Raw genomic sequence first — 115,621 nt, 5'->3', positions numbered from 1 at the left:
CCATTACTGTGATTTTTTGTCTGGGGCAAAGCTGTTGCACAGCAAGGAGCTGTTTCTGCTGTTATTCCTGTTCTCTGCCATAGATGCTGACTAGACTTCCACGGGCTGTCTGCCTCTCTGAGCATTCCTTGGACACAGGAGAGCTTGCTTTGGCTGTCAGTAACCTGTGCCATGGATGTTGGCTAGCAATCCCTCCACCATATCTGATTTATAAAGGAAATGCTGTAACTCCTGTTGCCAAAGAAATAATGAGATGCAAGATAAGGAACTGAGTGACAAACCTTGTTACTAATGTGGTGCATGTTTTGGCCCACCCTGGCTAAAACAGGAAAAGTAGGATAAACTACTGCGAGGATATTCTACATACTGTTCATGAAATTAAATGTGAAGCGTGTGCCCTGTCAGGGAAGTGGCTGAACTGTGATGGTGTTACCTCCACTGTCACAGCTCACCAGTATCCCTTCTGCCTTTCAACAGGGTCGTGCCTCACATGCATGCATTGCTGTGTTGGGTATTGCACAAAAATCCTGAAGCAGGGAATTTACTGGAATGCTTTGCAGCCTTTTCAGGCAGATTTGTCAGTGGAAACTTCTGCAGGGCAGGCTCTTCCTCTGCTGCTCTGTGCCATTCCCTTTCTCCCCAGGTATGTGGGCAATCTGCTGAGGTGTGATGAATTTTGTACAGTTCTGTAAGCTGTTAACCAAATAAAGCCAAGTTTTCAGTAAGCTGGTCTTGTGCTGAGTCGTGTGTATTATTGTCTTCCCCAATGCTTCAGTCTCCATCTCCTCTACTTCCTTAGATATCTGCAGAAGGGTAGCCTCGCCATTTCTTTCTTCTCCCCGATATTCTCACGCCGTTGTTTTCTCTCTTCCTCCTTCCCTCCCCATTTCACACCACGCTTTTGGCCTGTGGGATGGAAAGAAGTATCGTGTGCTGTGGCTGGGCTGGAGCTGCACATGTGCAGACTTGACTGGACTGGCTGGTACGTAGCTGCTGTGTGCCCTGGACCTTGTCCCAATCGGTTTGTTTGAACATCATCTTCTCCCTGCTTTTCCCACAGTACAGGGAGGCATTCAGACACTTTTCAATTTTTTTTTTACTTAGTGGAGCTTTTTGTGTTGGATATGAAGTTTAGTGCTCTGTTACGGTCTTCTTCCTTGTCAGATTTGCCTGAAACTAGCCAAGGGAACAGAAAACCAGAAAGTTTACAGAAATTCTTAAAAAACCACAGAATTTAAATCCACAGCTGAAGGGAATACACTGTTTCTAAACTCAGTTACTATGATACTAGCACGGTGCTGCTCAAGTCTCAAAATGGTGATCAGTAATAGTTTTTTCATTAGTTTCCTGTTCTAAATAGTTTTATTGACATTTTGGCTTTTGTGTTGTTCTGTTTACTAAACACTGCACCTGTCCAGCAGCCCAGCTGCATAAAAGTGTGTATTTATAGGGAAATAGAAAAGGATGAGGGGGAAAATACCTGAGAAATTAGTGTATTGGTATCCTGCAGCTTATTGTATTTTATAGATTTTTATACCAAGAAGAGACTAATGCACTGAAATTAAAAAAAAATTTAAAAAGCCATTATCACATTGTGTCAACTCTCCACATATGCATGTGAAAGTTCTTCTCATATATAGAGCAATATGGCAAAAAATGATTGCTAATGAAAAATAATATGGTACTAAATAGCAAAATATTGAATGTTCACTATTTTGATACTTGGATACTACTTTTGATACTATTGGAAATACTATCAGCAAAGTTAAAAAGAGAGTTTCCCGTAAAAGAAACAAACTAATAGAACTTAATTAAGGACTAGTAGTCTCTGCATCAATTTTTAACTAGGTAAATATTTTGATACTTCCACGTGCCTTATTCATTAACTTCCTTACGTGAAGGAGCATATTTTTAAAACCTAAAGTTCTACACAAAGTTGAGATACCATGTTTCCTCTCTTTTAATGTAATGTCAGTTTTGAGAAAGCATATGAAGGGCAGATTGAAAATGTATTGAATAATTTAAGACTGGATAAATGAGATTTTTGTGTTACAGAGAGGGATAGACACAAAGTGTGCAAGAAACCCTAGTAATAACATATATCTTAGTGCCTATGTACAGCATGGGAAAATAGTGTTTGTAGAGGCAAGTGCAAATCTATTACTTCCTCATCAATTATTACAGTAGCAAATATATATTATTATTACTGCTGAGTAAAATTAAATATATGTTTATGTAAAGACAAGGACAGACTTTTTAGAAGTGGGTATGCAAATAATATATTTGAGAAAGCATGACCAATAAAGTCTATGCAACTTCCTTCTAAGACCTAAGTAATGCCAAAGCACAGTTTCCACAACTAGAAAATGGAAGGTCAGTGTAAGGTGTTGGGTCATGTGTAGGGTCTGTTGACAGTACTGTACCCATTACCCCCTCGAACAGTCAGAGCAGTTTGGTAAGAGAAATAACACTGTTTGTGAACCATGTTTATTTATATCCTCACCTGCTGGACTTTGATCACCAGCATACGGTGACTTTGGATTACTTGAAATAGCCAGAAAAATATCCTAGGAAACTAAAAATGCAGGCAGCTCTGCTGCTCCAACTTTACATGTGCTAGTTAGGGAATTCTAGCAGCTCCCAGCAGAGGCAGGCTGCAGTCTGGTAAAGGTCCATCCCGGGGCATGCAGGCAGTCAGGCACTCTGCAGGGCTACCTCGTGTGTTTGGAATAGTTGGGCCCAAACTCAGAGAGATTTATGAACTTTGGCAAAGTCCTTGTCTTAGCAGGGCAAGGGCAGACGTGCACAAAAAGGAGGTGGTGTGTGATGCTAGAGGAAACACTGACCAGTTTATAATGTGTGAAGACCTCACACATGTAAGAAGTGTTTTTTTCTCTACTACCCTCTAAATGCACTGCAGAATTCTTACACTTGCCTGCCAAGCAGAGCATGGCCGTGCCCAATCTGAGTGAAAAAAGTAAACAAAAGAAAGTTAAAAGGTTGTTTACAAGGCGACAGCCATATTTTCTGTTTTCAAACTTACGTTATCGAAATATTCTTATCTTGTTAATGTGAAGTCTCTGCTGCATGACACGTGTGCACACACAGATACGTATCAGTCTGATACCAGATTTTCTGGTGGCATGCCCACCAGCTCAAAAGCTTTAGGGCTGCCAGTGATCACAGCTGTACACAATTAACCACGAGCAAAAATTAATTTCTCTTTTCTCTTTTTTTTTTCCTGTAAAGTGGTTAAAGGACATCCACTTTCCTAACTGAAAAGCCATTGTAACTTTTCTCTATATGCTACGTATGCCTAAGAAGGCAACAAAATTAATTAAGGTCTAGATTAACACGAGTTTTCCATCTGCCGTGAGCATAACAATTTCAGACATCTCATTCCCGTCACTCCTGGTAGGCAAGGGGGAAAGCAGGGAGTGTTCTGTTAGAGACAGCCCAGTGAAGCAACCCAGCCTGGCGCCAGGGAAATGGTCCCCACTCAGAGCCGACCTGTGTGGATCAGCCAGTCCCTGCTGGAGCTGCCCGGGAAGAGCAATGGCACACAGCAAACGGCAGAGGCTCCAAGGGAAGGTGATCAGTGCTGAGCTGTTCTGTGCAAGGGATGCCACAACACAGATGTTCTTCACGGGCTGTGGTCACCACGCTCAGGCCATTAGCGGCCAGTTTGGGCGGAGGCTCGCTGCGAATGGGAGCCTGCGGAGCTGCCTTGAGCAAAGTGCTGAATGAGGAGGTGCAACCAGCCCAGGGCAGAGAGAGGGAAACGCTGAAACGCGCAGCAATTACAGGATAGCAGACATTATTTTACCGCTTTTGAAAGTGGCAGTGAGGTCCCTGGAGTCCACCCTGTCTCCAGATGTTTGTATGCGACACCCCTTTTCTGCCTGTCCTATCTTCTGCCTTATCTGTAACAATCAATGTGTACAAAGACAAGCAGCTGTTCAAAATGTCTATTCTGGGCTGACCTCGTATTACCGGTGCTTGGCAAGGCTGCCTGACACTGTGAGTGCATTCCCAAGGTAATGTATTTCCTAAATGATGGTTGTCCAGGGTGAATTTTACTATGTGGGTATTGCTGCAAGCAAGCACTTTTGGTGGAGGGAGGTATCAGACCAGATAGTTTAGCTATTTCTGAAAAGGTTAGAAAAGTACACTTATTCATACTGAAAACAAATACAATTGACTTGCCAGAGCAGTGTCATTTTTACAATCGTTATGGAGATAGGAGGAAGATTTTGGGCTACTACAAAGCTGTCAAAGCTCTAGAGACGTGCCTGCTTTGCTCCTCTCTTCAAGGCACATTGGACTTTCTCTTCACTGCAAGAACCACCTGTGATCCTTCAGCAAATACATTTACAGAAGGGGTTTGAAGGCCTTTGCTGGAAAAGCTGTTTTACCTCAGGGGTACAGGACTGGGGTTTGGGAGGGGAAGGCCAAAGTGTGGATAGGAAGCCAAGAGTGACACCGAGCAAGAAAGGGGCAGAGGTGGGGACACCAAAGTGTTCCCTGGGGTGGAACAGGCAGCACATGGCAACACCTTCAGGCCAATGGAGTTCTTAAGTGAGCATCGGAGGGCCTTTTGGAAAGCACGTATTGACACCAAGAAATATTAAAGATGAGCACACTGATTCACCAATTGGACAGAAGAGAGAAGCTAGGTGAGAAATTCTAGAAACAGAGGTCCCAAAAGCGTTCCTTAGCTGGAACCAGCTGGGAGGGAGGAAGAAAGGAAGGATAGAGAAGAGTTGTGAGAAGCTGACTAACACAGAGTAGAAATGAGAGAGAAAGCAATGGTGGGCAAACAAGGGGATGTTCCATACAAGGTACAGAAAGGTACACAAACCAGAACATAACATTTACGCAACAAATACTGAGGCATGTAAAATAGATGTGTTTTGTCTATAGGTGATAATGTGCAGGCAGCTGGATTGGGATACAAGAATTTGGGAATTGGGATACAATGATTTCTGACTGGAAAGATGAAAGGCAGCGCAAGGCAAGAGGAGTTTCCAAGAAGACTTGACTTAGCTGATGAAACACAGCATTTCTCATTATTCTTAGACAATGATCACTATGAGAAAGGTTGTCACCTATGCTGTTTCTATTCCTTTGTGCCTTTACAGCACAAGAAGAAAAAAAAGGCAAACAAAACAGAAAAGAAAAACGCTTAGGACAATGCAAGGAAAAGAGCACAAAAAATCAAAAACCTAAAGCATTCTGGGCACGAGGACCACCTTGTAGCCAGGACTCAGGATACCTCTGAGTGCCGCAGGCCAATCCGTGCCCGTTCTGCCCCTGGGCTGGGTAACACCATGTGTAAATGCGGGTCAAGCCTTGGGTTCTTTTGGCCATTTCCCCTGTTCCTTGTGCTGCCTGGGAGGAGCGACCCCCCCTGTAAGGAGGGCAAGAGCTGCTCTCTCTTTGCTGGAGGGAGCACATGGGGTCTCTGGACACCATTCCTGCCGTAAGCAGAGGGGGGCCTGTCACCCACAGCCGCTGGCAGTGTGACCGCCCCCGGTGACAGCCCTGCTCTCGGGCTGTGCTCAGCATTCGCCTTCTGGCAGCCCGTGAATCTCCCTCAGCACGGAGCCCTGGGGGCCACCACACTCCAGGTCCACAGGACACTCTCCTCCTCATGGACTAAAGGCAGTGATCGCCTCGGCACTGCTGCCGGGGGCACACCGGTTGTCCAACATTAGGTTGGACATTAGGAGGAATTCTGCCCGGAGAGGTGGTGGAGTCACCGTTCCTGGAGCTGTTTAAGGAAAGGCTGCATGCGGCACTCGGTGCCATGGTCTGATTGACACAGCGGTGTTCGGTCCTAGGTTGGACGCGATGACCTCAGAGGTGTTTTCCAGCCAAACGCGTTCCGTAGTTCCGAGACGGAGGCAGCCCGTAGCCCCGCGGCCCCGGCGTTGCCACCGCCGGGCGGGCCGGGCCTGCGCGCTCCCGCAACGCGGGCGGCTCGGGGCCGGGGGGGCGGGACGCGCGGAGCGGGCCCCGTAGCGATTGGGCGGAGCGGGCGTGACGCGAGGCGCGGACCGCGCAGCGATTGGGCGCCGCTGCTGGCGCGCTGGCGCGCGCGTGGCATCTTTGGCGGGAGGCGGTGGCAGCCGGACCGGCAGCGCAAGATGGCGGTGGAGCCGCCGCGGGAGGCCGTGTGGCCCGAGGGCGCGGGGGCCGAGGCGGGCTTCGTGCGCGCCGTGCTCTCGCTGCCCGAGAAGCCCGACACCACCGTGCGCTTCTTCGAGCGCGGCGACTACTACACGGTGCACGGCGCGGACGCGCGGCTGGCCGCCCGCGAGCTCTTCCGCACCCGCGCCGTCATCCGCCAGCTGGCCGGGGCACCGGGTGGGTGCGGGCGTGCGCGGGGGAGCCCCGGGAGCGGGCGCTGAGGGGCAGCGCTGGGGGCCGGGGGGGCTCTTCTGCGGCGGGCCTGGCTGCGGCGGGCCTCGGGTGGCCGGGGGGGAGCGGGGGAAGGATGCCCCTGGATGCTCCAGGTAGTCCCTGGAACCCCCTGTAGTCCCTGGAAGCGTGCGGGAGCCGCTGGCAGCCGGTGCAGCGCTGCCCTGTTGTCAAGGCCGAGGCCCGCGGGTGTCACGGGGATCGGGCACAAAGTGGCATTTCGCGGGTGCCTTGGGCTCAGGCTGGGGCCGGTCAGGGCGAGCGAGCGAGCGGTGCTGCGGGTCCCTTCCCGCCGCTCCCGGGGCGGAGGGATGCGGGAAGGGAGGTGCTGTAAAGTCCCCGTGTTGCAGTGACCGCTCTGGTTCATTGAGGCCTGGAACCACGGGATGCAGTTCTTTACTTTGAAGTCTTTCTATGTATTTCGTCAGATTTTCTTTTCCATCCACCCCCTGCTGCTTTTCGTTTATCACTTGGTATAAGACAGTGCAGCTTGCAGATGTCAGGTGTAAGAGCATCAAGATAAATTACCTTGTTGGAAGAGTCAAACCTTAGCGTTAACACAATGTTGCTAAGTTATTGGCTCAGATTTTGCAAAATAAACCTCTTTGTAATGAACAATTTTTTTTTTGTGTGAGCCAACAGCATTAAGAAGAGCGTGACATTCTCATACGCTTTTCACTTTTTATTGTGAGTGATGAGCTCCTATGTTAAAAAAAAAAAAACAAAAACAAAACCCCAGCCTTCTCCAAAGCTTGATGTGTCTTCCAGACTAGAAACATGCATCAGTATTATTTTCGTATTCAATTTAGAAGTTATTTTTTGCAGATGTAATCATGTGACTGCCAGCTCCAGTTTTAAACCCTCTAAAGCCTTATCTACCATATCCAACTAAAAGCATAAAACTGCACTTGTTGCTTTCAGGATGATTTCAAAGTACACGTAAACTTCAGCTGCTCCCCATCCCCTGCTATTGTATTATGTTGTCTCAACTGAAAGAATAAGAAAAGTTGTGTTTAGTTGGACAGTTCTGCACTGGGAAAGAGAACATAATTATGTAGAATTAGGTTTTTTACCTGTTTCAAAGAATCTTAATAGATGTTTGAGGAAAGAAAAGGAAAAGATCCTATTTAAAATAAACCCATAAGTTCCTATGGGTGTGGAAGTTTGCTGTTTAACATCTTTCATGTGAAGGGAGGAAGAGCCTCCAATGTGATGAAGGCATGCTGCTGAAAGAGGGATGTGATACTCCCTATTGCTTGTGCTTACTTGGTGTGTTACCTAGCTCTCATCTATCTGACACCAGTCTGAGTTAGTTCCACTTCCCAACCTGGCAGAAAACTTAATGTTCTCACCTGAAATCCCAAGTTGTTCACTAGTGGAATTTCGTTACTCCTTGAGTAGGCTGCTGCTGGAGGTGGGGAGGTAGTAGTCCTTTGGGCAGCTGTGTGGAATTAAATTTGTTCAGCTGCATCATCTGCTTGCACATACAGGAGCAGAAGCAAGAAGTTTGTCAATTAGGCACTTTCTAAGTTAGGTTTTAATGTAATCTGTTAATTTTTTTTTTTTTTGAGGATATGTTGTTTTTACTGGATATATTATGATAAAAGGGAAATGTCTTGGCACATGTGTGAGTGTGAATAGGGTGGCAGTGTGAAATATTAATTAGTAAATCAAGTCAAGAATACTGTGAGAGGGGAAGGGTGAGAGGAACATATCCCTGTGTATATGTTAACGTACTGATTTAGTGAAATTAGGAACTGAGCGTTGTTTTTATTTGGAGATGCTTTCTTCATTTATATTAACCAGTTGAATGTTGTGGGTTTGTGTTGTTTTCATGGATTCTACACACTTGCCTCTTTGATATTAGAATAGTGTCCTCTGAAGGCTGTTCTTGGGCATTTTGATTACAGAAAATAAGCTTTATGAACAAATTCAGGCATCTCATAATTTTCTTTATTTGTTTTGTAGGAACTCAGAAGCTTGAGAGTGTTGTGCTTAGTAAAATGAACTTTGAATCTTTTGTGAGGGACCTGCTTCTGGTTCGTCATTACAGAGTTGAAGTTTACAAGAACAAAGCAGGGAGCAAATCTGTCAAAGAAAATGACTGGTATTTAGCTTACAAGGTACAATTTTCAGCCTTTCTTTATAATTGTGAGATTAAAAAAAAAAAAAACCCATCGCTTTTCCCTGCTTGGAGTTTTGGGATTTTAAGGGACTGATGATGAAAAATCACACCTGTTTGTTATATATCTGTTATACATACTGCTGTATTTTCTAGTGCTCTGTGGCTGAAAGAGCTCGCTCTGTGTCTTTGCCATAGGTTGGGAAATAAAGGAAACCTGAAGTGCTTTGCTCTGTGTAGATGATATGTAAAATTCAAATGGTTAAAAAAATAAAATGGCTGTGTATTTCATATTAATGGACTGTTCAGTACTTAGTTTCATCAGTTGTTATTTTTAAAGAAAGAAAGAGTGTTTGTACATTCTTTTTAAAAAGTGTTCTTCTTTTTCTAAATAGGGTTCTCCAGGAAATCTTGCCCAGTTTGAGGAAGTTCTCTTTGCCAACAATGATATGTCCACAGCCATTGGGGTTGTGGGGGTTAAGCTGTCTGCTGCTGATGGACAGAGAGTAGTAGGAGTGGGCTATGTCGACACTACGCTGAGAAAATTGAGTGTTTGTGAGTTCCCAGATAATGATCAGTTCTCAAACCTTGAAGCTCTACTGGTTCAGCTGGGCCCAAAGGAGTGCGTGCTGCCAGGAGGAGAAACTGCAGGAGAGATGGGGAAACTGAGACAAGTAAGGGAACCACTGTGGCTGACAGACAAAACCTCTAAAAAGCTCAGTTCTGGATTTTTTAGCCAGGCTCTGTGATTTGTGGAACAACAAAGGATCAATATCTTAATTCAAGGAAGTTTTGATTTATGCATACAAAATGTATTATTTGTTGATGGATTTGCACTTTAATCAACAAAAGTTCTAAAATCTTGTCTGTCTTTCCCCGCAGCCTAGCAGTAAATAAATATCACTTCAGAGTTTGCTTCTGTGTGCTTGACATCTGTCCCCTGAATATTGAAAGTAAATGATAACTCTGTGTGTTTGTGAACAAACAGGTCATTCAGAGGGGAGGAATCCTGATTACAGACAGGAAGAAGGCAGATTTCACAACCAAAGATATTGTTCAGGATCTCAATCGCTTGTTGAAGTCAAAAAAAGAAGAGCAGATGAATAGTGCAGCACTGCCAGAGATGGAAAAGCAGGTGAGCAATGTTCAATGTGCCTCTCTTTCTAAGAAGTGGAGTGGTGTGTGCACCTGATGTGAGCTGATCTCCTCTGCATTCTTGCTGAAGTGTTCAGCAGTTCTGCTCAGCTTGAGTCTGTGTCAGAGCTGGATACCAGGGGTCCTGGAAGAACTGGAGAAAACCCTTCACTTACCTCTTTAAAGCAGTAAGCTCTGGTAAGCAAATAGACTGCACTAGAGGTGCCTGCTGTTCATAAGCTATCTAGCCTGAGGACTGAAATACAATACTCTGGTTATTTTGCATGACAGGAAAATTGGTATTTGGAAACAGAGTAATGTTTATGATAATATTTTTGTGTTGTCTTATGGCTTAAGTATATGATTTAGTGCCTGCATGTTTGTTCTTAGCTGCAAACAAGCGGCAATTTGTTGAGATAAACAAGTTTTAAAACGCCCTTCGCTGCTGATGCTCACTGCAGGTGTGAGGTTCGGAGTTATCCTCCCTTAATGTGTCGTTTCATAACAGATTAGAGTTGTTTGAAGAGTGTTGCAGCTGAACAAGTCAGTCATGCTGCTTCCTCTCTTTTGTGCTGGCACTCAGCAATGCCGTGCAGTGAGTCAGATCAGATCCTTGTTCTGGCTGAAAACTAACCCTGAAACCATGTCCTGAGATGATCCAGCATATCTCATTTATCTGCAGTATAACTTGTTTGTGTTCTCAAGCTGGAAACATCCTGATAACAGCTTTGGAAAGCTGGCAAGGTGTGCAGCTTCACATTTTGTTTATCAGATTATGCAGCTGTCTCGTGTGTTGTTCTTGCACCTGCCTGGAAAGACGCTGCAGTGCCATAGAGCGTCCCTATGGAAATGAAGTCTTGTCAAACAGGATGAGTCTCTCGTAGCCCTGCCAGAATTGACACGGCTCAAAGCCTTCCCCAGCTGTAATCTTCTAGGAGCATTTATCAAACCCTCTTGGATTCAGAACTGTTTCTAACTAGAATGTGATGTGGTTTTTTTTTAAAAAAATCTTCAGGTTGCTGTTTCATCTTTGTCGGCTGTTATCAAGTTTTTGGAGTTGCTGTCAGATGAGTCTAATTTTGGACAATTTGAACTGACTACTTTTGATCTTAGTCAATATATGGTTCTAGACAATGCCGCTGTTCAAGCCCTCAACCTTTTTCAGGTAAGAAATGCACACTTGAGTTAGTAACTGGTTTACAATATACTTACTTAGCTGCTTGATAATGAGCCTGACTGCCCAATTGCAATTCCCCAGATCCAGATTAATGGCAACTTCTACATTTTAGCTTTGTTCTCAGCTACTCCCTTGCAATATGTGTTTTAAACATATAGGTACTGTTACCACCTTTTTAGTTTTTGTTTCTTACTAGTTTAAGTGTAGAAGGGGAGAGAAGATCATCAAGGAGGTAGGAAGGGGCCACAGTCGTGCTGTTCTTGGGAGAAGAATACAAGCCTGAGTTAGATGGTATTAGTGGAACATGTAACACATGGCAGGAGCAAGGTGGTGATGGGAAGGGAGGGCTGGCAGTGAACAGGACAGTACTTGAGAACATTCTGAAAGCACCATGTCATGCTAACTGGATGATGTCAATTTTACCTTTTTTAGACACGTTTTCTACAAATCCAAACAGGTTAACAGGCTCCTTCATACCTCCTGCCAAGTCTGTTTTTCTGCTTTGCCCATTTCTATAGTTACAGGGAAACATGGACTCAAAGTGGTGTGGTGTATCAGCTTTTCTCCTTTGTTTCCACATTAGTAAACCCTGCTTAATCATCTTTGCTTGGACCTAATCTGCTTGCATTTCAGATTTATAGGAAGAAATCACAGGTTATGGCCCCTGTTTACCTTGGAGAAACTTCTGCAGGAAAACAGAGCATATATTCAGCATCTGACCTGCTTAGCCCTGAAAAGAGATGTTCTGAATTTTTAATTTTTTTTTTCCTGCTGCTGTGCCCCTGTCTAGGAAATGAAGCAAAAATTACATTTCTTCTCAAGCTTTATTGAGGGTGTTCTAGGAAGTTCTGTTTTAGCCACATTCCTTTACAAGTCCTTGCAGGTGTTACATGTCTTGTGATAGGAAATATGCTGCTGTGTCTGTCTGCAGGGGCTGTTGTGAGCCTTGGAACAAAGGTTTTACCTTGTAGCAGGAAGTTACCTGCATGGTAGGATATGTGGGGGGAGGTTTTTGGACATCACTAAAGCAAAGACAAACTATTTTGTAATCGGGGTTGCTCTGTGGGGTGTGTAGGTAAAGTTCTTATGGTGCAGCAGATGCAGCTGGTTATATGGAACATACTTTACCTTTCACTGGATGTGCTGAAGTAGGTAATTTGTGTATAGTATATGTATTCCGTGACACTTTCTTATCTAATTTTAAAACTAACTTATCTAGTTTTTCATATCTAATACTGTCCAGAACACTGAAAATAGGCACATCCACTTTAGGTATTAGATATTCCAGGGACTGAATGTGTCAATATTCCTTCTCACTGCATTCATTTCCTGTTGTTGTGATTCTAGTTCTACATCCTAGTTGTTTGCAGGCATCCAGACCTACTCCTAGTTGAATGCTTGCCTGCTGTTTTAATTGGAGATTTTCTTGTGTAGAGAGGGCTGAGATTTTCATTTCGAAGTCAAGAGTTGAAACAAGCTTGTTTGTTTAATATTAACCACAATTTTTGCTTTGTAGCTGTTTGTGTGAAAACCAAACCACAACAAAAACGCCCAAAAGGCTGTCTGGAGTCCAGCTAATATTAAACTGAATTATAGGTAGTAAACTGTAATTGGAACAGAGCTAAGTTTAGAGGTGTTTATAGCACTGCAGAGGTGATCTGGGGAAGCTTGAGAGAATTCGAGTAACTGTTCTTCCCCATTACCTGATTCTGTTGTGTTGTTCCCCCCCAGCAAACCCCAAGGTTCTCAAACTAAACCCTTGAACTCAAGTCCTGTTTCTTGCTGCTGTTTTGTGATGGACAGGATCCCTATTTTTTGACCTTAAGAAGAGCAAACCAGCAAATACCTAGATGTATTTCCATTTTTGCTACTCAAAGTGCAAACTGCCCCATGACTAGGTACACTTTTAACTTTGCTGTTCAGTTAGGATTGGTTTCAAAATAGACAAACCTATTGCTTGCTTGCCATGCTCCAGGGACCAGAGTTAAGTACTTTGATGCTGCACTGTTTCATTTACCATTTCTGGTGGGTGCCAAGTTTAATAGGAAAAAAACCATGTTCTCTTCCTAAATAGCTGTGTGCTGTTCAGTGGGTGTCAGTAACCTTCACTAACTCATCTTCTTTTTCTTTTTTTCTTCATATTTTTTTTTCATTCTTTCCAGAGTTCTGTGGAGAATGCAAATACTGCACAGTGTCTAGCTGGTTTACTGAATAAATGCAGAACCCCTCAAGGACAAAGACTAGTTAATCAGTGGATCAAACAACCACTTATGGACAAGACCAGAATTGAAGAAAGGTAACAATATTATGTGTTTGGTAGACTTAAACAAGTTAGTTAACTATTTTATATAAGGCCCTTTCTTTTTAAGCACAGAATGCTGCAAACCAAGAAATAATAGTGGTTGGAGTCTTTTGTGTGCTACCCTGTAATGCACTGCAGTTAGAGCAGAAGATATTATTCCTTGAGATGCAAATTGACAGGTTACTGTTGAATTAAATGCTTTTTACAATTATACATTTGAAAGAGGAGGTGCAATGTGTTTAGGTGATCTGAATGATCCTGTGCTACAGGCCAAGGCAGTGTAGCAGCCACTTACTGACTGTTGTTCATATGCAAATGCTCAGCCTGTATAATAATATTTTGATGTCACTTCAAGTTTACCAGTTTAAAAAAAAATCAACTGAACACTCAAATAGTTAAGCAGTAGTGATGTCTTCCTGTTTCCAGAAGAAAGCTACTTTTGGTTGTGGTAGGTCACTCTAATCATGCCTGGATATTGCGGGGCCTTTTTCTTTCTTGCTCTTTGATCCTGCCCTCTGTCACCGTGTGGCTGTCCTGATAACAGCATCAGTTGATAAGAAGCCTTGGAGAATCTGATAAATGTCTGCTGAGAATGTACAGATAATTCTCAATCCTTCTCAAAGGAGAACTGCAAAGGCTGAATTCATACTGTGTGTCTTTGTCTTGAGCACGTTAACCATGCAAAGACAAGTTACACATTTTTTAAACTACTCCTAAATATATCTGTATTCTTATGATCTAAAACAAAATTCCATGCAACTCTAGCAATCAGCAGGTTAATGCATTACAAAATGTGTGTTAAAGTGTATCTTGACAAAGCAGAAGAGGCCAGAAAATTGAATTTAACTTTGATAGATCCTCTAAGGCTCATATTTCACATAAGGCATTGCAGGTATGTCTGTATATGCTGTTGGGCACAGATCCCTACTACCAAAAAAAGAAATCTTGGCTTGGACATGCTGATATTTAAATAAGTTATGCAAAGAGCAGTTGTTGTGGTTTAAGTCCAGCTGGCAGCTAAGCACAGAACTGCTCTCTCACCTCCCTGGTGGAATGGGGAGGAGATGCAAAATCCAAAACACACCACTGTACCAGCTACTGAGAAAAAATAAACTCTATCCCAGCCAAAACCAGGATGGTAGTTTTCTCTCTAGATTTCTGGAGACTGAATTATTCCGCTTCTCTTCAACAAGTTTTTCTACTTTTCCTAATCATTTGCAGAATGGTGTGTAGTAACTTGATCAGAGCCCACTTAGAAATGTTGTTAATGTGACACTGAAATACTTGTTCCCAGGTTTTTTGAATGCTGGATCTTATTCCTGCATGTGTTACAAAAGCTTTCATTGTTGGTTCTTGACAAAGTACCCAAGATCATCTGTGTCTGTCAGTTTTGGATCCTAAGATCTGAGCCAAATTTAATTTTATGATTGTGTTGTTTTTAAAATTTTGAAAGTTAGAACTCCCATTTTGTAATTTTCTTATGTCAAAGTAAACATTAGAAATTTTAACTTCTGTGTGAGACATGTTTGCTTATTACTGTACATCAGAAATCTCCCAAGTTTGGAAGAGACAGTGTTTTCTTTATAAAACTGGGGTTGAGTTGTAGGCAGAAAATGTAACTTGACCTGTTTGTAGAGTTACTGTCACCTCTGTGTTTCGTGTTGCCATTCTGTGTGGCTAATGTTGGCTGCAGGTAGGAAAAGGTATATTTAAAGGAGGAGGGGAGTAATTAAATGGAGTGAAGCTCTTAGTGAAGCTTGTAGAGGTCAGTGTATCAAAGTGTTATGAATTTGATAGAAGGCCACTGCTAAGCTCCTGTATCTTGCCCAGCTGCAGAGTCCTTGCAGCTGCAATTTGTTAAAAGTACTTTGCTTTAACCTCTACTTACAGGCACTGAAATACCCTAGTGACACCTTTTCACTTTACTCTGCTGCCTTCTGTCTGAATGCATCTTGCTTAGAAGTACTACTTGGATGAATTCAATTCTCTGAGATAAAAGCAATGTAATTTACTTGTAAGCTTCATCCTCCCAAACTTCATGCTTTTCAAAGGGTGTAGTACTGTTCTTTTTTTAATCCCAAGGAACAAGTATGATAAGAGAAGCTGTTAGTGGGGCTGGTGAGATGTACTGACAGATTCAAATATCTTTTGAAAGATATGCAGTCACCAAGTTGTTTTCTGAAGACTTTACAGTATATTGTGGCTGTTTTAAGGATTGCAAACCCCAGTTTAGAACATAAGGTGGCTTGAGAAGGAAATACCTGGACTGTTCTTCCTTTATGTCTCCTTTGTCGTCAAGGGGAGCTACTGATTTTTTCTTAGCTTTAAGTGTGCCGTGTTAAGGACCCCGTGTAACACCAACCAGTGCAAATCTCCTCAAACTCACAGAACTGCCCAAGCTGGACTGATTGTTCAGTGGCTGTTTTGAAGGAAGCCTCTTGTTTTGCTTGTACAGGAGATATTGGACTTAACTGTTGTCCCAGTAGCGTAAAATCCGTGTCTGAAAGTTTTACTTTTTCCCTCCCCCCCCCCCCCGAAAGTTAGACTGTTGTAACCCTCTACTAAGACCTGCAGGTGGTGCAAGTCATCTTTTGGAGATAAAGGAATCCACCTCTTTCAGTAGTTCGTAATCTGCAGTGTGTTGTTAACCTATGTGGATAAATGGAACACAGAGTTCCATCAGCAGTCCATATTAACTCTTGATACAGGAACAACACAAAGTACATGGTGCACATCTTCAGATAAAATGACATTTACTGACTGGAGCAGCTCCTGATGAGAACTGAGAAAACAGAGTCTCCTGATAGCTGCCTGTCTTTTAAGACTCGGGGTTCTGCTAGTGTCCATCTGGTTTTCCTTGATTAAAAAAATAATTATCAGTCATAAGTATACACAGTACAGCCCTGCTTCTCCTATGTGGTGTTTTCAGAAGGCGAGTACATGAGGTTCTTGCTCCTTGTCTCATAGTCAGCATGTTTGAAATTAAAATGTAGTCACAGAGCCAGCCTGTGCAAATACAAATATTAATTGCATAACCAAATTGACTGCAATACAGCAGGCAGCTTCAGTATGTCATGTTTATTCTTCAGGTACTGGAAAGTCTGAGAAATGTGGCACAGTGTAAAGTAGTGCTTGTTCTGTTATGTCTTGAGAAGAGAGTTCATACTGAATATATTTAATTTTTTTTCTATTTTTGGGATAAACCCTATCTGACATTTATACACAGCATAAATAAGAGATTCCAGCTCACGTTTTTAGTCCTTTCTGTATACTGTGGTTGAACCTTTTATATGCCTGTGTCCATGGTGGGAGAGATGCAGGGGTCTCAGAGGAGTTAAAGGCTGTACTCAAACATCACTTGCTCTGATCCAAGCCTATTTTGAGCTTTCCTCCTGTGTTTGTAAATATCATGCTGCATGGGGGCCACATAGTAGAAACAAGTCCTGTCTCTGGCAGAGTCAGGAAGAAATAGATTCGGGAAGCTTGAGGTGCATAAATGGCTAGCAGGGTAAAATTTCTAAGTTTGTAGAACATTTTAATGCATCAGTCTTGACTGATAATTAAAGTAGCAGTTTGTTTAAAAATGAAAAAAAACCCCAACCCTGACTTGTTGCCTTGAGATAAGAAGGAACATAATCAAAGGCCCTGGCTCTCTTGGAGCACCTGCTGGGGTGAGGCATGAGGATGGTCAAAACTCTGGAATGTGTGCTCAGAGAGGTGGAGGGATGGATCTCTGTTCTTGCTCAGTGTTCTACTGAACTCAGCCTTGTTTTGAGCAAGGGCTGTAACCAGAGGCCTGGAGTTCCAACGTGAATTGTTCTGCAGTGAGTTTTCACTACTTTTCACTCCTAGGTGTTCTTTCCTAACCTGCAGCTGTCCCTGCAAAGCATTGCAGATAAGCTTTGTTGCTTTTGCCATTCTGGTTAGTGGCTCTGGAAGGACCCTCAGTGCTTTTCTGGGTACAGGTCAGGACCTCTCCAGAGCCACAGACTGATTCCAGGCAGCTGAATTAGTAGTATGTGGTGGCCTGTGTCCTCAGTAGGGGAGGGGAAGATGTGACCAGCTTGGATATTTGTCTAAATGACCTCTTTAAAATGCATTTTAGGCACTGGGAGTGCTCCTAATGCCTCTAGAGAAGCTTCTGAAATACAGATTGAATCTGAACAGATTTGAAGACAGAAATGTGATTTCTTATTGTCATGGAGATCATGATGCAATAAATATTTCCCATGAAAGAAGTTGTCATTCCAGTGACATGAAAATGGTGTTGGCTTCCAGTAAGCCTCTAGAAATGTTAGAAAAATGTCACCTTTGTCATTCCAAAAGTTACCATCACTGAGTTCCCTAGAGAAGTGTTTGGAGCTTGAAACTCTCGATGTTGCTTCTTTAACCCTCTCCCCTCCATTCACCTATGTTTACTGTTTCCAAAACTACTAATTTATCTCTATTTTCATTTGGGTTTGCTTGTAAAACTGAGGTTGACATTGAGTGCTGTCTAGAGACATTAAACAAGAACTCTCCTAGACAAGCACACACCACACAGGCAATGTCTCTAGGAAGGAATTCCCATCAAAATCCCAGGCACTCAAAACCTATTAAAAGGCTGAGATTGTTGGGTTGTAAAAGACTTATTTTTAGTTTTCTTGTCTGAGGAGCTGAAAAAAAGGCTCCTCTCATGACACGTTCAGGTGTGGGAAAGACAATGTTGGCGTTTGTATTCTGCATGTTATCCAGATAATTTCGTCTTCTGGATCAGGGATCAGCAGTCAGCGTTGCAAATCTGTAAATTATAGGTGGCATTGAGTGGTGCAGCAGTGGAGCAGGTAGTCACAGTATCTCCTAGTTGATACTTCCAGCTCGCCCACTTCTTCCTGACAAGTCCTCACTTGGTGCAAAATAAATAGAAGGATTAAGCTTTTAGTCATTTCTTTTGTGTCTGAATTTTGAGGCTCAACAGAAATGAAAATTAAACTAAAATTTGATTGAAATGTCAGGTTGGTTTCCAGACTTGTAAGACATGATGAGACTACTATTTATTTAGGGAAATGTGAATCTGTAGCTGCCATGCTGTTCTTTGGCTCTCATCCTGCCAAAATGAGGTGGATGGCACTTACTGCCGTAGTTAAATTTTGCTTAGAATATGTGTTTTAAGTATTCAAGACTGTATGAAAACTTACTATGCACAGGTGCAAAGCTCTCAGGCTTGTAACAGTGTTCTTGGTAGTCACTATTTTGAACATTGGATACAGGAATATGGTGTATTCTCTGTGAAATTACAGCGGCCACATTATTGTTTCTGCTCTGTTTAATTTACGTCCAAAACCATTAGAAAGGTGCCATGTTAGGACATTGCAATGGAAGCTCTTGGCAAGAAAATTTCATCTTGACTTGTAATTTAATTTCATTTGTCATGTATGAGGATTGTAATAGTCTTTAATGTTTTGTTGACTTACAGTTTTGAGTTTCTTCTGTACAGAATGAATGCAAATGAAGAAATATTTGTTTTTCTACAGCTAAGAAATAGAACTTGTTCAGTATGCTCTTAGTTTGCACAAGATTAAAGAAATGCACAGGTTAGCAAATATAAAAGGGTATTAATGTTGGTGTAGTAATGTAATAAATGTAACCTCTTAATTTTAATAATGTATGGAAACTTGTAAGGAATAAAGCACCAAAAAAATAACAATGGAAATACCTTTCCTCAGTTGACTCTAGTCTTTGAAGACCATGCAGTAATACAGTTTTATCACTGGATCCCAAAATGCCATATTTAATTAAAAAGCAAGACTGGCAGAAAACCTCTGTGGTGTAAGGCATTAGGCTGGGAAACAGCCTCTCCTGCTTTTCATCTTGGGTTTCTCTGGAAGGTTTTGGGTGGAGCAGTTTCACTGTGTGGGGTTTACGAATGTGCCCATGACTGTGTAGTATTTGGTGAGTTCTTGCTCCATTGTCTTCACTGTTCTTTGCTACCATGTAAGAAATGGAGGTTTTTTAGGAATTCTTAAAAGATGGGCATTTGTTGTTTTGTCTCAAAGCCTAAATACTGTGTTCTTCTTGTCTTTATTCAAATTAGGATCTTTTTGCCTTCATGTCCTTGACACTTGGCTCACACTGTCTGTTCTGTATGTAGGGTTTCTTTGGTCTTCAGGATTTAGTGTGAATTGTTTTCATTTGTTTTTGACTCTTATGCACCATGCAGCAGCCTGTGGCTCTGAGTTGTTTCATAGATGGCTTGTACTGTCTGTAACCAATTTAAATCAAAAGGTGCAGTCAGGTTTCTCTGGCTGTGGACTGGCACCTGTGCCATTGTTATTGGCACTGGCACTGGTGTTCCTGTAGCTGACTCGTTCGTCTCTTGATGGGGAGTTTATCATGCTTAAATAATCAAGGGTGTCATGCTGGATAGCAAATAATCCAGAAAAACTCAGCAGTTGCCAAAAGGGGCAGTCCATACCTCCTACTTCCTTTTTTTTTTTGGTCTCATAGCTAAAGATCAATTTGATTTGGCTTGTTCACCTGATGAAAACTGGTCCTTGAAAAAGTGAGGAAAGTTGTCATCAAAAATTAACCCTTTTGCTCCTCTGCAGCTGGTCCATGAGCTGCTATCATCATAAACATTGTAAGTGCAGGTCAACAAATACCAGAAGCCAGGAGCTGGTCAGATTTAATAATCTGACTTGAGTTTGCTTTCTGTTGGTATTTTTTGACTGTTTTAGAGATTATGCCAATAAATTTCTGTTGTGAGTTAGATCACCAGACTTGCTACAGGAGGATAGACTGGGTGTCTGCCTGTCCTTGGATTGGAATAGTGAATCTGTGAAATGGAGCGATGCACTACCTTGCTCAATAAGCCTGCTGCTTTCCTGACAAATGTGCTGTAAAGATGCTGTTTGACTATTTTTAGCTCCTACAGAAAAGACTATGAAAATTTTATGAAAAAAACTGTATGCATGGAAATAAACATTGGGAAGACAAAAAATCTTTTGACAAAGATTTTTGGGAGATACCTCTTGTTTTATGAGCTGTCCTTATATCACTTCTGTCTGTACAGTTCCTTGAGGGTAAGAGACTGCTTTTAGTCCAGCTAGATTGCGATGGGGTTTGAGATGGGAAAGGATTTGCTGTGTTGAATATTCAAAATTCAACTTTGCTGGTAGATACTCCGGTTTTTTTTCTTCTACAAACATGCATGTTTAAAATTTGGGAACACTGTTTATCATTCTGTGAAGTAGTGTGTTACTATAAGGTGAAAATTTTCCCTTTTTATCCCAGTTCCTCTTCTGTGGAACTGTTTAATTCATTAAGGGTAATAATTTTGTTATTCCTTAACTGAGAAGGAGGAGGAGAGGGGGAATCAAATCTAAATAGTGCTGTTACATAAAACTAGTTTGAATGGCAGTTCTTGGTAATAATTAAAAAGTACTTTGTTCTTTTTTGGGAAATGCAGCTTTTGGGAAAAGTAAGTAATGGTTTATTTTCCTTGTCTGTCACTTGGATAGTGACTGTTACTGTATGTAAAACACGCAGGCTGAGGAATGGGAAATAAAAGACACTTGGTTCTGCTTTTAACTGTGACTGGGGTGATTGTGTGGGTGTTGGTTGGATGAACAGGTATATGAAAGTTTCTTTAGAATCTAGACAGGATCAATACTTTTTGTTTTAAATAATATTTTCAGGACCTGAGTCTTGTAGAGCCAGGGCTGGTCTGCCATGGGAATGAACCCTCAGCAGGAGGTGGTGAGAGGGAGATGTCTCTGTGTCCCTGCTGCAGGGCATAGGTGGCCTTCAGTCTTATCTGGAGAGAAACAGCAGGAGCCCTGGCAAGCTCTGGTCACCTCCTGCCTGCAGAAATGCTCCTGCAGATCCCCCTCTGTACTCCTGTGAAACACAGCTCTCAGCCTGCAGCTCCTGGCCGTGGGAAGGGCGGTGGCGCCATCAGGAGCGCTGCCAGCCTTGCCTTGTGAATGAAGGAAAGATTATTCTTTTGCTTCTCTTTTTGTTGTAGGGAGTTTGTGTGCCTGCCTCAGAGTCCTGCACTGCCTCGCTAGTTCTGCCTAGAAGAGGCCAAGCAGAGCTCTGCTGGTGTGGTGCTGCTTTATTTGCATGTTCTTCTGCATGATGCCAGGCACTCCCTTCCCTCAGGGTCTAAAAATACTGCTGTTGCAGCAGTCTGCTTCAGCAGCAAGGTCTTAATTGCATCAAGTGGTACTTTGCTGACAAGAATAAGACCAAAGATTTTATTTTTCTGCTGAAGAATTATTTTCTTCTTTACTTCGCTTGATCTACTGAGGTTGTAAAGTTCATAAACACTTGTGCAAAGGTAATGAATTATTGGTAACATCAGACTTTAATAAGTACCTTTGGAGGAAAAAGCCCCAATGTTATTTTGGAATTAACTGCTTTTCCTGATAATCCTGGGGTTTTTTTTTATTCTGATCTCATTAGCTTGCCTCATAGTCAATACATACAGCTTTCAAATCTTTGCTTGATTTTTACAAAAATTAGTTACTTTGTGCCTGGTACCCCGATAGAATCCCAGGGCTTTAATTTGCTCTCTAGCCTTTGACATAATACTCAAATGGTGTATTCAGGAATTCACCTGACTGCAGGGTGGTAAAGGGTCTGTTGCTCTCCTGATACATGTTAATTCCATGTTATAGGAATGTAGCTGATATAGAGGACTGTGAGCTCGGATTATTTGGAAGAATGCATTTATTTGAATTATAAAATTTATCTTTATGGACTGTCCTGAAGTTAGAAATAGCCATTATTGTTGTCATGGTAGGATGGTTTAGGGACTAATTGGGTAAACTAGAAAAGGCATGAGGCTGATATTTGGATGTGGCTTTCTCTTACATTGCTTAATCTTCCAGGTTTAGCAGCAGGGAGCCTGGTCTGTCTGGCTGCTTAGTAGCACACTCTGTGTACCCAGAGCTCTGAAAAGTGTGTGCAGTTTGATTTCTGAGGCTCTCCTAGGGTCTAAAGCTGCTCTTCAGACCTTGGACTCTCTATCACAAGGGATTGTACTTCAATAGGGCTGTGAAAAATAGTCAGGATATTCATGGTCTCTTCAAGTTACATTTAAGATTAAAAGACAACAGTAGTGGATTCCAAAGAGCTGCACAGTTATAATGGAGTGAAATCCAAATGCTAAATACATGCTGAGGACTTCAGATACGTGTCTGGAGATCCCCTGGTTTAGTTCATTTAAAACTTGAGGGAGAGGGTATGGCAGGTAGAGGAGCAGTGGGCAGCAGCAATATCTCACACTTCTCATGGTAGCACTGCTGCTCTCTGCCAGTGTGGAAGTGTTGGTAGGACTGGGGCTTGAGGGCATAATTTCCTAGCCAGTTTAGGCCACCATCAGGATACAACTGGGCTTGTCCACAGCTGGCAGGGCCACCCTAAGGTGAGGCCGTTCAGGGGAGCCAGAGGTGCAAAGCAAACACAGCCACAGCAAATAAAGATGTGTGTTTAAGGAGGGGGCTGCAGCTGGGAGCATCACCCTCAGTGTCAAGCTGAGGCACCTACAGCTGCCTTTCCCAGACTGCCAGGTTTTGTTGCTCCATGCTTCATGGCCTGTCTGTGTAAAGAGCAGGACTGCTTTCCAGCTGTACCACTGAGCCAGGTCATGCTTGGTCTTTCTGACTTCTTTGTTTTGGCAGAGGGGAAGTTTTGAAACTCTGTTGGGGTTTAGAACTGTGAATGATTGCAAAATCTTGTAAGAAGCTAGGGAATCATCAGAGTCCAAGGAATGCTGTAATCTTACTGGGATGACGGCATTGTCATTGTAAGAACACAGACATTACAGGTGAGCTGTGAAATGCATCACCCTGGGGCTCTTTGTTCCTGGTTTGCTGTTTCTCTTAATGTACTGTATTATACAATATCTTTTCATTTGTTAAAAGCCTGTAATTTCACATCCCTCATGTAAAACAGTAATGCACTTTAAATTCTGAATTCAGGAGGAATATACACTGTTGTACTTCTGCGCTGTTGTCTTCAAAGTTTTCTTTTGTAAGCAACTGTATCTTTTAGTGTAGCTTTTTGGGGGTGTTTAGTTTGTGACAGTAGATTTCAGGGAGGGAAGCTGTGAAGTAATTTGATAATACAGAAACATTCATAGCATGTTAACTGAGGAAACAAAACCAACTTTGTGCTCACATGCCAGGAGGAAACAATGGCAAGATTGCACTGTTTGGGCAAGAGCAGGTGGGAAGGAGAACTTCAGTCATTTGGTGTGGAGGGGAATCCATGTGAAGGTGCAGGCTGCTCTCTTTTTGGCAGACAGGAGGAGGAAGTTTTGACTACCAAGAGGCTTGGGCACAAGCTTCTCACCCCGGCCTCTTGCAATTGCCTGGGTTGTCTGCTTCTGAACTACCGGCCCTTGTGTGTGCATACAAATTTGGGAGAGCTGGAGGAGAGCTTGCTCAGGTGAACAACTTGTGATACTCAGACACAAGAATTTGGACCCTAATGATATTGTATGGCCAGATTGGTACAATTTCATTAAAACAACAGAAAGATTTCGACCCCTTGCTTGGGATGTTCCGTGTCATATGTAAGGAGTGCTGGAGAGGTGTGTGTACAACCCATCCAGAAAGCAACATTCTGAGTTCTTGGTGAGTCAAAAACCTGGATTCAAATCTTGTGTCTTCAAAGTACTGCAAGGACTGGTGCCTATGGTGAGCCCCTTCCAAGGCTGTTCCTGTGGTTTGGGTAAATGTTGCTATCAGTTGGAGACTCGCTGCCAGAAACCAGAGCACCTTCTGGCTGTGCAAAGGCTCCAGTGTGAGCTGAGTGGGGATTGAGATCAGTGATCCTAAGGCTATGATTCATGACTAAAGTAAAGGCTTTTGATGGTATTAGTCTTTTTAAAGCTGCTGGTTCTTTATTCCTCAGGGTTTGCGTTACATTTATTTCAAATTGTTTGCAAAGACCACTCCAGTTTCGTAAAAAAAAAAGTCTTTTGTGCATAACTAAGCACTTACAAAAGCATGTGTGGGTTGCCTAGTTATTTTGCATTATTGCTTTGTGCTTGTCTGAGAAATTTTGGATGTTATTTTTATAAATGCATGCAACACCTCTGCTTGTCTGAGGCAAAATGACCTGTGATTGTCAGTTTGATTTTTGTGCTGCTGTGTACTGAATTACTAAAGTAATTCTCAGTATCAGGTTTACATTTCTGATTTAGGCTCCCATGTGCCAATCTTAGGTGTCTGCCATAATACTTCAAAGGCTGTAAAACATACTGAAGTTCTCTGGCATGGAAAGAGCTTTGCAAATTTAAGGTGGTATCTACTGCTTACCTGGGACAGTGAACTGGATTATGACTGATTTTTGGGAGAGAGATGATTGTCTAGGGAAAGACTGAGTCACCAGGAGAAGTTTATAAAGGGAGCTTAGGACTTGCTTATTTCTGGCTGGAAAAAAAATGCAACTTGCTGTAGTCAGGGCTTCCTCCAAGGTGTTAAAATAGTGTGTGCTTTGTATGAAAAAGAAAACCCGATTAGAACAGGTAAGGTGGTGGGTATCATTTTACATGTCTAGGTTAAGTATGTCCAGGGAGGACTTGCTTTGGCTACGTTGGATTAAGAAGAGATCTGAGTTTGAAAAAAACCTGAGAGAAAACAACATAATGGTATGTGAAGTGTTTTTCCACCTTCCTTTGTAAAAACAAAATATGAAATTAAACTGATACAACTGTGCATATTCTGAAACTTGTGGTGAGATGAAAGTCTCAGTATATTTTAAAGCAGTCCTTAATATGCTGCTTTTGTAAGGTGGTGTTTCTTGGTTAAAATTCTGCATAATCAAGTAGAACAGTTGGACAGGAAAGTTGATCTTAATCTGCAGTCAGAGAAACCCTTTAGCCAGCAGAGAATACAAATGTTTCTCTTCAGAAGACTCAGCTGTTAGGTAGTCAGGGGAGTTAAAAACTTTAAAGTCTTCTTAAAAGTAAGTCGGGTTCTCCTGTAAGAGAGTGCATTCTTAATTTATTTCAGTGTTAACACTTTTTTTCCTTGTGTTATGTGGAAATTTTAGCTAATACATTTTTTTTCTGAAAACATCTGAGTAATGGGGATTTTAAGTCACTACCCTGTAGTAATAGCTAAATATATATTACTCATTATTAAGTATATATTGCTGATTATATATGGATCCCAGTTACATGAAATGATAAAAAACCCCTCGGAGTCCTTTTTCTGAGCAGAGGTGCTTGAGGGAAGTGTTTTCTTTCCTGCATGCACAGAGAGGGGCAGAGCTGTTCAGGGTTTTGTAGGATGTTGGTGGGGATTAAAACTTCAGGTGCTTTATAATTCATCTTATTGTACACTGGTTTGTTAGATTTTTTTTTTTTTTTTAATGCTGACCAATCCTGCTTAGACACTATAAATACTCTGTTCCTTTTAACTCTGGTCTTTTATTTGAGTCTGTTAGTGTAGTTATTGTTTTTACACACAGAATTCTTTCTTCATAAAATCTATATACAAATCGGGCATGGTTAATGTTTTCCTATTAACTTAAACTTTGATATTTAGCTGTGTAAAAACCGAGAAATATAATCAAACCCTCCTGACAATGTCCATGTTGAGGCATCTTAAAATGGTGATGAAAAATGCTGCACAGGTGTAGCAAGGGAGGAAGCAATCTCTTCTGATGTCAAATGTGATGCAAACCTCAGTGGAATGGAAGCAGTCTGTTGAGACTTGGGAAAGTGTGTGACATATATTAGATTGAAAACAGATTTTTGTTGTCTTTTTCTGTGTGTGTGGTACTTTGGCCTCTTGTCTGTAGTTGGTTCAAGAGATGCCTCTTATTAACAGTAAAACTGGGGAAAAGATGGAATGTTTTGAGTTGGATTCTGGAATATCCAGCAGAAACTTGGAGATAAGAGGTTTTTTCCTCTCCCTGTCTCCCAGAGCACACTAAGCCTAATGATACTTGTTAGTGCACAGAATTCAAAGCTGGTAAACAGCCCTGGTTTTGTATAGCAGGAATAAAAGGTGGCTACAATTTCCAAGTTCAAGAAAAGCACCTGTGATGATTTTCAGTTACATCAGCTGAAGTCTTGTTCGCCGTTTTTGCAGTTTTAATTGCAAATTTAAATAACTGTCTTGAAACAAAGATTTCCTTTATGTTCCAGTGTGGTTTCACAACTTATAATTGTTTCTGTTATCTTGACTGTGCTGCCTTAGATCTTTGGTGGAAAGTTTCGCCCTATTTTCCTTTCCTTTTGGCTGTGTGGCAGAAATGAGTTATCTAGTGTTGTCAGCTGTTGTTTGATTACACTTTCTTGGATTTTTAAAATCTGTTTATTTTTGTATTTTCTTTTTTTCTCCCCCTTCAGCTGAACTTTATATTAAAAACAACCTGTCATTTGATTTCAGTATTACTTGTGAGCATTATTCATGGCTTATGGTTGCATTACCTTAACATAGCCCTTTCTATTCAGCCACCTTGTATGTATTCTTACCAACAGGAAATTGTTATGCAGACTGTGGCATGAGCACAAACCTGTCAGATGTATCTTTGTGGTTGGCAAATGTAGGGGGGAAGATAGAACAGTACCAGTAAGGTCATTAAATGTTAGTCTAATTACCATGGTTTTTGGCAGAGGAAAATTGTTCGTGCTGATCTGAGAACTCTTTGAACTTGTCATTGTGGACAAAAGAGGAGGGGAAAAAAGTAAATTAGAGCTTTCAAAATGCCTTTGACAGGTCTTTATCCAGGAGGCTGTTGAACAAGCTGAGGGAGCCGTGGGATGAAAGTGAAGGGTTTGTTTGTGCAAAAGGCACAAGCGAAAAAAAAATCTAGATCCTGGTAAAGATAAGCTCAAGACTTATACAGAAGCTGTGCTTGAGATGTTCTTGAATGACTGTTACAGCAGCTGTGCAAAATTCAGTAAGTTTTCAGAAGTGATTCTGTGTATATATCCATATGCCAGGATTACTGATTTTCTAAGGACCTCTTGGAAGAGAAGCTAAGTTCTCTGACTTTAAGCATAAGCCATGAGAGGGCAAGATAGGTTCTGATGTTGGTGGTGAACTTGAATTTTGCCTATTCTTGCGTGTGTGAAATTGGTCATCAAAATAAGAAAAAAAGTAGTTTTTATACTTGAAATTTTCAAGTTGAAGTCATGGAGTAGTCAGTAGTTTAAGCAGGTTGGACAAACCCAGCAAACTCAGGTTTCCTGCTGCAGGCAGGAATAGTATTTTTCTGGATTAAAACTTACTTTGATAATGCATAAACATTCCAAATATGTCTCATGTTCTTCCTGGTCCTTTTTTTAAGTGAATAAAGTTTGTTTTAAACAAGAAATTAATGCAGTTTTGCAGATAATAAAACTTGAAGGTCCTTGCAACTGGTTCCTCTCTATGGGTTGGTGGTGTAGTGGTAGTTTGATAATTGAGAAACAATAAATATGTTTACAAATCTTGCATAATACCTGGGAAGTGAGAGGACCTAACATCAGGAGAGTACAACCTCTTGTGTGTTTGTCATGATTATAACTGCTAAAGACCAAGGAAGGTAACAGTAGGAACACATGGGTATGCTAAATGGAGAAGTTTGCTGTAAATCCTGTTTTGTTTTTGCCAAAGGAATTGTTTGCAGGTTAGAGGACTAAAAATGACCAAGCTCCTTGGTTCCTTTGGGGAGGTTCATGTCGACAAGTTGGTTCCTTCTCTAATCCCTTGGGGAAGGAAGACATCTGGTTAGGGGGCTTGTATTTAGGCTGTTTAAGCAGTTGTATCAGGTGTCCTTAGTTTGGTTCAGTTTTTGTTGCCTTTTTTTTGCTTAGTATTTAAACAGTGTCTGGTCTTTAAAAGCTGTGTTTGGTCACCGGTTGCTGCTGGTGCTTCTGAGAGACCAGTTTGTGATGTGAGGCCTAAAGTGAGGTCTGCTTGGTAAATTGAAGGGATTTGTAATAAAGATGGCAATGTATCTGCTGTGACAACATCATGTAATTCTTGTTATTCCTCCAAACCATTTGACAGAAGTCTGAAAGCTAGAAATCATGCTCAGAAACACCAACAGGGATCAGAACGGAAAATTGTTTGGCTTTTATGATGTTTCTCATGCAAGTCTTGTTCTGTGTTCTTGCAGTAGGTATCTTCGGTATATTCTTGTCTATTTCTGACAAGCTCTGTGTGCATGCTGAAACTTTAATGTACCTTTTGGAGGTAACGCACCCTTATATGTCAGTAATGTCAATGTCTAAATTTATGTATTAAGGCTGTAGTTGAATGGATAAACATAGAGGTAGTGGTAGGATTTTTCTCTCATCTTTTTTGTTGATTTTTTTTTTTTTTTTTTTTTTGGTATAATACAGAAGATTCACTGGAGTGTGGGGGTAGAATACTTTTTGAAACAGAAAGAATTTTTTATATGCAGAAATGTACCACTGCCTGTCCAGGGGTCCCTACCTCTTGTGTTGCTTTAGCCAAAGCCTTTGTTTCCTGACTGTCTTTGCTAATGACCTGAGGCAGTGGACTGTGTTAACCCCTGTGTACTGTTGCCAGTGTCTGGCACTCTGCAGAGCAATGCAGTGTGTAATGTAGAGATTGCTGCTGTCAGAATGACAAAAAAAATTGTCATTTCCAATGAAGTTTGCAAATGCAGATGTTACTGTAATTGAAACAAATGCATTTTTCTGCCAGTAAGCAAGCCAGCAGGGATAATGTGGTGAAGGCTGTCCTTTCTTTGCCTGCATGTCTCTAGATAAAATTAACTTCCCTGCTGAAGCAAAGATATTGATAGATATTATTAACCAGAAATCAGCACAGTATGTAAAATATGGAGGTCTCTGAAGGAGGCAGAGCTCTTCCTTGGTATTCTGAAAGTGTGATCAAAGAACACTGACCTCCCCGGCATTCCAAAATTAACAATATCTGACTTCTTTTTTTAACTGCAAATGCAAACTGTGTAGAGATGGCAATATTAACTGATGCAAAACCCCCAAGAAATGTATGAAAATTTGCTTGCGTTCTAGTGGAGAAATACCATTTAATGCTCCGTCACTTCTTATTGAGATTTATGCTTGCTTTCAGCACTTAAAGAATATTTATTTCACTAGTTAAAAACCCCCATACCTACAATTAAAAAAAATACAGGAAAAAAACCCCAACAAAATACCAAACCAAAATGTCACGGAGCAACAGCAAGGGAAGGCGAGCTGGCAGTCAGTGGTGACAAGGCTGGCAACCATCTCATTGATAAGAACGCAGTCCCCCAGTGAGGCAAACAGTACTTTGGAAGTAGCTGGCATGGATTTACAAAGGGAAAATTATGCTTGTCTAACCCAATAACCTTCTGCAACAAATGGATTAGGTGGTTGGATAAGGGAAGAGCAGGGAATATTGCTTATTGTGACTTGAGCTGTCACTGTCTCCTGTTACATCTCAAAGTATGGACTAGATCAGTAAGTACAGTGTGGTGGACTGAAAACTCACTGAGCTGCCAGGCTCAGGAGCATGAAGTTGCCCTGGAGGTCAGTCACCAGGGCTGTGTTCCAAGGGTTGACACTGGAGCCATCCTTGGGCATGCCCAAAATGTGACTGGACACCATCCTGGGCAGCTGGCTTTAGCTGTGACCCTGCTTTGAGCAAAGGTTGGAGTAGTCAGTGCACAGAGGTGCCTTCAACCATGAGGATTCTCATCCTGTGGTCCAGGGTTGCACAGCTGCACAGTGTCAGTGTTGGCCTTGGCCACAGGGAGCTAAACTCTGACAACAGTGGGGACTTTTTTCCTGCTTAATACCTCTTCTTCCATAGACTACTGGAAGACTTTCTTTATAGTGAAGGGAAAGAATTAATCTCAGAGTTGATTCTGAGAGTCAGCTTTACCTACAGGATAGATGTTGGTGTTTGCACTTGAAACAATTGCTGTCCAATGCTGTTGATTAAAAACCCCAACTTCAAAACTACCGAAGCATGACAGGCTAAATATCCTTGCTTTCTCAGCTCATGTGTTGTCTTATTTTCATTTGGTTTTTTTTTTACCAGGAAAGTTGACCAGTGGATAAGGCCATAGGTATAAGAAAGTATAGATAGAAACTGTGAGATAAGTGTTTTCATTCTCACTGGTGACATTAAAGAGTTATAGATCATGCCATGCTAATCACTGTTATGAATTTCTTATGTAGGTTGAATTTGGTTGAAGCTTTTGTGATGGATCCAGAACTACGTCAGTGCCTTCAAGAAGATCTGTTACGTCGCTTTCCAGACCTCAACCGGCTGGCAAAGAAATTTCAGAGACAAGCAGCAAACTTACAAGACTGCTACCGAATGTACCAGGCTATCAATCAACTGCCTAATGTTGTGCAAGCACTAGAAAAACATGAAGGTAATGCTACCCCCATCTATTTTCAATGTTTTTTAGTATACTGATGATGCAAAAAAGTAGAGCGTAGATTTCCAAGGATTACTTTTTTCCTGTGTGCTTTTGTTGCAGGAATAAAGCTTAAATACATTTGAATTTGAAATGTGCTGAAATTCTGAAATGCCTGTCAGCTACTTTAAAATACACATAGCCAAATCTTTGCAGGAAAATATGTTCTAATTAGTGTGTAGCTGGGATGCTTGAGCTGTTAGGTGATAGTGTGGTAATCTTTGACACGGACTTGTCTCTAAGAATTCCTGACCAATTGCGTTTGTATTATGATCTGACAAACAAGATACCATTCATACAATAGCATTGTCATCCACTTCCAATTGTAATTAAGCACAAAACCCCCCCAATTTAAATGTTATTGGTATAACTTCAGTGGCTTGTTTTTAAAATCACAATGCTCCTGTATTTGATACAGGTGACATGCCAGGGTTTCTTCCAATCTTCATTAGTAGGAAGCACAATGCTGTGACAAGCAAGTCCAGAAAATACAAAAGCTGATCATTTTTCCCTTTTCTGTGTGTTACCAAGAAAATGCAGAATAGGATCAGCATAACAAGGGAGTGATTCAATTTAGCAACAGCAGTTCTAACCTACCAGAAAACTCATTTTTGTAGAAGCCCATTAATTTGTTAGAAATTCACTTTGCATAAGGCAAGCATCAAAGCCTTAAAAACAAATGTTGTTTGAAATGGTATGGTTACAAAAATTTCTTTCCTCTATTTGAGTAGAAGATACAGCTACCCAGTGTCTTACACTTTTCTGTACTACAGTTTTATGACTTCAAGTAATGAAACTTATCTTCTACAATATTAATCTTAAATCAATTTTTGATTGCTGGCTGCAGCCAAAGAGTAGTTAAGATCTGAAACTGAAGGAACTGACAGATATAACTCTTTTGTTTTTGTTCTTAAAGAGCTGTGCCACTCTTTAGCTGCCTCAGTCGTGTCCATTTGGCTTTTCCAAGAAGACTCTGCTTGTTTTAGCCTTGACATGGAGCTCTTGGGTTCCCATCTTACACTGAGGTGTTTGTTCAGAATGCTGGCTTCCTGTCTTTACTTCTTTTTATATTAGCTGCCGTTTGGATCAACAGAGTTCCTCTGTCATAACATTGGGGTAGGAAAACAATTCCATTTTTAGAGTTTTGAGGAGCAAGCTGTGTAAGGCAAGCTGCTAAGCTCACCATATGGAAAAGTTAATAGACTGCAAAAGGTTCTTCCTGTTCTACACATGAATCAGTTGGACTTAGCAGGGCAATCAGCAGCAGTATATTAAAGATAGTTTAAAATAGGTGGCATGTTATTTTTATTTTTCTTTGTACTTGTACCACCTGTTCAAAGTACATGAATGGTCTGGTAATTTTCAATGTACATGAGTGATTCAGACTGAATCTGATAATTTTTCTGTTTCTGACTGTACAGAATGTTTTAACTCATCAAGGGATGGAAAGTCAAAAAGATTTTTGACAATTCTGAGTATGTGCCAGTTTCAGAACTCCCTTACCTATGAATGGCTATGGGGATATAGAACAACCATGAAGTCATCAGCTGTGACTGTCTTTCCCTCAGTATGAAGCATTGTTTTGTTGAAATCCTTGCTTTTATGGATGATGAAACCTGAGGAGGGGGGTGATGAGTGAAGACAACCTCTTTCTGGTTTAGACATAAGAAGTCTGCATAGGATGGGGAAGGACTCTGAGTCATCAAATCATTTTGCTCTAGCTGGCAAGAGGGAGCTCATTACTCAAGGAGTTCATTACTCAAATTGCTGGGGCATGAAATTTGAGTACTTAAAAGATTCCTGTCTTCAAGAAGCTGCTGGAGCATCTTCCTTCCCATCTCAAACAAACACTCTTTAAATATGCAGGATACAGGAATTGTATGCTGGGGTTGGAATACCCCTCACTGCTTTTGGAAATGCTTCTTACTGCTTGTTTCAGTGCTGTGCTTTCCCAGACTGTTGCACTGATGTGTTACAGCCGTGTTGTGATCAAACTTGGCTCTTTCCCATCCTTTGTCATATCCAACTGATTATTCCCTTACTCATAGTGGAAACTCATTTATCTGTCAATGTGTCATCTTACTCAGTGTTAAATTTTACTTGATTTCTATTAGCCCAGTTTTCAAGGTCGCTTAGTGTTGATCTATTTCTGATTTATCTTATTCCAGTATAATCTACTGATACCTTCCATATTGTGTATTTTAGTGACTTACTTTTGTAAGCAGCCTTGTTTTGTGTGTTAATATGAATTCAGACATCTTAAAAAGATAAATGCTTCTGTGAGCCCTGGGGGAACAGATGTCCTTTCAGCTCGTTCATCTTTTGCAAGTGGGTGATGTCCTGTTTATCTGCACTCTGGTCATTGCATAAATCACAGATCTTGCACCTTGGCATCTCCTGTGACACCATGCTGAATGCTTTAGAATAGCTCAAATTAGGTCTGCAGAGTCCTCTTTGTCTTAGGCATTCAGTATTTCAGACAGATGGAGCACTATATGGATATTATCTGCCTCTGGTAAAACTGTACTATATTTCATCCCAATTTCCATTGTTCTTTTCCTTTTATCCCACTTTCCATTGCACTATCAAAGTGACTAGTGCACTTAGTCATTGGGATATGTCTGTTTTGCCTGGATAGAGTAGTGTCAGTTTGCTGCCAAACTGTGTGTTCCAGGTCTGCAGATTAGTGTTTTATTTTAATTTCCAGGCAACATTTTAAAACCATATTAATAGTCTTTAACACATGTAATAAATGCTTGTCTGTGCTTGAGTAAGTAAATTATGGTTTAAATGAAAAACTGCACCTGGGCACAGGTAGGCTTTGTGATCAGTATGCACCTCTGCTTTTGATGGTACATAGGTCTGTTAGTCTTTCTCTCAGTGGTTAGTTTCCATGCTAATAATGTTGAGAGGTGCAAAAGAGGATTTTTTTTTTTTTACTGTGCATCTTTCCTATGAGTTTATGAATACATGTGCAAGACATGTTGGAGTTTAATTTAGAATTTTTCAGTGGTGTTTCTTGCTCATATTCTCTTAATGCCAGGTGTTTTAAGAAAAGCATATGCATGTAACTTTTTGTAAATCCTCATTATTCGCTGACTCCACTATTGTACTTCCTTCAAGTGAGGGTTACTGAGTTTGAAGCTGGATTAAAAGTGTAAATAAATTTTGCAGTGTATCAGTTTGACCTGTATGTTAATACATGAGTATTTTATTTACTTAATCAATGTATTGTAACTTTTGAATGTGACATCTTCCTATGGTGTCTGAGATGCACCCTTCAAGCTTAAATAATGAAATGGCATCATGAAACTTCCCTACTTACTCCTTTCAAGAAAAGAAATTATAATTGCTACTTAAAGTCCAAGCACAGTCGTTTTTCATTGATTCAAGAATACTGAAGATCATTTCATTGTGGGTGCCATGTATTCTGTCAGCTGGAGCACTGGGAACTGCTAAGTCCACTCTGAAGAATGGACATGAAACTTTTTCTGCTCTTCAGTCTCTTCCTTGTTCGTTGACTCCTTTTATTTTCTAGGTTGGTTTAGATGTGTCTTCTTACAGGAGGGAAGGAACCAAGATATTGTGAGAGCAAGCAAGAAATTTGAAACAGAAAAAAATCTTTATTTCATATCTCATAGTTTTGAAGATTTTTAGTCAGCAGAAAACTCCATTCTTACAAGTTCAGTAATCTCTCAACAGTATGTGATTTTTTTTTTCCTCTATTAATAGATATTAGTCAGTTTAGAGCTTTAACTTTTCAAGGTTGAGGGAGTGGGGAAGCAAAAAGGCATGGTAGAAAAAGGAATCAAACAAAACCTTTTCTTTCTACTTCAGCTGAGAGAGGAGATTCACTTGGGTAATCGTGTCCTCACTGTGTGACTTCTATAAATTTCTGTGGCAATTTTTCTTAGGAAAGGCTAGGACTTTTTTCTAAGTCTGGTAAGAAATTGAGAGACTCTGGAATTAGCCAGAGCTTAATTCTGTATTTCTCTCTTGATGTGCAAAGCCGTGCCTGTAAACATTAGAGGCAGGCCACACAATTCTGTACATAATTCAGTGACTGTAAGTTCATAGTACTAGATTCATTTTGAGGCATTTTTTCTAAATCATATAGTCAGTAATGCTAATCTTTCTATGATTGAATCCTAACTTGAAGTGGCTGCAAAGATGTAAACGTGCATTTACTGACAGAACGTTTCCACAGCTGGCTGCTGGATGTAGGTGCTTATTTGTAGCTTATGGCTACCTGAAGAAAAGACTTCTTTCACAAATTTGGCAATATCTGTGCATGTTAGGTTAACTGTGAACTGCCTGTGGTGTTCAATGCTTTTGGTGTTTCATGGACTTCCAGCCAATATGTGTTCCATGCAGTTTGACTTGTTCTATGCAGTGCTACAGAGTATCTCTGTGAATTTTGATGACTTCCTATCTAGTGGAAAGCAGTGACTGTAAAGATTTGGTTATAATATGTGGTCTTTTTTTGTGGAAAACCAAACCAGGTAACATACACTTCAGTTTCTGTGTCCATACTGTAATTACCAAATATTCCCAGTATTTGGTAACTTTTATTAAAAAAAATTAAAAACTGTGAGTGTGGATGATAAGACCTATGCTTTTTGCTAAAGGGATGTCAGCTTTTTATGTGCAAGAATTGGTGATATTCAGACAGCAGGTTTGCTTTCATACTGCTGTTTGTAGCCTTACTCATAATAGAAGGGCATTAATACCCCCAGGTATGAACAAAGATGACAGAGTAGGTACAAGCTTAATCAAAATATAGATGGGATAATTCCAATTTTAGAAAAAGGTACATGTGTTTCAGTGAAATAATCATAGAGCCGACCTTTGTAAAAATTAACCAGCTAAGCAGTTGTGTATCTTGGATAAGTGAATTCCAGTAAATTTGTGGGGGTTTGTGAATGATAATTTTTCCTGTTTGTTCATAATAGGAGCTCACCAGATGTTGTTGTTAGCGGTATTTATAACACCTCTTATTGATATCTGCTCTGACTTCTCAAAGTTTCTGGAGATGATAGAGACAACATTGGACATGGAGAAGGTATGGAATGTTGTGTGGGTAGAGTTTACTTAGCAATTAAAGTTTCTTATTGAACCTTGCAATCTGCTCTATGCTCACTAAATTTAATTGATCATCTATATTAAGTAGCTAGTGATAATTTAGCTGTGGAATATATGAAGACAGTTATTGGTATATCAGGTGAATATTCAGGATACTCCACAGGATATTCACCTACTATCTGAAATTATCTAGCCAGTGAAAAAATGCTTTGGGTGCATGGATGCTGTGGACCTGAAACTATTTTTAAAAAAACTCATCATTTTTTAAAATTGAGTATTAAAGTGGAGAAGTAATTTTGTCATTTCTCTGCTTCTTTGTATTTTTAAAGTTACAGTGATAAGTCTCAAATCTAGAACGTAGCCCAGGGTATGTTTATTACTTGGGGAGTCTTTTAGGATTTTCTTTTTTTTTGATTGACCAAGGATTAGGATTATCCTAAGTGTATGTCTCAGCTGACTGTAGAAATAAGAGAACTACCTAAACATGTGCCAGACATGGTAGTAAGGGCAGTTTGTTGAACTTGTGAAAAATGCAGTGGCTTTAAAATTTTGAACATGCATACTTTTCTCCAAAGGCAGGAGCACTGCATTTTCTCTCTTTGTATTGTGTTGTGCATCCATCAACTGCATTTTACTGTTTATGGAAAGACTGGTTGATTGACATGTTGCTGTAATTTGTGATGTATGGTAATGAAGAAATTTATAGCTTTATACCAGTTACAGACCATCTGTTGATGCAGTTTGTGTGCCCTGGGACTCTGTTTTCTTTAAAGCTAACAGCTGTTTAAGCCTTCACCCTTCATAGTCCAGCTCTTCAAATTTCATTTCAGGTTCTACTTTAAAAATGTTTTGTTGTCCTTCTAAACGGAATAACAAGTCAGTTATTTTTAATCAAATCCCATAGAATCTGGCATGTTGGATTTGGTTTTTCCCCCTCTTCAAGGTACTGGAAAATGTCTATAGATAAGCCAACACTGGTTTTGCCAGAAGAATAAACCTTGTCCCTCTGAATATTAGAATTTGAACTTTGACTTGAAATTCCTCTTGGATTTTGAGGGAGTTCAAATAAAATACGCAGTTCTATTCTGAGTGCAATTGAAGGATAGGTTGTCATAGCAACTAAATTATGTCAATAATCCATTCTAATATAAAAAGAAACATCTAAGTTCAAAAAGTGTGGGATGTGGTTATTCATTTACCTAGCTGTAATAAAAGTTGAGAAACTGTCACTTCCATTCCTATTTATCACAGAATCATAAGGTGCCTTTGAAAAACCATCTACTCCAACCTCCTCCTCAAGTCAGGGCAACTTCAAAGTTTGGTGGTGCTTTTGGTACATAGCCACCTGGCAGTGGAAGCACGGGGAAGAGAGAGAGAAAAAAGATGAAATGCAGCATGCTTCATCCTTGCCTCTGAAAATGTTAAGCTTAGAAGGAACCGTGTCTGCTTTTCAACTCAAGAGCTGGGTTGAAATTGGTAGGATTTTTGGTGATACTTGCAGGTTCCTTCCTAAACCTCTAGAGTCTCTTTTGGGGCAGATATTATTGTTTCAGAAACTTCAAGTTCCAAAGGCTTCTTGTTTTGAAACACCCCATCCTTTTACACTCTGTCTTGATTAGCTGCCTAAATCCAGGGTAGCAGACAGATTATGTACATAACAATGTCATTCCCTCTGACTTCCCTTTTTGCCCTGCCTACTGCTCAGTTATTTGTTTGCAAATAAATGTGCAGACAACTCCATTTCAGCAGAAAGGAGTCTGTTAAATTGGTATATTTTGCTTGCATAAAGTCTATTATTTGAGAAAACAAGTATTTGAGATGTATTTGTTTTGCAGTTGAACCAGACACCAACTATCACAAACAACATTGCATGACAATAATATATATATTAAAAAATTGAGTAAATTATTAAGTAAATTCATTTCACTGTGTATGATCAGGGGGATGCTTCTTTATTTTTTATTGCCTAGATTCATATGAATTTTTTCTTGTTATTTTTCTCTAGGTGGAGAATCACGAATTTCTTGTCAAGGCTTCTTTTGATCCTAATTTAACAGAATTAAGAGAGAAGATGAATGAACTGGAAGAAAAAATGCAGTCCTTGTTAAAGACTGCAGCCAAAGAACTAGGTAGGGTTTGGAAGTGCCTTTGATTCTTGTCTCTTTTGTAAAATGTATTGCAATCAGGTGATGAAAACTGGTGTAAAGGAGTTAAAGGGTTAAAGGATGTTTGCATGATTATATTATTGAGTTGGGGTGACTTTGGTTGTCGAGTGCAAGCTGTTGAAAACAGAGTGCTTTTTGGTTTATAACATGGCCTTTTTTTTTTTTTTTTTTTAATGGCATTCCAAAATATTTCAGAAATTATCATGTATGTTGCAGAATCAATTTTGTAGAACTGTAACTCATCAAACTCTTGGCTAAGTCTAGTTCTTTTTTAGATTTTTTGAGGACCTGCATTGAGACTTTTCTTTTTCCCCTAGGTGTCCATTCAGTTTTCTTTTGATGTTCCTTGCAAAGTGTAATGTGTAAGCAAATGAGACATTTAAAGAATTGGTTATTCTATACAAAAAATTCCGTGGGCAGCTGATGAACTGGGCACTGAAAGAGCAACTTTAAGAAAAAGAAAAAGCCACCAACTTTTAATGCAAATATGGCAAGGAAAATTGGCAACACTGTACTTATTTTGGGTTACACCTTTAAGAGCTTGCATATGTTTTTAGTGTAAAGATGATACCTGGATGAAAAGAAGGAAAGCCAAGATTGTGCAGGGATGGAATGAGAAATCTTGTAACAGAACCATGTGTTAGTAGAAGGATCATGATAGTACAGGTGCTATGCTTACAGCAGCAGTACAGAGTGTCCTTGAAATTTTCCTGGAGAATTCACAGCAGTACAATAATTGCTGATTTGAATATGCAGCTTGAGAGCATTTTAAAGTAGGAGCAGGGAAGGAATCCATATATTTGTGTTTAGTCTGGGTATTTCTCATACCTGTACAGAACCAAAGCAAGTCTATTGAATTAGGTCATGTAAGAGAGGCTAAATCATGGGAACTGAGGGTTAGTGAGCAAGAATAGCACAAGGCTGCAGGATTGGTGGTAATACAGCTGGTTTCTTTTTCTTTCTTTTCATCTGAAAGGTCTGGAAGCTGGCAAAAGTATCAAACTGGAGACAAATTCACAGTTTGGACATCACTTTAGAGTAACTTGCAAGGAGGAGAAAGCTCTCCGTAACAATTCGAAATACGGAATCATTGATACACAGAAGAATGGTGTGAAATTTACTAACAGGTATGAGATTATATTGGTAGTTTTTAAAGCCTGTTCTGAAAGGAAAAGAATTGTTCCTTTATAATTGTGGTGATAAACTGGATTCCCTACATCTTGAATGGCAAATTTTCACCTTTTTAATTGGCTCACAGATTGAAATATTGAGCAGGACTGGCATGAGGGAAGAACAGTAATAAGAGTTTATCTTAAAAGCTGCATTCCCCGTTTACATTGCCAACTGTTATCTATTTTTGGTCCTTTGACTTGGGCTAATTTCTCTGTTTTAGCTGCAGCAAGTATCATAATTGCTTTTACTGTGAGTGTTTATACAGACACAAGCTGCAGTAGGGAACGAGCTATTTATGTTTATCACCAAATGTGACATGCAGCAATTTTGTTGGTGATTACCTTTTTCTTCCCTTTGTTCCAAATCTTCCCTAATTTCTATTGGTCCTGTGTATTGAACTTCACTTCTGTGGCTCTTTTGATTGAACTGTTGAAAAATTTAAGTCTTCAGGCTAATTGCATTGAGGCTGTTTCAGTGTGTCCTTGTCTGGACAGCAGTTCTGACACAGATCAGCTGAAAAGTCTGTATTTTTTTTGTTGAATTTTAGCTGTTTTAGAGCATTTTAGCAGGGGCAAGGGCTGCATCAGCCATCAGATGTTTCTCTGTTCTTCAGTGTTTTTACACAGAGCAAACGAAGTAGAAAGTTGCATGTGCAGAATTGGGCAATAACTTAGGTTGAAGGCTACTTCTTATCCCTCACTCAAAGCAGATGCACCTTGGAAGTTAGATCCTATCTCAAGATTAAATGGTGTAGCTCAAGGCCTTGCCCAGGTGCCCATCTTCTTAAGTATCCTTCACAGTCTCGTGGGGCACAAGGTCCAGTGCTGAATTACTATTTATGAAAACTTTCCTAATCAGGTCTAATGAAAATTTTCCTTGCAGAAACTTGGGATCTTAGTATCTCCTTCTTTTGCTCTGCACCTCCAAGGAGAGTCTGTTGCCTCTTCCCTCCAGGCTTCAGATTCTCTCAGCCTGGGCAGGCATCTCTCTCAGCCTGTCCTTGTGTGCCGTGTGCTTCAGCTCTGTACCACCTTTGTGGTGACCATCTGCTCCAGGTTCAATGTTGAGAAGACAAAACCTAAAACCAGAGATGTCATCTCAGGAATGCTGAATAGAAGGGAAGAATGACTTCCTTCAGGATGCTGGTTCCACTCTAGCTACTGCAGCCAGCATGGGCTTGGCCTTCTCTGCCTCAGGGGCACACTGCTGGCTTGTGTTCAGCTTCTTGAGGGACCCAGTGGAGAAGGATTTTATGATTTTTTTTTTGTTTTTTACTGTTTTATAGCCATGTGGACCACAGTTTGTATTGGTGGACAGAGTTATTTCATCCCAGGTGCAGGACTTTGTATTGATGTGTGCTGAAATTCTTGTTCACCTATTTCTCCAGCCTGGAGTTATCCCAGTGAATGGCAGCTCTGTCCTCCAGCACACTGCCAGCTCTCCTTCCTGTGGCATTGTTATACCTTGCTGAGAGTGCATTTGAGAGTGCATTCAGTTTCATTGTTCAGGTTGTTAATCAAGGCATAAATAGGATCAGCCCCAGTATCAACTAGGAAATGCTGCTAATAATCAGCCTCTAACTGGACTTCAGCCTCCTGACAAGTTCTCCCTTGTCTGTCAGTGGCAGATCCAGGAGAAAACTAGTTTTTAAGCCTCCTGCTTGTGTTCCATGGAAGGGTGACAGCTGCAGAGATTAATATATGGTGCAGTCCATTTCAGACAAGCCCTGCTGCTCGTGCTCTGTGTGTGAGTTCAGCAAGAGTCAGATCTTGACTGACACACAAGTGTGAGGAGCACTGCCTACAGGGCAAGGCTGGTTTAAAGCCAGGGCTATCACTAATAGTGACTGGTTTCTGTTAATCACTCACTTTCATAGTTATAAATCCTTATCTTCGAAAAGGAGGGCAAACATATTGGTTCACACCAACCAATATGTTGGTGTATTTCACACCAATTTGCTTAAATGAACAAAGTGTAAACCTTAATTGCATTTTGTTTTAACATTTACTCAGAGGATATTTTTTAAAAACATCCCTGAAATGTAAAACAGCTTTTTCTGGTTCTAAATATGTTGTGAATCTAAATGTATGATGAAATTAGGCTTTTCTGTAACTGAGAAGATGTACTTAGAACCTGTACTGTGTCATCTGTTACTTTCCCTTAGTGAAGCAGCCCATGCATCACTAATAAAAAAGAATTCTTTGTGCTTAGTTAAGTTATAGTTGCTTCTGTAGGTGGTACTAGAAGTACAAGACTGACTTCTGCCTATAGTGTGGGCACACCACTTGGGTGTGTTTCTTATTCAGTCTTGCAGACTTTTGTTCTTTGTTTAGGAGACAAGAAGTATAAAAACTTGTTTAAACTCTTTTCTTTATTTCAGCTTACCTTAGTTTGCAGTCCAGAATCTGTTCATAGTGACTGTAATTAACTGAGGTTTTTACTAAATGAAAGAAGTCAATGTCTTCAGATCTGATAAGCCTGTTGTAGGGCTCTGGGCTAATTAGGCAGTTGCTTAGCAGCAAAATGTAGCAAAATAGCCAGAAATTCAGTTTTAAGAGCTAGTCCTTATCACATAGCATCTCTATAACATGGATGTTTTTAAGAGTCATGTGTTGATGCTAGAATTTCTGGTTTGGCCATTATGGGTGATCTTAAACTTGGAATTAATCTGGAGGCTGTCTTGGTGTGGATGAATAGTAGGTCAGTTGCTTTGTGGTCTTTGCTGTTAAAACAGGTGCGGACACCTGGTACTGACTCACAGATGAGGAAGCCAAAAGTTTGGCATTGTAGGTGAAGGCAGGACACCACAGCTTCTAAATACTCTTGTTTTGTTCACAGCAAACTGAGCGCCATCAATGATGAGTACATAAGGAACAGGGAAGAGTATGAAGAGGCTCAGGATGCAATTGTTAAGGAAATCATTAACATTGCTTCAGGTGAGTGTGCCACTCTTGGTGTATGTCACAGTCCGGAGTGCTGGGAGGACCTGCAGTTCCTTTGAGGGTCTTCTACAAACTGTAACATTGTCCAGAGAATTGGTGTGAAAAGTGAGGTGTGGCTTTCAGACAGCTGTTGCAAGTTTGAAATATGAATTGTCTTCTGTTGCCAGACCCTTTCCTGGCATTTCTGCAAATGTGCAGTGATGAGGTGTGTGCAAATGCTAATCCTGTAATAGGAACAAAAATAAGGCTATAAAGGCCACATCTATCCTCCACTGACCTCCCTGACTCTGGGCACCTTCACCCTAACAGCAGAAGAGGTGAAGGACAACAGAGAACTGAAGGAGTGGGACCTGAGGTCTGTAAGAACATTGATATGCAATATAAGATCAAGTTAATCATTGCTTATATGGCAATACAAATTATTGGTTTCCTAAGTTATTTCCATATATTTTGCTCCAAGATTGTCTCCTTTCAGGGCCTTCTTTATTATCCTTCACCAAAAGCAGAAGAGACACTGGGGAGTTTGGGCTCTAGACCAGTCCCTTATCACTTTCACTGAAAAAAACCAAACACCAAAGCTTTAAGGTTGGTACTGGGGGAAGCCATTTAGTCTGGTGTCACAGGCACTGTATCTGACAGACCTCTCCCTCCCATCAGTCACATAAACATAGATGGCTGCTGTGTCTGAACCGTCTGTGCTGTCTCTCTGGTGTGTTTGCTTGCATGAGCATCAGAATCCAGTGTATTATTCAGGAAGGAAACATACTGGATTTCCAGATGAGGGAAAATAATCAACATGGCCTCACCTCTTCCTTTCCTTAGTCTGAAGAAGTCCCCTTGGTATTCAAGGCACGGAAACTTTAGGAATACATCCTAGACTCACAGGAGGTGACTTCCATCTTGAGCAAAATTGTTACTGCAGGTGAATTAACTTGATGGACTCAGTATAGGCTTCAAGGTACCTTCTCAGCTGAAGCAAAAGAATGGCTAATGGCACTGAATTTGTATCTCCTCAATGCAAACCAGGTTATGCAGAGCCCATCCAGACGATGAATGATGTGATAGCTCAGCTGGATGCCATTGTCAGCTTTGCTCACGTGTCAAACGGGGCTCCGGTGCCCTACGTCCGTCCCGTCATTCTGGAGAAGGGACAAGGCAGGATTGTGCTGAAGGGTGCCAGGCATCCCTGCATCGAAGTGCAGGATGAGGTGGCCTTCATCCCCAATGACATTACATTTGAGAAGGGCAAGCAGATGTTCCACATTATTACTGGTAAATACTTCTGTTCTCTTTTTTGTTATTTGCTTTATAAATGTCTTGAGTATTTCCAATAATGATGTTTTTTTAAAAAAAACCAAACCAACAACAACCAAAACAAATCAGCAACCTAATAAAATTCTGTCAAAACAATTTCTAACATCAAGGGTGAGCAGCTACTGAATTACTTATCTTTCTGCATGGGGAATAAGAGTTAGCTCTGGAAAAGAAGAGAGGGTATTTGTAAGCTATTATTTATTGCTATTATTGATTATATTTTTTTTAAAAAAAAGTGTTCACAATGTTAATGTGAAATGTTACCTTTGACTGTGGATATTCTACATGTTTCTGTACATACAAGCATATTTCTCATCATCCAAGCTAATAGTGATGGAATTGGTTACTGTGACTTTCGTTGTAGTGCGCTGTTTGGAGAAGTTGATCACTAATTTACAGAGAGTCATTTGTGAAGAAAAAAGAAGCTGCTAGGACAGTAGAAAATAAAAAAATTGTCCTTCCTTAAAGTAAGGCCTTAGTGAATGTAACTCCACAAGCTAGGCAACCTCAGTAGCTGGAAAGCCTGACCCTGCTAAATTGATGTGGAAAATTCCACTAGGCATCAATTGTACTGTAGCCATGTAGGCACTTTTTGGAGGCAAGATTTTAAGCATCCTCTTTGTTAGTGTTTTCTTTGTGAAGTATTAAAGTTGATTTTAAATGCAAAGCATGTTTCAATGACTGTACCATTTTTTACCCTTTTCTCTGGTGTAATTAAGATAATTTTACTACACACCAAAACATTTTTAGTGTTTATAGATTTAATTGGATCTTAATTTCCATCCAGATGTCCTTGACATACGTTCTGAGTAGCAAAGATCTGAAATTAGAGAATGATTAATGAGTACTTCTAACATAATCAAAAAGAAAAACTGAAACCCTGAATAAATGCATGGCAACACGCTTCTTTTTCTGGTTAGCAAAAGTGTAAAATTGGTTTTAATGATCAGTTTCCTGGATAATACTTTTTATTTCATTTGTACTTCAGTTACAAATAACTAATTAATATCTGGGTTTGCTGATTCTAAGTCACCCATTAGCTGGTACCCAGGCTGTAACTAAGCTGTTTCATTTTTATAGAGAAATTTTAATAGTTGTTTGAGGTGAAAACAAATTATTATAATTCTTAAGCAGAAATAAATACTGATGGTTTTTAATTTAAAGCTTATTAGTTTTAGGCATGAATGCATGTTTTAGATGACTGCTTATACTTTTGAAAAGTCCCAAAACTTATGAAGGCCCGTAATGTTCTCTGATCACCTTTCTTTTGAAAAAGGAGCATTCAGTAAGACAAACAAGCCTTGTTAGTCCTGGAGCCACTTGTTGCACCTGTTAGACAAGTTTGCTGCTCTTTTCTGGCGAGACAGTAATAAGTTTAAACACTCTTTGTTTTAATTTAGAGCCTGTTCTCCTTTAAAAGAGCTGTTGAATTGTAAAAAGATGATGCTTTTTAAAATAATTCTTGGAAAATTTCTTCTTTAGGCCCTAACATGGGGGGAAAATCAACATACATCCGACAGACAGGGGTGATTGTTCTTATGGCCCAAATTGGGTGTTTTGTGCCGTGTGAGTCCGCAGAGATAACCATTGTGGATTGTATCCTGGCTCGGGTGGGAGCAGGAGACAGCCAGCTGAAAGGAGTGTCCACTTTCATGGCTGAAATGCTGGAAACTGCTTCAATCCTTAGGCAAGTCTTGTGCTTTTGTTCGATGGCGTTGGTTGGGGTTGATGGGAAAGGAGGCGCATTTAAGGTGCATTTAGGATTTTTCTTTTCTGGGGAATCTTAGTGGAGGATCTCAAGTTCTTTTTAGCTTGTTCATAAGTTCCTGAAGTAGCCTTCTGTTTATTCCAGTGGTCAATACAGAGCTGCTACCAAGAGGCCAAAGTTCAAATGGGACAAAGGACCTAATTTGGAATGATCTGTGTGGTGCTGTGTCTGCACTATATATGTAACTAAGAAGGGTCTTTTGCCTGTTCCATGCTCTGCATCCACAGCATAACTTGTGGTACTCCAATATCCAGAGTTCATGCTGCTATCAAACGTTACAAAATGCTCTTGTGGTTTTAGGACAGCAACTGAAAACTCCCTGATAATCATCGATGAGCTGGGAAGAGGAACTTCTACCTATGATGGCTTTGGCTTAGCGTGGGCTATCTCAGAGTACATTGCCAGCAAAATCTGTGGGTTTGCCATGTTTGCTACACACTTCCATGAACTGACAGCTCTTGCTGACCAGGTGCCAACAGTAAATAACCTCCATGTCACTGCTCTGACCAGCGATGACACACTGACGATGCTTTATCGTGTCAAGGAAGGTAAGACTGTGTCTAAACTTCATTTTGCCCTGGGGAAGAAAAATCTTAATGGAAAAAAATCCCCCCCAAAAACTCATGTCATACTTGAGGCTTAGGGTTTATAATACATATGTTCTTCTCTGTCCATAGACAGTGTGTATGACAGGAGCTCTGTCCATGTGTGAACACAGTTGGTGGTGATGTTGATGATTATTTGTGATAATTTCTAGGCTATTTCTGCCATTCAAATTGATGTTACTGAGTTGCTTCCCTTTTCTTTTTGAAAGATGGAGAGAAGGGTTCCAGAATGTTATTTTCTGTTTTCCTAAATCAGCCATTTCAACCTGCTGATGTAAGAGACTTAAACTTGTTAAACCGTTCTTTTAAAAGAAATGAGTGCACCTTTTATGTGCTGATAGTTTTTAATAATGTCTATATCATTATAATAAGACTTAGTCTTATGTTGCCCAATTTATGCAGTAATTTGATGTAGGAAAAATCATATGGTTAATTTTTAGCAAATGGCATCATAGTGAAACAACAAGTAGCCTGTTTTGTTAGTGTAAGATCAGTTAGATGTATTTAATTAAAACCTTTTAGTGGATCCAGTTATTCCTTTCAGTATTAAATTAAACAATTTTTAATTAGGCATAAATTTCATCTATTCCTTCTGCTTCTCTATATCCCCCATCACTTGTTTTTTCTCCCTTCAGCAGGAGCCTGTATTTATTGCTAAATTAAGCAGAGCTGTAACTGTGGCTTGCAAGGTGTGCCCATTTATGGCATTCTAATTTAGCTGTGAACTGTACAGTGATTTTGGATTGTTCTCACTAGAGCGTTTCAGTCCGGTTGGCAACCTTGGGGCTGAGATTTTGATTTAAAATGTGGGCAGAGTACTCCTTCTTACTCTGTGTACCTCTTAATTTTCCTCCTCTGAGTTCCACAACAAAGGAATGAGTTAGATGACACTTGGGTGGGTAGAACAGGGTTACTGTAGAACACTCTGACTATCCTGGATCTGTTACCTTGCTGGTTTTACTCCTATGGCATTACTGATTGACTATTTCTTACTCATTTCTTCTGGTTTTAAATCCATTAAATGACTTCATTTCTTGCCCTTAGATTACATGTATGACCACTTCTAATTTTGTATTCCCCTCTGGCTATAATCTTGCAGTTAGGTTTTGGGTACTTTTCTGTAAAGCTTGGGAGACTGCTCTGAGCAAGGGGAATCACAGCAGAAGTACTGCTCTCCTCTGGCTTTGCTGAGAGTCTGCTCAAAGCTGGGTGGGCTACCTCTGTCTGCCACAGCCCTGTATCTTTTAACTCTGTGTCCTTGTCTTTTGGGATCTTTATTCCTTTGAGATGGGCACTGTTGGTGCACTTTGCTTGAATATTAGTCCAGAGCACTGTGGCCCTGGTCCCCAGCCTGTCCCAGTGGAGAGGAGGTGTCTGTGGTTCTTTCCTAGTTTGTTGTTTCCCATCTTCTCCAGCACATGTTGAGCTCCTTCCACCAAGTGAAGGTTCAGAGCCCTCTGAAAGCCTTGCTCAAACTGGTGCTTAAAAGTGATTTAGTGTGGCATTGGAACTGAAGAAAAACAGTCATAAACTGCTGCAAGTGTACATTGAAACTGTGAGTGGTTTTGGTGCAGCAAGAGATGGTGATGTACAGAATCTTCAAACAAGCCATCTTTATTTAGATGCCTTATTTTGAGCATGTTGGTTGAGGAGGGAATCAATATACACTATATCAAAACCTTCTACCTTCTGAATCTTTTGGAACAGCAACTCGTACAATAAAACCCCCTAATATTCCCCAGACAGTTGGGTGAGTTCTCTTTCTTCAACCCACTCCTTTTGTTTTTAAAACCTGTACTAATTCAGCCATTCTGGTCCTGATAAAAACTGTAGAATCCCAGTTTAATTTTTTTCTTCAATCAGTTGTGCCATTTTCAGTCATACACATCTTTTTGTACATGCAATGTCTTTTCATTCCATCCATTTTCCTGGAAGTGCTATTGAGCATGGAGACACAGTATTTTTTATCTATCTACTTAAACCTCTGTCAGAGGAGATACAACACTATGAAATCTTCATCTTTAAATATCTGGACTCTAATTAGATATCCATCTTGCACCAAAGTTTTTTGCATTTAGTGTTTCCCTTTTGGAATTGTTATGTTGCTCCATCAAGCATGTGTGTATAGGCAGCTCAGATACAGCTGTGTTTTGAAACAAATAACAGGTTTGATGTCATTTGAAACGTATAACTAAATCTGAAAAGCATGACAAGGGACTTTTATACAGGATTTTCAGCCCTGTCCTCATGCTTCAAGAGTGACAGAATCACTGGAAGAGGAAACACATGAAGTACTGTTCTTCAGGCCTCTGCTCAGGATTCTCTGAGCTGAGAACTGAGTTAGATTTGAGTCTGGGGAGGTGTCTTTTTTATACAAAATCAAGAAGACTGATTTCTGCTTAAATGTGTTAATTTCCTTTAAGAAACCTGAGAGATTACAAGGTTAATAAAACAGAAAAAGTCGAAATGCTAAATCTTCCTTCACCTATTCTTCCGTTACTCAGTATTTAATAGATGATTAGTTGAAAAACCCAAAAACAACTGTCATTTTGCAAGTGTAATTAATTTATTCTTAGCTCCTTGATGGAAACCAGAATTAAAAGGATGTAGTAATATATGTGGGAGAACAAATGGAATTATGATAATGTAAGCAAATAAGAGTTGATAGATTTTATCAGAGGGCTTTTAATACTGAAGTGAAAATTGTTTTATGTAACTGTGTATAATTTACGTATTTTGAGCAATTATGAGGACTTTTCTCAAACACATGTTATAAACAGTGTATTAATTGGAGTAAGTGTGAAGTTGCAGTTGAAAGATTTTGATATAATTAAAGATGATGACTCCTGGAGACTGAGGAGTTATTTGGTACAGATGCAAAGGAGGAGAGGGATGATTGAGAACGCAGCATTTTTAATGTTTGTCTATACACATACATACATGTATTTATATAGGTATAGAGTAAATGTGAGAAATATCCATTAAAAAGCACGCAAATTATTATATTCTACAGACTGTGCTGCTTTAATAAAAATCATTGTTCAATTTCAAGTATGAGAGGGAAATTCTCTGTCTGAAGAGTTTTCCATTTCTTCCTGAAGCACTTTGGAGCTGCAATTACTGCTCTAATAGAGCTTAATTAAGTAAGAGTGTATTCTTTATTCTGTGTTACCATTTTTAGTAGAAAAAATAAATCAGAAAGTGTTGGGGAGAACCAAATCAAGTCACGCACTTAATTCTTCAGAACAGAGAACTATTACAACCATGTCCATATAATCTCTGAGCAGCCATATTATCTTCTGTGAATTCTTAACTGTTGGGGTTTTTTTCTCTGCTTCCAGGTGTCTGTGACCAGAGTTTTGGAATACATGTAGCAGAGTTGGCAGCTTTCCCAAAACACGTGATAGAAAGTGCAAGAGTGAAAGCATTGGAGCTGGAGGAGTTCCAAAACATTGGGAAGTCCAAGGAATCTGAAGGAGAACCACCAGCCAAGAAGTTATATAGAGAAAGAGAGGTGTGGTATCAGAAATAATTTTTAAAATTTGTTTTGCTGGAATAGCTGAAGCAAAATCATTTAAGGATTCCGATTCCCCCAAAGCTTGAGAATAATTACCTATAATGCATTTTTCTGTAACAAAATATCTTGGCTATGATGTTCATTAGGAGTTGAAGAGATGTTCAGGGATAGTGGGTTTTGATTTAGATTAATTTCAAGTTAACATAGGCAAGAATTTTATCTAAAAATAGTCATGAGATGGAAACTGTTTTTTTTTCCTCAAAGAATAATGCCCAGCAGTACAGCTTGAGTTATACTTGAGTTATATATGTGTGCCTGTCCAGTGGAGTTTTATTTATGCTGTGAACCAAACAGGAACTTTGTGTTCATCACTTTTGTTGACTATTTAATTTGTATGCAAAGTTTCTTGGGACTTAAGATAACAGCTTCTGTTACCATTGTGTAGAATATTCTTGGCTCTGCAGTTGGGTCACACCTGGTTTTGCTTCCCGTTATTTGAGTGTTCATTAGTGCCGAGTTCTTAGAGCCCAGTGTGATCAGATCTGTTCACACCAGAGAAAAGCTGAATACCCACCCAGCCTTCTCCTCTGTGGCCTTCCATGTCCCATCGGAACTGTCACATCTCAGAAGCTGATCATATCAAAGAACATGGCAATCAGTACCTGGAATGTCTGATGTACAGGTGTCACAAAATGAAGTTTCTTTAAAGAAGCTTTGTTAGCAGGTAGTGTAAAGGACAGCAAAGGCTGCAGGAAGCTTTTTCAGAATATCCTGTGTCGTCTTGTTGCTGGAGTAAGAGTCCACAGTGACATCTGTGGCAGCCTCCTGGGAAATCCACATGCTTCTGCTTTGTGGCTTTCATTGGTTTTTGTCAGCAGTTGGGTCCTCCTTGCTGTGTGCATACAAACCTGCTTCCAGAGCACAGTTCTGTGTCCCAGAAGTCAGCCTGAACCTTCACAGCATTGTACCACATTTATCTCCTTCTGGCAGCCTTGGTAATACAGCAGTGTATGGAAGTCTTGAAGTGTTAGTCCATATCCAGTACACTTCCTACATTTAAAAAGCCTTTGCTCTAGACAGAGGCTGTTCCCTGTTACTTTATTTTCACTTTCAGAGGTCAACTGCATTTGTTGTTCTAGCTCAGTAAGTGGATCTGATGCTTTAGGTGAACAATCTCTGGTTTGTTCTACTTTTTACTGCCAGAAGGCTTTCCCTCCAACTACCTCAGTTGCTCCACTATTACCTTTCCTCTGTCAGGTGTCATGGTGAAGGAATTTTCAGATTAGTTGGACCTGGCTGCATGGTCCTAAGTTGGTGTAAATTAAATTGACATTGCAAACACTTGTGACAAATACAGCATCATGTTTTATTCTTTAGTGTTTCAGTAATACATAATATTCCATAAACTCTCTAGGCAATAGAATGGCAGAGCTTTAGATGTCTCACCCAGAGAATTTGTCTGCCTTGGTTAACATCATGTGTAGAGGGAAAAGGGTGCTATTACTTTTTGGAAACTTCTGCACTGAAAACTTCTGCATCAGTCTTAAATGATAAGAGGAAAACTAAGTAAACTTTTCAGTAGAATTCTAAAATGCAGAGGACAAACTTCTGCATTCTGGACCAATTGTTTCCAATACAGGGATTCTGAATACTGTTCATTGCAATGTTTGTTCTTGCTATTCAAGTCAGATTGTTTAGAAGTTCCACTTTGCCTGTTTGTGTAAAAGCATATGCATAAAGCTTAATTATCATCTGTTCTCCTTGGTGACGGCCACTCTCCAGTTGCTTGGTTACAATTTGTTCTTTCCTTTTGCATATTGAAACATTGCTTTTGATTGACAGTCCCTTCTAAAAGTAACTAGTTTGGGTAATATGACCATTCTGGTGCTATTATTGCTGGCAGTCCCCACCTCATGTGGCTGCACACTGGAATTAAATGTGGAACATTTATAGGAGATCATAATGTTCAATATTGTGTTTATGCTGATCAACTCGTGCTTTTTGCTCATGGACTGAAAAAGAACTCCCAGTACCAGCATAAGTGGTTTGTTCTGGTGTTTAGAACTTGATAGCAAGGACAAAGATAACCATGATTTTTGCCTGCACTGAGTTTCTGCTGATGAACAATACTTTGTATCTGTAGGGAATTCGGAAAATTCCTGCTTGCAATCTAAACATCCTTGCTGTTTTCTTTTCCTTCTCTTCTCTCCGTTTCAGGAAGGTGAAAAGATAATTGAGGATTTTCTTTGTCAAGTGAAAGCATTGCCCCTGACAGATATGTCAGAAGAAGACATCAAAGTCAAGTTGAAACAGCTGAGAAATGATGTGCTGGCAAAGAACAACAGTTTTGTGAATGAAATAATTTCTCGAACGAAAGTTATATCATGAAATGTGTGAGAACAGGATACAGCTCTTGAAGTGTATTTTGTATTGAAAGAACTATAATTTTCTTGTCTTGTAGCTTTTATACTTCATGATACTTGTACTGATTTATGTAGGCATTTTTTCTTGGATTGTAATTATTTTGTAAAAAATTCTGAGCATATTATGTGCCAGATTCCTGCTTTAGTTGGGATCATCTTGTCCTTTTAGAAGTTTACAATAAAATGTTTTTTTCCTATCAAGAACTATTGACTGCACAAACAAAATGTGTAATATTTTACCAGAAGTGGGCTAGAAAGTCTTAACAGTTGAGGTGTCAAACAATTGCCAGAGCCTTGGAAAGCAGCAGTGCGTACACAAAATCCTTCTCCTAGACCATGATTCTTTTTCGTGTGATGCAATTATATTAATTAATTCACTAAAGATTTAGTAATGCCATGTTAGTGCTCCATTAGAAGAAAAACATCTAAGTGTGTCCAGGTAGCCAGGAAGGCCAATGACATCCTGACCTGTATCAGCCATTGTGGCCAACAGGACTGGGGCAGTGATTGTCCCCCTGGGCACTGGTGAGGCCACACCTCAAGTGCTGTGTCCAGTTCGGGGCCCCTCACTACAGGAAACACATGGAGGGGGTGGAGAGACTCCAGAGAAGGGCAATGGAGCTGGGGAAGGGTCTGGAGCACAAGTCTGAGGAGCAGCTGAGGCGCTAGCAGTGTTCAGCCTAGAAGAAAAGGAGGCTCGGGGGAAGCCTGATCTCTCTCTACAACTCCCTGGAAGGAGGTTGTAGCAGGGTGGGCAACAGTCTCTTCTCCCAAATAACAAGTGATAGGACAAGAAGAAACAGCCTCAAATTGCAGCAGAGGAGTTTTAGATTGGGTATTAGGAAAAATGTCTTCACCAAAAGGCTTGTCAACACCAGGGAGCAGGCCACCTGGAGAAGTGTCAGAATCACCACCCTGGAGGTATTGACAGTATATGTAGATGTGGCACTCAGGGACATGGTTCAGTGGTGGCCTTGGCAGTGCTGGGTTAACAGTTGGACTCCATAATCTTTGGTCTTTACCAACCAGATGCTTCTGTGGTTTGCCAGAAATTTTTTGCATGTGTACCTGCACAGAGCTGGGGAGGGGTGAGGTGGGTGGGAGGGAGGGATTTTTTTTGTTTGCTGTGTGAATGGTAATGCTTCCCTGAAATATACTATAGGCCTGCTCTTCCTGCCTGAGTTGTGATAATGTGCATATTTTGGGGGTTTTGTAATGTAAGCAGAGGTTGGGGTGAAGTTACATTTTAACTGGAATGTCTGAGCTGGTCATGATTAGTGAGGTCTGTCTACAAAGTAAGAATACATTGATTTTTATCTGATGTGCTTCTCTCATTGAGGCAGTTTGAAAGCATGCTGGTACAAGTTTATTTTCTCCTTGAAATTTAGCATTTTAAATTGTAGCTGAAGAATACTACCTATATTTAAAACTGTCAGTGTTGAAAGACTAATGGGAAAAGGTGTTTGTTGCAGGAGAGGATAGGAATAAAGTCATGCTGAAGATGTTAGGCAAACTCTTGCTGTGTTCCGAGATTGCATCAGTGGGTGTGTGCTGGGGACAGCAGTGCTGCTGTTAAAGCTGTGCTATAGCCCTGTGTCAGGGATTAATGTGTTGCAGTGGTCTGCCTTTAAGCATTTAAGTAGTCATAAAAGAGGTGTGATGTTCAACTTGCTGTTGGATAATGCTTGTACTTAGACCAGAACTGGGACATACTAGATCTACTTCTTAACAGAAGCGCTAAAGGCTTGTTTGAGAGGTTGGAGTGCTGCCTAACACCTTTTTGGCCTTTAAATTAAAATGCATTCTACTTAAAAAGACAAAAACAGACTTGCATGTAGAAGCAGCACAGTTGATGCATGGTCTGGAAAAGCACGTAAATGAAAAACGACTGTTGCATAAAGTAATGAAAAATATTTTTTTTTTTGCAGTATATTGTTTCAAGCACCAAGGTATCCAAAAATGCTGAATCAAACTGCTTTGGGTGTTGCTAGAAATGGGCAGTTCCTGTGAGGGACTGGAATGGCTGCTACTGACAGCCTGTTCCTGTGTATGCTGAGATCCCTGGAGTCTGAGCAGAGATGCCCCTTTCTGTCGTGTGGTATAAAACCACCAGAGGTCATCTCTTCCAGGAACTTCTCCATTTTCCCTTTGGCCCTGTGTGCACTTGAAGTGTCTACTTAGCCGAGGAGTTCCTCATTAAGCTGCCATCAGCAAGAGGAGCCACTTCTCTGCTTTGACCCTGATTCCCAGTTTCCCTCAGTCCCCTTTATGTTCTTTGTGTCCACTCTTTCCTTTCTGGATGTGGTGCATCAGTTCTGTGTGTCCGCAATGTGCTGAGGACAGGCTGCTTTTATTTTTGTATTGCAGTTGGAGGCTGATAGAGCTGTTCTGTGTGACCGGATTTGCCTGTCTGAGAGTGAAAGGTGCTTGTGTGTTATTCAGGAGTGATGGACCAGCTCTGGGCAGCACCTTCTGTGTGCTTCAGAAAGGGTCTTGTGTATCTGCAGCAAAGAAGATTCAGTTTTTCTCATGCCCTTCAACACTCAAAAGGAAGAAGTGTGCAAGATAACAAGATTTTAAAACTAATCTTTTGAACTGTTTTCTCCACTACACTTCCCCCTCCCTCTGCTGCTGGATATAGGCAAGAGAAGATCAGGCAGGGTTAAGTCTCCATATGTCAGTGCTGCTTGCAAACTGGGTTACAGGTAGTGTGATTTCATGTGAGCAGGCGGGGTGGCTATTTTTGCTACTTCCAATTTAGCTTTTTGTTCAGAAATGTACCTATGGGACAGGAGCAATTCCAGAACTTGTCTGCTTATCACAGAGCTGTGCCAGGGATGCAAAGATTATCAGAGTTTCAAAAGAAAGTAACAAGGCTGTTGAGGAGCAGTGAGGCCATGTACTGTTAGCCCAGAATAAAAATGCAAAGTTCTCTTTGCTCATTCACTTGGGAAAGCTTGGCACTGAATGCTTGCTGCAGGCACGTGGTCTTTTTGGTCTCTGCTGTTTCTCTCCATCTAGAAGGCTTTTATGAAGAAAACTGGATTACATGGGGTAAAACGAAAGAGGGGACATGAGTGAACACTGATGGAATTAATTTTCCTTTTATGATTCCACTGCCCTTTTAGTGATCAGGATCTACCTCTTTGTGTGCAGGAGCACCTGGTAGCCAGCCTGATGAGAAAGTGTTGGGTTTACCTCTTGGGTTGTGGTCAGAGGCTCCAGTCAGGGTTGGATGACTCCAGGGATCAAGCCGACAAATTGGGGAATGCTGCCTGTCAGCTCGGGACTCAGCTCTGTGTGTTGCAGCTTGCAGCTGTGCCTGTGCATCTCAAATAATAATGCAGTCGCCAAGTGGCTCTGTGTCTCTTTTCACCACTGGAGCTGAGGTGGTTCTGGAATCAGAAATGGCAGGAAAGGTACTGAGGTGAGTCCTTGCCCACTGACAGTGGCTGGAGGAGACTTTGAATCCTTGGAGAGCTTGGGCTCTCTGCTGGTGAGAACCGGCATGCTGGTGGCCTGGCTTTGTGGAACATAACAACTTTGCATTAGTTCTTGGTGGATGGAGCTGTTCTGGGCTGACAGCCACCCTGTAAGTGACTGGGACTGCTTGTGGTCTAACTTTTCCAGATACAAGACCTCATTGCTGAGGTCTGGGGTTGTGTGAGCAGTTTCATCCGGTTTGGTGCGAGATTACGATGACGGTTTAAGCTGGTTTTCATGGCATTAATTTAAAGAGTTTTCGAACATCCAACCACTCACTACACAGGCTGAGCAATTTTTCTGGCTACAAAGCAGTGAGATAACTGGTCTTGCTATGCTGCAGTGGGGCAGATTTATTTGAAAAATCAAGGGAGAGCAATTGCTGCTCTGTATCTGAAGTAGTGTGAGGTTATGCATCGAGTTCTTTGCCTCTTGCTGACCTGGGAAGAAGGAAAACACACAGCCTCAGGAGACTGAAGCCTTAGAATATAGGGGAGAGGTGCTGTCATCTTTCTGAGATGGCTGCAACCCTTGCAGGTAGAACTTGGCTCTGGATGCTGTTTGCTGAAACAGCCTTGTTAGCAGTTGTCTCTCAGATATTCCTGGTCCTCTCCCAGCCTTGCAGCTGCCTTTCCCAGCCTGTTGCCTTTCCTCTCTCTACTCCTGCCAAGCTCCTGCACTGTTCCTGTGCACAGGGAGCACTTTGCAGTGCTACTTTTACATATGTGTGTCTCCCTCAGCTGCCAGCAATGCTTTTTATTTGCACGGGGTGGGACAGGGCCCTGCATGTGCTGCTTTGCCAGTCAAAGTGCGGGGACGAACCTCTGCTGTTAAAGAGGGGAGTGGCAATTTCTGATCATATGTAGTGGCAGCTGGGACTTACCCTCCTGACATGCTGTCCCCCTGTCACCTGACCCAGCAGCAGTGCCTGTAGCTGAGGGAAACAATAGTGTAAAGCACATGACAGGTTGTGTTTGCTCCTGCAGCTGCAGAGTAGTGCTTTCCTAAAGGTGAGAAAATGTGTTTGCATTTTTGCCTTTGTGGGAAAAAAGGTGCCTTGGCAGCTGGTTTGAGCTGCTGGATGCCTGTGGCAGTGTCCTTAAGGATGTAATCGTTCTGTCTTTGTGGGGACAGTTGGAAAACTGACAACAGCTGTGCTAAACAAGGAGAGCTGAGGGAAAAGCTGAGAATAGATAGCCTGTTCCTACGAGAACATTTCCCCTGCTGATCCACCCCGTCCTGCTGCACACTGAAAAGTCATTGCTTGTCAGGGCGATGCGCTTGTACAGGAGGTGGCTTCAATATGCTCTTTCTCCAAAAATTAGGCAACTGTTCCCCTGTATGTTGCTGTGGACTCTGGCAATGGGCCCAGCTGCCATGGCAAAGAGCAGATCTGCACTGGAGGGCTGCTGCAGGTCACTCTGGCAGTCTGGTCCCATCTCCAATCTGCTGCTGGACCATGCGGTGAGGGAGGCAGGAAGATGGGCAGCATTCCTAAAGTGTCTGTGCCTGCCTGAAGATGCTGCTTTATACCCTGAGGAACATGATTTTTTTTCCATACTGAGATTTTGAAATATCTTCAGTCCTGCACCTTTCTATTTGTGCACAAAACTTCCGGAAAGCGTCCACTGCTGTGGACTTCAGACCAGAGATTGTCAGTATTTTCAGCATGCCTGCTGGTTTCCCTTGAGTGGCTGTTCCCAGATGCCTCAGACAGCAGACAGTCCAAGCTTTTAAACCTCTCTGCACCCACCTGACCCTATCCAGAGCTGCCTGGGGACCTGCTCTCCCTGTGCAGGTGCAGCCAGAGTGGCACTGTAGGGAGACAGAGCCAGCAAACCGTGCCACGTGCTGCACCTCCTCCCCAAGGCCTGTGGTTCAACAAAAAACACTCTACAAAGGATCAGAAATGTAGCTGTCAGAATGTGGTCCCAAGCCTTGCAAGGAATGACAGCATGTGTTACCATGGTGCAAGCCTTGTGGGTTTTAGGTGATTGGGGAAATGCTGTTGAGAAGCAATTATCTTCTGCCTGGATATTTGCAGTAATTCTTCCTTGCGTCTTTCTGCTGTAGGTTGTTGCTGACATGAATGTCCCTTCCTTGGTTTTCAGGGTGTCAACATAATGGCAAGTAGTTTCCTTACGCTTTCAAGTGCTAATGAAGAAGGTAAAAATAAAAACCAAGCTTCATATCAATGTTCAACACCCAAATTACCAGCAAGATGATTCTGATGCTCATTTTAGTTCAGGTGCTCTGGCTGTCATCTTTTTTCGCCATGACCTGGGAGGGCAGCGTAGTTTTGGTTTCTGTACCTACTGACTCTTTTCACCTTGGGCAGATTTTTCAAGCTCACACTCCCTTTCTTCTTGCAGGAAGTCATCTTTCATATTTTCATTCTGCTGTGGCGTTTATCATTCAGTGCAGGGGCACTGGGATGCGCTGTAGCAATTCGCTCGCACCTTGCTGGCAATCAATGACATTAAAAGGTAAAAAAGGAAGCCCGCTTACTTTGTGCCTGCTGTGTAAAAGGATGTGTATTGTAGTGCCCAAGGCTGGTGATATAGGTGCAGGAAACCAGGGGGTGCATGTGAGCTCTGTGAGAGTGGATGTACATCCCCAGCAAAACTGAAGCAGCCCCCAGGGTCTGAAAGCTGCACTTCTCCGTGCTGGCACAGAAGCCTGAGATAGCAAGTGACTACACCAGCTGTGAGCAGCCACCTGGGGTAGCTCTGATAGTGCAGAGCCCACGGCGTGGTCTCCTTCGGTCCAGTTTGGGAGCACCCTGGTTGCTGTAGGAGCCCTGGCCACCAGCACAGGCTGGCCTTTCTCTGGAAGTGTTCTAGAAGGTGTTGTTTCAGCACTCGTTTGCCCACTGCCGTTTTGCTCTAGTTATTCCCTTTAACTTAAAAAAAGTCACCTGAGACCAAAACCACCTGTTTGAGGTTGCCCCAGAAAATGAGCAGTGCTTGCTAAGCAGGCAGTGGATCACCAGCACTATGAAACACTTGCATGGCTGGGTGGCTTGCTTAAAATATTTGATCCTCAGAGGGGGAAGGTCCTGTGGGACCCCAGCTCGGACCTGCCCAGCTGCAGTGGAGCCACCTCACAGTGCAGTAACACAGCCCTGGAGAAGAGCTAACCTGGCTCTAGCAGACCTGAGCCATATTCCTGGCCATCTGATGTACAATTTCATGTACAGTAGCATTTTAATGGCTCTTTTTCTTTTTGGTTTTTGGACTCTGGGAAGGAGATCAATTTCCAAAAGGGAAACCTTGCAGAAGCCCCTCTTTCTGTGCTGCTGTGGCTGGATTTCAAGGATGATTTAGTATGATAAACACTGGTTATGAGAAAACTGCAGTGCTGTTTATCTTTCTGCCGTGGAGAGGCACAAGATTAACTCTGTAATCTCTCTTGTAAGAGATGTGCTCACTCAGTGTGAATCGGAGGAGCTGCAAGAGGTAAATGCTTTTTTTCACCCTGAGATTAGACTGGCTGTTGATTTGGCCCATGAATCCATGCTAATGCTGTTGTGCTCTCAGTAGTTCTCAATGGTTTAATTTCTCTCTGGAGTGTAGTTTGTAGATAAAAGTGTAATTTTCTTACTGGAAAACTTTGAAAGCTGATGAGTATCTTACCCATTAGTATTACAAAGTTCAGTTTTACTGTTTTTTTAAGAATGAGGACTGGTCTCCATCAGTGACTAGATGCTTATTTATCCTGTGCACGAGAGGAAATCAAACCATCCAAGGCTTTGCTGCACCTCCCACGCATCCTGAAGCATGCATTTCTTAGGATTTTTCTTTTCCTATTACCCTTATCAAAGGACATCATTCAAGGCATCAGGCTGCTTGAAGGTGTTTAATGTGAACAAGGAGTTTTTTGAGGGAGTGTGGTAACCAGTGCAGTAATCTGACATTTGCAGATAATGCCTGAAAACTTGCTCCTTGGCCCTTCCAGGAGGACACAGCAGCATGTAAGGGATGCCTGGTACGAAATCCTGAGCTGCTGTGCCTGCTTTGGGCCAGTCCCTTTATGAGGCCTGCCTAAGTAGGATCTTTATCCAAATGGGGAAATTTAGTCCAGAAAATAGATTGCCATGCATCTGGTCTATAGAGAGCAGGCAGCCATTCATGCATTTCACAGGGAGCTCAAAGAAACCTCCATAACCATCAGTCAGGAGGGTTTTGGAAAACCTTTGCATGGCTGTAGGTGTCAAGTGCGTTGTCTGCTTTTGAGATGGTGTTGGACGCCTTTGGTTGCTGAAGGAGGGATGCTTATCTCTGCCTCTGCTGCAGTTTAGTGTATCCCCAAACACAGTCCTGCTTTGCACTGCAGCCAGCACAGTGCAAATGCTCAATGTAAATCCCTCTGGTTTTAGGGCTGTGGAAAACAGGGAGGAGAGGAGAAGTCCAGCCATGAGGAGCATGTGCTTAAACTGCAGTGGTACAAATGGAGAACCACAGGGTGTTCACCTCATGTACCACAGTCTGCTTGGCTTTGCTGTTATGTGAGTTAATGACAAAGCTTGCACTGATTTGAATAGAGCGGGACGAGGTCACCGTAAGTCTGTGTGTGATGTTTCAATTCTCACTTCCTTGGGTAGTGAAAACAAGCCCTGAGCCCTTTGAAGCTGAATGGGGTTCTGAACATGAAGGCTGAAGTGTGGGGCCCCTGCACAGGCTCTGGGTGTGGAGGACCAGTGCATGGTTAGTCAGAAACCACCACTGAAAGCACCTCAGTCTTTAATTAGTCACCAGGAGAGCTGCTCTATACCAGGCCCCTTTGCATTCACTGTCCTCTCATCTCTGTTTCTCCCTGACTTTGTGGCTGTTGCCTGTCTTCTCCATCTCTTTGTTACCTGTCTGTTGTTATCCTCCCTTCCCCTGTCTGGGGCACCATGGATGTTGGTTGGAACACAGCTTGGTGATGAGGGAAGCACATGACAGGGCTAAGCAGGGAGCAAATCCTCTGTGGGCAGGTGGGAGAGGCTGCAATTTTTGGATGCCCTTCACATGCTGCTCTAAAAAAGCCACACAAACAAACAAACCAGCAGAAGCTGTTTGCACTCAGAAAATAGCCCCCTTTCTTCTTCTGAAAAAAATGTACACATTTTCAGTTCCAGCTGAGGAGGAAAGTGGCTGCAAAGATCCATGCTCCTGAATGTGTGCAGGCAGAACAGCTCCAGGATTGGATGGCAGAAAGCTTGATGCCATCAGGTTGTCTTGTGCCTGCTGAAAATTCACCTTTCTAGAAATGCTTTTCCCCACTGCTCTGCACCCTCTGTCAGGCCATGTTAAAAACATCCATGAGAGCAGATGAGCTGTGATGAGTAGGATGTGAGTCCCTGTGGCAGAGTGTGAGCTTGGCTGTGGAAAAACCCTGGCTGGGCTCTGCTTGTGGCAGTTTCAGAGAGACCAGCTAGAAACTAGACTAACAAAAATAAGTTCTCAGCTTCAATGTACCCTGAAATTCAGCAGTTCCTATTTTAAAATGGACTGAGTGGCCAAAAATCGTTGCTGGAAAAACTATATAGAAAGATGTTGGGTTTTATCCAGTTCATAGTGGAAAAGCACATGGACAGGCATCCTCACTGCTGTCCTGAAAGAAAAAGGGCTCTTTGCTTCCCTCCTGAAGCAGGACCCTAAGTAAAACCACTCGGGTATCACCCTCACCCCCCAACTCAGCCCCTTTCTGGGGAGAGCAGCATTTATTCTAACCCATCTTTTTAGTGGCTTGCAACTCTATAGCCTGTCCAGATAGAAATGCCCATTGATGATATATTGGGATTGGAAGGACTAGATTTGTTCAGCAGTGGGGGAAGAAAATCCATGTGATTTCTCTCTCCCTGGAGTGTCTCTGCAGCCCATGACATTTAACCACGGAGTAGAAAACCTTGGCACTTTGAGCTGAACACCACACTGTGGCGGCCGATTGGCCTGTGGCACAAGGGACAGAGAGAGCTCTTGGTAAGACAGTCTCTGGTGCCAGAGACTTAGTGCTCACGGTGAGGGAAAGAGGCCTCTCCCAGGATGCTTGTTCTGTTCTGTTAATCTATCCCAGTTTGGATTCCCCGGTTGGCTGTCGGCCTCTACCCCTCATCACCCCTCCAGAGCTTCCCCATTGGTCCCTGTTCCCTGGTAAAACTTTTCCCCGCCCCCAGGTAAAACTCTGAGTTTCGGGATCATGTTGGTATTTGCCCCTGCACCCTTTGACAGTGTAGCAGCAATAAATGCTCCTGCCGGAACGCACACAAATGCCCTTCTCGACTCTTTGCTACTGACAATAATACTGAACCCACCCGTGCGTCTGTGGGGGCGCACGGGACCCTACAGAGCCAGGCAGGGACAGTAATACCACACCCCTCACAAGGCAAATATTGCCTGCTCAGAGCTCTCCTCAGGATCTCAACATCCGCCTTGCAGGTGCTTTAATACCGCCCACAACAAATTTCCTGCCTGCGCAAGAAAGCACTGAACCAAGCAGGGACAAGCTCTCTGAAGGATGATGCTCCCAGACTCCCAGAGCTGCCAGCACGGTGTGTTAAACACTAATGGGGTACTAGAAAAATACAGGAGGGTGTAGGACTGATGCTAGTAACACCCAGCTGCAGTTTCTGGAGTTTTAAAAGATTTTAGAGAAAAGATGACTGACAGTGCTGAATGATGCAGTGAATGCATCCTCTCCTGACTATATGGGGGTGCTACTGGTGCTGACTTGAGCATATCAAAATCATCTCTTGTCCTGAGAAACCTTCCCTGGGCATCTGTGGGTACCAGCAGAGTCTTGGAATGATTTTCTTTATGGGGGCTGTTTCTCTCCTGGCAGGTTGTGCAGATCCTCTATGTCAGCACCACATTCTAATCAGAAGTGGGAGATGTGGGAATGGTGCCACTGCTGAGCCAAAGGGCTGATGGGCAGAGAGGAAATGTACCAGATAAACAGGATGAGAGGAAATGGTTAGATTGGATATTAGGAAATTATTTTTCATGGAAAAGGTTGTCAACTATTGTAACAGGCTGCCCAGGGAAGTGGTGGAGTCACCATCCCTGGAGGTATTTAAAAGTGATGTAGATGGGACATGGTTTAGTGGTGGGCTTGGCAGTGCTGGGTTAATGATTGGACTTAGTGATCCTAAGGTTCTTTCCCAACTTTAATGATTCTGTAATTCTATGATTCTCTGAAAGAGAAGTGTCACCCTGAATGCCAGGCTCCTGCCAGCCCACCAGCCCTCCTTTCATTCTGTTGGGCAAAGACAATTTCTTAAAAACCCTTTAATAAAATTATGTTCTTAATAAAACAGCTTTTGAGTCTTCTCTGCTGGAGTTATTTTGTATTTATTTGCTTGAAGGGCATCCAGGAGCACTTCTTTGTGCACCAGTGCCAAACCACCTTCTCCTTGCAAATGGGATGGATGTTGGCAGTGCTCTGGGTGCTGCCTCGGGCTGACAAGCGAGCTGAGTGTCATTGTGTCTGCACAACTGCTGCCACGCCTGGGGCCCTGTGGCACTGCAGGTGATGCAGGAGCCACCTTGCCAGGGAGACCTGGGCACTGTGGTGGCACCCATTCTCCTGCTCAGAGTTTGGATCCTGAGGTGTCCTGCAGGTGTGACCAAAGTGAGAGGCAGGAAGCTGGGAGATGGGTAAAACACCCCCAGTGGAAGTGCTGAGACCCCTTTGGTGTTCCCATCCCTCCCAGTCAATTTGTGCAGGAATAGCTCTGGGAGAAGAGTCTGCTGAGATGGATGCTGGTCAGCCCCCAAATGCAGCCCAAATTCCCCCAAAGGCACCCAGGTCTCCCCACATTTGGCTTTAGGGCTTTGGGCAGCTGACCCCGTGCCTGGCAGTGCACAGGGAGTTATCCCCCACCTGCATTGGCTGCTGCCTCTGCCTGTGTTAAGTTGTATTTTCTTACTGTGGAGATGCACAGAGGGTGTTTGAGCCCTCTCTGATGGTATGTGCTGGCTGCACCCATCTGCAGCACCTCTGTGGAAAAGCAAACAAGAGCACCCGTGACATGAGGCAGGATTTTGCACTGGTTATGTTTCCATTTGCTTTGGAAAATAAAATGATGTGCTCTAGCAAGAAAGTGCTGTGATATTTCTGGGGATTTTACAGCAGAGCCTGTCTGTGGCTCCAGATTTCTCTGTAGTCTCTGCTCTTTGTAGGTGAAACCAATCAAAAAGAGTGAACAATCCCCCCCAATTGTTTTCACGTGCACTTTTGAAGTAATTTTTTTACAGCATTGCTGTGTAGATCAAAATGCATTTAGGTTGGGATGTGATACCATAAAAAAACTTCTAAAAAGTTAGCTCATTGACTTTTCAGTGCCTAGGTACAAAGGAAAAATAAAGTAATTTTTAGGATGGCTTTTAAAATTGCTGAGAGATGCAGCTGTCTTTTCACTGGCAGCTTCAAAACCTAGAGCTATGCTTTTTTTAGAGTACTTTGATAAATGCATGTTTTGTTACAATTCCACTGAACTGAGCTGCTTTCCGATTCCTGCCTCCTAGTTCTGATACCTGCACGATGGGAGGATTTGTCCCCAACAGCTTTTTACATGGCAACATCTGCTTTCAGCTCTTTCAACTGCCTTTAATAACAAAACTCTCAGTGCCCTGATGTCCACTTTTACCAACTTTATGTGCACAAGTTGGTTTGGTGAAAAGTTCAGAAACTGCTGAATATTCTGTGTTTCTGCTGAAGCCAAGGTGCTCAAGATTTGTAAGGTCAGGACTCTGATTATCTGCAGGAGCTACCACACAGAAAAATGTGCTGCCTACAGCATTGGTCTGGGGCTCAAGGATCTGCTGTAAATTCCTGCACAGGTCTCCCATGTTGTGGTGGACAAGTCCTCATCTCTCTGGTATCTTTCTGTGTATAGACTCACTGAATCATTCATGTTGGAAAAGACTCACGAGACCATCAAATAACGTATATGAAATGAGGGTGCCAAAAATGTCTCATTCAGAGGCTTGTGGAGAAGCTTACAGCTGGTCATGAGATGCTTGGAAATCACCAGCGACAGAAGGGAGCCAAGATGGAGTATCTGATTCATCCACAGGCTTCTCATTATTGATAATGCTCTGAGGGGCTAGAAAAAAGGTAATTGCACTTCAGATGGAAACAGTGACTAAAAAATGATCCTTGATGGTTCATTTTTTTTTCTCTAAAGGGCTGTGGATACAGCCTGTAACTGCCTATAACCATTTTTAATATGAGGTAATTTCTGCTTTAATGATCTCGCAGATCTCAAGGATATGCTAACACTTACCACCAACTATTAGATCTACATAGGAGTATTTCACTTCTTCAGTACTAGCACAGATGATGCTCATGAGAGGTTGCTTAATTATACCTACATTTTGGAAGATGAGAGACAAAAATAAATATTAGTAAAAATCAACATGATTATATGGGTATGAATAATCTTGTCCATACTGGCTTTTTCCTTTCTGATTTGCAGAGATTTCAGGGATGAATGTTTCTCTCCCTGTACAATTCAGATGAATTGGTTTGATTTTGCATTGCAAATGCAGTTGATGTAATGAGACACGGACTTTTGCAGCTCCTGGTGCAGACGTGGCTCTGGCCAGGAGTGCAGGAGAAGAATTCTGACCCTGTCTCACCAGGCAGGAGTGAGCTGGAGAGAGCCTGAAGCACATGGATAAAGCAAAGGTACCCCTTCATCTTACCCAAGAGGAGTCCTTCTGGTTTGGTCCCTCCATTGGTTTCACCACTTATTTTTCCATGACATTAAGCTGCAGCAATGTGTTAGGCTAAATAGTTTTTCTTCCCCGGACACCACAGGTTAGCAGAAACCCTTTATTTGAAAGACTCTCTCAAATTCCCACGTTTTCTACTAAAAGAGCAGAGACTTGGAGTCACTTGTCCCATATAATTTCCCCAGGAAGGGGTAGGGACGGCTACTGGTCCGCAGGTCAGCGAGGAGGGAGGATTTGTCTCTTTTGGGAGACAGGAGATCTGAGGAATAGCACAGAACTCATCTATCAGTACCAATGTGCCTCTAGTGCACAGGCCTGCCCTCGGTGTAATGTATGGCAGGAGACCAAACCATGCTGAAAGCAGAGAGGTGCTGTTAGATGGCCACTCTTAGCACAGCAAACCCAGGCACATCAGCTATGGCTGCACGAGATCCTCACCACCAACTATTCTGTTATTCCTTTCTCTGGTTCATCAGGAGCATAAGGTCAGAATAATTTCCTTGGCCAAGAGAGCCATACATGCAGTATTTTGCCAACTGAGTGACATTTAGGTGGTGATGGACATGTGGACATAAAGCTTTGCCCAACAGGCACCTGCAGCTGTTGGAGTGAGGGAAGGGGGCTCCCTCTCCTAATTCTGCCAATATGCCCCAAGGGAAAGTGTCCCCAATTCTTTGCTGCTGCTCCAGGGCTGGATCACCCAGGACCATCTCTCTCAGTGTCAACATGATGTGTGTGTTAAAGGCAATCAGAAGTTTTTATGCAGAAGATCAACATTGGGATTGACTCAAATATCAATAAATTCCAAAATAAAGGGTTTGATCACAGCATTATAAACTTCCCACATGAACCATTTTGAATGACTGGAGGGTGAAAATCTAAATATAAATGTAATTTCTTTTTTAAAACTCACTTCAGGCACATATATACAGCTTCAGTTGACTTTCAAGGGGAGTCTGTGGGAACATCTGACAGCAAAATTAAGTTATATGTTTCTTGTGGGAGTTCGTTTCCTCCAAAAACAGCAAACGCCTTGTTTCCCTGGCACTCAGATTTTTAAACCTGTAATCCTAGCAGGATATGAACTGTTTTTAATTACCCCCAGTGACAGAATTTTGTCCTTTGAAGGAGCCACTCGGGGTGTGAAGGGGAACAAGGACATTGAGTGCAAATGCGAGGGTGTGATTCTTTTTTAGAGCTGGTGTGGTGATCAGCTCAGCCATGGAGGTTTTGGCACCGATTTCAGCAGGTCACAAGGTCACACACAGCTCTTGTATTAGTTTGGGAGAATTAAGCAGTGGGAAGGAAACAGAGGACTTAGAAGCAGGCAGAGGAATAAATGGGGTAAGAGACCAATTAAAGTGGATAAAAGCAAAGAAAGAAACAGTGGGCATGGTGAGGGCTTTAATGACTTGTACAGCACATTTTGAGGGTATTTCAGGTGAAACATTTTTTGGAACACTCATTCAAACAGCGTCATTTCCACCAAAATAACTGGTTACATGACTAGGGTGAGGTGGATTTTAACCTTTATATAATCTTCCTATATAAATGCAACAGTTGCACAAAATGTACTTTTTGGATGCGCTGTAGAGAGAATCACAGAATCACAGGTCCAGTTAGGTTGGTAAAGACCTCTGAGATCATCGAGTCCAACCTTTGACCGAACACCACCACGTCAGCTTGGCCGTGGCACTGAGTGCCATGTCCAGTTGTTTCTTGGACACCTCCAGGGATGGCAACTCCACCACCTCCTTGGGCAGCCCATTCCGATGCCTGACAAGCCCTTCCATGAAGAAATTCTTCCTGATGTCCAACATGAACCTCCCCTGGCACAACTTGAGGATATGTCCTCCACTCCTGCTGCTGGTTGCCTGGGAGAAGAGACCAACCCACACCTGGCCACAGCCTCCTTTCAGGGAGTTGTAGAGAGTGATAAGGTCCCCTCTGAGCTTCCATTCTTCCAGGCTAAACACCCTCGGCTCCTCCAGTCACGCCTCATGGGATTTACCCTCTAGACTTTCACCAGCTTCATTCTCTGGACTCACTCCAGCACCCTGAAGGTGTCAGTGTGTTTCTGGGTGTGTGATCAGGTGCCCACTGGAGAGGGAAGGACAATGAAACTCAGTCCCAGGAAAATCCAGCAGCAGTTGTCTCAACCCAATGAAGTTTGCAGCTCGGTGTCTGGAACCACTGAAAGCCCCAATACACGATTAAACCCCAAATCTCAGTGCACAAGGTCTAATGAATCACTTGTAATTGCCTCATCCCGTGCAGGGCTCTGTCCGGCACATTCGCTTCTCTCGAAATTAAGGCTGCGTCTTCTGCTGTGTCTCAGTGAGCTGGAGCAGGGTGGGAGTGTCAGAAATGCACATGTGCCCATTATGGGGGATGCTGGAAAGGAGGGAAGCCAGCATGGCACAGCGGGGACATGCCAGCAGCCAGTCTGGACACCGAGCCGATACTGGTATGAGCATGGGATTAAATCCCAGTGGCACATTTGGGAACTCGGGGCAGCCCCATCATCCCGGTACTGTAAATGTAAATGCAGCCCTTATGTGAGGGCTGGATCCTGCTGCAATAAATTGGACAAAAGGCTATTTTTACATTCTTGCCTCTGGAGAGGGTTTTGGAGGCCTGGAGACAGATGCATGTCCTGGTTGGGTACTGGCTGCCCCATATCCACTCCTAGAGGAGTCACCTGAGGGCAGCATGGATGAGCTTCCCACCAGCAGCAGAAACAAGAGAAATCATCTCCCAGTGAGCTTGCTGCCTTCTTCTACCCCCTGATATGCACCAAGACTGGATGCTTTCACAGTGGCCTTCTGCCTACACCAGGACAAGCCACTTGAGAGACCTCAGAGCAGCTGTGGGAGCTGCTGGTGCTGCTCTTCCTGGTGAGTTTTCTCTTCCACTCATTTGCTTTGCTGCTATCTTGGAGAGCAGAGCTCAGGGATTTTTTTTTTTCCCATTAGGAATGAGCTGAGGTAGCTGGTGGCTCCTCAGGGATATATTTGCAAACCAGGAAGGCAGTCGAATAGTAACATGGAAATACAGTGGTGTGAAAAGGGTAATTATTAAAAACAAAAAAAGGTATTTTCTCATTTTCTGTAAATATATCTAGCAGATTAGTAAGATTTTCCCACCACACTCTATGATGGAGGACTTTATGGCTGGAATTGTGAAGAATTTGAAACACTCTGAAAATCTCAACTTCTTTGAAGCATGGGAGACTCTGAATAAACCCCAGGGGAATTGGACTCCTAGCATAGCAATTCTGGAGACACCCAACATCAGTGAAGTAAGTGCTAAACAGCCAAAAATTTCCCTCTCCCCTTCACTGCTGGGCCCAGCATAACTTTTTGTGGCTGCAACTTTTCAGCCCTTATCCTTTCTGCCAGTAAAATAAGTTGTGTGTGTTTTGGCTGACAGGGGCTGTCACGCCAGCCCTCGCAGGTTTTGTGTCTGGCTGGACACTGCAGCAGCAGGTGCCATCCACAGCCTGTGCCCAGCACCAGCTCTTGCTGGGGCATGTTTTATGATGCTGAGGAGATGGGGGCAGCAGTAGGGGCTTTGCCTGGGTTTATGAACCAGAAAGGTTTGCACTTTGGGTCCATGTTATCTAGCAAGATTAGCAAGTCTCCATGTTTGGTGCAGTGACATTTCTCTGTTCGCAGTGTGATTGATCTTTTAAGGGCCTTTCTAGTCAATATCAACACTCCCAAGATTTATCTTAATACCTTGGACAGATGGCTTCTATTGATTTGAATGGCAGTTGTGGAGAGGGGATATATAGGAAGTTCCTTTTAACTGTTTACAGAGCAAACAGTTTCCATCTGCTTTCTATTTTATTGCAAAGCTAGTGATCACTCAGGTGCAGGATTTAACAGGTGACCATGGGGTACACTGGAAGCACATCACACCAGTTGTTATCCCACCTGCCTCTGCTTGACCATACACAGTGTACCCAGCATCTGGGTCTCCCCATATGGCTCTGAGGTCTCCAAGCCATACATTTCCAAGGGGGTCTCTCACCCAGGAGGTGCTCCTGCCTCGCCTTCCTCTCTCCATGCTCAGAAGAAAAAACAAGAGTACTCGCATACACATCCCAGGCAACTTTTCTTCTCCTGTTTATTTCAAAAGTCTTTGTAATAGCTTAATTGCAACATTCCAAACATCACCTGGAATTTGACATCCTCCCAGATGTACAGGATTCATACTCCATCATGTTTCATGGCATTAAAAACACACAGGAATGTTCCCCAGACACCATCAGTGGGCTCTTCCACAGTCTCATTAACCACCAGCTCTACACATCCTCTGCCAACGCCTCTGCACGGCTCTGCAAAGCAGCTGCACATCAGCTGACGCTGCCTCCTGGATCCATGACCATGTTTCTGTGAATGAAGGGGGGTGCCAAGCCCAAAATACCCATTTTTGTTTGCAAACTCTATATAACATATGTAGAAACGTGATCCGTGTTTGATTGGCTTTGTATATGGCTTTTAGACCTCTTCATTCAAAGATCTTACAGTGGAAAAATCCTGAGCTGACACCAAAAATGGGACGGATTCGTTAAGAGCACTCACAATTATGGTATGAGTTGGAGGCTAAGTTCCTGTCAACCCAGGATTAAAGCATTTTTTAAACTGCCACTTGTTTAAACAGATTTCAATCTTGAAATTTATTCCAGTTTAATGTTTTGCCAAGAAGCATCATCTGAAAGAGTAAAAATCGATGTTTTCCAATCAATGATTTACAGGAACTTATGTTTCTTCATTTCACCTCTTAACTTGGTAAACACTACCAAAATTGCGATGGAAAAGTACATGCATCTCCTTTTGACTTAAATGCCTTCTAGCAGGCATTTAAGTCATTACATCTGTTTAATTAGGCTATTCACTACCTGCAATTCAACCAAGTTACTCCAGATTCAAGCCATAGGAACACTTGCTTCTCAGACCCTACCATCTCTTTTGGCTTGTTGGGGTAATGTCTGTGTGGTTCAACTCTTTGGGAGTATGTTGAGTGATGTCAGGCACTGCAGAAACTGCTGCAGCTGTTTCTGGATGGCAAAATGTCCTTTTTTTCTGACCAACACTCAGCAGAAATTCCTCTTGGTTGTGAAAAATGTCCCTGGCTAATACCCGTAGACACCAGTGACAGTAAATTGCTTGTGTAATGCTTGCTGCCATCCTCTGGTTTCAGTAGCAGGGATGTGAAATGTCCCTAACAGTGTAGAAACAGCTGCAGAAACATGTTCAGAAAGTGCCATTTTGGTGCTGCAGCTGTTTGCAGGGCAATGTCCAAACATCCAGCTGATGCTCTCCTGAACCCAAACTTCTCCCACTGCCAAGAAAACATCTGGCTGCTGCAGACAGAGGCGGCTCTGCTCTCAACTTTTGCATGTGGATCCTTACCACCTCATTTATGATTATTTTGCTTTTCTGATATGCTGATAATGGGTGTTTGAGTTTTCTGTTTGGGTTTTTTTCCTCCTTTTTTTGAAAAACCATGACTACTTGAAGGTCAGCTGCCAAATTGAATGATCAGTGCAGGAAAATTGAAAATCATAACATCTTGTCTGTAGGCTGTGAATAATGGGCAACACCCTTTTGATCGTTAAAATAGAAAATTATCTCTCTGTTTTCCACTGTTTTTAGCCCATTAAGAAGGCAGGGAAAAGAGCACATTGCTGATGATTTGTACCACTCTCCTGGCAGTACAATTCCTGGCAGACCAGGGGCTGGCAGTGGGATGGATCCCACCCCAGTGGGGGTTTGGCTGGAGGAGGCAGCTGTGGTTTGCCATGACATTCAGCTGCTCTCCAAAAACCACAGACACCCCGAGGCGGGGCCATTTTGTCCATTTTCTGCTGGAGACTGGACCAGTATTCATGGTCTCTGGATGATGGGCACGCTTAAATTTGGGGATGAAGGCAAGTCCACCCGAGTGCTGTGCAGACCAAGGCATGTCCTCAATACATTTTGCTTTCATACAGATAAAGAAAACAGAAGCTTTGCATGTCCTGGTGCTGGCAGAAACCAAGGCTTTTTCCCAAAAGACACAGGTGCATTGAGCATTGGAAGAGAATGATAATTTTGTGACACATGCCTGAGCTCTGGGGTCCAATTGTATATTTTAGCACCTTACTTTCTGTTCAGAACACCACTTACTTTTGTTGACTCACTGTACTGGTAAGACAGTTTTTCTTGTTTTTACTGATAAAGATCTCTTAGCAAATATAGCCAGACTTGGTAATTGATTCATCTTGTAATATTTATATATGCTGTCATCATATGGAAAGTCTAAACAAATCTCTCTATGCATTTTATGAGGAGAGAAGGATCACAGCAGGATTACTGCTTTGCCAGCGCAGAGGCACTGCAAAGAGCAAAATGAGTCAACAGCTGCACCCGTGTTCCAAACACTCCAGTTTCAGGAACAACCCAGGGTTCACAGGTGGCCAGAAACACCTACAGCACTTTGCTGTGCTTCTCAAGAGAGGCTCAATGCAATGTCCATCTCCTTTTAAACTTTTTTACTACTGGCAAACATCTCCTGAGGCTCAGCAAAGGGAACTGCCCTTTCCCTCAGGGAACAGCCAAGCTGCTTTAACCACCCCACTGCCAACTCCCAGCCACTAAACCAACCTCCAAAATAACATCTTTGTGCATCAAGATGCATCTGTCCATCACCCATGGCCCTGTAGCTGTGTGGCCTTTTTGATGAAAGTGGTTAGCAGCCAGTCAAGCCCTGTGATTTATGTTTCTTCACTTGAATTGGAATTACATTAGCATGCCCTTGGTTTGCAATGGCCAAACAGGTACAAATACTCAGGTTTCGAAGGTTTATACTTGCAATTCTGTTTGCAGCAATTAGGCAGGCTCAGTTTTAATCCCTCTAGAAGCTCTGTTCATAGGAGCAAATGTACAGCATAGGGCATTTTCCAAATGGGACTTACATACTTCTGACTTTAAGAATTCAAAACAGATTAGATAAAATGGGCAAATGAAATAGGCAGGTCTTTTTACACAAAACCGAATCACTAGCATCCTTCAAGAATTCATGTCAAGCAATTCCGTTGGTAGAAAAAATATTCAGTCTGCTAATTCCAACCATGAATGTAATTTACAATCAGAATTTAGATTTTACAAAACCAAATTTTAAAAGAAAAATGTTCAGAAAAGTGACTAATTTTGGTGTGTCTGGGAACATTTGCTCTTGTTAATATTTCAGCTATTTTCAATCAATGCAAAAAGGAAAGTGGTGATACCAACCAGAAAACAGCACAGAACTGGTTGTTCCTTCTAGAATTCAATGCAGAAGTGAGCAAATACCAAAACCAGAGGAATTCGCTCCAGAAGTAAAATTTTTGAGGTTTGTAGTAGGAGATAGCAATGCCAGCTCAAAGATGTCTACCAAGCTGTGCCCTTTCAAAAAGAAACAAAACAAACAGGAATACTTTTCAACAGGTTATCTTGAAACTTGAGTAATTTAAATTGGCTAGAAATTTGGAACTAATATTTTTGCTGAGAGTATCCAACAAAGTAGTATTCCAGTGAGCTAAAAATAGGTTTGTATATGTATAATTATAGCATTTTTATTTTTGTAAATAAACAATGTTTACACACACAAAAAAACACCCACAAACAATCCCCAAACAGTATTTTAGACGTTGTGCTTTCAGATACTGAGGTTTTACAATAAAACTGGAACTGAATTCTTGCACTGCCTGTGCAGCCCATGGATGGTACTATGAGCAAAAATTTCCTGGACATAATTTTACTTGCATGGAATAGGAAATTATACCCATTGAGAAAACCTGGTGTTTGATTTGCACATTGTCAGAAATACTAGTAATTTTTTTCACGTTGTTTATTGTATGTTGTTATAAAAGCATTAATTTTGCATTGACTCACTGGCTTTAAAAAGTACTCTTACAGTCTGCAAAGTACAAAAGGAATATGGGAACATCTTTGTATTCTGTAGGTTTGAAAAAGCATCACCTGCTGAAGGTCTGATCCTGAAAACTCTTGGGACGATGATGTAACACCCTTTCAAACCCACCTACATCCTCATGCCAAGTGTGGGCTTGGGAGCTGGCTGGGACACACCTGGGCACGATAGGGCCCTGGGACTAGGAGGACTTAAGAGGTATGGGAATCTGCACCTCTGATACACCCAAAATACTGATCATCACTGTAAGGGACCAGTATGGCTGCTTTCCCAGTAAAAGCTGGGCAACTGTCTTCCTGAAACCAGCCCTGAATGAAGATGGTGACTGCAAGTGTGTGGTCCCTCTTCCCCCTGTGTCTCACAAAATACCTCTCTTCACGTTCCACACGAGGTAGCTGAGCTCACGACGCCACAGGAGCCCCTTGGGGGGGTGACAGTGTCACAGAGTTGTGTGGTGAGGAATAAATGCAAGTCTTTGGTTTTCTGCTGGATTTGCTGGAGAACACTTCTAAGCTTCTCCCTTTCCCCACACTTTTCATTCCTCAATAACAGCACACTTGCTGTGTTTTTTTTTCTCATGCTAAATCTCCAGACTGTTGGGTAAATATCCGTATTTACTCCCTCTTTTTTTTTCCTGGGAAGGACTAAACATGATACATTTGAAGGCTGCAGGTCTGCAGCCCCACTTCAAAGCTAAACTACACCACTCTGGATCCTTAGAGTTGAAAGTTTGGATTTGACCTTAGACCACTTTTTGCCTGTGCAAAATTTAGGGCAGTTGCATTTTCTTTTTGATGGTTTAAAGAGATATAGTAATTAAAGGGTGGATGTTACCCATTTAGCAAATGAAGAGAGAAAGAAAAAAGGCATGTGTCTTTATTGGTAACTGCATTCAGACTGTGGCCATGTAAACTAAAGTAGTCCTTCCTCAGTGCCATTGCTACACAACATATTTATAATGCATAATGAACCACTTACTGTGCATGTGCTAACATGCATAGCCTTTGTGTCAAATCTCAGTGGAATTGTCCATGCTTTCCTTTATTTTCCACAATGTAGCACTCTTCTTTTCCTAGCATTCATGAAGGCATAATTTGAGCTCAAATATGGACATATTCTTTAAAAAAAAAATTGCATATTGGTTGTACAATGTGCAATGCACACTTCATTAGTTATTTTGTGTGAGTCAAGTGCTAACTTTTTCCTAATTGAATTTATTATGTAACACAGCATTTATTGTATTATTTAAATGTAACACTGCAAATGTGTGTTGGTTTGGAAAGGCACATTAGTAATACAATTAGAGCAGAAGCCATACCCACAGATTTGCCAGGCTAGCAATCAGCAAAGTGTGATTTTGTTGAGATTAGCTCTGAACATTCATTGCAATGATTTGCCACTGAGTATTTTTCAAGTTAAAGGCTAGAAAAATACTAAAATGTGAGAACGGTCTCATTGCTACAGCTGATTTCCATACAGTTGTAAATTCATCCCACACAGGCAATCAGGGTTATACCAAGCCCACATGCCTGGCTACATGACCTCCACTGCTGCTGAAGTCTTTCTTTCAGCAGCAAGGCATGACTGAAATATGGGTAAATGGTCATCCTACACCCAAATCACCCAAATTTTCACCCACAGAAAGCTGGGGAGGAGAAAAGGCTGAAGGCCAGGGTTGCAGCCGTGCTGAGACAGCAGCACTACACCAACAGGGGCATTTCTGGGTAACCTGAGCACAGCACAGGGCAGTCCCAGAGAGCTCTAGTGGGATTCCTGTCTTCCAGCAGTAATCCTGGTTGCAATCAGAACTGGTAGCTGCCTAAAGAACCTTGGTATGCATTGCTGTGCAATGCTGCTTCTGCAGGGAGGCAGCCCCGTCCCTCAGACACTGCCACCTGTTGCCGAGGTCAGTGAGATTGATCTGAACATCTATGTGGTCTGAAGGATGTCCTTTGCATTGCAAGGAAATAAAGAGCCATCTGAATTTTTTCAAAATGAGTACTGTGTTTGCAGATGGAAAGAAACCAATGAGAACCAGATGACATCTTGGTGTGACTCCAAACTTTGTCCAAGACACACACAGGGAAGACAGACCCTGAGAGGTCAACGTAGTGACTTGCCAAATGCTACAGATTTCACACGAAATTATTCCTTGTGACTGTTCTGTCCTGAGCTCCAGGGTTAAGAGAAAATATCACTTGAATTTGGTCATTGTTGCTCATTAATTTCCCCCTATGTTTTGGTTTTTGTCTGCAAGGTACTAGTGCAGGTGCCAGGCGAATGTGGTATCTCCTTTTTCTGAGCAGCTCACACCTCTGCCATCACTGTTCTCACTCAGGGCCAGCTCACAGAGAAGTGCTAATTCCTGTAGCTTTCTTCTGCTCCTGAATGCTCTTCCTTGGGCTCAGGCAGCAAAAGACCAGTGTGGGGGACACGGTCTGAGCTCAGGTCTGTGCTGCCTGTAGACTCAGCAGGCAGCTGGGATGTCTTGGTCTGTGCCAGCCAGGAGTTACTGCTGCTGTTCTACAGGGTGATACAGAGGGGGTTGTATCAGGGAAGATGAACTTCTAAAACCTAAGCCAACTGCATTCTTTCAAGGCTATCCGAAATAAAATTTGAAAAAGAACCCCATTTCTAGAATGTAATACAACTCCCAAGTTACCTGAAAAGAAAGTGCAATCTAGTGCAGTGTGCTTTCACTTTCCCACTCTGTTCCTTCTGTTTCCTTCTGATTTCTTGTGCTTCAGCCTGTGTCCAGGTATTGCTGGTATCTGCTTTGTCTGTGAAAATGAAATACCAGGAGGAATTGCACTTGGTGCAACTGGTGCATGTTTAGGGGTCAATTCACAAGGGGAGCAGGCTGCGCTGGGGAATCCGAGTTGGACCACGCACAATAAAAGAGGAGTTAGGTGCTGAAGCCTAGCAAGTTTGAAGAGGAGTGGTCATGAAAAAAAAGCCAAAGGAACAGCACAAGGGACTAGGAAAGACTGACCTCAAACCTCCTATGTCCTCTTGGCTCGTGTGGTCATGCACAAGGGTGACGGGTGCCCAGGAAGGGCTGGCAGGCTGAAGGGTAGAGATTTGGAGCTTGGATTCCATGCATCCTGGAAAAATACTTCTGCTACTGAATATGAGGGAGCTGTAAGGCCACCCTTCAGCAGATGCTCCCCAGTGAGACCCAGCTCAGTAACCATGCTCTGACCCTCTCATAAACTGGCTTTGCTGTGCCAGATGGGTTTGGGACTTAGATATGACCTGGGGGTCCCTGTGGTTGACTTATGTCAGCTTTTGGAGATATATGACCTGCAAGAAATAGGGGCACTGGTAAATAACTGGGCATGCACTTTATATGCCTCTGAAGCTAAGGAGAAGCAGAATGGAGATTATCAAGGACCTTGGGTGTAAGTAAACATTAGATCTAAGTGAACAGCAGCAACCTGATGCTCAAATCCCTTGAGATGCCCAGCTCCAGGAGCTGGTCCAACTTCCCCTGGAGTCAATAGGAACTGCAAAGGGTCCTGCAAAGGCACCCTTGTGACTGATGGTACCAGAAAGACTTGGAAACATTTAAATTATGCTACAGCAGACTGTGTGTCTGCCTTTGCCTGGACTCAGAAAAAGTACAGAGGAGGTACGTACAATTTCATATTACTTCACTGTATTTCCCAGGCTGGAATAAGTGGTTTGAAAACAATTCACAAATTTACAGTTTAAACAGGATCCTAATATTAGTTATAATATTTACCCTTTAAAAACAATTCACTGAAAAAAACCCTTTAATTTGCAAACTTGTTACCATAAAAATAAGAGTTCTTGAGCTCACAGAATGTTGATACATTTGAACATGTTTTTACGAGAGAAATAATAAACAGGTAATTCTGCTGTGGCTTGGGGCCCTATCTGTTCAAACTCCTAAGTCCTTTGGGACAGAGCCTGTCGGCCCTGATTTATGTTATAGTCCTAATGAGTAATAGTCCCCATGATGACAAATGCACCAAGATACAACCCTAAGAGAGTTTTGGCTGCAAAAAAAGAGCAGAGTCCCATTCACACTTTTAATAAACAAACATATAAATCATCATAGTTAGAGATTTACCCGTGGGGGTAATCCCAAGGGGAAATAACAAATTTCCATTCTTTTGGTTCCCTGCCTGTGCTGTTTCCCTTGCACGTCTGGAAGGGAAGGGACCCTTCCTGAAGTGGGTCTTCCAGCAGTCAGAGTCTTTTCCAGACCATGACCCACCCCTGTACACCCTGCTTAAATTTATCCTTCAGTGGGCATCAAAAGCAGCACCAAACACCTCTTCCTGCTTCCTTAAAGAGGATGAGTGCACAGACAGGAAGGCACTCTGACAGATGGACCTTGAGGAGTCTCTCTACCACCAAGAAAGCTCCTGCCTCTTGAATGCAGCCCCTACCATACCACAGAATCTTAAGTGTGAGTCTGCACCAGCTGGAAACACATTACAATCATCACTGCTTGTTTCTGGCCAAACACATCTTGATAAAAGCTGTGACATTTACAGTGTGATACAGACCCATGTGTGATGGTTTATCTGCAGCTCTGATTCTTTTCGTTAGGAAAAAGATACATTCAATGCCATAATTCAGCTGGCAGGCTCAGGTGTGCAAAACCTCAGATTTAAAGTTAAGTTTTCCAAGGGTACATTCCAAAACATTTTGCACTGCTACAAATTTCAAAGAAAGCAAAAATGATGGCTACTCCAAACCCATGCAAAACAAAGTCAGTAAATAGAGTAAAATATTTTCATGGAAATATTCTCAAACATTTCTAATATTCCTAGTTTGTGTTCATCATCTCGGTCAATTTATTCAGTAACCAACCTACTACTCATGGTCTTGCCTACAATTTTCCAGTAAGTTTCCAAGAGAAGGCTCCTTAGAATATAAGCTTTTGTTTCTTGCCCGGAATCAGTAGAAGCCTTTTTATTATCTTCACAGTGTAGTAGAGAGAATTTAGAGAAATGATCCAGAGCTGTTGCATGTATTTTTGAAAGAGGTTTGCAGTAACTCCTCTGCATCCATTTGTCATGCTAAACTACACTCTAGACCAGGTTTGTGTTTGGTTCTTCAGTGGTTTGGGCTAGCACAGGTTAAATATGGCTTAAGATGGTAGCAGCAACAGCCAAAGGCTAATCTATGACTTGGTATCAACATTTTGGGGAAGCCAGTTCCTGGGGGAACTTCAAAGCAGTGCTCTTTTGTACAGCCTGCACAGTCAGATTTGTGGGAAACAAGTACAGGGTTGGGGTCCTCAAAGAAATACTTTGGACGAATCTCTGCAACAATACTGCAGAAGTAAAAGAGCAAATTTAGGACAACAGAGAGCCTACATTCATTTTAGTGACTTATTTCATGAGAAAGTAATGAAATAAGCATTTTTGTGGTGATGCAAACATTTGACACCAGAGGTGCATACCAGCTTCTCTTGCATTAAATAACGCCAGTTCTGAAGATGACAATTGCCTGTTTTCTGTTATCAGTAGGTAGGAACAGTTTTGCACACCTTAACACGGTCCTTGATAACCACCTGACTTTTAAGAGTTAGGTGGCAGGTGGTCTTTCGGACAAGACTGGCTAAATCCCACCATTTGTACGAGGGGAGTTCAGCCCATTCCATCCTCTGCCACTGAAGTCAGTGGGATTATTGAAGCGAAACACAGTCACCCTAAAGCTGGTGTGACAACAGTCACCTACGTGTATGTCATACAAAGGCCTGCTACGAGGAATTGCTGAAGAGCATTGAGTACAAGGCTCAGGGCCAGAACCAGACTTCAACAAACTGTGAGATACCGGTTTAGACAAAACTTACCGACCCCAGGCTTGAATCTGGAGCCCAGCTTGCCTACTTTATGCCTTTTAACACAGAGTTTGGGTTCAGGCTCTGTTCTGAAGAAGAACATGTTGGTTTTGACACCATCCTAACTATGCACACCATCCTTCTATAATTGCACCAGATTCTGCATCAAAGACATCCAAGTCTCATTTAAAACCCCCTTAGGGGAAAATTGTAACATAATGGTAAAGATCTCACTGCATATTAGAGAAAACTTATAAAACCCCCAGAAAGTAAAACGCTGAACACCCAATGAATACCAAGGCTGTCTCTGAAATTCAAAACTTTCCAGTAGCTTACAGTGGTAATTCCACCCTAACCGCCGTTTTATTTTTATTTAAGAAACAAAAGGAATTCCAAAAACTCTACCTAGAATCACTTGTTTCTGCCAAGCGGTTGTTCATGATGGCCAGAGCCCCCACCCCCGCAGAGAAACCATTCTGTCTCGTATTGATACAGACATTCCTCGGGTAGCCGTTGGCCGTCTCGGACAACTGCTTCTGCAAAATGGCCAGGGAGACTTTATTGGACGCTGTGAGCTCCCTCATGGAGATCATCTCTCCAGAGAGTCTCCTGCCCTCGGTGTCACTGTCGTACTGTCCGTCAGCATCCACGGCGACATTGTGGCGGCGCAGGCGGGCTCCTGGGGTGATGGCGTTGCGACGGCTGAGGCGGGTACTGGATTTATGGCACTTTGGGCAACATCTGCATTCCAATTTTTTCAACACCCAGTTCAAAATTTGTTTGATTACGATTGAGATGACATTAAAAAGGGAGTATATGCAACATACCCCCATTAATATAAATATGAAGTTCCCGACTCTGTATAATCCCTGATGTTGGTACGCAGCGTTTTGGCTGCTTACCAAATCTCCAAAGCCGATGGTGCTGAAGGTGACAAAGCAATAATACAAGGAGTCAATGTAGTTCCATCCTTCCACTGCTGTGTACATGGCTGAGGCGCAGCAGGAAAGGGTAATAGCAAAAAATCCCAGGATCAGCATCACATGGTAAACGGACGGCTTCCAGCCCACGAGGCTGCCCACCCCGGACACAGCTGGCCCCCTTCGGAAGTTGGGAGGTAGGAGACCACTTCTTCGCAGCTGTCTCTCGTAGCACGCCTTCATGATAAACGCCAGCAGGGAGATGATGCGCTCCAAGAAGAGGTTGAAGAAGAGGATGGTCCCGGCACACCCAAAAAGGCCATAAACGATGAGGAATACTTTTCCAGCCACGGTTGCTGGTGTGGTCATTCCAAAACCTACGGTGTGGAGATAAATGGGCAACATTAATGACACGGGTTTTCATGCATAAGCTCAGGATATATGTACCTTAACATGGCTCCCATCTCACTGGACAAAAGGAGTGCTTTCTCTAAGTCAGCTCAGGCCAACATGAAACCAAGTCTGGTAAAGAAGGAAAGCACCAGAAAGTTCAATGAGATGACTAAAACTCAAAAGTTAGCAAAAAATCCTTGCAAGACGAAAGGCAGTGTATTAGCAGAGCAACACCACTCTGTATAGGCAGGTGGAAGACTCACTGAACCCAAACCTTTTCAAGGTGGGATGAGGTAAAGTGGCCATTTCCCTACTCCCACATGTGTCAGCCATCAGGACCTGATGAAAAGTTCTCTGTTCACAAGCTGTAACCCAGTGTAACATTTTTGTTACAGGGGTCTGATTATACCATTCCCACTGAGAAGATGGAAGTTTTCAGGTTGTATAACAGGAAAAAAATGCACCTCCCAAATATTGAATATTGTTTTAAAAATAACAGCACTTCAAAGTCTTTTCCAAATCCCAGCTGTGACTAGCCCACCAGGTATCATCACAGAGGGAGGGAAAAACCATCATGCTGCAGAGCTGCCTGGAAGACTGGGGGCATTGGGAACTTGCAGATGGATAATTACAGCAGGGAAAAACACTGCTGCACAGTTCAACAGAAAAATCAGAGTATACAAACTCTGGGAAGATACAGCAACAATATTAATTCACCTCTTCTTGATATGAATTACTTATTGTACTATTACTTATTATGATGTTACTCATACACACAGTTTTATAAGTAAGCAGTAATGCCCTGTAGCTAACAGATGGTTAAATAACAGCAAAGGTGAACTTAAATTTGCATGCAAATAAATACAGTAAGTTTACTCCTTGTTATTTGCTGATACCAGTTATTTTATTGAAAAGATTACACATATTTCACATCCTGTCTCAGGAAGATTCTTCTGAAACTCAGTTCTGCAGGTATTGCCCTTATTCTGCTATTCTTCTCGGTAAAAACACTTGGTGGCTCAGGCAAAGTGCTTATTGACAGGACTGAGGTGACTGCTTATGTCCCGGGAAAAAATAACCACATCTAATTTGAATTAAAGGTTTGTGAAAAATCCATATTCTGAAATGTCATTGCTGTATTGCTCCACCAAAATACTGAGCAAATAACATATTCAAGGCAGTAAATATCAACACCAGACTATATAAATAGAAGTTTGTGAAGACAAAGCACAGAGCATAATGAAATCATTACAGAGCATAATGAAATCATTAAATCCAGTTTATTACCATGACACACCTTTATAAACAGCAAGAGTTGAGATTGCTGCTTGAAACCTACTGGTTTATTTTTGCAATGGCTGAATTTTTCTGGGTAGTTTATCTGTGCTCCCTTCCTACTTTGTTGATAGAGAACTTCCCAATGGTTGATAAAAGAATGTAAATGCTCACGACAAGCAAACTCAGGTGTATCTTTTCAGTGACATGAAAATGCATGAGAAAAGAGGTGGTCCTACTTTCACAGCACATTTGGCAGGCTCAGAAACAGCTGTGTGCCACCAATTCAGACTATATTTCATAATTTGAGTAACCTGATCTAGTGAAAGGTGTCCCTGCCTGTTGAGCTTTTGATGGGAGACCCTTCCTTCTCGGACCAGGGTAAGAGAGCAGAGGAGGCTGCTGTTCTGCCAAGTTCTTTATTTCATAGTCTCATAGCTTTCTTGAAGGCAGAGTTCAAGGGGGTTACATGATAAAGCCAAGCAGCAACAGCAAACAGCAGGCAGAAAACAGCTGCTTCTTCTAATTCTATATACTCTATCTTCTTTTCTTACAGAAGTGTGGATTACATTTGTTAATTGACCAATAAGTTTAACACACGATTCTAGTTTTCCTTTTCTTAACCTATCCTGGTCCAATTCTAACAGTCATAAGCCTTACACAAGTGTTACACAGGTATTACACAGATTTGCATATATAGTTTCTATCAGCTCTTATTGTTCATGGGAACACTCTAAAAAATGTGAACAGTACAGTTCTAGCTATATTTTGTCTAAAGTAAAGAAATTCTGTGAAAAGGCAACACTGCTGCAGTAAGAACTGTGTTTAAGGTCTCTGCTGCAGATCTTCAATGTTTCAGGCACTTTTTAAGGCACTTAGCATATATTTTTACTAATAGTTAAAAATCTATATTTCTATTTCACTTTGGTGTGGCTTCATGTATCTCTGCTTGTCCAAAGGTTTTAATTCAATCCCTGTGCTTTGGGCCTTTTCCTCTGGACCTGAGTCCAGAGAAGCTTTCACTCCAACACCTGCCCACGTGAATAGATGACCTTTCAAGTCCCTTTCAACCCAAACCATTCTAGGATTTAATGATCATAATCTTCATTGTTAAAAGAGTATTCTGTGTAAAAGTCAGTGAAAAACTTGCACAGTATTGCCAGAAAATATTACCAAAGAGGTAATTACATTTTGCTTTCTGGACCCACCATCTCTCCATTTTGCAGCGTTAACAAGACCACCCTTGAGCAGACCTCATAAACCCTGCCTTGGGCTCTGAGAAGTTCTCAGTTCCTTCTTCTCTGTGGGGTGGACCTGTTCTCTGGATTGGGCTGGCTGCTAGCAGGAGTCTCTCATTTAATGATGAATATCCATAAGAGCCTGGTCCTCAGAAGGAGCTGGGGAGCCTGTTGTGGTTGGCAGCTAGGGATACACAGCCAACTTGTTATGGAGAAGGCATCTGTTCGCCTGTGCCTTGTCAGCAAAGCACTTAAACATGTGCTTCACAGCAAGCATGTGAACATCACCATCAAAATAAATGGGTTTATTGTCACACATATGGCTAGACACATTTATTAATTAGGAAAAAAAAAAGATAGCGACAGTTTGGATCGAGCTGTAAATGTGCTGAGCTTTTCAGTATTTTCTAGTGATCATTCAAGAGAGAGAGTGAAGTTTTATATTTTTGTTGCTCTTTGTTTCATCAAAATCTTCTGAAGCAAAATGTTACCAAAATTCAGTATGCAGCTATGCAAGGTGAAAGGGCCCATCACAGCAATGAGAGTGCTAAGAAATATATAAAACAGGCAAAAAGTGAGGCCAGGCAAACAGAGAAGATTGGAAAAGACCTTTAAGACCATTGAGTCCAACCATTCCCCCAGCACTGCCAAGCCACCACTAAAACACATCTCTTAGGTCACCAGCTGGCTGAGGGGAGCACTCATGGACTGCCTGTGCAGGGTCTTCCTCTGCCAGCTGGGTTTGTCCCTTTGTGTCACCCTGACCACGAGGGGTTGGTCCTGGTATGTTCTGTACCTCATCTCTGAGTTCAGCCCTCACCCAAGGCTAAGAACATCGTGATGCCCGGATGAAGCAAATTCATCCAGAACTGCCTACGCTTCCAACACACTACGAGGGAAAAAGCGCAACAGGGCTTTACATTTTTCATGGCCCTGAGACGTATTTTACAGGTGCCTTGGGGTTGACTTTGCAATATTTGAACCTCCCTCATGCCAATTTTGCCTCATCACTTCAGATACAAGCTCTATGGCAGCATTAATTTCAGCTGGTTGATATTTCTCCTCCCCAAAGAGAATTAGTGGAGATGAGCTTACAAAAACCCTCTTCAGCAGCCTCTCATGGTTAAATGCTGGCATTTAATGAAACCCTCATCCTGGCTTGCATAACAGGTTTGTGGTTACAATTCTGCTCATCTGGAGTTTTAAATTACTTAAGCTAGGGATGGATTCAAGAGGTAGAACAGATGGACAAACTTGTGACATATGCTTCCTGTTGCTCTTGCTTTCTTTTCTTTTACTCACTTTCTTATGAGTAAGAGATGGTTGATGCCAGAAGACAGAAAGAAATACAGCAGCTTTAGTACTTGTGAGCTCTCCTCTCAGTCAAATTACTTTGGCAATTACCTTGTCTTACTATATTTTGAGATTAAAGGGGGTGACAGTTTTGCAGTAAAGACGTATTTACTGAGAGATGCAATAAAGTTTTGGTCACTTCAAAAACTTTAAAACACAAGAAAGTCACAGAAACTGAACACAAGAAAGGGCATAATGTGTCCCTGCCTCTTTCAGCCACCCCAGTTCTTCTTATGCAGGTGTTCTCTCACAGGACTTCACTCACACAGCAGATCAGCACACTGACTCGCAATCATTTGAAATCCCAGAGTGAAATAGCCCTTAGATCATCAGAGCAGCATCACCTCTATGCCACTATATAACCATCATGTGGTTATATTTAAAGAAATCAAAATTAACTAAAATGGTTGAAAGTAACTTTTTAAACAAATGGTTCCTCAGAAATAAACAACAACAGAGACAACTATAAGCAGATGCTGTTTCCAGAGGGAAAGAAGTTCTTGCAACATAAAGGGTAAGAGATGGGGGTTACAGAACACAGAGAAACAAAGAGCTACCAATTTTCATGTTTTCCTGTTTCCTGTCTGTTCCACACTTGCATTACTTCACAGCTTTCCAATAGTCCTGGCTGGTCTTTATTGACTAACACACATACCATACTATACAAGTACATAGGAACAAAACATCCTACTCTGAACCCCATGTTTGGGTTCTGGTGCTTCCTCCCACCCTTTCCCACCTGTCAGCATTTCATTATTATTTCCCCTGAGAGTCATACCTGTATATTTCACAACTGCCTCTCATTTATTCTCTAGCTCCTTACCACCCAACATCCAGAAACGGTTGCCTTGGATACAGGGTCACAGCTCAGAGCCGACAAAACTGCTGCATCCAGAGCTTTTACCCCAAAGGGGGAATACTACGAGTCAGTTCTTCTACCCAGCCTCGCATGTGCTGACTATAAACGAAAGACTTACTTTAACATCTTTCTCAGCCTGATTTACTAAAATACCCCCCTTTGGGCTCAAACAGTACATTTTTTTAGAACTTTTCTATTGCAAAGCCTTTAATATCCAAGTTGCTGTAAAATCCCATTTGATCTTATTTAGATTACTATCTGCAAACACCTCCTGGACAGCAGTGGTCTGTCCAGCACTGTGTGAATTAAGACCCTTTAAGCTGGACCCATGCTATGCCTGAATAAATGAGATACAACTGCAGTGTTTAGGGCTGGCCAAACCTGTATCCTACACAAACATGCAGTCCTTGGTGACCCATGTACTGGGACAGATACTCCATGGAGAAAATACTGAGTGACTATGCAGATAAGGAGTGACTTCCATAATCATTCTATCTACCCATTCATCCATCCATCCTTGGTAAAATATATCTATATCTAAATCTATATCTATAGATATATACACACACCACTTCAATTTCTGGTATTTCCTAACTTTCTAAAAATATTTTTAAATACATTCCTTTAACAGAGACTAGAGTAAAGAGATGGTCAGAATTCCTGTAAATTTGCTTTGCAAACCAAGGTGAGCTAAACCAGTTTCTTTTTTTTTTGTTTTCCCTGAGTGTTCCATATATAAAAAAGTGCACACCTGCACCCAGAGACTTTGGGAAAAGATGCCCACTCTATTCAGTGACTGAAAAGTGCACCATAATAAGCTTAATGAATGTAGTTAAAAACCATCCATGTCTCTGCTGGTGCTCCTTGTTTCATTTCCACCTGTGAAATATTAGTCAGGTGTTTGAGACAACTGTTACTCAAAAGGAGCCATGCTGGCAGAACAGAGCCAGGAGATGAATAATTGAACTTTAAGGAGTTTCAAAGAGCTGCAGGCAATTTTTACAGGATTTATACAGTACCAATTTTATTCTATTTACACACAATGGTGATCAGGTTATTGGTTATCCATAGCCCTGTGATGCCTAACATCAGTGAACACCAGAATCGATCACCCTTTGCATTTCTCTGCTGGCCATGCTTTAAACCACAGGCTAAGAGGTCATGGCCACATATCCATTCCTCTTTAACGTATGTTGGTTTTAAAAAGAGTTAATAGAAATATAAGCCTAAAATAAGCCAAGCTTCCTTAAGAAAAAAAGATTATATTTGTCACAATTACATTAAATAACTAAAAGGTGAATTAATAAATAGTTACTAAGTTACCAGGTGCATGTGAAAGGTATAAAAGACTGAGAGGAAACAATTTCTGTAGAAGTGAATCACAAAGATGAAGCCAAAATTATTCCCAGCCGTGACTCAGGTGAGGACAGGAGATAGGGCTGGGAAGCAGCAGGGCAGTTCCATCAGGGCAGGGGTGCTGGGACTCCCCTGCTTCTCTGGTAGCTGGTGATTTCTGCATGTGGGCAAGGGGCTTGCAACTCCCACAGGCATCCCTGGCGACCAGTAGGATGTCACAAGGGTCTGCCTCATGGGAATGATGCAAGAGGCTCCTGCAAGAGAGCGGTGTGATGGAGAGCACTGTGATGGAGAGGTGCTGGTGGCTGTGATGCTGGGATTAAACAAAGTACTCATGTGCTCTGGACAGGAAATTTTGTAGGGGAGGTAGTGATGAAGGACCTCTTGTGCTGTACAGAGGACTAGCACTAGAGGGATAAGAAGCTGCAAGAAAACCTCATGAAATTTCTCATGAAATCCCCTGAAGATGGGAATGTGAAGACCGATCCCAGACGCAGAGTGCTTACATGGAGAGGCACTGCCATGTGGGACTGATACCTGGCCACGTCAGGCAGGAGAGGAGGGGACCCCATGACCTAAGGAGAGGTTGTCATGTATGACACAGCCAGAGCAGTATATTTAGGGTGAAGGATATGCCAGACTGAGAGGAGTAAGGTGAGGTTTTATCTCAGAAACCCCAGCTGTTAGCATCTCTAAGGCACTGGGGGTGACCCCAAAGAAACCTCAGAGAAGGAGAGAGGAATAACCTCCTCAAAACTCGGCTGCTCGTGACTGTTTAACTTCTCCTCCTCGCAGCAGGTTTCCCAAGTGTGTTTTTCTAAGCTGACACCTTCTAGCTGAGCTTTCCAAGAAAGATCTTTAGTCTCTAGAGGGTACTCAGCAGGCACATTTATCAGCTCAAGTGGCCTAACTTTTGTGTATTTGAGTGATACATGGCCCTTAAAAAGATAAACGCTGGGGCTTCAGCTTCACCACCAGCAGCAGCAGTATTCTTGCTCTTTTCACTTAGCAGAAGCAGGAAAGCTTTTTTCCTCAGCTGTACTGCATGCTGCCCTTTCTGTGTACAGCCTGCAAAGACTAATTAAACAAGTCCACCCCTGCTCACTACTACATGCCGTTGTCCTAAAGACAAAACCCAATAAATACAGAAGGAGGTCTGGTGACGTTGCTTTGGCACAGAACCAAGCCACGGAAGAAGTAGAAGTGTCTCTAAATCACTTTTATGATTCCCTGGCTGGGGCCAGCTGCTCTTCATACACCTTGTACAAGCAAATGGGGACTGACTTGTGCCAGGCCATCAGTGTTGCCAGCTGAGCAGCAGCTCTGGCCCAAGCTCTTGCTAAGCAGCCCCCCCTGAAGAGGGAACATGTGGGGAGAGTCACAGGCTTGAGGCTCAAAATCTTTGGCAAGCTTATGTTTAGTTTTCTGGCTAATCCTACTGCAACAGAACATGGTTTCAAATGAGGGAGAGGGAGCCTCTCCTAAAAGGAGATGGTGGAGAATGAAGTTCAGAGAAGGATGAAAATCAGGAGTAGGAATTCAAACTCTATTTGAATTCAAAGGAATTCAAATACATAGAGACAATGAAAGTCAGGACCTACAAACTGGCACTATTCTTGCTGAATTGGCTGTAAAGGGATGGAAGTGTCCTGTGGCATGACAACCTCCCTTTTCCACTAACATAATGTTCACAAACTTCTTTCAATACTTAAGGTTTTATTGTTCTTATAAATAATATCATCTTCTTCTCTGCTAAACTCTTGGGGCCAGTCTCTGGTTTACAGTCATAAAAATCAAGACTGAAATTATTTTCTTCATTTTATGCTGCCTTTCTTGGACAAATCTTCAGCAAGATGCTAGTAAACGCCCTCCTGTTATCCTGCCCCTTGGCACAGCTGAGGTACTCTGATGGCTTGTTAAAACAGAAAGAATATGGGTTAGTGTTGCCTAAATTAGTCCTAAACCACCTCACAAAGGAGGATTTCCAGAAAAAGGAGATGAGAACAGAATGTTCCTTCTTTTGGTTGCAGCCTGTCTCCTTGTACATTGATCTAAACTAGCCCACAGCTGCTTTCTGTGGCTGCCTCCACACCTGATGGTTGCAGGGTCCTGTCTCTGGCTTGTCTTCTTTTCTTATCCTAACAGCTGGGGAAAACCATTTTGCTACAATCTTCTCTGAAATGGTGGTGGTGTTAATAATGGAAAAATATATCCCACATGCTCCACAGTTGTTTGACAAATTTATATACTGTGAAAAAGCCTCCCCTTTGCACTACAGGCTTAGGGTCTTCACACTCTCACATTAACAGCTGTTGGGGGGGTTTAAACCCCTGCTCATATTCCAGGTTGCATGAAGAAGCATCTGCCTTGGCTCACTGCACTACCAAATATCACCTAGAACACAGGGGTTTCTGAAACACCATCAGACAGAGGAAACACACCTGTATTAAGAGTAACTGTTTTAAAAATACACAGGAAACAAAAGCATGATAACCAAGAAATATACGAAGTATGTCTCAGTAACCATGGGTATACATGATGGTAGTGCTCATGGGCCCCAAGAATCACCAATTCCTTCTCTCTTTTGTGTCAAATATCTGAAGCCATATACTACCACCTCCTCTGACCTTCCTACAGTCTTCATGCAGCTGATGATTCCAGGTGAACATTGTTTCAAAAGTAGATTTCTGTTGCAATCATAATTTTTCATCCTTTAAAGCTGCTCCCATTCTTATTTTCCTATGTCTTTTTGAGAATGTTTTTTGTGTGGATAATTGTGTATCTAAGCAACACCCTAACAAAAAATCTTATGCCCTGTCATTTCAAACATTAGCTGCTTTTGCTGTTTATTGAAACTTGCATTTCAGATGTCTGTGTACACCCAAGGTTGAGCCTTTTTTTTTTTTTTTTCTGAACTGCAAGTTAAAAAGAATAATGGTATCCAAATTTTGTTATGTTCTTGTGAGACATTATTGGCTTCGAAAGAATACTTGCACATGTACTGTCACTTCAGTGCCAGTACATCTCACAGTACTTCTCCTTTCAGGCTAAGAAACAGCATTAAAACTGCATTATCTGAATTTCACAAGTGATCTTGGGTCTATGTCATATTTCCCCACATAAGAAGTCTGACAAAAGAAGATGTCACTTGTGGGCTTTCTGAGCCTTACAGATGGGAAAAGCTGTTCAGTGGTTATATTGTTGGCTTATCTTTTGACTGGATTAAACAACAGACTTGTGGCAGATTTTTCTTCTGCCACTGGTGTTTTGTGTAGGTAGGTGTTCAGAGAACATCTGTTTCTTGATAGTTGTCTCAGCTATTCTGCTTTACAAAGATGGATGCAAGGGATAAAAAGGCCCTAAACATGAAAACATCCTTTCTACTGTTAGGCCTTTTTTTGTTTCCCCCCCCAAATCTTTGTACAAACTCCTACAGTTACAATTTAATGAAAAAACTCAGATAAATCTACCTGGACTTCTCTATGGTTTAAATATACCTTCACAAGTCCCTTATTTTAAAAAGTTCCATCTGAAAGCAAAGAAGCAAATTCTCAAGTACCTGTTTGCTTGGGCAGCTCTTTCAATTCATTCATGAAGGCACAAAGACCCAATTTTAAGTTACTGTAATATAAATAAAGGGTGACAGGACTGCTGACTAACCAGTTATTTCCCATTTTCTACTTCTCCATTTAACTCTTCCTTCCTTAGCATGCATTTCCCTTGACTACTTTTAAATTTAATGATACTGAACAACTTTGCCACATTACCAAGACAATTTTGAGCTTTTGATTTTATCTGAGATTTTCCTGGTCCTCCCAGCTCCGCCAGTAGCAGTTTTTGTAAATGAACAAATCATCTTATCAAATTCTTCCTCTTTCTGCCTCTCTTATGAAAATCGCAACTTGGATTTAAGATCTGTACACTGCCATCACTCCCTCCTATTTCCATCGGGCTTAAAGTAGACTTGACTGCATACACATTGAGCATGAGTGACACTGTGCTTTTTGTCTGACCTCAGGAGACAGATATATTGCTTGCACAATGCTCAGGCTGAGCAAAGAGATTACAGAATATATAATGATGAATAACCAAAGGCATTTTATCTGGCTTTAACTGAAATTTACTGAATTAGTTTCTCGCTCGGTTCTCGCATGGGCAAATTTCTTCTAGCTGTGGTTTCTGCCGTGATTAAATTTGCCTGTGTAAGACTTGGGAATGATTGGGAAACATTTGGCCAATAATTTCTAAAAGGGAAGAAGCTGCAGTGGAACAAGCTCAGAAAGGTTAAAACCCAGGGAGGAATTGCTGCGGGGCTAGAACTGTTATCAAGATATTACTGCTTCTTTCATGCACTTATTATGGATTTTTAAACAGGAGAAATAGCAGTGCCTCACCCACAATAAGTAATCCCATATCTTAACATCAAACCATTCAATTTCTTATCTTCTTCCACTCCAAAGCTTTAATCACTTGTAAAGGCTGCTAATGCTTTGCCTTGTGTAATGCAATTAGATTTAATTTTCATTCTACTTCTTGTTTGATTCAAGAAAGATTGCACTGAAACCTTCCCATGTCTAGATGTAGCAGCCAGTGCCATCAACAGAACCACTGAGCTCAGGGGGGATGTATTTTACACGGTAATAACAAGTGCATTTGTTTTATAAACCTGGCATGCCAATAAAGTACCTAAGGTAGGATTTCCTAAAGCTCTGCAGGCTGGTCTGCTATTGACTTCAGCAGAAGTAGGCTATTGAGGAGATATTTGTCTGGATTGCAATGCAATTGCCCCTTGGATTCTAATTTTGTTTGTTACTAGAGTGTTTCTATTCGCAAAAGGTTTTTATTGTCACTTCAAACATTTATTGTGCTCAGGAGGGCTTTCACATTTCAAATGTTCACCAGCATGAACCCTAATTTTTGTGCTTAAACATCTTCTCCCAAAATGCCCTCAGGTATGCACTTGGTGCTGACACACTACAAAAACTGTCTCTTTTGATATAGGTAAGCAAGATTTATTCAGATCATGGCCACAGCTTATGTTCTCAGTAATGTCAAGCTGTTTCAGTCTAAAAGTTGCAGATGAAATGTTCAGACCTGTTTTTGTGTTGCTCTAACCCTGATGCTACTACAGCAAGAGGCAAAATTCTCTTTGACTTAACAGCTTCAAAGATAAGGTAATACCGCATTCATTAAAGAAAGAAATGACATTGTATTTTTCAGCACACCACCAGGAGTAGATAATGTTACATGAAGTTAATTGTCAACAGAACTACCCTATAATTGTTTTCCTCCTCTCTCCACAATGAAGAGCAATTAAAGCTTGCATAAAAACAAGACAGTGTGCTGGCAAAGATGACCCTGTGGTACAAGTGAGAAAAAATGATGACATGTGTATGATCTGTGTCAAACCGAAGACAATTGGAGAAAGAAGAAATAGTTAAACTGAAAAAGAAATGCGGGTCAATAGCAGGATTAACACCAGGGAAAGGGGACAAGTATGATGAGGAACAGAGAGAAACTGTAAAGCTTTACTTCTGCATTCTTTAGTAGTTATTAACATGAAAGGCTGTAAAGACATCAAACAAATATCCAAAAGTTAATCAAGCACGCAAATCACCAGTAGAGAAAGGCACACTAATTGGGGGAAGGCAGAAGAAGCTGGAGAAGTTCAGACTGCCTGGGAAACACAGGTGAGCAGGCAGCATTAGATCAGCTGTATGAGAAGGAAAGAGGGAATATCCCCAGGAGAGCCAAGTGGGGGGAAGACTCCAGGGACTGGCAGGGCTCCATGGGAACACAGGCCACAGGGTTTCAAGCAGGATTTGGCTTTATGAGCCTGCAGCAAACAGGGCAGATGATAAGCCCAGTAATTATGATCCCTCACAGCTATCACAGGCTCGATAGCTGGTTTACAGGGAGGTTGCTTGGTAATAGAGATGGACTGGCTGGAGCCACACATGGATGGAGAGGTGTCAAAGGGGTGCTTTGGCACACCAGTGTCTGGTATGCAATCACATCTCCAAGCTCTTGTAAATGCACAGGGAACCAAAACGGAGGTATTTGTCCAGCAGGACAATCACCAAAGACCAAAAGGAATGTTCTCCTAAGCAGGAGGTACATGCTCACTAAGTAGACATTGCTCCTTCAATTACCCAAGCTAGAGGGACCCTGAAGGCTGCTACAACAGAGAATCCCTGATTACAAACTCCAGTTGGTCTTTGTTTTGAACCTGAACCAGCACTTAGTAAGTCAGTATAAAATTTCCCCTAACTTCTGAGATGCTGGACCATATCTCATGTAATGCTGGGCAAAGTTTGGTTTTTGGAAGACTGCTCTATGAAGCTGTGGTGCTTGACATTTAATTTGGAGACCCCACATTTCAGTGCTTCAGCTGAGCACCTCAAACTCCACAGCCATGGCAAAAAGAAGTGCAATTTGATTGTCCTTGACTTCTCCATCAGTTACTGATGTCAGTGTTTTGAAACATTTAGCTAGGGTTTAATATTAAAGAAACCTCTGAAATGCTTAGATTAAGTAATCTGAGCTGAAGTGCTCTGTAGAAATAATTCATTTTAGATGACCAAAGCACAGTGAAAGCTTTATTTTCTGTGGCAGGCATAACCCTACAAGGGCAGGCAAAGCCTAAGAAGTACTGAGATTAAGATAATGTTTTTCAGAATTTTTTTTAATTTAAAAAAGGGCTTTATTTTAAGTACTGGGGTTCCTTCCTCCTGCTTTCTAGAATAAAATCCCAACAAATTTAGGATCAAAATTATTTCATTGAGACCCTTCAGGGGGGACTCCTCAAGTCACCTGTGTAATTACATGGATGTAATCCAAGTAAATCTTCGTGTTGTTTCTCTTAACCACAAGAAAGCAAGCTGTGATTTAGATTACTTTTCTGCTCAGAGCACTCAACCTATGCCCACACACTTAGGAAATTCCTATCAGTGGCACCCAAAGAAGTTAATACTCCCATGCACCTACAGCAAGCAGAAAACATTGTTATGGTGACAGTTCTTCATGTGAGGAAAATCAGTGCAGGATCAGGACTCTCCACAGAAATATGCTGACCATTGACCTGCTGCCCTCTGAGCCTCTTGCTCTCTGTTCTTTATCGAGATTACCCGAGTGAGGAAAAGACTCTCAGAAATCCACTGGCACATTGATCAAAACACGACACGCACCAAAGGAATCAGATCTGCCTGAAACACACTCTCATGCTGGCTGCAGATTGTGTATAGGATGGCAAAGACAAATAACCTGACACTGCACCTTAATAATACTGCTTGCTCTTCCAGCTGCTTTCTCATTTGGTTTTGTTTGATTATTTCTTAAGAAGGTCAACTCTGGAGGCAACTCCCCCCTCATCTGAACCCTCGGCAAAAGCTGCCTGCACAAGCCTCAGAGAATTGCAGAGCCCTGAGGAGACAACACTGCTGCTGATCAGGTGCACACCCCGGTTTGGCTGCCACCTTTTGGTCGGGTTGGCCCTATAGACATAGAATGAGGCTGCATTCACGGAGAGCAGAGAGCCACAACCTCCCATGGCTGCAGTTCGAATTCACATCCTGGAATACAACAATGAAGAAGACAGGGCAAATATCTTTTCCCCTTAAAACCTTCGGACCATGTTGGTTATTTGTGGGATTTCTTGCCAAATTATCCTCTGTAGTTGCCTGCTCTCACAGGTTCACCCCCTGGCTCCTGGCAGCTCAGTACAGCATCTGACCTGTGCTTGCTGAGCTGTCCAAGTGTGTTTTGCACATCACTTCCATTAAATTATCACCTCCAGAACATCTGGACCACCAGATATTCTCACAAGACTATGACACAGAGACAGAGGATATTTTAGAAGTGAGTGGTTATGGTGCTCAGGTTGTGGAGCACAAGCAGAAATGATGTGCTGGGTATGCTGGGTCCCTACAGAGGACCCAGAGAGAAGAAGGTCTAACCCAGCTAAGCATCCTAAGCAAGGAGAGAAGAGCTGCCAAAACCTGTGAGATGGCAGAAAACCCAGAATGTTGTGTCCCTTACTTAAGATAAGAGCAGAGCATGCCCGATCCATTTGGGTAGAGCTGTCAGTCCACAGGAATATTGGGTCATTTAACAGGATTCCTCAGGGCACGTATGAACAGTCCTGCTCACTCCTACACACTGTGCCCCCAACACCTGTAACCTTATCACAGCTGTACAGAGAGAAGATCCCTGCATCTTTTCTTCCCAGGGGTGCTTCTCAAGCACACATAACCCAGATATGTTCCATCCCAAAACCATCTGCCCACAGTAAGGCTGCTATAAAAAAAAAATTATATCCAAAAATCACTTTTACACATCAGAGTACTTCACTTGACCTCATTTTTTAATGCCTGGTATGGATTTCTATAAATCAGTTCTATCACTTGATTTTTGAAACACGTACTTACACATAAGAAGCTTAGAATCCAGTTTTAATGGGTTGATTTTTCAAAATGTTTTACTATACAGGCACCTAAGGTTTATTCTAACACTTAAGATAGGAAAAAAATCTGGGTACAAAGTCTAGACTCACGAACTGAGTCAGAAATCCAGATCTTCAGGCATTCCAGAGTTGCCTGATGTGCTAGGCAGAATGAGTCTCTGCTACCAGAATATGGGAAAAGCTAGGACTGATTATGCCTGTATCTGTCACATTTTACCAGGAAGAAATCTGATCTGAGTTATACTTTTGCTGTCAGTCTTTAACGAAGTGCTGGGAGCTATAGGTGGTCTGCACTTGGGGAGGGAAGGAAAAAACTCAACTGCAAACCAAAGCCTACTGTCAGTTAAACCAAAGAATCAAGAATAAATTTCACCTAGCTGCTCCTTAAAGAAATCAGAATAGTAATTGCCTAGAAACCCAGTACCTTTTGGAGTGCAAAATAATGACTGAAGAGATGGTGTAGTCCGACAGCAAGCAAACAGAAATTAGAATGAAGTGTTTTCTTACATAGTTCTGAAAATCCAGATGTGTCTAATGAAAATAGACTCAACATTTCATTATTCAAGCACAAACAATACAGTAATAAAAAATGAATGCCCAGAGTGCTATCAAGAGGGTGTTTTATGGACTGTAAGCCACACACTTTGTGGGCTATTCAGGAAAATGCTTTAAAATTAGAATTTCAACTCTCACTTCTTAAAGACCCCATTAACATGTTTCTCACCCAGACTGTTTGATTGTGTCCCTGAGGAATTGGGGAAGTGCAGAACTGCAGCCAAGGAGGCACCTAACAGCGGGGAGCTGCTTGGCTCTGCAAAGCTCTCAAGGAGCATGGACGGAACAGTTCTCTGCCAGCCTGGCTATGCCTAATCCTTGTGTTCACAGAAGGATGAAACCTGGACTCTTCCGTCCCTCTGCTCAGCTTACACAAACTCCAGGAAAACTTGCAGTCCTGCCCCTGGGTGACTGTATTTCAGTGCCTACATCTGAAAGATTTAGTAGTCTTATTAAAACTGTGGAGAACAGAGTGAGGGCTTAAAAAGACATAGCGTGATTCCTGCAAGCTCGAATCCTCTACAAGTAAGAAGCTGAGTAACCTGTGGGTGATTTACCCTTGAGAGACATTGAGTATACTTGCTATTTGTTAAGCAGTAAGGAAGCTTTCCAACACGTCGCTAGGATAGTGGTGTGTTTAGCTGGAGTAATAAAGCTGCTTTGACACACGTAACTGATGAAGCTGTTGAGGAAGGCAAACTGTTTTGACTCTGCACGTCTGGTAGTTCTTGGCAAGGTTGGGTAGAAACAGCATTCTTGTCAATTAAGCACGACACGAAAGCAAATCAAATTGCTCTGAGCCAGGATAATGTGGTGTGTGAGCTGACAGTGGCATCAAAGGTACTCCAGGAGGGTACATACATAAATGAGCTGGCTGGGAGGGAAAAAATGGACCTTGGAAGAATGGCTGTGGAACTGCTCACCCAGGTGACACCTCAGTGCCCTGCCATTTGGTTCCTCCCACGCTGGGACCACGAGCCAGACAGCTTTGTGCACGTTTGACTAAGAGCACAGCATCATGTTTTAGCAGAACAACTAGTTAATTCATTGGGGTTTTTTGCCTTTGCTGGGTGGAACTGCCAAAAATAACCGAATACAACCGTGTGGTGGAAGAAACCCTGCTGCAGCTGAGCTCACCGTAGGCTTTGCCTCTCTACGAGCTGCAGCAGCTTGAAGAGGCACACGAAGGGAAGCACTGAGGTGGGGGCAGCTGCTCTTCATCTGCAGGAGCTGTACACGTAGCTGGTAGAAGCCATGCCAGGATGGAGCGCAGCAGCCTCGGGATGCCGGTACTCCGGCAGACACTGCTCCTGCCAGGCTGTGCAGCTTGGCACCCCCAGCACAGCAGCTCTGCCATGGCCTTTGCTGTGCCCACAGGCACAACGTGGCCTCACTTCCAGCCACCTTCTGCTGCATCTCCTCACTCAGAGCAAAGCCTTGCTCTGCAGCAGGCTCTCTGAACTCACACCAAGTACTGTAAGCAATCCAGGAGGTAGCAGGCAGGTAGCATTCCAAGAGAAGGTACGACTTGGGGAACACTTGCCAGAATCCGGCCTTTGTTGCAGATCATGAAAAACAGTCTTCAGCCTCCACCTCGCACGTGAGATGTGACATTACTGACTCCAAGGAGAGAGCACTGCCTCTCAGTGCTGCTACAGGAATATGAGAAACACAACTCTTGGTTCTGCCATTTACACCTGTCAAGACTGGCAAAACCCCCTGCTGAGTTCCTCATTCCCTCTGCCCGGGTACAAATGACTGCAGATGGGGCAATGAAGTGGAGATGGAAACAAATGCAAATGAAGAGGAAACATTTTACATTTCAATAACCTCAGAGAGGAGAAGCCAGGGTTGGCAGGGAAGCAATGTGTTTACACATCACCTGAAGATTTCTCTGTTTCCCACAGCAGGTGTAAGGAAAGAGTGGGTTTGTTAAAACGTTGGCTTTTTTTGTTCATTCATTGACATCAGTCAAAATGATCCCTTTTAAATATATGTTCCTGTGATGAAGAAATGCATTCTAATTAATGCTTAATTAAAACGGTGTTTTCATGACAGGGCTACTGAATGTAATTGCAAACCAAAAGTTAACTGGATTTTTCAATGCAAAAAGTAACAATACCTGACAACATTGCTGTACTCACCATCACGACTCCATTATACAGATTAGTCATTATTGATAAAACATTTTCCAAACCGAATGAATGTAAATGCAATAATGAGCTGTGAGTTTCTTTCTCTACAATAAAGGGAAAACACGACACTTACGCTCAGAAGACACTTGGCTTCTTACAAAACTTAAAAACTGGCAGAATTAAGACCGGTAAGAACTTGTGTTCAGGGACAGGGTTTCTCAAGCAATAGTCCAAGAGTAGTAGATAGCCACACAGTAAAAAAAAACAAAAATCCTCCCACCAGAACTCATCATTTGCTTTACAAAGTACTGCTCTTCCTAAACACCTATGGGATATGAAAAACTGCAGCCGGCTGCAGCGATAACACGGAGAACACGCATCGTGCTACAGCTGGAAGACACACGACTTCGTGTGCCTTGCGTCTTTAAACACATACACATCCTAACTTTGCCAGCAGTTAAAGCCGGTACCAAGCTGAGCGGCCAGGCACGGCGAAAGCCTGGCTCTCCCTCAGCATCTCCATCAGCCCGCTACTACCGGCCCCCGCGCCGCCTCCCGCGGTACCGAGCCACTCGCCCGGCGGGCGCATCGCGGCGCAGGCAGCGCTGCTCGGGGAGCCGCCAGCCCCGTTCGCTCCTTCGGGCCGGCGGAACGAAGCCCAGCAGCCGGCAGCAGAAGTTTGTTGGGGAGGGACGGGGCTCCCGCAGCCGCGACGGCCCGTGCTCCTGCGAACCCGCGGGAGCCGGAGCGCTGCGGGGCGGGAGCAGCGCCGGTCCCCGGCTCCGTGCAGCGGGCGGAGCGGTGGGACCGCGACACTCGGGCCGGGAGGTCAGCGGGGACAAGAGGGACCCGGACGCGCTGCGAAACCCCGGTTGCCACAGCAACGCGGCGGCGCCTCTCCCCAAACTTTGGTCGCTATAACGACGGGGCCGGGGCCGCGGCCGCGGCATCCCCCGGGCGGGCGGGTCTGCGCCGCGGAGTCGTCGGGGCAGCGCTCACCTATGGTGGAGACGACGGTGCCCACGAAGTAGAAGGCGCCGGGGAAGTCCCAGCGAGGCCGCAGGGCGTCGACGCGGATGCCCGCGGCCCTGGCCGCCTCGTAGCTCCGCAGGAAGGCGCGCAGCTCCGGCGGGCTGATGTTGAAGATGCGGCTGAAGTTGTGGAGGGTCCGGTTCCAACGGAGCTGCGCCGCCGCCTCCGACGGGCTCTCGAGGGCCGAGAAGACGGTGGCGCCGGCGCTCAGGTACGCCGCGATGAGGGCGGCCAGCAGCAGGAACCGCCCGTTGTCCTCGTTGAGGGGCGCGAGGCGCCGCCGGCGGCAGGAGCCCACCGCCCCCCGCGGGGGCATCATCCGGTGCGCGGCGCGGCGGGCGCGGCGGGCGGCGGGCGGCCCCCGGCGGGGGGCGCGGGCATGGGGCGGCGCTGCGCGGAGCCCGGCGCGGCGGCGGCGGCGGTTTCGCTGCAGGGGCCGCGGCTCTGAGTCATCCCCCGGCGGGGCTGCCCGCCCGGCTGGCGGCGGCGGCGCCCCGGGGCCGTTGGCCTCGCCCGCCCGCCCTCGGCCCGACGCCCCGCGCCCCCGGCGCCGCGGGCTGCTGCGGCGCGGGCTCGGCGGCGCGCACCGGCCGGCTCGCTCTGGCCATGCGGGGCGGCGGCGGCGGCGGCGGCCCCGCCGCGGGGGAGACGCCGCGGGGAGGCGGAGGCGGAGGCTCCGCGCGGCGCCCGGTCGACGGCGGGCGGAGGGCGGGAGCGTGCGGCGCGTCCCCCGGGGAGCCGCATCCCCGGCGGGAAGCCTCCCGCAGCCCCGCTGCCGCCGCCCGCCCGGGCCGGGCCGCTGGAGCCGCCGCTGCCGCCCCCCGGGGGCCGCCGCGCCCGGCCCGGGGGAGGGATGGGGCGGGACGGGGCCGCCCTGCCCTGCCCTGCCCTGCCCTGCCCTGCGCTGCCCGCCGCTCCCCGCTTCTCCGCTCCCACCGCGGCACCGGCCGGGCAGGGGGGACACGGCGAACGCACTGGTTCCTCGCCATGTGTGGGATGCGCCTTGGCCGCTGCGCGGGTGGTTTGGCTTCCAAACCTTTCCTCTGTGCCCGGTGCCAACAGGGTGTTTTTGGGGGAGATGGTGGTGATCGGTGGAGCGCTAATTAATTAATTTCAGCCATTTCTAGTTGCACGAATCGTTGTTTCTGATCTGACTCCACAGAGGTAGACCCAAGAAAATGATACATTTTGGGTTCAGTGCCAAATGCCCATTTAATCTGAGCTAGTGTCTGAAAGGTGATTTTTTTTTTCCCCCCTAAGATGTAGGGTTCTGTCTTCGCTGTTTGCCTTGGAACAAACACTGTAGCCTTTCTTATCTGTTATGCTGCAGTAAGAACTGCAGTCCTTTCCTGGGAGGTTTTAAGTAAATAAATACATTCATTTTTTAAAAAGAAAATGAGAATTCACAGTGATAAAATATTGCAAAGAGGATGGGAGTGATGCCAGTCCTGCAAACATATGTGTAGGGGTTGATAACACGTGTAGGAAAGATCTGTGCTTGGAGGAAGAAATGCTCCCCAGAATTTACCGTTGCCAGTGTCAGTCTCACTGGGATGGGAGCTTCTGCCCTGGTTTATGATGGGGTTTTTTTTTTGCCTAGGTTCTCTTTTTTCTTTTTTTTTCCCTTTTTTTTTTTTTATACAGGAAAATATTTGCTGCCTCTTGGTAGCTGCATGATGTCTTTTAGCACAGGCCTATTTGCCATCACTAGAACCTCTCCATAGCTTCACACATTTATTTCTTATTTTGGATCTGAGAGATTTTGCTTTGCCATGAGATTTCACGTTATTGGCAGTTATCTCTTGGCCACATCCATAGCAGGAGAACTTCCTCCCTTTCTAATAGACTGTTCATACTTGTCAGGTGAAGAAAATGGCTTTACACCTATGCTTCCTAGGAACAGGCTGCAGATAAAATGCAATTACTTAGTTTACAAAGTACTCTTAATATCATGTTTTGATAGCCACTAACTTGTCTAAACTTTGGGGTTTTGGCATTATTGCTTTTGTGCTAAAGCGTTTTGTTCAGTAAAGGTGAAAGGAAACTGTCTGGAAGTATCAAATATTTTCAATCTCCTGTTGCGCCCAAGGCGACCAATACCACATGCAAACCCTTAAGAAAAAAGTGGCTCCTATTTCAAAGTGTCAGTTGGGTCCCATTATAAATACTAAAACTGAATAAAAATAAAATAATTAAACCAATAAATCACAAACCCAATAGCTGTGGGAAGCTGTAGCAGATCTCAAGGACAAAAGAAGAAGAAAAAAAATTAGGAAAGTATATCAGACCTAATCAAAACCCCATTGAAATGAGTGGAAAGTCTCCCATGGATGGTCAAGGGCTTAATAGGTCAGATATGGACCATTTGGTGCCAATGGCTATAGTTAAAAATAATTTCCACTCTGATAATTCAGGAATAATTACGTGCAATCCACTGTGTCAGATGATGTAGAACTAAGATAACTTACCTGAATTTGCAGGAATTTTGTTGCTGCAGATGGGTATCATGTTTTAGATTCCTGGTGTTTCTGTGTTTGCGGGGGAAGTAAGACTGGGGTTTTTTGTTTGATTGGTTATTTTTGTTGCTGTTTTTTACTCTTCTGTTGGGAACATTAAAAAAATGAGGGCTCGGTTCTCTGGAGTCCTGAGCAATTTCACCTAATGTGAGAGACCCCTGATGTTTTTAGTGAGAAGCCAGTTAGCAAAGTTTGTGTAACTCATATTCTCACCACGCCATGCGTTGTCCCCTCTTGGGGGATGGTTGGCCCCCAGATGAGGACTGAAAAATTGGCCTTTTCCTTGGGTCACACGACTGAATAATTTCCAAGCAGTAGAAGCTGACTGGCTCTGGAGTCTGTGGTGGCCTCTCTGGAGATGTCCTGCTTGGGAAAGGATGATGCTGGTGGGATGCTGATTAGCTTGAGGAATCACATCATAGATAAGAAAACCTACCAGTAACTTTCCATAAAGAAAAAAGCTAAGCTGAAGCAGCAAGGGACGTGGTTTAGCTGCTTCAGCATGGGCAAGACTGTATTTCCAGCATCACCGAATCATGGTTTCTAAGAATTCGAGCTGTTGACAGATTTTCAAAATGTTTTGACAACTCATTTCACTAAGATTTTTTTACTTGGGAGTCTTGAAAATTTGTCACCATTTTGCAGAAATACTTCAGGTTTTTTCGGTTATAAAGCAAGGGGGAAAAATTTATTTTTTTTTCATTGAAGTCCCACTAAAAATGTTTGGCCCTTTCCAAAGTAACTAGCTCTTAGAAAAACTCCATTAGCTGGATAAAAATCCTCCAGAGCTGTGGCTTAAAGGAAGGTCATGGTTTTGGTTGCTTTGATCCAGATAGCAGAGTTAGAGGAAACATCCTGCACCCCTGCTTGGGTAACACTCTTAAAGGCTGTTATATGGTTAAATGAATGATGTTTTTCTAAATTTTCTTGAATAATTGAATCAAGTCTTGAGGGACTTGGTGAAAACATCACTGTCTTTAGCACTGTTTGCCTAGAATTTTTTTAAAAGCTGATGGTCAGCTGTGAATTGGTCTTTATGCTAAAATTGGATCCCTGAGGTGTGGGAGTATTGTATGCATGGCACCAGCCATTTGGTTTGTCAGGAGGTCAGTGTTTGTGAAAGCAATTATTTTAGTAACCAAAATGTGATGTTTACATTATTAGCTTGGCTGTTTAAAATGAAGCTTGTGCGAAGAAATGAGATGGGCTCATTAAATGTTTAATTAAACCATTGTCTACAAATAGGTTGTACTGCTAAACATTGCTTCTCTTTATTGAAGAATAAAGTTTAAAATGGTACTTTAAACCTGAAAAAGACCTGTTACTGTTATTCCTTTCAAGGGAATAGTTATTTCTTTTTCCTTTTTTTTTCTTTTTTTTTTTTTTTTATGGGTAAAATCCTCTAAATTCTCAACCATGGTTTGACTGCATGACTCACAAGCAAATTAGCAAGATCACTTTTTTCACCTTCAGGGATACCAAGACGTCCACAGTTGTGTTCTTGGTTCCAGTACAAGCTTCACTCATGCCCGTCCCCACTGACCTTGTAGCAAATATTTGCCAAGAAAAAATATCAAGTACATCATTCAGGAGCTTTTTACCACTATATTGGCATGGAAATGTCTCAAGTAGTTATTTGGAAATGTCTCATACAGTCTGAAGGTAAACATGCCATACAGTCCCTGACCTGAAATATTCAGCTTGTTTGCAGTAGCTGGACATATTTTCTACCTTGTCAGTGACCAAAGGCAAATAGATCTGTAACTGCTACTGCAGCTGGAATTAATGTGCAGATGTTTTTGTGTTGCTCTTCATACAGCCCAATATGGGCTATATAAATTAGGTTTTGTCTGTAACATGTACCAAGGAAATTATTTTTCAGTGAATGGCCTTATGGTGAGCCTGGGTGCTTGACAAGCTGTGCAGGCAATGAGATGGTGCTCTTCTTCACTTGTACCTCATACTGTATTTCAGGGGACATTCTCCTTGGTATTACCTTGTAATTAAAGGAAATGGATGAGGTATTTGGTAGTCTATGGAATCAGGGCCTTGGTAGCATTGTGAGCAAAGGTTTCAGTTATAATCCATAACAGAAATGAATATGCCCATTTTTAAAGTTAGAAATCTGGATACTTTAGGGTAGAGGGTGCTTCCCAGTACCTGACGTAGTGGGATGACAGATTGAGACAGTGAAAAGTATACTAACTACAAAGTATTTGGGGATGGGTGTGTGTCTCCTTGGAGCATTAGGTGTTACTAGTGTCTCCTCACCCTCCCCAGGCACTTTTGAAGGTTTTGAAGCAGAAGACCAGTCCTGTGACCCAAATGGCCTTTTATATTCTCATGTCTTCTCTCTGTATCAGGGTGAACTTTTGGGGAGGGGAGAGAGAAAACAGACAGGCTTATTACTGGTCATGAAGCCATGAGTTGCCTCTTTCAGACAATTTGGTTGAAAACTAAGACATTTTATGGGTTGACTAGCAGGTGGTCTATGTGGAGTCTTGGCATGAAACTGTTTCCAGGTAGCAGGGCTGTGTAAGGCCGCATTGCTCTGCCAGTAGCACTCTAGCTTTCATGAGAGCGGAGCTGAAGAAGCTGATGAGAGAAACTTGATAATCCTTTGGGAACCATTTGTTGAACTCCCAAACTCAAAATCAAGTCAGGGTGAGAGGTAGAAGTCAGCCAGTGAAGGTTTTGGTTTGCTAGGTCAAACTGCAAGGGGATGCTAAGCTGTAGGGAAACAGGAGTATTGTTAACCAAAGACATGATTTTACCTGGAGACTATTTCCACAGGTTTAAGAGAAACAGGAAACAATCACTGTTTACATCAGAGATTCCTTAATTCTTCCTGCTAATTTATGAATATGCAATGGCCTTTTTTTTTTTCCTGAGGCCCAGTGATCTAACTACTACTCTCTCACTGCTCTCACTGAGAGAATGATCTAATTAGTGCTGCCAATTACATTCAATTTAAATCTGATGAATAGCCAGTTTCAGAAGGCCTGATTCTGTCTAGTGCTCTGAGCATCCTGAGCACCTTAATGTGTTCTCACTTGCCTGTACTGCTTATGGAAGCTGGAGGCACCCTGCATCTTGTGCAGGTAGTTCTGTGTTCACATGCCTTAGTTTCCTCACAATTTTGGTGGGATGAAATCTTGCATTTTATGGGAAAACCTTCCACTCTGGTGGCTTATGTTCCTCCTGCATTAGTTCTGCTAATTTGTTTCTTCTATTATTGCTTTGCGCAGGGAAATTTCAGTCAGTGCCTTGGCATGCAAGGGATTTTTAATACATTTTAGTAATGGAAAGCTGCTATTCTACTGCTCAGGAAGATGCAGCTCTGTAATACTTCTGAGGCCCTGCAAAGGATAATTTCTGAATGCACAACCCACTGTTGAGTTTGTGTAGGCTGTTAAGGAACAAAGAAGTTACCAGATTTTTTTTTGAAACCCATATTGTTCGGCCTAACCAGAGCCTGGCCTTTCAGAAGCGGTCAGCATCCTTCAGCTCTCCTAGTAAATAGCTCAGTTTTTGAAAGGACTGAAAGGCCAGTTAGGCAGTTCTGTAACCTGCCATTTCTATTGACAAGAATTTGGAGGAAAGAAGAGCTCTTTAATCTCGCTGTTAAGGTTAGAGACATGGCCCCTGTATTCTGTGGCTGAGGTCCACAGTGCAAAGGGGACGGATAGACAGACAGATGCATGGATGGATGGATGCAGAAACCTGCAGAATGGGATTGGTGCAGCTCCTGAGAAATCTGCATCCTCCAAGTCCATGCTTGCCTGTATACCGATGAGCTGCAGGGAGCTTGCCAGGAAGGGAAGTAATTTTAGAGTGTGATTTGGAAAATGATTCAGTTTAAAAATTGCTATTTTTGAAGGGCTACTTTCAGCTGGGATCCAGTCCCCAGCCTGTTCCCAGAAGCACTTGCCTTGCTGCAGCAGAGCGTGGTGAAAAGTGGAGGAGGAATGTCTGTCTGGGAACCGGCAGCCCTGAATCTCGTGATGCCGCTGAGGAAACAATTCATGGGAATGGGGCCTTCTTACATTTCACATCCCTTCCTGCATTTGGCAGGTGAGTGTTTAACCCAGCTAGGTTGGTGAACGTGGCAAAGGTCACTCTGCCCACCCTCCCTCCATGCTCAAGGGAAGGCACAAGGACTGTGGGTCTGGAAATGGGGCTGCTGGGCAGACAAAGTTTTGAGACAGGAAAGCCGGCTTTATCCTGTTGACATAAAAGCCAAGGACAGCATGAGGAATTTATGAATCAAAGTTGTGAAATGGCAAACACCTTTTTCATGCCATTTGAAGATGTATTGTATGTATTTGATAGAGCCTGTGGCTGCACATCCTGCAAATCTCTCCAGCCAGTGGCAGCGGAATGAAACCGGCTAAGCTGACACTCACTCTGTCAGGCTGAGGCTTTACAGAAGTTCAGGACAGGCAACATTTGATCACAGCACTGAAGAAAATATTGGCAACCCCTTTGGCCTGTTAGATTTGCTTTCTAGGGTGAGAAGTTTCAGAGAGCGATCCTGTGCTGATTACACCTGTCAGTTATCAACAAACAGGTTAAAATGCCTCTTCTGCCCTGGATTTGTCCCTCTTGTTTCATTCAGACAGGTGCTGCCTGATGCTCCTCTGAGGTCATTTACCCTGGTAAGCTTTTCATAAACAGGTTCCACTTGTGACTAAGCAACTTCACAAACTTGGTTTGTTCTCGAGGATGTGTGGAGTCGAAGTGTATGGCTAAAGACTTTGCTCTGCTTCCTGTGCAGGTATCAGGGGCATACAAGGAAAGCAACATATCATCATCTTTAGAACAAATTCTAAGCTCCTGCTAGGAAGCAGAGGGTGAAGAGAATGTCATGGTGAGGAGGGCTCCCCTTTACAGCTGTCCATTTTTACTTCAAATGCAATGAGCAAATGGGGAAATGTATCAAGCTTTTTAAAAAAAATAAAATTCCAGGTTGCTGTGTAGAGGGTTTTAAAGGACCTTTCCAGATTAAGATTTTCTGTTATTTATGGCCACATAAACAGTGTTACATGTGTAATACCAAAACATTCTTTGTGTGTGTTATGAAAGAAACACAACTGCTGTGCCACTGAACATGCAAAACTGTGCCAGGGAAAACATTCAGGACCAGAGTAATTTTCACCTCTGTTCTTCTTAGCCTGGAAATGAACTTCAGCCTCCCATATTCCTATTTTTAGCGATGGCCACTGCCCATATTCACCTGGGCACTAGGGGGAAATGAAATGAAGCTGTTTGGCAGAGTTTTGCAGTCATTTCACAGAGGAGCAGTCAAAGTGGTGTAAACTGATTAAACTTGTTACAGTGGCTTTAATCCATTGTAGGTGTACTGTGGCCAGTGCTCTCACTTTAGTTTTAGAGCAGTGGGGTATTGATTTAGCATTTAACAAGCACTTATTTAGTGAAAATGCATCAGTGGAAACATTAGAAATAAAAATGCACAATGAAGAACATATGATATTGAATCCAAACTGCGCAGTGTGCTTCAGGTCAGAAAGAGCTTAGGTAAGGAATGAGGGGAGCACAATGGAATAGTGGGACAAGGAGTGCCTAAGAGTGGACACTGCAAGAATGGAGTAAATAATGGTAACTCTGAGGGCACTCTGTGCCTGAGAGATCACTTCTGTAGCTCTGCTTCTGTGAGAAGTGCAAGAGGCAGGGATGGAGAATAGAAAGGAGCACATACTTTAAAAGCCTTCTGGAAGCTCAGGCTTAGAGTCCTCTCAAATGATTTCCTTCCAGCTGCACAGTCCCCTTGCTGGCCCTTCAGGTGTGTTGACTTCTAGGTGAGCATGGTCTAGTGCACAGGTTGGAAAGTTTTCAAGCAGCACTTGCCAAAGTGTATTTTAGTTTTCTAAATCAGAAGTTCAGTGGGCTAACAGAGGTTTGGGATATATGGGATTTGTCCCACATGGAAACGAGCTGCCTCCAGGCAGTTGAGTGTTGTGTCCCGCCATCATGTGGGGCCTGCTGGCTTCCCTGGGACTCTTGGCTGTATCTCAGGAGAGAGCCATTCCCATTTTACAGTGACTCTGTGTCAGGTTCAGCCCATGTGCCATCCACAGCTCCTGACTCCTGGTTTAACAGCCAGGCTGTCTGAGTCAGGCTTAGAAAACATGGATTTCTCACCAGTTATAAGCTGATACATTGCATCACCTTGTTCCAATAATTTCTCTTCAGTTGCCTTACTTACCCTTCTGACCTTGGTCCTGTTTCTCTCCCTAGGCTGAGAAATACTCCGGAATAGAATGGCTTTTATTTTGATGCGTTGTCATACCTCCATTGGAGATACAAAGAAGTCATGGCAAGCTTCCCACCATCCATGAAGGAAATAGAAGAGAGTCCCACTGGTGTGAGAACCATTGTACTGGCGAGACCTTGTCGTGCTCATAATGATAGAAGGGGAAAATACTCTGCTGTGAAAAAGATGTGGTCTAGCAAGCAGGCTTCATTTCTGTCCAAATGCCAGTGTGGCTTATTATTTTCTAATGAAATGAAATATATTCATGCTCTCTGAAGCTGACTGTGTTGATTTAATTTGTGTTTTGTGATCAAGATTCTAGATTTCATATCTTTTATGTTTTATAAGTAGTGAGCAGGGATTTAGCTGCATAAAACGCATTAATATCAATACAATATAACTCCCCAGGCACTTCTTTAAAGACTATTTTATACATAACAACATGGAATTTCACCTCTATATTTCTCTCATTCTCTGCAGGAAAAAACAGTGATAGCTAATCTGAAGGCAAGCACACATTTTATTATTGCTCTCAAAGCAGTAAGCATTTTTAGTACTCTGAATTTTTCCTGCTGACAAACAACAGGCAGTGTATAACACAGAAATCAAATAGGTGCTTTTTTGGTGGGCTGGGCTGGGGAAAGCAGCAGAACAATCTCAGGCATGAAATCACAGGTTATTATTTATTTTATGTGATTTCAGTGTGCTGCTTTCAGAGTTTTTTGCTTTAGAGAACTGGTATGCACTAAGTGAGGGAGATCCTTCTCCAGTATGAAATATTATTAGAAAAGGAAAGTTCACTTTTCTAGAGGAAATTTCCTGGATCTGCTTCCTTTCCCATGAGTAAAAATGGTCCAAATACTGTTGAGAATGGAAATAGGGAGGAAAAAAGACATGTTTTCCAAGCAAAATATGTTAATTTTATTTTTGCTTTGTCCTTACAAGCCATGTTTCTGACTTTCAGCCCAACCACTAAATTTGTCTCTCTGTACTAAAAGTTAATTGTCACATCTTAGACACTTGTTCATCCAGGAGAATGGAACAACCTGGGAATGATCCTAGGTAATTTTGAGTATTTTCCAGCAGAAGGAAAGACCTCTCAGCATCACCTGAGGACTCTTGGTGGGTCTTGGACATATCAAGATGTTCTGTTTGAGCTCGGCCTGGTGAGAGCTCTTGCCAGGACAGGGTCTGTGCTGTGGGATGAACCAGCTGGCTGGACTTTGTAGGGTGTACTGTGGATCACACCTGCATCATGCTTACCCTCAAGTAAGGAAACATTACATATGTCAGAGTTTAGTCTTCCTAAAATTTGGCTTTCCTGATTTAATTCATGATTCAGATAAACAAAATTCCAGTTATTCTGATGACACTTCGCAAGGGTTGGACTCATGATGGCCCCCAGTCACAACTTTCCTTGTTTTGGGATTGCAAAGCATTCCTTTTGCTCTGAACTGAGTGAGTAGGTCCCATTTGGCAAGTATGAAGTGTCTCTGGAGCTGTGCTGTTCTGGTGCTGAAGAAGAATGTGCACTGCACCAGTCAGTGGTACTGTTGTATATTAATCCCGTGAAGCAAATTCTTCCATCTCTGATCAAGTGCTGAAGTTTAAAGGGGCAGTTGCAATACAGCAGAATATAAATCATCACCTTAACTGCAGCTTGTGGAAGCTTGTGTCATGGGATTCAGCCTAACAACAAAATAAATCTATAAATCAGCTGGAAATGACCGAGGAGACGAGTGCCTGGATTTTTTCAATTGCGCATTGAATAATTACGAGCTCCCAGTGTGTATGCCCAAGTCTCTCTCACACACACACACTGGAAGTGTACAGCAGATAGAGATGTAGCCCAGAAGTTCATTATTTGGCAGTTGTAGGAGTTACGAGTCCCAGGGACTGCCTGACCTTAGGATTCTTCTTCTAGTAACACTGGATTTCTTGGGACTGGAGAATACATGAATCAGAGGAATGAAGGTCAGGGAAAGAAAAGGTATGTTTAAGCTGAAGAATAACACTGGCCCAAAAGCAAATGAGTGTGTATTGCCTATGAATGCACTGAGAGTGAGAATATTTGAGACTGTTCCTAGCTATTAAATTAATCAAATTTCTAAACTGTCTTCCAATAGGAAGAATGAGAGCAAAAAGCTGGACTGCCTGTAAGGTGGAGTCTGAAGGGTGTTGTATAAAGTGATGTCTGCAATAGCAGTAAACTGAATTTAATGGCTAAAGTGCTCCAAACATCATCAGATACTTTAAACTGGATAATGTACAGACCTCAGTCATACACAGTATTTCTTCCCAATCACCACTAAAAGGGGTGTTACATTTCCACGCTCTTTTTATAGCAATATTGACTTTTGGAAGTCAAGTAACTTTTGTAAGCTGGCTGAGGAATGCATTTGGGAAGAAAGGCTAGGGATGATTTTGCTAGAACATCCATATCAGTGGGAAAAAACAAAGAAAAAAGTTATGTCTGTTACAATTTACCAACATGAAAGCTCCTCAAGGTCTCCGCTGTTCAGAACCCAGCAGGAATTTTCCAACTGAGGAGGAGAAAGAGAAATGTTTACTAAAAGACAGATTGCAAACATCAAGCTGCCTGTTCTGCAATTGATCTTTTACACTGAGAATATCCAGAAGATCTATACTCATGGTTAGGCTGTTATTTGGAAAGGCAGTAAAATACGTTCTGCTGAGAACTGCTTCATATTAAGCCTGCAACTTTGGGAGCTTTTAAAATACAGCAATTGCCTTGGATGTTCATTTCCAGGCAGACCCTGGTCTATACATTTAAAGCAATGATTTGTCTTTCAGATCCACTGGAAGTATGCTGGGTTTTTTCCTTGCTTGATTAAGAAGCACAAAAATATCACAAAGGAGGAAAAAAAAAAAAGGCTATTGGACAGGGTTTTGTTAAATGCCACACTCTAGCCCCTTCCTGAACAAAAAGAGGCAAAAAAAAATTTAAAAAAATAGACACCTCTGTGCTTAGAAGTCTGGAAGGTAGGTGTTCTTGAGTAGGGAAGCTGTCAAATTCAGCCTATGGGGCTGTGCTAGCTCAGTGAAACACAATGGGAAAGCCCAGAAATGGGGGAATGATGTTGCCCGCACAACCATATTGCCATTTTTAGGAGAGACACTTCTACACTTTGTCATATTGACCTTTAGTTTCTTATCACTGCAGATTGATCTCCTCTTCTGTGCTATTTTCCCAACCTCTTTAATCAGTATTTTCTTGACGAGAAGACAACTCAGAAGAATTAGAAGATTAATTTCTCTTAGGAAGAAACATGAGTCTTTATCGACTGCTCTTCAATTGCTGCTGCTAGGAGATTGAGACATGGAAAAGAGATTTAATGCTTACTGCCATGCTTTCTGCCTGGTAACATGAAACTACATCCACATCCCCATGGCTCCTATCGAGTATTTATGCACTAACTTGTCTTCTGTGCAGCAGCAAAGCTTTGCTAGAAAAGCAAAGAGGATGAACAGCCCTGTGGTGTCTCAGCACTTGCAGTACCAGCTACATTCACCTCTTCCATTGCTTCTGTAACTCTCAAATCCTCTGCAATAAAGCACCTTTCACTATCATTTTCCAGGAAAGATGTGATAGCTGTAAGCTATCTCCTTGACTCTGATATTAAATCCCTGGTATTAATGGATCATGGCCTTCAACATTGTCAATATTATTGAGAACAATATTGTGACACTGGAAACTCAGTCAAACCTCACCTTTTACATTACTTGTTACCCAGTTTTTACCTTAGCACTCTGAAAGGAAGCAATTATCCTGGGTCCATGAAAACATCTTAAGTGTAAAAGACAGCGAGTAATGATTGTTGTCCCTTCACCCTCAAAGAAAGCGGATAATTGGAAAAAATAAATAAAGACACTGGTGAAAGAAAAAGGGATATAGATGGGGCCATAGGTCATAAGAAATTCTGCCTGCTTGCATCTGCACAGTGCACTAACAGTTCAGCAATTTCTCAAAGGCAAGTGGGTTGCTTTCACAGCAGTTTTTGATGCAGCTTTTGGGAGACCTGGGGCTAAAGATTGCCCAGGTGTGATTTGTAATTCTACCTCCCGCCTGTTTCCACATATGCAGTGAAGACTCCTGTACCCTCTTCTTTTTGAGCATAGCTGGCTAAAGGCAAGGATCCCCAGGGAAATCTACAGCAAAATTGTGTTCCTGCTTTATGATGACAGTTAACTTTGAAATTAAAAACTAATAAAGCAAATTCTAACTGAGCCCAAAATGGTACTGGCTTTTTGGACTAAAATTTCAGGGTTGAATAACTGGAATTTCAATATCATCCCATATGTCTTTGTGAAGCAGTATTGTCCCAAATGGCTAGTGATGCAGTGCTTTCTCAGTCCTGCTGAATAAATCTATTTTAAGTCAATTCCCAGGAAAAGAGTTTGAAAACCTCCTCTTGCTGTTGGCATTGTTTATTTGCAACAGTAAAAGTCTGCCAAATTTCAGGCTTCATCCTGCAAACACCAGGAACTCTGTCACTTATCCAGCAAAGCTTTCATCACAGGCTTAATTCCGAAACACATGAATAGTTCCCAGTGACATCTGCAGAGTAAGTCATCTCCAACAGCTTAGGTTAAGCACACCTGTCCCCTGGACCAGAGGGATTTGTTTGTACATTTTTCAGAGCACGGCACTGCAAGAAAATGTTCACCAGTAGAAGGTACCTGAGGAGTTGGTGACTGGTGTTCCACAGAGGTGAGCAGGTCAGGGGAGGGGGGACCAACTATAGTGAGAGATGGCATTTGGGAAGGACAGGAGACTTGTCTTCATGCCTTAAAATTTATATTCCACTTCATCCCAAAGATTCGGTTAGCTGGAAGTTTACCTTGGTCTGGGAGTGTGTTCAGGCAAAACACAATGTCAGTCTTCCACAGGCTTTGGGGAGTTCTGCTGGGTTTCAGGGGAGGTTTCAGGGGTTTCAGTTTCCCTACAGACCTCTGCCCAGTGAGGGAAATGCTGCAGAGGTAGAGGATGGAATGACACAGCATTGCTCAGCCCTCAGAGATGTAAATGGCTGCTGGTGAAGGAGGATCTTCTGCTACAGACTAAAACCTGGCACAGTCATCACTTCACTGCACTGTGTGATTTTAATCTGATGGAGCCTTTTTTATTCAAATCTCATTGCTCTTGACTGACATCAGGAGTAAAAATCTTAAATAGAAATGTTTCTGTCTGTAATTATAATTGTATTTGACAAACTTCCCCTCTCCACTGCATTGACCATGCAATGATTTCTTTCAGTTCTATGCTTGTTTGGGAAGAAAACCTGGTATATCATCAGTATGAATTGCTCTGTAGAGAGTTTACGAGGGCAGGTGCACCAGAGAGAAATGGATAGTATGGCCTTGTGTCGATAGGAACTGTTACTGGCACGGGAGAAGTTTAATTTCAATCTCACTGTAGAACATGAAGCCAATAAGTTTGTGGGTAGGGAAACTCACACTAAACACACTCATCCAAGCCTTACAAACATGAAGAGGGCTCTGACTCAGATGGTTTGAAGGCAGGTCAAGGTGAAACCACCCTGCTCACAGAAAATGAAGCAGTGACAGTGCTTGAGTGGGTGGATGGCTTTATTTCAGTCCAGTGAATGTAGTGCTGTGCACAAGATGTCCTCTGGCTGTAGGATTACAATAAGGGGCTGTGGTGTGGAAATTGGCTTGTGCAGCAGAAGCCTTAATGTTCAGGAGCTCGGAGTGTGGCTCACCAGGAATGTTCTGTAATGTAAAGTATGATGGGGCTTTTTGCTCTGTTTTGTTGTGTTTTGTTTTATGAGAGCTTACTGCGGCTTTTAGCGGCCTTCCTGAGATGAGCTCTCAGCTAATGTGAAATGCATTTACAGTGCTGGCTGCATGAAGTGCTCTCTGATGGAACAGTCTCGCTGCATTTCCAGTTTCTGCATTTGTCTTCCTTTGAACAAATGGGGAAGAAATAGTTAATGATTAAACTTAGCAGATAATACTGTTTACAGCTACTGAACATATTAAAAATGGATTTCCGTCCTCGACAGCTTTGTGCCTTTGAGGATTCTGCTTGTGTACAGAGAAAAAGTAATTTTGCTCTGCTACAGGCAGCAGCACGGGAGTCCTGTGCTTGTGCAAATTCTTGCTCTGAAATCCTATTTCTGTTCTCAGCATTGCTTGTTCCAACCCAAGGTCATTCAGACTGAAAAGATATCCTTAACCTGAGTGCATGGAAAGCATGAAAGGCACAGATGATGGTCTGTCAGTTAAATAAACTGGTATAATAAACTGAATAATGCCAGGGGAGAAGCAGGCGCAGGACCTTACCTGGAATTTTGTGCTGCTTTTGCCATTCAGACTGTTGGCCATCTCAGTCCGTGATATGTGAAACACCAGCTTTGGCTCAAGTATTTTTAATGCAGGGTTTTTGCTCCTGCATGCTGTGGGCTACTCATGAACTGTCAAAACAGGCAAAAACCTGTCAAATGCTCCTTAAGATGAAGGCAAAGCGATTGCTTTGAAAGACACATTGCAAAAAGGTTGCTCTTCTAAGATATCTCATGAAGTGTTGGGCACCCCTGTGGTTGTTATCATTAGAAGGACAGGAAGAGCTTGATGGGATGTAGGACCTGGCATGGTGCTGGTTGTGGAGTTGGCAATTTCCTTCCCCTTCAGACTTTTGACATGAACCAGAAAAGTGAGCCTTTGTTTTAAAAATTACTGTGGTGACCATCTGAATCATCATTATGGACACTGAGGTGGATTATTTGCTCTCCTGAACCTTGCCTTGACAACATCTTTGCAAATCTATGGAAAACAGTATTATTGCCTTTTTTTTTTTTTCAGGGTAAGGTTTGCTCCCAACATAGAAGGATAGGAAAACAATTTCATTGAGTTTTATTGTTCTTTGCCAGTACATGGCAATCTCATTTCCTGAATCTTTAGTTTGTAATTAAATGCAAACTAGAGTGTCATGGTCAAGGAATTTTGCCCCTTAATACATCTTTAAATCGAGGTTTTAATGCATATAAATTACAACAGTTTTAATCAGTGCACTATATATTTTTATTACTATGAATAAGCTTGAGAGACATTATTTATGAGGAATCAAGTGAGATTTTATGGTGGGAGCCTTAAAGGGACTCCTTTCACATAATTAATTAAAAGCAGCTCCACCAAAATCAGCAAAATGTGACAGCAGGAGGGATCAGAGCTTTCTCCTCCATCTTTACTGAGCACATCAGAATTCCTTCACAGTCTGGTAATTAAACTAATGACTGCTGAGTGTCTGCCTCTTACACCAAGCCTTAAAACATGGTCAGGTTTTTGAGGTTTTTATGCTCAATGGAAAACCCAAGGTATCTCAGTACCTGAGATCACGACGTGGAGTCTTACATTGCTATTATTTTTTCAGAAATATTAACAGAACTTCTTATCCACTGGGAGATATCTGGTCATCTAAGAATCCCCCCTCCTCTGGGGAATATTTTAAGGACAATGGACATGTGTTGACCTCTCAGAATCAGAATAAACCTGCCTCTAATAAATAATGACTGCTTTAGGGAAAAGGTTTTGTTGCTAAACATTGAAAGTGGAACCAAGCCACTAGATTTGCTTCAGCCGAGTTGTAAACTGCCCTGCTTGTACAGAACATGGGAAATAAAACTGGAATTTTATTTAATGTAGTTGTAGAAGGGACCAAGAAAATAGCCATTACTGACTTAAAACTGCCTCTTGTGCACTGTAGAGAGAAGTAAGTCCCAGTGTAACAGGAGCAATAAAATGTCATTAAATACAAAGAAAAAGTCTGTGTCAGTGGTTCTGCAAAATCGTTTTTTGCTGGAGATTGCTTGCAGAATCAACTGGAAACACTTTTCCTAATGACCAATGTGCAATATAAAAGTCACATGGTTTGCCTTCATCCCATAGGGCCGGAAGTTCAGAATCTGGACCAAAACTTTTTTCCTCTGACTTAGATCAGTACTCATAGCCCTAAGGACAGCTACACAATTTGGACAGCTTTGTAAAAGAAAATGTACTGCCTGCCATAGGAACCTGGATCCTAAAACAGTCAATATGCTGCTGGCAGAAAAGGCAAGCAAACACCCCAACGGTTTAATAAAACAATGAAATATTAAAGTTGTCTTGATGAAATCTCTGTTCTATTTGATTCAACTAATGCAGACATTGTCACTTAGGACCAGAGGAGATGTTCTGATCATCAGGTAAAGGTAGAATGTAATCCAATGATTATTCTGGGGAGCCTAAGACATTGAGTCTAACTCAAGCATGTCTTTTGGAAAGACTTCAGTAAGTTGCAGTGATTAATCAAGTTTAAAAATGTACATCAAGTTTCTAATTCAGATTTGCCTGGCTCAAGTTTCCAGACATTAGTTGTTGTTTTATACTTACTGTTTGATTTCTTGTTTAGTACTTACTATTTGTTTTTGTGAAAGCACTTATAATCCAGAAACGTTTTGGTAGTATTTTTGAATTTGACAGCATATTAAGATATTCCTTGATCTAAATCTCATGTTGGGCTCCTCAATATTGTGACTGTACTTTTGTAGAGTGGAGCTCTTCCCAATTTCAGTCTAGACCCGTGTCTAAGAAATAGAGAAAACAAGGCAAAATAAAGAGAGAAAACAGGATGCACAGGGAGAGACATCAGAAACATGAAGTCCTTGGTTCTGGCTGGTGCCATGTCCAAACACTTGCTAGGCTGTCCACG

General features: G+C 42.5%; 2 protein-coding genes across 2 annotated transcripts; one reads left to right on the top strand and one right to left on the bottom strand.

Annotated features, from left to right (window-relative positions):
* Positions 1–6,126: 6,126 nt before the first annotated feature.
* MSH2 (mutS homolog 2) lies at positions 6,127–51,742 on the top strand. Its single transcript, XM_048298629.1, has 16 exons — positions 6,127–6,369; positions 8,392–8,546; positions 8,941–9,219; positions 9,534–9,680; positions 10,695–10,844; positions 13,019–13,152; positions 30,305–30,504; positions 35,502–35,611; positions 37,637–37,760; positions 38,773–38,923; positions 41,808–41,905; positions 42,938–43,183; positions 44,708–44,912; positions 45,294–45,541; positions 48,940–49,112; positions 51,333–51,742. Exons 1-16 carry the CDS (start codon positions 6,150–6,152, stop codon positions 51,501–51,503), a joined length of 2,811 nt encoding a protein of 936 aa, XP_048154586.1. The 5' UTR covers positions 6,127–6,149; the 3' UTR covers positions 51,504–51,742.
* Positions 51,743–68,849: 17,107 nt separating this feature from the next.
* KCNK12 (potassium two pore domain channel subfamily K member 12) lies at positions 68,850–98,431 on the bottom strand. The gene is made up of 2 exons (XM_048297719.1): positions 98,068–98,431; positions 68,850–79,820 (listed from the first exon to the last, which is right to left on the bottom strand). Exons 1-2 carry the CDS (start codon positions 98,417–98,419, stop codon positions 78,925–78,927), a joined length of 1,248 nt encoding a protein of 415 aa, XP_048153676.1. The 5' UTR covers positions 98,420–98,431; the 3' UTR covers positions 68,850–78,924.
* Positions 98,432–115,621: the final 17,190 nt, after the last annotated feature.

Source organism: Corvus hawaiiensis, chromosome 3 (genome assembly GCF_020740725.1).
Source record: "Corvus hawaiiensis isolate bCorHaw1 chromosome 3, bCorHaw1.pri.cur, whole genome shotgun sequence".
NCBI classification, from domain to species: domain Eukaryota; kingdom Metazoa; phylum Chordata; class Aves; order Passeriformes; family Corvidae; genus Corvus; species Corvus hawaiiensis.
The sequence above is the reverse complement of the archived record's forward strand: the minus strand, read 5'-3'. Positions and strand labels throughout refer to the sequence as shown.

Bases quoted from the DNA above. Each gene is read 5' to 3' on its own strand.
- MSH2 (XM_048298629.1), top strand. From the start codon at position 6,150: ATGGCGGTGGAGCCGCCGCGGGAGGCCGTGTGGCCCGAGGGCGCGGGG. The intron at 6,370-8,391 runs GTGGGTGCGGGC...TTTGTTTTGTAG, and splicing joins CCAGCTGGCCGGGGCACCGG to GAACTCAGAAGCTTGAGAGT. The intron at 45,542-48,939 runs GTAAGACTGTGT...CTCTGCTTCCAG, and splicing joins GCTTTATCGTGTCAAGGAAG to GTGTCTGTGACCAGAGTTTT.
- KCNK12 (XM_048297719.1), bottom strand. From the start codon at position 98,419: ATGATGCCCCCGCGGGGGGCGGTGGGCTCCTGCCGCCGGCGGCGCCTC. The intron at 79,821-98,067 runs GTGAGCGCTGCC...TCCACACCGTAG, and splicing joins CACCGTCGTCTCCACCATAG to GTTTTGGAATGACCACACCA.